General features: G+C 50.2%; 7 protein-coding genes across 12 annotated transcripts; 3 read left to right on the plus strand and 4 right to left on the minus strand.

The window, feature by feature from the left end:
- Positions 1–11,766: 11,766 nt before the first annotated feature.
- On the minus strand, positions 11,767–28,961 carry PRODH2 (proline dehydrogenase 2; the record flags this gene model as incomplete). The annotated part of the gene is made up of 10 exons (XM_079799356.1): positions 11,767–11,951; positions 12,860–12,945; positions 13,369–13,479; positions 24,524–24,690; positions 24,767–24,922; positions 25,007–25,087; positions 28,014–28,100; positions 28,183–28,321; positions 28,513–28,709; positions 28,785–28,961. 10 exons carry the CDS (start codon positions 28,959–28,961, stop codon positions 11,767–11,769), a joined length of 1,386 nt encoding a protein of 461 aa, XP_079655482.1.
- A 13,653-nt stretch (positions 28,962–42,614) lies between these two features.
- NPHS1 (NPHS1 adhesion molecule, nephrin) lies at positions 42,615–60,278 on the minus strand. Of its 2 annotated transcripts, none has more exons than XM_079759555.1 (29): positions 59,835–60,278; positions 59,510–59,725; positions 59,311–59,433; positions 58,975–59,103; positions 58,366–58,447; positions 57,894–57,997; positions 57,586–57,713; positions 57,326–57,497; positions 56,979–57,136; positions 56,633–56,777; positions 56,400–56,524; positions 54,999–55,185; positions 54,732–54,861; positions 54,382–54,554; positions 53,817–53,957; positions 53,596–53,736; positions 52,944–53,065; positions 51,910–52,081; positions 51,657–51,813; positions 51,430–51,581; positions 49,703–49,814; positions 49,438–49,619; positions 47,654–47,710; positions 45,878–45,997; positions 45,716–45,740; positions 45,533–45,608; positions 45,291–45,384; positions 45,080–45,186; positions 42,615–42,939 (listed from the first exon to the last, which is right to left on the minus strand). In XM_079759555.1, exons 1-29 carry the CDS (start codon positions 60,190–60,192, stop codon positions 42,808–42,810), a joined length of 4,020 nt encoding a protein of 1,339 aa, XP_079615681.1. In that variant the 5' UTR covers positions 60,193–60,278; the 3' UTR covers positions 42,615–42,807. The 2 variants fall into 2 exon arrangements, with proteins under 2 accessions (XP_079615681.1, XP_079615680.1); XM_079759554.1 differs by having other exon boundaries at positions 45,080–45,195.
- A 3,477-nt stretch (positions 60,279–63,755) lies between these two features.
- On the plus strand, positions 63,756–71,195 carry KIRREL2 (kirre like nephrin family adhesion molecule 2; the record flags this gene model as incomplete). Its single annotated transcript, XM_079799437.1, has 15 exons — positions 63,756–63,807; positions 64,046–64,195; positions 64,978–65,127; positions 65,291–65,451; positions 65,842–65,992; positions 66,257–66,362; positions 66,481–66,629; positions 67,215–67,342; positions 67,432–67,564; positions 67,833–67,933; positions 68,091–68,310; positions 68,722–68,826; positions 69,210–69,313; positions 69,576–69,641; positions 70,860–71,195. The coding sequence occupies 15 exons, from the start codon at positions 63,756–63,758 to the stop codon at positions 71,193–71,195; spliced, it is 2,112 nt and encodes a 703-aa protein (XP_079655563.1).
- A 1,793-nt stretch (positions 71,196–72,988) lies between these two features.
- APLP1 (amyloid beta precursor like protein 1) lies at positions 72,989–81,966 on the plus strand. 2 transcript variants are annotated; one of them, XM_079799435.1, is made up of 16 exons: positions 72,989–73,227; positions 74,120–74,263; positions 75,154–75,286; positions 75,491–75,603; positions 75,815–75,948; positions 76,066–76,250; positions 76,697–76,827; positions 77,206–77,280; positions 78,148–78,306; positions 78,392–78,520; positions 79,340–79,439; positions 80,216–80,323; positions 80,792–80,862; positions 81,097–81,159; positions 81,290–81,433; positions 81,539–81,966. In XM_079799435.1, the coding sequence occupies exons 1-16, from the start codon at positions 73,081–73,083 to the stop codon at positions 81,635–81,637; spliced, it is 1,935 nt and encodes a 644-aa protein (XP_079655561.1). In that variant the 5' UTR covers positions 72,989–73,080; the 3' UTR covers positions 81,638–81,966. The 2 variants fall into 2 exon arrangements, with proteins under 2 accessions (XP_079655561.1, XP_079655562.1); XM_079799436.1 differs by having other exon boundaries at positions 78,169–78,306.
- A 6,545-nt stretch (positions 81,967–88,511) lies between these two features.
- On the minus strand, positions 88,512–94,699 carry NFKBID (NFKB inhibitor delta). Of its 2 annotated transcripts, none has more exons than XM_079760034.1 (11): positions 94,099–94,699; positions 93,834–93,894; positions 93,192–93,409; positions 92,733–92,881; positions 92,547–92,652; positions 92,294–92,440; positions 92,139–92,190; positions 91,874–92,022; positions 90,199–90,315; positions 89,785–89,949; positions 88,512–89,191 (listed from the first exon to the last, which is right to left on the minus strand). In XM_079760034.1, exons 1-11 carry the CDS (start codon positions 94,579–94,581, stop codon positions 89,138–89,140), a joined length of 1,701 nt encoding a protein of 566 aa, XP_079616160.1. In that variant the 5' UTR covers positions 94,582–94,699; the 3' UTR covers positions 88,512–89,137. The 2 variants fall into 2 exon arrangements, with proteins under 2 accessions (XP_079616160.1, XP_079616159.1); XM_079760033.1 differs by having other exon boundaries at positions 92,733–92,926.
- Positions 94,700–97,396: 2,697 nt separating this feature from the next.
- Positions 97,397–99,256, plus strand: HCST (hematopoietic cell signal transducer). 2 transcript variants are annotated; one of them, XM_079799357.1, is made up of 4 exons: positions 97,397–97,521; positions 97,918–97,941; positions 98,772–98,903; positions 99,122–99,256. In XM_079799357.1, the coding sequence occupies exons 1-4, from the start codon at positions 97,479–97,481 to the stop codon at positions 99,160–99,162; spliced, it is 240 nt and encodes a 79-aa protein (XP_079655483.1). In that variant the 5' UTR covers positions 97,397–97,478; the 3' UTR covers positions 99,163–99,256. The 2 variants fall into 2 exon arrangements, with proteins under 2 accessions (XP_079655483.1, XP_079655484.1); XM_079799358.1 differs by having other exon boundaries at positions 99,125–99,249.
- A 141-nt stretch (positions 99,257–99,397) lies between these two features.
- On the minus strand, positions 99,398–102,035 carry TYROBP (transmembrane immune signaling adaptor TYROBP). Of its 2 annotated transcripts, none has more exons than XM_079799547.1 (5): positions 101,914–102,035; positions 101,495–101,521; positions 101,209–101,343; positions 101,004–101,047; positions 99,398–99,622 (listed from the first exon to the last, which is right to left on the minus strand). In XM_079799547.1, the coding sequence occupies exons 1-5, from the start codon at positions 101,972–101,974 to the stop codon at positions 99,557–99,559; spliced, it is 333 nt and encodes a 110-aa protein (XP_079655673.1). In that variant the 5' UTR covers positions 101,975–102,035; the 3' UTR covers positions 99,398–99,556. The 2 variants fall into 2 exon arrangements, with proteins under 2 accessions (XP_079655673.1, XP_079655672.1); XM_079799546.1 differs by having other exon boundaries at positions 101,004–101,050.
- Between the last annotated feature and the right edge of the window lie 13,327 nt (positions 102,036–115,362).

The following is a 115,362-nucleotide window of genomic DNA, read 5'->3' on the forward strand; positions in this document are numbered from 1 at the left end:
CATTTTTGTTTAAATATGTATTTATTGATTTTAGAGAGATAGAAACATCGATGAGAGAGAAACATTATCACTTGGCTGCCTCCTGCACACACACTTCTGGGAATCGAACCTGCAACCTGGGCATATACCCTGACTGGGAATGGAACTGGTAATCTCTTGGTTCATGGATCAACGCTCAACCACTGAGCCAAACTGGCTGGGCTGCTTTATCACTTCATCAGGGACGGTAACTGCAGAGGGGCTGTGGATATCTTAAGAATCTGTGTCAGGAGTGGGGTTCAGGCTGGGCCTGTCTCTGAGTTAGCATCCACCTTGCAGCTCTGCTATAATCTCCAGCAGATCCATCCTGGGGAGTAGTGGGGAAGGGATGGACTAAGGGTTACCTCAGGTATGAGGAAGGGGCCCTGGGCCCTCCTACCAGGGCCCATTTCTCACTTGTACCTGCTGAAGAAGGGACCTCCTCTCTGCTCAGGGCTGGCTGCCTGTAGCGGAAAAGGCTGTAGCTGCCACCAGTGGACATGAGGCTCAGGATAGACCTGGCGGTGTGTGTGGGGGAGGTGAGGAGGGGGGGTCAGGGCATGATCTCAGGGTCTTCTGCTTCACCTGCCCTGGTGGCCTCTGCCAGCAGCCTCCAGGGTATGGGAAGCCTCTCTGTGGGTCAGCAGGCTCCCAGGGCTGGGGCCCAGCAGGGCAGCTCTGTGCTGCCACAACCCCTGCAGCACTGGGATTTTGACTGAGAGCTGCACCAGAGGCCTGGCTCCCTGGCAGGGAAGCTGAGTCCTGAAGGCTTGGGTGCAGGGCAGAGCCCTGGGGGAGCAGGGTTGGTCAGGGCTCACAGGTCAGTGAGGGGACAGTTGGGAGTCTCAGGAAGTGGTTCCTGCTCAGAGGAGAGGCAGCCCAAGAAACTGGTGACTACTGGGGGGATGGGTCACAAGTTAGGGATTGAATGGTCACCCAGATCTTTAAGGATATCCATACTGGAGCTGGGCTCCAGGCAGTGGTGCAGGCTGACCCTGGTTGTGCGGCTGTGGCCTAGGCACAGGTCAGAGCTGGGACTGGGGCTGCAGCCAGAGTCCTAGGCTGGGCCCCTCTGGACTCTTCCGTGGCCTGTGACCTCAGGAGTCTCCACGGCCAGCAGAGAGCTGGAATGGGTGGCCTCGGTGCCCCACAGCTCCCTTTTTCTCCACATCCCTGCCCTGGCTCCTACCTGGAATGGGGAGGGGCCTTGGGGTGTCACAGGCCTGAGCGTAGTCTTACCTCTGGGAGCCAGCTCATAGTACAGTGTCACTGGGGGTACAAACCAGTAGGTTGGAATTAGGGGGTACAGTCGAGCTGTGCATAGCACCTGCCACCACCCCTCTTTGCTCTCTAAACTGGTGGGGAACCTTGGAGTACAGGGCACGGTGTGGTCCAATCCACCAGAGAGCTCACCCCAGGAGCCAAATCCTGTGGAAAGGAGGCTGGATGTGGGAACATGAGCCCTGCGGAAGGTTCCCCGGCCACTACCCACCCCTGCCAACCTGTCCTGTACCTGGGCCATGGCCTCCTACAGCAGGTATCGGGTATTCTGCAGGCTGCCCACGAGTCAGCAGGCTCTCGGTCCAGCCCAGCCCGAACCAAGGCCTGGTAGGGGGTTGGCCCAGGGGTTCCAAGGTCAGGCTCTAGACTGCCTCCAGGTTAGCCTTTCCCTCAGGCCCTTTTCCAGTCCATCTCTCTTATGAGGAAGCATGATTGGAGGGTCCAAACTGGTGGGGTTCCCTGACCAGTGAAGACCTCCCGGGCCAGGGTGCAGAAGCTGTAGAGGTCTGAGGTGGCCACAGGCATATCACCGCACAAGAGCTCAAGTGGCAGCTCTGGGTAGTTCGGGAGGTGGGGTAGCCTTGGGCCTGGGCCTCCCCAGAGGTAGCCTTGCTGAGGCCTGTGGAGAAGGAAGGGCCTGCTAAGCTACTGGACACTGGGCAGGCAGGTGAGACATGTACTCACCTGGGCTGCAGCCAGCACTGGTGTAGTGGGCGCCCATGCTCCAGGCTGCCCACTTTGGCCAGGCCTGGCCTCACCAGCTGCACAGATGCGAACTGAGGCTGCCATGGCGTGCCAGCGGGCCTGCAGAAACAACACTGCCTCTGGCCGGCAGTGCAGTGGCCTGCAGCAGGCCTGGCTTAGTGCGAGACTGCCCCTAGCCTGGTCCCTGCGTGTGCAGAGCCACATGCAGGGAGCTCAGCCACATGGGCTTGAAGAGAAAGTGCAGCCCCAACAGGCCTGCTGTAGGGCTCAGTGCCAGCAGCAGCAGCAGGTCGGGTGGTGCAGGGTGCTAGGTGGGAGAAAAGCAGCCACTCACAAAGAGGCCCCAATCTGCATGGGGTGGAGGCTGCCCCTGGGCACAGATCACCATGTGCAGGGGCTGCTGATCTATACCAGCCACTGGACAGGAGAGAAACAGCCTGGCTGCCAGAGAGCAAGCACCCAGTTTGTACCGTTTGTGGTACACCTGCCTCCTCTGCAGCCCGTGAGACACAACGCACAGAACTGGGTACCCACCATTCAGTGGGAGAAGGGTCACGTCAGTAGGAGGACTCCATACCAGGTACTGGTCCAGAAGTGAAGACTGTAACCATGGCCATTGCCATACTCCCTGGTCTTTGTTGATAAACACTTGAGTCAGGAGGGCAGGCAGGAGGCTAGGTTGGCCTGGGGAGAAGGGTGGGGTGGCATACCTGCAGTGCTGAAGGTCAGCCAACAGTACATCAGCCTGGGTTCCAGGGGCTTCAGTTGCCACGCTCTGGCTGGATGGCCCCTCCATAGGAGGCTGGAGATGGGGCGGGCAGAGTGTACGTCTGAGACGAAAGGGCTTTCCTTGTGAGGGGACCAGGAGGTCTGGACTCTCTTCTGGACTGCCCGGCAGGGGTGTGGGAGGAGCTCTCTCACCTGACAATGAGTGTGTGAGAGCTGCTCTCGTGTGTGGCAGGGCTCGCCTGGGCTGGCAGCTGCTCTTCGGGGCCCATGCGGGGTATGCTTGTTACTAGCCCCGTGGCCACAGGCTGCTCAGCTGGGGAAGAGTTCGGGACTATGCGGCATGAAGAGGACAGTGGTGCTCCCTGCTCCCCCAACCTCTTCTGACCGAATCCCAAGGCTGGATTTGGGGGGTCTCCTGATTTGCTCTGGCCTTAGTGCCCTGGGGTAAAGGGCAGTCTGAGGGTAAATCTGGGTAGCTGGGAGGGGTGACTTCGCTGTGTGGACAGTTACCTGTCTGCACCAGCCACAGCAAGGACAGGGAGCCGCACAGACTGTGTCTAGAGCCAGTCTGCAATTGGCCCAGCGGTGCAGTGCATGCCACCTCACCGCCCTGCGCTGGTGCTAATACGTGGGGATGACGGGGCTGTAATATCTCAAGCTCCGGGGTGAGGGACCATGAGGTAAGACGGTGAAGGTGCTGGCCCTGATGCTCCCACTCCACTTGGGCCACTGCTTACCTGCTGGCTCTGCTTGGCACCAAACGTCTCTGCCCAGTCCCGACGAGTGCTAATCATGCAGATGCAGGTCACCCCCACCTGCAGCACATGCCATACCACCAGGCTGCAGCCCAAGAAGACATCTGGGTGCACACGTGTGCTGCAATTGAGGCAGCAGCTGAACAACATGAATGGGTTAGAAAAGGGACCAAACAGAGACAAGAGGGCAGAATGGGAGCACTGAGGGACGACGAGAGTCACTGTGAACATAGAAGGCTGACATCAGGACAGGAGGGATAGCTTGGGGACACAGTGGGGTCTTTGAGAGGATGAGAGGATCGCTATGAGCATGGAAGGCACCAGGAGAATGGGAATAATCATTGGAGGACAAGAAGGGGTTAATTGAGAGGTCAAGAGGGGTCACTGAGGACAGGAGGGTCATCAAGGAGTGAGAGTCCTCCGGGAAATAGGTCCCTGGCTCTGGGGCTCAGACTCAGGGCCCTGGGAGTATGGGGCCATCACCACCTGCCCACTCATTGGTTCGGGTTGGCACCAAGGGCCTGCAGGAGCTGCATGGTAGAGCTGTGGCCCAACAGCACTGAGAGGAAGCACACTGTCTGCCAAGCAGAGTTCTCACCATCTACCTAGACAACTGAGGGCAGCGAAGCTGAGGACTGCCCGCGCCCCTCACTCCAGGCAACACCTTTTCCAATTCCCAGTCCCTGCCTGGGTTACCCTTGATCCCAGGTTCCATTCCTATGTCCTGGAACCCCTACCCTTCAGCCTCAGGATCCATCTCAACCCAGTGCTCACCATTAAATCCAGAGTGTTGGAACAAGGGAGGACATTTACCTGCCATGCAGGCATCTATCCCCCATCACAGAGGTGTCATCACACAAAGGTACTCAGGGGCCAGGGAGACAGTGGACATTGTGGGGACATGAGCCTCATGCACTGGGCAGGGCAAGCAGCCTCCACCTACCTCTAATTCAGTGCATGTGCAGGTCCTGCCGATTCTTCAAGGAAAGCAAACTCTGGATTTTATCAGGAAATCTCTCAAGTTTACTTTGAACACTACATGTAAGACAGAATCCAGGTAGCAACCTCCTCAGCACCTCTGCCTCTAAGCCCTTGCTAATTCCCTCCCCTATCATCCTGCTCAGATCACCCCTCCCAAGCCCTCATCTCTGCACCCATCATGCCCCAACCCTATTTCTATGCACCCATTATCTCTGAGTTCCTCTTTTCAAGGCCCTATCCCATATCTCAGGAACAGCACACACGGCATACTTGTCCTTGAACAACTATGTCCTTGGCAGACATGGCCAATGAACCATGCACTTGATCAAACCCAGCTTAGTCTCTGCCACAAAATCTCTCCAGATGAGATCCTTCAGGAACCTCTGAACGTCAAACTTACTGCATCTTATTTTTCTCAGTAGCCCACCATCATTTGCAATGGCATCCTAACTGATTTTCTGCATTTGTCTTGACTGACCCCTGCAGAGGGATATTAAAACACAAAGCATTTTTCTTTTTTTATAGATGCCTTTTAAAAATAGAATTTATTACCCTAACCTATTTGGCTCAGTGGATAGAGCAACGGCCTGAGGACTGAAGGGTCCCAGGTTCAATTCTGGTCAAGGGCATGTACCTTGGTTGTGGGCACATCCCCAGTAGGGAGTGTGCAGGAGGCAGCCGAATCGATGTTTCTCTCTCATTAGTTTTTCTAACTCTCTATCCCTCTCCCTTCCTCTCTGTAAAAAATCAATAAAATATATTTTTTAAAAATAGAATTTATTGGGGTGACATTGGTAAATAAAAATATATAGGTTTCAGCTATACAATTCTACAATATATCATCTGTATATCGTATTGCGTGTTTACCACCCCAAGTCAAGTCTCCTCCCATCCCCATTTACCCTCTTTTACCTCCCCTCTCTCCCCTACGCTCTGGCCATCACCATGCTGTTGTTTGTGTCCACTTTGTTAATTTATTTTGTTCATTAAATTCCACATATAAGTGAAATCATATGATACTTGTCTTCCTCTGACTGGCTTATTTCACGTAGCATATTATTCTCCAAGTCCATCATGCTGTCACAAAAGGTAAGTTTTCCTTGTTGTTTACGGTTGAGCAGTATTTTATTGTGTGCTAAAAATGTACCACAGCTTTTTTACCCACTCATCTATGCATGGGCACTTGGGCTGTTTCCATATCTTGGCTATTGTAAATGCTGTTATGAACACAGGAGTGCATATATTCTTTTGAATTAGTGTTTTGAAATTCTTAAGATATAGCCCCAGAAGTGGAATTGCTTGGGTCATAAGGCAGTTCCATATTTAACTTTTTGAGGCAACTCCATACTGTTTTCCATACTGGCTGCACCAGTCTGCATTCCCACCAAAAGTGCACAAGGGTTCCCTTTTCTCCATGTCCTCGCCAACACTTGTTGTTTGTTGATTGATTGATGATTGCCATTCTGACAAGTCTGAAGTGATATCTCATTGTGGTTTTAATTTTCATTTCTCTGATGATTAGTGACATTGAACATCTTTTTCTATTGGCCATCTGTATATACTCTTGGGAGAAGTGTCTATTTAGATCCCTTGCCCATTTCTTAATTAGGTTGTTTGGGTTTTTTGGGGTTTTTTTTTTGGTGTTGAGTTTTATAAGTTCCTTATAAATTTTGGATATTAAGCCCATTTCAGATGTATTGGCAAATATGTCTCTCATTCAGTGGATTGTCTTCATTTTGTTCATGGTTTCTTTTGCTGTGCAAAACCTTTTTGAAATATGGTAGCAACCATACTTAGGTAAAAGCTAAGTAATGAATCTAAGGTTTAGATTCATTCCCAAAAGACCAGTAGGGAGTAAAATAAGGCTTTAAGGACATTCATACATTCATCTCAGGTAAAAACTGCTGTTTAAATTTTAACCCTGCTCTTTTGGCGCCTGCACGCACTTACTTGCTTAAACAATAGGGTATGCCAAAACCGGTTTGGCTCAGTGGATAGAGCGTCGGCCTGCGGACTGAAAGGTCCCAGGTTCGATTCCGGTCAAGGGCATGTACCTTGGTTGCGGGCACATCCCCAGTAGGAGGTGTGCAGGAGGCAGCTGATCGATGTCTCTCTCATCGATGTTTCTAACTCTCTATCCCTCTCCCTTCCTCTCTGTAAAAAAATCAATTAAAAAAAAACAAACAACAACAATAGGGTAGTTACCTCAGCCCCCAGATTGAGACCTGGAAACTCACATTAATCCATACCACATCACAAAGGTCATTTTCCTGTGCCTGTGGACCAGAACCACAGGAGATTGATTCCCACTGACTCAGGGGCTCCAGGAGTTAACTACCTTTAGAGATTATTAACCCTGCTTAGTTCTGCTTTTTGTACAATCTGCTTTCGCAAGATAAGTCTGCATTCCAATGTCTAGAATTTAGAATTTAGCATTTAGAACAAAGGGAAATTCTTTTGGTTTGGACCTTTAAAAGGACTGCCTACACCTAGGATGGCGCGGTCGTGAGGGTGGCCACCTGCGTGTGATGCCCTTGCGGCCATCCTGGCCAGTTCAATAAATCCTTGCCTGCTTTTTTAATCAATTAGCAGCCTCCGGTGGTCTTATTTTTGACTCCAGGGTTCGACTCCACAACACTTTTTAGCTTGATGTACTCACATTTGTTTATTTTTTCTTTTGTTTCTCTTACCTGAGGCAATATATCACAAAGCATTTCTTGATATAGATATTATAATGATAATCATTTCATTTCTTGTATAGATACTTACACAAGTTGTTCCAAAAACAGAAAAATAAAAAAATAGGGCAAGACTCATTTTATGATACTAGTATGACCTTAATTCCAAAACCAGATGAGAGTTTCCTGAACCAGAAAATAAAATTACATTTCAATTCTATTTGTGATCACATATACAAAACCCCTAACTAAAGTAAAAGGGCTAATCCATCAGTTTATTCCCAGAAAGCAAGGACAATTCCACAAAAGAAAATATATCAGTGTAATAAAACACATTCATGGATTAAATTCGTGAATTTACTGTTTAATTCAGTAAATACAGAAAAGGCAATTGATAAAATTCAATGCCCACTTGTGATTAGGGGGGGAAACGCCTCAGAAAACTAAGAATAGATAAGAACTTCCTTAGTTAATAAAAAATTATAAACCAAAAACCAAGAGCAAGCATGATACTTAACGCAGAAACGTAGACTTATTCCCTTAAATATCAAGAACACAGAAAGAATTGCCTGTTGACAACAAGGTAGGGAGTTCTGACCAACACCTTATGACAAAATAAATAAATAAATTAGAGTTTAAAGATTGAAGGGCTGATGCCCAGCCAGTGTGACTCAGTGGTTGAGTGTCAGCCTATGAATCAGGAAGTTGCAGGCTCGATATCCAGTATGGGCATGCAAAAGGCAGCCAATCAGTGATTCTCTCTCATCATTGATGTCTCTATCTCTCTCCCTCTCTCTTCCTCCCTGAAAAAAAAAAAAAAGACTGCTGGGCTGAGACCAAACCGCACCATCTGCAGATAAGAAAAAGTAACAGAATCAACAATTAGAACTATTAAGCAAGTTCACAAAGTGGCCAGATACACAATCAAATTACAAAAATCAATGAAAAAAACAGAAATTGCAAACCGGGTAATATTAATTTCCTACCACGACTCCAATGATGTCCCATCACACACAGAACAAAACCCATATATTCCTTCTGAGGCCCTTCCTGCCTGTCCCTGCCCCCTCTTCAGCTGCAGTCCTCTCCTGGAGTGCCCTTGCTCCCTGCTGCTGCTTACGCATACCCAGTTTGTTTTGACTTCAGGCCCTTTGCAACCGTTATTCCACCTTTCTGAAATGCATTTCCTCCAGCTCTTTGTATAATTGGCTCTTATACTGTGAGACTCAAGTACCACCCCACCCAAAAGCCCATCCTTTCCAGTGTGTCTACCTTATCCTCATCACTCCCTTAAATTCCCATATTAGATTTCACTCACAATGACTCAAAAGATCATGTTTACCCCTAAATCCCCATCACAGACAATAGAGCTGGGTACATAGCAGGTGTCTGGAACAAAACTGTTGACTCGCCAACTTAAGACGAATCTCCATATTGCCCCTGGATTTTGCCCCCACAGGTGGTTCTAGCAGCCAAACCCTCACCTCTCCTCAGGAGCGGGAAGAGGCCCCAGCCTGGACCGCCAGCAACAGCCAGGTGATGCAGATGGCCCACCAGGGTTTCTGGATCCCAGATGGAGCTCAGCTCCAAGGGGAAGTGAGAGCTCACTCAGGGAGGGCATCTGTGGGCTCTGGACTCAGTCAGCTTCTAGGCAGGGATCAACTGGGGGGGGCGGGGGTCTCATGAAAATGGGATGAAGAGATGAATGGGACCTCAGGGGGCAATAAAGACAAAGCTGGGCCCAGCCAGCATGGCTCAGTGGTAGAGCGTAAACCAGTGATGGGCAACCTTTTGAGCTTGGTGTGTCAAACTTCGCCAAAAAACGGAGCATAACTCGGGTAGTGTGTCACTTTGAGGAAAAAACTAACTCCAAGACTCTAGTCGCAAATGTTTCATCCTCAGGAGCAGCAAATGTTTCATCCTCGGCATGCGGCCGCGTGTCACCAGAAATGGCTACGCGTGTCAGTGCTGACACGCGTGTCATAGGTTCGCCATCACTGGCGTAAACTTATGAACCAGGAGGTCATAGTTGGTTTGATTCCTGGTGGGGCTCCTGCCTGGGTTGTGAGCTCAATCCCCGGTAGGGGGTATGCAGGAGGCAGCCAATCAATGATTCTCTCTCATCATTGATGTTTCTATCTCTTACTCTCCCTTCCTCTCTGGAATAAATATATATATATATATATATATATATATATATATATATATATATATATATATTTTTTTTTTTTTTTTAAGTAAAAAAAAAAAGAGCTGGCTGGGAGTCCTTGGGGAGGCGGGGGTGGGGGTGGGGGTGGGCAGTCTGAAAAGGAAGAAGATCGGGGTCTGATTTGGAGGGAGGCATCTGCATGAGAAAAGGGGTAGGTTCTGGGAGAGCTACAAATCTGTAAGATCATAAAGATCAGGGATCTAAGGGAGTCTGAGAGCTGAAGGGGATCTAAGGAAATCTGAGAGGGTGCAGACCTACAGGGATAGGATCTGGACCTGGGAAAGGAGTCTGGGGGCTTGGCAAGAGGGTCTGAAGATTACCTACGGGCTGGAGGAAGAGGGGCCTGAGAGGCGGTGGGGTCTCCGGGCTGTGAGAGTAGGTCCGAGGGAAGAGGACGGGTGGAAGGTAGGTGCTGGGAGCTGGGGAAAGGGCCCTGGCCTGCGTGCAGTGCCTGGGGCTTGAGGGAGAAGAGAGGGCTCAAGGTCTGAAGGCTATGAGAGGATCTGAGGGTTAGGGAGCAGGCTGAGTTTAGGAAAGTGGGGTCTCCAGGTTAGGGGAAGGACTGCTGGCAGAAAGGGGTCGCTAGCATGTCAAACTCGTGGCTGGTGGGCCACATGCCTCATTTAAATAAATGAGGCACGTGACCTACCAGTGGCGATTTTGACATGCTTGGCAAGGGTCTGAGAAATGGAGCCAGGCTATGATAAAGGAGTGGGGCCTGGGGCTGTCGAAGGGGTGGGGAGGAAGGGGGCAGCCTGAGGAACAGGGTCTGGTGGAAAGATGAGGGCCCAGTAAGCTCTAAGAAGGTTCTGGGGCCCAGACCAGGGTCCACGGGGCTTAGCACCTACCTTTGGGCTTCAACAGTGATCACCATGTGTCTGCCAGGTGATCCTGGAGCACTAGCTCTGGCAATTTGGGTGGGAATCCTAAGCGCAGGTACACCAGTGGCTTCCTGCCACGTTTGCGTTTGCACAATAGGCTCCCTCCAGTGAGAGGCACCCTCCCCCCAGGGCTCTGAGGTGACCAGAGAGAACAGACACTGATGTCTGCCCTGGCGCTGTCAGCTGCACCCTACAGCCCCCTTCCTTCCCCGCCCCACCCCAGCCCAGCCCGGGACTTCAGGATTTGTTTGAGGCAGCTGGCCTGCCTATCCCTGTGCTTGGTGGTCTTCGCTGCATATTTCTCACCCACTACCAGGAGCTATTTCATCTCTCTGTTCTGCCCCAGCTTCTCCTCTTTTCCCCAGACCTGGGGCCCCACAATGTCCTAGACATCTCTTGGGACTTTCATACCAACTAAGTCCTACACTGGCCTCAGTATCTCCCCAAAACTGCATTTCCTTCCTGATCCCTATCTCAGGATTGGCCCCACTGTCCCCACTTCAAGCCAGAGGCCTAGACTCCTTCCGTCCAGCCTATTAATCCCACATCCCACTCAATCTCCTGCTATACCTCTCTCCCCTCCCCCGCAGCCTAGCCCTACTCCAGATTCCCCAAGGCTCCCAGCCTGTCTCCCCACTCTGGTTCACCCACCACATGGCAGCCAGGGGGATCTTCTGAAAGCCAAACCGGACTGTCCCTCCCCGGCTTGAAATGCTCCTGACTCCCCAGTGCCCTCGGGACCAGGTCCACGCTCCGTAGCCTGGCATCTAAAACTGCATCACCTGGCCCTGCCCATCCTCCATCCTTGTCTCCACACCCCCAGTCCGTTTCACAATTCTGCTTATGCACATGCCCTTGCCTTTGAATGCTCTTCTCCATCTTCACTTGGTTACTCTTATGAATACGTTGGGAAGCTCTCTTGATCACAGAGGTGTCTCCTCTGGCCTGATATCTGCATGGGCTTTCCCCATCACAGCCTGACCATTCTGCACTATCACTGTCTGAAGATGGGTCTGTCTACCTCTACTGGACTAAGAACCCCGTGAGGCTGGGCCTGGGGTTGTCTTTGGCACTGTTGTGTTCCCAGCATTGTTCACCTCGAGTCTAGCTCAGAAGGGACCTCAGAAAATGTTACTAAATGAGAGTAGTTTGCCTCTCCCCTCTGTCTCTCCCTGCACGTGTGGCTCTAGCCCAGACTCTCGACTTCAGTGCCTCAGTGTCTCCTCTTCATCAGGGCATCCACTGGCGTGAAGAAAGTTCCTGCTTCAGTCACTGACTGGCTAAAGAGAGCCTGACCCCAGGCCCATCTTAGGATAGACTGCTTCAGGGTGGGGGGAGGTTTCATTAGCCCTTGATCAATGCCCTTGCTATGCTCTAGGGTTATCTAAAGTTCTCTCTTGAGCTGCTGGGCACCCCCTTGGGCTGGCTGGGGTCAAGATTATCCCCTCTCCAAGGAGGCAGCTTCAGTGCAGGGCAGCAGCCTGGGCAGTAGCTCAGGACCTTTATTGACCACATAACTCCTGGGGGAACTAAGAAGGTACCCTCAGGCCCCGCCCCAGCAGCCTCCGGCGAAGTTCTTGACTGAGCAGCTCCCATTCCCTGCGGGCACCCCGCAGCACACTCTGGTTCTCCTGGGCCCTCCGGATCAGGTAGGGGATCACCTCCTCCAGGGAGCCGTAGGGGATGGACTTATACACGGCATAGCCAGCCTGCCCTGCAGGGAGAGTATAAGCAGGATGTGGGCTCCTGTTTGGAAAGAGGCTCCCCTAGGCCCCATCTGAAACAGAGATTTCCAGTTCTGAGAACAGGGCAGACTCAATGAGTTAGACTACATTTCCTACTGGAAAACTAACAATCCTGGAGTTAACATTAAACAAATCTTAAAGGCATTAAAATGCTGCCAAGAGAATAAGGAATGTATTAATCCAAGACTTAAGAGAAAGTGAGAACCAGAGAGGGACAGGATGCACAGGAAGCATTTCTGTCCTGAAGGCAAAATTGAGCTGCTTACTTGATGATGTCACAGAGCCCAAGGGATACAGAAAAGGAGGCCAGAGTCTGACCAGGGTGTAGAGAACTCCCCCACATTCAGCTGGAACACAAAAATGTACACCCTCAGAGTAAGTGTTCCCTCCACTCCCGGGGAGTGGCTTTGACCATCAGCAGAGCAGGGAGGAAAACAGAGAAATCCACCTCTGAGAGGTTGTGGCCATGGGTAAGTCCCCTTACACATATGCAGCCTAAATTGCATACCTGGGGTATCTCAAGAAACCTGAAGCTATAAATTTAGGGCACAATGGCAGAGGAAAACCATAATTCTTCTGGTCTCAGTCCCTGGGGAGCAAAGTGGTAAAGGTAACAAAGCACATGGGAAACAAGACAGGGTGATCAAGAACCAGCTAAACAACAGACAGCAGGCACAGAGACAAAGGCCTGCAAGGCCTTAGACATTGCAGTAACAGGTCTCTCTGGGAGGGTCTGGAGACGGGGCCATCTGAAGGCTCTAGAGAGGAGGATGACCAGGCATTGCTTGGAAATGTGAGAGGGGACCTGGCCGAGGAGTGAGGCCTGGGGGCTGGGTGAGGCGTGGTGGTGGTGGCGGGGAATGGGCCATTCACATACCCAATGCCAGGGAGACGTGGTCACACATCCCCAGAAGTTGTCCAAAACAGACAGGCCCATCCGGAGGAATGCCCAGCTCCCACATGCTACAGAAAAGGCCACATCACCAAATCCAGACAGTGGCTGAATCTGAGCTGAAAGTCAGCCATTAGGTACCCACAGGGCTATTCCAGTTCTTTAAATATTAAAATACTTCTAAACTTAATGATAACTAACTAGTGCTCTGAAGTCCCAGAAAGTTCCTTAGTGAGTTTTCTGACACCCTCAGACCTCCCCATGCCCCAGCAAATAAGAGATGATGCCTTGTTCAGCTGGGGCCTACAAGACCTACAGGCATAGCAGGGGTTAAATGTTTCTAATATCCTCCCCAGAATTCCTCTGAACCTACGGTCCCCACACTGCTCCTCCCCTTGGCTCTCCTTCCTCACCTATAGCCCAGGGGCCATAGCGGCCTCTACCCATCCCTGGCATTTGAGTGAGGGAGAGGAAGGGAGGGGCCCACCTCCTACCTTTTGGTTGCCTGGTGAACAGATTCCTCATTGTGGGAAGCCACCATGAGGTGGCACATGGGGCCACGGTGGGACACATGAGTCAGCATCAGCTCCAGACAGCGTCTGTAACTGAAGAGAGTTGCTCCGTTCAGCTACGGTACCAGGTGAGCAAGGGTCAGGCCTCAGGGACTGGGCATTTCTGTTCTTGGGACATGGGGTGCCTAAGAGCAAGGACTCTGGAGTCACAAAACACCCCACTTCCACCTGGACTGGCTGCAAGGAACGTTCCTTCCCAGAGCATTTTCCTCTCTTGTCACTATGTGAGGTCACCTAACAGTGATGCCGTGAGGATGGAGGGCGATGACGGTGTACAAAAGGCCTTTGTCACAATGGCAGTCTCACCACAAAGGGCCACATCACATGCAGAAGACGATGTTTCCTTAAGGCCATTCACTGCAGCATTGTCTACAGAACAAGACCAGCACCAACCCAAGCGTCTGTAAGTATGGGACTGGCTAGATGAACAACGGCACAGAGGATGGCCATGTCGCTGTAGAAAGAACAGGGACATCTGGGTACAGAAGGGTGAAAAGACTGGAAAACGCTTTCTGAGCTGCCGTGGGCCAGGTGCCACCTTGTGGCCTTCCTGGGCCGTTTTCCATCGCCTTCCAAATCTGTTCGTCTTCCCTGCCCCTCTGGATGCTGACTTTGGTGTTCTGCATCACCCATGGAGTCACGGGCAGAAGCTCAGAGGTGAGAGGAAAGAGAACTCAGGCGTTTTGTCCCTTAGCCCCCTCCCTGCTCTCCCCTAACTGTCCTATGTTGGCCACATCTCCTCCAGCGTGGCTCTCCTTCCCCACCTATAGCTCCGGGGCCATAATGGCTTCCCACTTTTGTGGGTTCCTAGGTGCTTCAACATTCCCTGTGGGTTCTTCCAACCTTGCCCGCACTCCATTAATTTAGTTTCTTCACTAAGTCTCCTTGCCTGACACACATCTATTCATTCATCTCACTCTCAAATCAACTCTGTGAGGCAGATGTTCTGATTACCCCCCATTTTACAGAGGGAGAGACGGAAGGCGAAAGAGGTTAAGTCTCTTGTCCCCAGGTCACACAGCTGGAAATGGCCAAGTAGGTGTCCTATAGGACCCAAAGGCTCAGCCTCCCCAATCAGTATGGAACCCAGGCTGTCTGATGCTCCAAGGCTTGGGCTCATTATTACTGGACTGTTTTGCCTTTAAAAAAAATTAAAATTTTATTGTTGCAAGTGTTACATATGCCCCCTTTATTCCCCCATTGACCCCTTCTAGCCCGCCCTACCCCCACCCCAGGTCTTCACCACCCTATTGTCTGTGCCTAGGGGTTATGCATACATGATCTTTGATTTATCTCTTCCCACCCACCCACCCTCTGAGATTCTGCAGTCTATTCCACGCTTCTAAGTCTCTGGATCTATTTTGTTCATCTGTTTATTTTGCTTATTAGATTCCACATATGAATGAGCTCATGTGATACTTGTCTTTCTCTGACTGTCTTATTTCACTTAGCATAATACTCTCCAGGTCCCTCCATGCTGTCTCAAAGGGTAAGAGAGCCTTCTTTTTTTTATACCTGCATACTATTCCACGGTGTAAATGTACCACAGCTTTTTTACCCAATAATCTACTGATGGCCACTTAGCTATTGTAAGTTGGTGCTATAAACATAGGGGTGCATACATTCTTTCTGACTGGTGTTTTGGGTTTCTTGGGATATATTCCTAGAAGCGGGATCACTGGGTCAAATGGCAGTTCCATATTTAATTTTTTAAAAATATTTTTATTGATTTCAGGGAGGAAGGGAGAGGGAGAGAGAGAAACATCAATGATGAGAAAGAATCATTGATCGGCTGCCTCCTGCACGCCCCCTACTGGGATCGAGCCCACAATTCAGGCATGTGCCCTGACTGGAATAGAACAAAGGACCCTTTGGTCCACAGGCTGATGCTCTATCCACTGAGCCAAACTGGCCAGGGCCCATATTTAATTTTTTAAAATATTTTTTTATTGATTTCAGAGAGGAAGGGAGAGGGAGAGAGAGATAGAAACATCAGTGATGAGAGAGAATAGTTGATCAGCTGCCTCCTGCAAGTCCCACACTGGGAATCAAGCCCACAATCCGGGCATGTGCCCTGATCAGGAATCAAACCATGACCTCTTGGTTCATAGGTCGACATTCAACCACTGAACCACGCTGCCAGGATGTATTTAATTATTTGAGGAAACTCCATACTGTTTTCCATAATGGCTGCACCAGTCTACATTCCCACCGGCAGTGTACTAGGGTTCCCTTTTCTCCACATCCTCGCCAGCACTTGTCATTTGTTGATGGTAGCCATTCTGACAGGTGTGAGGTGATATCTCATTGTCATTTTAAATATTTTTTTATTGACTTGAGCATTTTTTTCATATGTCTCTTGGCCATCTGTGTGTCTGCTTTGGAGAAGTGTCTATTTAGGTCCTTTGCATATATATATATATATATATATATATATATATATATATATATATACATATACATATATATATATATATATATATATATATATATGTATTTATACACACACACACACACACACACACACACACACACATATATATATTTTACTAGAGGCCTGGTGCACAAGTTTGTGCACTCGGGGGCGGGGGGAGTGTCCCTCAGCCTGGCCTGCGCCCTCTCGCAGTCCAGGAGCCCTCAGAGGATGTCTGACAGTCAGACAACCTTAGCACTGCCTGCGGAGGTGGGGGAGGCTCTTGCCACCGCTGCTGCGCTCACCAGCCGTGAGCTCTGGCTGAGTGGTGCTCCCCCTGTGGGAGCGCACTGACCACCAGGGGGCAGCTCCTGCGTTAAGCATCTGCCCCCTGGTGGTTAGTGCATGTCATAGTGACCGGTCATTCCGCCTTTTGGTCGATTTGCATATTAGCCTTTTATTATATAGGATTGACTTCAGAGAGGAAGGGAGAGAGAGATAGAAACATCAATGATGAGAGGGAATCACTGATTGGCTGCCTCCTGCATGCTCCCTACTGGGGACTGAGCTCACAGGCTGGGCATGTGCCCTTGACTGAAAGTGAACTCAGGACCTCAGGCTGACACTCTATCAACTAAGCCAAACCGGCTAGGGCATGCTATTTTCTTAAACTGGATTGTTTTCCTGTTGTTGAGTTCCTTATATATTTTGGATATTAACTTTATCAGATGTATCATTGACAAATATGTTCTCCCATACAGTGGGCTCAGTACTATGTTGCATAAGAGTGGTGAAAGCAGACATCTCTTTCTTGTTCCTGTTCTTAGGGAAATGGTTTTAGTTTGTGCCCATTGAATATGATGTTGCCTGTAAATTTGTCATATATGGCCTTTATTAAGTTGAGATATACTCCCTTCTCACTTTGCCGAGAGTTTTTATCAAAAATGGGTTTTTGCATTTTGTTGAATGCTTTTTTTGCATCTATTGATATGATCATATGATTTTTGTCTTTCAATTTATTTATGTGATATATCACATTTATTGACTTATGAATATTGTACCAGCCTTGCATCCCCAAAATAAATCCCACTTGGTCATGGTATATGATATTTTTAATATATTGCTGGATCAATTTGCTAATATTTTGTTGAGGATTTTAGCATCTATGTTCATCAGGGATATTAGCCTGTAATTTTCTTTCTTTGTAGTGTCTTTATCTGGTTTTGGAATTAGGATAATGCTGGCTTCATAAAAACATCTTGAAAGTGTTCCTTCCTCTTGGATATTTTGGAATAGTTTGAGGAGGATAGGTGTTAGTTCTTTTTTGAATGTTTGGTAAAACTCCCCTGTGAAGCTGTCTGGACCATGGCTTTTGTTTGCTAGGATTTTTTGATTACTGCTTCTATTTTATCCATTGTTATTAGCCTGTTCAGGTTTTCTGATTCCTCCTGATTCAGTTTTGGGAGACTATTTTTTAGGAATTTGTCCATTTCAACCATATTGTCCAACTTGTTGCTATATAGTTGTTCATATTATTTTCTTATAATCCCTTGTTTTTCTTTGGTGTCAGTTGTTACTTCTCTGCTTTTGTTTCTGATTTTATTTATTTAGGTCCTCTCACTTATTTCAGTCAGTGTATGCTTAATTTCTGACTGATCCTTTTTCTTTTTCTTTTTTTTTACATTCTCACTAATATCCTTGAAAGTTTCACTAAGTCCCTTGGAGGTTTCCAGAAGATTCTTGAGTAATCTTATAACTGTGGTTTTAAACTCTATATCCAGTAGTTTGCTTTCTTCCATCCCTTTCATTTGTGACATGTTTCTTTGTCTCCGCATTTTGGCTGCTTCCCTGTGTTTGTTTCTATGTATTGGGTAGCTACTAAGTCTCCTTGAGTTGATAGAGTGGCTTTGTGTAGTAGGTGTCCTACAGGACCCAGTGGCTCAGCCTCCCCAATCACCTGAGGTGCATCCTTTTGTGGGCTGTGTGCACAATCTTGTAGTTGAGCCTTGAATGCTGTTGGTGTCACTGGGAGGAATTGACCTCCAGGCCAATTGGCTGTGGGGACCAGCTGTGAGTACAGTGGGAAAGCTGCTGTGCAGGAGACACCCTTATGGAGCAGGACTTGCTTCAATGGTGCTTTGGTGCTCACTGAGTCTGCCCCTTGAGTGTGTTGCGTATGGATGTGTAGAGGTGTAATCTGGTATGGTCTCACACTGACCAGTGGGTATCCTGGCTCTTGGGTCTCCAGGGAGGTGCAAAGTCAGCCACTGCCTGGGGCCATCCAGCAGGAGCTACAGAGAGATTTGAAGATTCCTCCTCTTTGTATCAGGTTTGGAAGTGTCCAGATGAGGCCCGGCTGTGAAGCAAGGCAGGCTGGTGCTGGTGCCAAGTCTTGGGCCTTTTATTGATAGGTTTGGGGCTCCCTAACCCAGCTGCAGCTTGTTTGACAGGTTTTTAGCCTGCAAAAGGACAGGCCATTCATATGCAAAAGCTGCTGCACACAGCTTGGGTGGGGTTGTAAATTGGGTCAGGCAGGGTCTCAGGGAATCACCAGGGCGGAGCAAACAGAAATGGCTGCCAGTCAGTCCTGCACTGGGGAGGTCCCAGTAACAATGACAGCTGCAAGCACCTCTGTCTGGAAGAAAGCCATCCCTGAGTTCCTGCCCTGATGCCAGACAGTCCAGTTTCTCCTCGTATGTGTCTGGGTCCCCTAGAGCCTCATTTTTTTGTTTGTTTGTTTTGTTTCTTTCTTGATCTTATTGGTAACCCATTCATTGTTTAATAACATGATATTTAGCATCCATGTGTCTGAATATTTTTGAGTGTTTTTACAGTAGTTTATTTCTAATTTCATTCCATTGTGGTCTGAGAAGGTGCTTGATATGATTTCAATCTTCTTGAACTTGTAGATACTTGTTTTGTGTCTTAACATGAGGTCTACCTTTGAGAATGACCCATGTGCACTTGAGAAGACTGTATATTCTGCAGCTTTGGGGTGAAATGTTCTATAAAGTCAATTAAATCCATCTGATCCAGTGTGTCATTTTGAGTCACTATTTCTTTGTTAATTGTTTTCTGGAAGATCTATCCAGTGACATCAAAGGGCTGTTTAAGTTCCCTACTATGACTGTATTGCTGTTGACCTCTCCCTTAAAGTCCTCTAGAAGTTGTTGTTGTTTTTTTAAAAATATATTTGGGTGCTCCTATATTGGGTGCATATATGTTTACAAGGTTATATTCTCTCATTGGATCAATCCCTTTAGTATTATGTAGTAACCTTTGTTGTCTCTTGTGATGGCCTTCATTTTGAAGTTTATTTTGTTAGATATGAGTATTGCTATCCCAGCTTTTTATTTTTTTCATTTCCATTTACATGGAAAAAAGTTTTTCATCTCTTCACTCTCATCTTGTGTGAGTCTTTTGTTCTGAGGTGGGTCTCTTGTAGACAAAATATAATTGGGTCATGTTTTTGTATTCCATTCAGCTACCCTATGTCTTGATTGGAGCATTTAATCCATTTACATTTAAGGTTATTTTTGGTAAGTATTTATTGCCATTTTCATTCTTTATGCCTATTTTCTCTCTTTCTCTCTGATTCTTCTCATTACAGCAGTCCCTTTAGCATTTCTTGCAGTGCTAGTTTGATGGTGATAAACTCCATTAGTTTTTGTTTTTGTTTTTGTCTGGGAAGCTCTTTATTTCACCATCTATTTTGAATGATAGCCTTGGTGGACATGATAATCTTGGTTTCAAATTCTTGCTTTTCATTACCTTGAGTACTTCATGCCATTTCCTTCTGACCTGTAGAATTTCTGATGATCAATCAGCTGGAAGCCTTATGAGAGCTCTTTTATAGGTAACAGTTTGCTTTTCTTTTGCTGCCTTTAAGAATTTCTATTTGTTTTTAATTTTTGGCATTCTAATTATGATGTATCTGAGTGTGGGCCAGTTCGGGTTCTTCTTACTTGCGACTCCCTGTGCCTCCTGAACTTGTGTGACTTTTTCTTTCAGCAGGTTAGGGAAGTTTTCTGCCATTATTTCTTCAAACACGTTATCTATCCTTTTCTCACTTTCTTTGCATTCTGGCATTCCAATAATAAGAATATTGTTACATTTCATGTTGTCCCATATCTCCATTAACTTGTCCTCCTGTTTTTTAATTGTTTTTTTCTTTTTGGTTCTCTGAGTGATTTTTTTCTACCCTATCTTCTAATTTACTGATTCGATCCTCAGCTTCCTCTAATCTGCTGTGTATTCCTTCCTATGTGCTCTTCAGTAGTGCTATGTCATTCTTTATTTTCAACTGGTCTTTTTTCATAGTTACCGTATCTTTTCTCATGCTACTGAGCATCTTTGCCACCATTATTCTGAACTCTATATCAGATAAATTTCTTATCACCATTTCATTTATATCTTCTTCTGGAGAATCTTGTTCTTTCATTCGGGGCTTGTTTTTGTCTCTCCATTTTGGCTGCCCATTTGGGTTTTTGTCTGTGTATTAGGTAGGTCTGCTAAGACTCCCAATCTCTAGTGCAAGACAACCTCAAACACTGTCTGTGACTGTCCCTCAGTACTGTTTGGAGCTGCCAGCAAGCCCCAGCTTGTAGCTCCCTCTGCTGGGGCTGGGTGTCTTCAGAAAGGACCAAGATGTGCACCAGGGTCTGCTTTTCCTAACCCCAAGCCCAAAAGGAGATCAGGCAAAGACTCAAAGGCTCTAGAAATCCTCCTCTGCCAGCAGTCAGATTGTTATCAGCCTTTATTGGCATCAGGCTATTGACCTCAGGGTGGAGCGAGAGTTCTTCCAATAGGGTGTGTTGACTGCCTTTCCCCCAGGCAAAAATCACCTGCATAGCAAAGGTCCGCTGGAGAAAGATGTCCTCCACAGCACGATATAATGACTCATCATATGACTCAACATAGGAAACTGAGTTGGCTGCCCTCCGAGCTTCAACCCCAGAGCCCCCAACCCTGGACTCTCCTCACACAGCTCCAGTCCACTCTGCCCTCCCTCTGCTGGAGCTCAAGGTGAGTGGCTGCAAACGAAAATTTGTGCATTGGCCCTTTAAAATGGTGCCTCCATTTCCAGCCATCTCTGCCTAGCAGACAGCAACCCTGCTGCTTTTCATAGACAGGTGTTATGTGGGCACCTTTCTCAGTTCTGGTGCTCTGGGCTGGGGAGCCCAGCTTGAAGTTTAGATCTCAGAGTTCTCAGTGGGAACCCCCTACAGCTGAGATATTCCTCTGGGACTTCAGCTGCTGTCTGTGGGAGCCCAGCCACCCCTTTCGAGCCTCTGCACTTCCTACCAGTCTCTGTGTGTTCTCCACTTTCCGTCCTTGGTTACCAGGGTTCTCTCCAGCTAGTCTTCAGTTGATTTTTCAGGATGGTTTTTCTGTATTTTAGTTGTACTTCCAGTTTGGTCCTGGGGGAGCATCAGTGTAGCTTCCACTTACTCTGTCACCATTTTAAATCTAGACTATTTTGCCTTTAACATATGCAGTTGAGTGGAAAAGCCAGGAGCAATATGTAACACTAGAAGCCCGGTGCACGAAATTCGTGCACGGCAGGGGGTTGTCCCTTAGCCCAGCCTGTACCCTCTCCAATCTGGGACATCCCTCTCACAATTCAGGACTGCTGGCTCCCAACTGCTTGCCTGCCTGCCTTCCTGATTGCCCCTAACTGCTTCTGCCTGCCAGCCTGATCACCCCCTAACCACTCTGCTGCCAGCCTGGTTGATGCTTAACTGCTCCCCTGACAGCCTGTTTGCCCCCAACTTCCCTCCTCTGCCAGCCTGGTCACCCCTAACTGCCCTCTCCTGCAGGGTTGATCACCTCCAACTGCCCTCCCTTGCAAGCCTGGTCCCTCTCAACTGCCCTCCCTGGCAGGCCTGGTCCCTCACAACTGCCCTCCCTTGCAGGCCGGGTGCCTCCCAACTGCCCTCTCCTGCTGGCCATCTTGTGGTGGCCATCTTGTGTCCACATGGGGGCAGGATCTTTGACCACATGGGGGCAGCTATATTGTGTGTTGCAGTGATGATCAATCTGCATATTACTCTTTTATTAGGATAGAGGCCTGGTACAGGGGTGGGGGCCAGCTGATTTGCCCTGAAGGGTGTCACAGATAAGGGTGGGGGTTCCCTTGGGGTGTGGGGCGGCCTGAGCGAGGGGCCTGTGGTGGTTTGCAGGCCGGCCACGCCCCCTGGCAACCCAAGGGGAGGCCCTGGTATCTGGAATTTATTTTCCTTCTACAATTGAAACTTTGTAGCCTGGAGCGGAGCCAAGCCTGGGGCTCCAGCAGCCATTTCTGTGGCAGTTAATTCACCTTCTACAATTGAAACTTTGTAGCCTTAAGCGGGTGGGCCCGGCCAGGGTGTGTGGAAAGCTTTGCTTCCCCTGTTGCCACCAGCAACCCTGGCCTGCTCTCTCAAGCTCCATTCTGCCGCCATTTGTTTGAATTTGTTTACCTTCTATAATTGAAACTTTGTAGCTTGAGTGGAGGCTTAGGCCTGCAACGGCTATGGAAAGCTTGGCTTGCTCTGTTACCTGGGAAACCTTGCTCTCTGTGGCTGTAGCCATCTTGGATTGGGGTTAATTTGCATACTCGCCCTGATTGGTTGGTGGGCGTGGCTTGGCTGGTGGGCATGGCTTATGTAGCGGAGTGACGGTTAATTTGCATATTACCATTTTATTAGAGAGGATGATGCCTTTTGCAATACAAAAACATTTGTGCTTGCCTCTGTATGTATAAAGGAATTTAGGAAACACATGTAAGAAACTAACTAAAGGGGTTACCTGTGGGGTTCAGGGAGACTTAATGATTAGATGTGGATTTGTGTCAAAATGAGATATGTCAGTGTATTCATTTTCATATCATTTTGATTTTTGAATCATGTGAATTTATTAATTATTCAAAATCTATATTAAAACATGAATGGTACCATGCTATAGAAGATGTGCAGAAATTGAAACAGGTGCTGGTATGAATGTAAAATGGTGCAGGACTGTGGAACACCATCTAGCAGTTCCTCAAAATTTAAACATGGAGTTACCATGTGATCCTGCAATCCACGCCCAGATAACTGAACTTTTGGGAGAGTTGAAAATGTGTGTTTACACAAAAATGTGTACATGAATGTTCACAGCAGCACTATTCACAACAGTAAAAAGGTGGAAACAATTAAAATATCCATCAACTGATGAATGGATAAATGAAATGAAGTCCATTGATACAATGGAATATGACTTAGTCATAAAAAGGAATGAAGCACAGATATGTACTACAACATGGTTGAACCCTGAAAACATGCTGAGTGAAATAAGCCAGATACAAAGGTCACATATTGCATGATACTATTTATATGAAATGTTCAGAATAGGCAAATCCATAGAGACTTTAAAAAGACTAGTGGTTGCCAGGGGTTGAGGGGAAGAGGGAATGAGGAGTGACTGCTAATGAATGGAAATAGCATTTCTTTTTTACGTAATAAAAATGTTCTGTAATTAGATAGTGACAATGGTGGCACAACCATGTGAATATACGAAAGTCTACTGAATTAATTGTACACTTTTGAATGGTGAGTTTTATGGTATGGGAATTATATGGTACGTGGCTAGAAACACTCACTGGCCCTGGGTTCCAAGGATGGATTGTCCCCTTGCCCTGAAATCTTGCATAAGTCCCTGCAGTTGTACAAACTTCTCCTTGATCCATTGTGAACTGGAGTCAGACTTTGAAAGCTCCTTGAGGACAGGACCTAGGGTCACCTTGATTGCTACTGAGACCAGGGCCTGATCTAAATCAGGTGATCAGCAAGTATGTGTTGAAGAAATAAAGTCCTTCTTCCCAGCCATGGGGTGGGGAGGGCCAATGAGCTCGCCCACGTCTTGCCCCAATACAGGTGGATATGTGATGGGTAAGAACGTGGGTTCTACAGCCAGTCTGCCTGGGCTCAAGTCTTGGCCCTACCACTTCTCAGAGCCTCCGTTTCATCCTCTGTGCAATGGGGATGATAGTAACAGTACTTACTGCTTGGAGTTGTTTGTTTATTCACTCAGCAGACCTGTACTGAGTGAGCACCACCATGTATCAGACACAGTTTTAAGCACTGAAGGTTCAGAAGTGAACAAATCAGAAAACCCTGCCCTCCCGGGCCCACACACTAGTGGGGGAGACAGACAATGCGCAATTTAGTATGAAACTGTATAGAACCTTAACTACTGGCAAGTGATCAAGAGAAAAATAAATCCAGGAAGAGAGTGGGTGAGGAGAATCTAGTTTTTGATAGGTGCGACAGGGAAGGTCCCCCAAGAAGGTACCAGTACACAAAGACCTGAGGAGGTGAGGGATGGTGCCATGCAGCTGTCTGGAGGGAGAGCATTCTAGGCAGTGGGACAGGAAGTACAAAGGCCCTGGGGATCATCAAGGAGTGCAGTGGGTGAGGGGAAGGATGGAAAGAAAAGTTAGAGAGGTGACAGTGACCAGATCATGTGGGGCCTTGTGGGGTTCTGCAAGGATCTGGGGTTTACTGAGGGTGCAATGGGATCCAAGGGAGGACAAAGGTGGGAAGTGATGGTATCCTAGACCAGGAAGAGGGAGGAATGTGTAGACACATACAGGACGCTCAGCATCATGGGGAGTGAGCGCTAAAGGTGAGATGTTATTCCTACCTCTGACTGGTAGCCTCATAGTCAGGCTGAGTGGGATCGTTGGTGCCTTGAAGCTGGGCCACACCTCTCTCCTTGTCCAGATATGCCCCTCGTACCAACTTCACCCCGAAGGCCAGGCCAGCCCTGTCTGCAGCCTCAGCATCCCGCCTCAGCCGCTCGTAAGTATCCTGGCAGAGCAGAAGGGCCTCTTCAGATCAGGAGGCTGGAACCCAGGCCCAAATTTCCCCGGAACCCATCACACACCTTCAGATAGGCCTGGTAAGTGTTCCACACCCAGGGCCCACTCTCCCTGGATTTGTTCCAACGCAAGGCCAGGGCAGCCACCAGCAGAGAGAGAGCAGGATTCAATGAGGTGTACTCAGCATCCACCAGGAGCCTCACGTGTTGGGCCTGGGCGTGCTGAGGGCGAAAAAGACTGTGGTTAGAGCCCCAGGGGTGCCCAGCGGGTGCAGCAGAGCCAGGCCACACAGCAGAAGGCAGTACCTGTGCTACCCGCTGCAAGCGGCTCAGAGAGGCCCGGAGATGCTGATTTTGCTCGGTGCTGAGGCAGGAGACCTGGAGGTCCTGGGGGAGGGCAGCAGAGAAGGCGAGAGCAGCTCAGGACTTTCTTCCAGGGCATAAATCTCCACCCGCCCTCCCTCCCCGCACCAGGAAGGGAAATATGTTTAGAATTTTTAGAAATCTGAAAAGTTGCTATATCACAGATATACAATTTATTGAAGTGTAATTCAATGGTTAAGAACCCAGAATCTGAGTTTGAATCCTGGTTCTACCTTTGCTGCTTGGCCTTGAGCAAGTCATTTAATCTCCCTGGGCCTCAATTTTCTCCTCTATAAAATGGAGATAATAATAGTAGCTTCCTCATTAAGTTATGTGGATATAAATGGGTTACTAGGTGAGATGTGCCTGGACATAACAAGAACAGGACAGTGCCAGCACATAATAAGCACTGAATACATGACATTATCATAATAATAATAGGTGATGCATTTACTATCTTGTTTATTTACTTTCCACAATGATCCTAGTAGACAGAAGTTATCCCAAGCTCCATTTTTCAGTGAGGAAACAAGCTCGGAGAGAGCAGTGACTGGGAACTGACCGAAGGAAATGCTTAGAGCAGTGGCTAGCTCACAATACATGTCATCGTGTTTCCTCCTATTAGTCTCTTAGGACCTCAGTTTCCTCAAATGAAATGCCAAGGCCTCATTGCAGCCCACTAGGCTCTGCGGCTCTGGCCCCTCCCACTCTCCGCCTCGCTCTCAGCCCTCCAACCACACTGGCCTCCCTGCTGTTGAACATACCAGGTATCTTTCCCACCACAGAGGCTTTGCTCTGGCTGTTCCTTCTGCCTGGAAAACTGTTCCTGCTGAGGTCCACTTACCTCTCCTGCAGATCTTTGTCCCAATATCCCCTTCTCAAAGAGCTTCCCCTGGTGTAAGTTTGCAAGTCCCTATCCGGAGCATCTCTTTCCCCTCCTCAGCCTTATTTGCCCCTCCAATGCTTACTTATACTTCACTTGTTACCTATTGGCGTTGGTTTTCATTATTGTTTCTTACCCACTCCCTGACTAGCGAGCGATGCCTTGAGGGCAGGGAGTTTGTTTGTCTTGGTCTTCTGCTCCTCCACCCCTAGCACAGCACTTGGAACATGGTGGATGGCCAATAAACATTTAGGGAATGGATACATTTGTAAATGTGGAAATCATGACTGCCTCTAACTCAGTCTTGTTATAGGGCTTCAAAAATTAAGCATCAGCCCCTTGCAGTATTGTTTAGGGTAGTGGAGACTTGGAGGTCACCAAGGTGTCCGTCCCAGGAGAGAGAAATCACACAGCTAGAAACAGCCCTTGTAAGCAATAGATTAATGTTCACCAAGACACATGGATGGACCTTAAAGTCCAAGTGCTCAGTGGGAAAAAGTATGAAACAGAATGAAATAGGTAACATAGCACTACTTGTGTACACCTTAAAGGACACAAGGGAACTTTTTGCAATGATGGAAATGTCACATAACTTTTTTTAAAAAAATATATTTTATTGATTTTTTACAGAGAGTAAGGGAGAGGGATAGAAAGCTAGAAACATCGATTAGAGAGAAACATTGACCAGCTGCCTCCTGCACACCCCCTACCGGGGATGTGCCCGCAACCAAGGTACATGCCCTTGACCGGAATCGAACCCGGGACCCTTCAGTCCGCAGGCTGATGCTCTATCCACTGAGCCAAACCGGTTTTGGCAAAATGTCACATAACTTTATAGGGATTTGAATTGCTCAGGTTTGTCTATTTGTAAAAGCTCATCAAAGGGTACCTTTACAAGTTGTGTATTTCATTATATGGAAACTAGAGGCCCAGAGCATGAAATTCTTGCACTGTGGCGGGGGGGGGGCACGTAGTGGGGGGCCTCAACTTGGCCTGCGCCCTCTCTCAGTCCGGGAGCCCTTGGGGGATGGAGTGGGCCTAAACCGTGAGTAAGACATCCTTAGTGCTGTCATGGAGGCGGGAGAGGCTCCCACTACTGCCACTGTGTTCCTCCGTGAGCCCAGCTTCTGGCTGAGCAGCGCTCCCCCTGTGGGAGTGCACTGACCACCAGGGGGAAGCTCCTGCATTAGCATCTGCACCCTGTTGGTCAGTGCGTGTCATAGCAACTGGTCATTCTGCTATTTGGTTGATTTGCATATTAGCCTTTTATTATATAGGATTTTACCTGAAAAGTAATAAAGTACTATAAATAATTATTGAGCTCTAATTGGTAAAAAGCTTTCTGAAGCATTTGGGTGGAAGTGTGCTGATGTGTACAACTTACTTTGAAATGCATCAAAAAATAAGATGGATTGGTGGATGCACAGAGCAATGGATACAGGGACAGATGATTTAAAGCAAGTATAGTTAAATGTTAACAATGGCAGGTATATAGTGTCCACAGTAAAATTCTTTCAACTTTGAAAATTTTCATAATGGAATGTTAGAAAAAATGTCCCCACAGAGTATATACTTGGCAAAATAAAATCACAATAACAAATGTATATATTATATAGGATACAGTGGGTGCCAATGGTAGGCAGGGCAGAAATAGGACATGAAAATAAGAAGGAATGGATGGATGGACGGATAGATGAATGAGTGATTAAATCAAACCCCACTGGTCTAATCATAACTTCCAGCACACACTAGCATAGTTGAGTCTGTTGATATAATACTGATATACCTTCTTCTAGTTGATAGAGACCTGCTGTCTCAACCACTCCTCAGAGCTCAGAGCCCCCAGACCCCTCCCCTAGAGCCCCCATATGATCCATATCCTATCCATTCCAACCATGCCCCAGGACGACAGCCACATTTATTGTGATTGCTCTGAGCCTGGAAAGTAGTGGCAATTAAATAGTTTGAACATCCCACTTGCAGGTGTCTGCTACACCAAGACCAGGGGTCTCTGCTCCTGACATTCCCCATCAACCATTCATTTCCCCCACAGCCTGAGGTCCTTACCTGTCCAGAGTCCATGGCTTCTGCCAGCCTCTCAGGGCTCAGCTCCAAGGAAGCCCCTGGCCTTCTGACCCATGAGGTTAGCTCCTTCTGGAATGGGATGGTAGGTGGGGTGGTGAGGGGGACATGGTGGGCAGCCACACCTTCCTCCCACATCCAGTCAGCTCCTTACACAGAGCCGAGTGCTGGTCAGTGCCGTCACCTTCAGCTGCATGAGGATGTTCCCATTTGGGCCAGGGGTCTCCAGAAGGCTTCGTGACAGGTCCACACACCGCAACATGGCCCTGAGGTTCTCCTCGTACCAGGCCTCGCTGCCCAGCCAGCCCGTGTCAGGTCCTGGAGCAACCAACCCCTCCCACCATCCTCCCAGCCTCCCTGGGCCCTGGCCCCCCACTCAGCCAATCTTTTTAAATCTTGTTATTTTTAATCAAACCTCCCATGACAAGCCAGGACTAGGCACGTATGGGCTGTGATGGCCCATGAGGTGGCTGAGCTTACTCACCCAGTCTTGATAGCTGAGTCTGGCTCCTCCTCTGTGGGCACTGCCAGCAGGGGCCGGAGGCTTAGAGTCTGGAGTTGCTGGACACAGTCTCTCACCTCCTCTGCTGTCTCACCAGCCACAAACTGCCCGTAGATGGATGCTCGCAGAAGCGCGCCCGAGAACCGGGAGCCCAGGAGCCGCTGAGACCAGGCCTGGATCTGGGGTGACAGGGAGCGAGGCTCAATGCCAGGTTCTGGGGAGCCTTTAGGCCCACCCCCCAGGTCACTGCTCACCGCCAGGCCATGGGTGACCAGAGGGGGCCAGGCACACAGCCGCAGCACCAGCAATGCCCGCATCAGTTCTCCAGTACCCTTGAGGTGGAAGGCTCCACCATCAAAGCTCAAGGGCTGCCAGCCCCCAGTTGGGGGGCCAGCCTTGGAGTAGAGCACTGGACAGGTCCGGAGCATCATGAATCTTTCACCACTTCTACACCAGGCAAAGGGGCTTTGGAGGCGGCTGCACTACCAGCTGGGGGCAGTGACTGATTAACCAGGCAGTAGGCAGGGAAAGGCAAATCTTAGGATCCCAAGCTTCTTGGGGGGCAGCTAATTATTAACTGATGGGGACAGAGTTCAGAATAACATGGGTAGGAAAGAAAACCCCTAATGGCGCCTCCAACCCCCTCAGCCCAATAGCTCGCAATTATGTGCTGTCCACCCATGTTGTGGAGCGAACGCGAGTAAAGACCACTGGAGTCCAGACCAAATTAAAATTTAGGAAGCCTTTATTAGCCGGCTGGCCAGCCAAACGGCGACTGCTCTGCCTTTCTCCACGCAGGGAGACCAGAGAGCAGCAGCGACCCTTGGTGGGGGACCACTTTTAAGCATATTAACCACATCCGGTTTTTGCAGAGCAAGCAACCCAAGACAAAACAGTTTATCCCAAGCAACGTCAGGATCATGCCATTGACGACCATGTTATTCACAGGGTCATCCTGTTCTCCAGAAAGCTGACAGTGTTCTGTGAAAGAAGGCCTACATGCTGGGAAGGGGCCATGAAACCATATCTCAAGCGCAGGCGTCCTCAAACTACGGCCCGTGGGCCACATGCGGGTGTTTTTGCCGTTTTGTTTTTTTTACTTCAAAATAAGATATGTGCAGTGTGCATAGGAATTTGTTCATAGTTTTTTTTTGTTTTTTTTTAACTATAGTCTGGCCCTCCAACGGTCTGAGGGACAGTGAACTGGCCGCCTGTTTAAAAAGTTTGAGGACCCCTGGGCCCAGGATGGAGCTGCTCCTGCCTGGAGGGCCGCATCAGCAAAACAAAACTTACTTAACTTTCATGTCCCTGTAAATGCTCTGTTTGACCAGAAACCCAGTATATTTAGTCAGTCAATCCCCAAACGCCAAGTAAGCCAACATAGGGCTTCTCATCTCAAATAAAGTTGACTATGTGGCCCCAGCCAATCAGATGTTTTCTATTTGTCTCTTGCTTTTTCTTTATTCTTTATCCTATAAAGCTTCTTGCCTTCTGCCACATTTTCACAGTTCTCCAAAGGGGGACTATCCACTTCATGAAGTACTGAAAAAATTGTTTGTATCGTCTAAACTGTCTTCTTGACTCATTTTGGAATAATAGCGTGGACTAAACTCCCTACAAATTTTTTTTAAATTTTTTAAAATATATTTTATTGATTTTTTACAGAGAGGAAGAGAGAGGGATAGAGAGCTAGAAACATCGATGAGAGAGAAACATCGATCAGCTGCCTCCTGCACACCCCCTACTGGGGATGTGCCCGCAACCAAGGTACATGCCCTTGACCGGAATCGAACCTGGGACCCTTGAGTCCGCAGGCCGACGCTCTATCCACTGAGCCAAACCGGCTTCGGCCCCACAAATTATTTTTTTAAAGAATATATTTTTATTGATTTCAGAGAGGAAAGGAGGAGAGAAAAATAAAAAAAATCAATGAGAGGGAATCATTGATCGGCTGCCTCCTGCATGCCCTACACTGGGGATTGAGCCCACAACCTGGGCAAGTGCCCTGACCAGGAATTGAACCATGACCTCCTGTTTCATAGGTTGACACTCAACCACTGAGCCATGCCAGCCGGGTTTAATGAAAAAAAAAAAAAATGGGTTGAGCATCCTAGTTGAGATCACAGATAAATTAAAGACAAAAAGGTAGAAATAACTGTAGCTCACAGAGGAGAAAAATATTTATTCTAATCTACCTGAAGCACAAAACTAGAATGGGGGAAAGTGGCGTTGAAAATGGGAAGGGAAGAGACTAAGTGAGGAATGTTGAGTGCCTGGCAGAAAAGGCAAAACACAATGGGCTCCTAAGCAGCAGCCATGGAAGTTTCTTGAATGATGTTCCCAGATGGTCCTGTGGGTGATCACACATTTTGTGGTGAGAGGGAAAGAAGCTTTAATATTGGCACAGAGGCGCACAGTTCTAAGTAGGAGAACAACTGTAGGTCAGAGTCCTCTCATTGGTCTGAGTGGGTCACCTGATGACCCTAAGCTAATTACTGGGGATGAAGATCCTCTGCCAGCCTTGCTGGTGTGGCTCAGTGGTTGAGCGTAGACCCAGGAACCAAGAGGTCACCAGTTTGATTCCCCATCAAGGCACATGCCCAGGGCTTGCCGGCTCAATCCCCAAGAGGGGACGTGCAGGAAGCAGCTCATGGATGATATTTCTCTATCCCTCTCCCTTCCTCTTGCTCTAAAAATAAAAAAATTAAAAAAAAATTTAAAAAAAGATACTCTGGGAAAAATGCTCTGGCCACATTCAAGTGATACACCTATTCATGGAGCCCCACGTAGAGCTGGCTAGGAAGAACACACAGAGCCTAGCTAACATGGGGGACCAGCCACTGCTTCTTGCCAAGAGTCACCATGGAAAAAAGTGAGTGGATACTGGATAGCAGAACACGGTGCTAAATGAGTAATTCTGATGGTTCTAGGAGAGAAAACATAAAAAGAATTTAGAATAGGGATTGGCATATGGAAACAGCCCATAAATGCTGTCTGTTGTTGTCTGAAGTATGCAATGGTTTGCTGTCACCCATAGGATAAAGTACAAACACCCTAAGATGACCTTCGTGATTTATTGTTGCCCATATCACTGGCTTCAATCCCTGCCTTGACTGTTATTCTCCAGCAACAATTCTGGGAAAATCCCTCTGCACATTGTGCTCCTTTTGGCCCTCTATGGTTCCCTGTCCTGCAGAGCTACTTGACCTTTAATGTTGGGGCTTGGTGACCACTTAACGTGCGGAGGACACTTCCTCCACCACCACCACCACCACCACCACCACCACCACCACCACCACCACCAAATTTTTATCTGCAGCACAGACCTTTCCGTTGAACTCCAGACTCCAATATACAATTTACTTAGAATCTCAGGCTATACTGGCTCTTCTCAAACGGGGCAATACCGCCTCCTGGTGGGAGTTTGGAAATTTGCACAAACATTGGTTGCCACGTTGATTGGAGGATGCTACAGACTTTGACTTCAGGGACCAGAAATGCTGGACACTTCCTCTCCATCCTGAAAACTTGAAAATGTTCTTAAAGTCGCTCATGTGGGTAAAAATTATTTTATAATAATCTGAAATTATTAATATAATATATACATACATGGACATTTTTGGCATCGTTGAAAATATACTGACTTTTTCTTAAATTAAACTATGATGCAAATAGAATAAAAATTTTGTTGTTATTCAGCACAGTATCAAAGACTGTTCACCATATTGGAAAATCACAACTTCAACCATAATGGCACCTATGAGATATAATGTAAAATTTTAATGACGTAAAGCAGGCATACAGAAATGGGCCCATACTGCAAGTGTTCAGTATGACAAATTTTCAGGAAGTGACAACACCTGTGTAACTAGCACCCAGGTCAAGGAACAACAACATTATTGGCCTCCTACGAGCCTTGTGACACGGTGTAATCTCTCTCTCTCCCCCCGCTGCCCGCCAAAGATGACCAATTTTGATTACTACTGCTGAAAATTAGTTTTGCCTATTTTTAACTTTAAATGGACGAAATCATGCAGGATGGTCTCTTTTTTTGGTCTGACTTCCTTGATCCAATATTATTCCTGTGACAGAAACAAATTCACAAATACAGGGAACAAACTGATGGCTGCCAGGTGGGTGGGGGGTCGGGAGGCTAAGTGAAAAAGGTGAAGGGATTAAGAAGTATAAACTGGTAGTTACAAATAGTCCTGGGGCTGTGAATTACAGCCTAGGGGATACAGTCAGTAATATTGTAATAACTATGAATGGTGGTGGGAGGTACTCAACTTATCAGGGGATCACTTTGTAAGTTATATAAATGTTTCATCGCTATGTTGTACACCTGAAACTAATATAATATTGAATGTTATCTGCAATTGAAAAATTAAAAATAATAATGGGCATCTGCCTAGATAAATAAATGTAATTCACAAGTCCATTTTAGTTAATTAATTAATTTAATTATTACTACATTGATGGACATTTGGGTTCTTTTCAGTTGTATACTGTTATAAATATTTCAGGGGTTAGCAATAAATGTCTGCACATCTGTCTGACCTTAGTCTTAGCTGTAGAAATCTAGGGAAGTCTAAGACTAATTTGTGGGTTACTAATTTATACCCCACAACGATGGCCTTTTTGCTGCGTCATTGCTAACACTGCATATGAGCATTCTTTTAAATTTTGATCACCTGATCATAAACAATTACATTTTATTTGTTTTTGTAATTTTTTATATTGAATATGTTTCCACATATTTGTCACTTGTTTTTCTTTTGTGGCCTGCTTGTACTTGCCCACTTTTCTAGTAGGATGGTCAGCTTATTTTACTCCTTTGTAACAGTTCTTTGTGTACTAAATATTTTCACTTTCAGTCTGAAAAAAATATTATGTTTGTGAGAGTCATCCATGTTGTTATGTATATCAGTAATTCATTTATCCTCAATGTCATGGCCATTGGATGATTATACAATTTAGTTATTCATTCTCCTTTGATGGACACTTTGGTTGTCTACAGTTTCTGGTAACAATGAATTTTGTAATTCATGTCTTTTTGTTCACAAATGTAAGCATATCTGTTGGGTATATACCTATGAGTATAATTATGGGTCAAAGGGCAATGCATATGTTCAGACTTCACAGTACAAATACTTCTTGCAAAATGGTTGCATTATTTTATACTCCTACTAGGGGCTTGGTGCACGAAATTTGTGCACTGGGGGGGGGCCCTCAGCCCAGCCTGCCCCCTCTCACATACTTGGAGCCCTCAGGGGTTGTCCTACTGACGGCTTAGGCCCACTCCCCAGAGTCTGGCCTCCCTTTGTGGGAGGCAACCAGGCTGATCAGGGGAAGGCACCAGCCCCATCACCCTGCTGCTGCAGCCACTGCCAGTCACCGCAGCCACCAAGGTGTTTTCATCAACACGGACTCCAGTCCCTTCACCATGAAAAAATGACAACTTTCTTTAGGCATTTTTAAGATGTGTCTTTCATAAGATATGACATTTCTTTCTTTCTTTTTTTATCCGCACCTGAGGATATGTTTCCATTGATTTTTAGAGAATGTGGAAGAGAAAGGGAAAGACAGAGAGAAACATCAAAGTGAGAGGAACACTTTGATTGGTTGCCTCCTGCATGAGCCCTGACCTGGGCCCCAGCCAGGGAGGAGCCTGCAACCTAGGTACATGCCCTTGATCAGAATCAAACTCGGACCCTGCGGTCAGCAGGCCGAGGCATTATCCACTAAGCTAAACTGGCTAGGGCAGGATATGACATTTCTTAGCCCTCCAGCAGCGGACCTTCGTTTTTTTCTCCAGAAGTGTGGTGGAAAAACCCTAGATCACCTTTTTGGATTCTTATTACCCAAGTTACTGAGAATATTACCAGTGGCATACAGGGAGCTTAGCCAATGAGTGGTCAGCAAAGGTGTTTCCTCTGTAGTTCACACCGATCGCCGGCTCAGCCCTTGCCCAGGCCTGCTGGCACCTATGTATGCAAATTAACCTCCATCTTTGTTGGGTTAATTTGCATACTCACTCTGATTGGCTGTGGATTTAGTGGAGGTATGGTCAATTTACATGTTTGTCTATTATTAGGTAAGACTAGAAGCCCGATGCACGAAGATTTGTGCCAGAATGAGCCTTCCTTTCCCTGGCTGCCGGCACCGCCTTCACTCTGGCCAGAGCCACCTTTCCACCTTCCCACGCTGCCCAGAGACCCTGAGTGGCCAGGGGTGGTGCAGAACGCCTGCGTCATCGCCATGGCAACGACACAAGCATCCAGCCCTGCCCCCCACCGGTCAGCACCTGTGTATGCAAATTAACCTGCCACCTTTCTTGGATTAATTTGCATACTCACTCCTGATTGGCTGGTGGACGTCACGAAGGTACAGTCAATTAGCATGTTACTCTTTTATTAGGTAGATAAGCACATGGTTGTGCCCGAGCATTTTTGTTTTGTTTTGTTTTTCTTTTTCTTCTGGACCTCAGGGACATCAAATGGATTAGCCATTATCCTTGGTTCATGATTCATTCTGGTTTATGCAAAGCCCTGTCACTGATAGCGAACAATCAGATTATTATTAATATATTTACTTCTTTGATCAATCACTCTGTATGTAACTGATCTCCCATTATGCTGCTATCCCTTGACCTGGGTTCTGATCCTTTTCACTACACTAAGGCTCTACCAGCATTGCACTAGGCAGCCCTCCTGTGCATACCCCTCCCACTCTATTTGGGTTCTGACATCTCATTTACGGCTGTCATGTCTCCCCACCCAACACACACACACACACACACACACACGCACACACACACGCACGCACACACACACACACACACACACGAACTTGCACACGCAGTAGTCAAGCTTGCTTTAGCTTCACAAAATATGTTAGGGACTGAAAGCTCTTTATTTATTTTTTTTATTTTTATTGTTGCGAGTATTACAGATGTTCCCCCACTGCTCCCTTCCCCTTCTTCCACCCAGCTCCTGCCCCACCCCAGGCCTTCACTGCACTATGGTCTGTGTCCATGGGCTATGCATATATGCATATAAATTCTTTGGTTAATCTTCCAGCCCCGCCTTCCACCCTGCCCTCTGAGATCTCTCAGCCTGTTCCATGTTTGTATGTCTCTGGACCATTTTGTTCATCAGTTTATTTTGTTTATTAGATCCCACATATAAGTGAGATCATGTGATACTTGTCTTTCTCTGACTGGCTTATTTCTCTTAGAATAATCTCCAGGTCCCTCCATGCTGTCTCAAAGGGTAAGAGATCCTTCTTTTTTACAGCCCCCACCACCCCAATCAGCCCACAGCCCCTCCCCCCAGCCATCTCCACCCCCAATCAGCCCCCACCCCCGATTGGCCAATTGGGCCAATTGTCCACTGGCCAATTGCCCACGGCCCCTCCCCCCAGCTGGCCTGGCCCTAATCAGGCCCCGATCGGGGCAGGCTAGCCAGCCAACCTCCCGCCATCTCCTCCTCCTGACAGGCCCAGCCCCAATCCACCAATTGGGGCCGAGACAGCCAGACCCAACCTGTGCATGAATTCGTGCACTGGGCTTCCAGTCCTATCTAATAAAGAGGGAACGTGCTAATTGGCCCTCACACTATCACAAAATGGCGGCACCTGTAGCCAATAAGGATGGAATATGCTAATTGACCATCATGCCCTCAAAGATGGTGGCACCCACAGCCAATAAGGAGGGGATATGCTAATTGACTGTCAAGCCCTCAAAGATGGCGGCGCTCACAGCCACAAGATGGCGGCTCCTAGTTCCCTCAGCCCCGCTGGGGCAGCAGGCACACAGCAAGGCCAGGCCCACTCCCGGGCAGGTCCAGCCGCTCCGCACACCTGCCTCCGGAGTTCCCCAGTCCCCTCAGCGCCCCATCTGCCCAGGGCCAGCCCGAGGTGCAGGCAAGCCTCAGATGGCGGCTGCCCAGCTGCCCAGGGCCACCCGAGGCTCAGGTAACCAGGGCTGGCTGAGGCTTGGGCTGCTGGCAATGGCAGCAACAATGATGGGGCGTCGCCTTCTCCTGATCGCCGGGTTGCCTCCCGCCCCTGAGGGCTCCCGGACTGTGAGAGAGGTCAGGCCGGGCTGAGGGACCTCCCCTCCAGTGCATGAATTTTCATGCACCAGGCTTCTAGTCTGTATATATAAAAACCTAAGCAACCATTAAGGCGGAATGACCAGATTGACTGATCGCTATGATGCACACTGACTACCAGAGGGCAGATGCTAAATGCAAGAGCTGCCCCCTGGTGGTCAGTGCACTCCCACAGGGGGAGCCCTGCTCAGCCAGAGGCCACGGCTGGCAAGCACAGCGGTGGTGGCAGGAGCCTCTCCTGCCTCCACAGTAGTGCTAAGGAGCAGCAAGCCAAGCGGGTAAGGAGCAGCAAGCAGGTGGGCAGTAAGGAGTGAGGGGTCCCAGACTGAGAGAAGGTGCGGGATGGGCTGAGGGACCCGACCCCCCGCTAGTGCTCGAATTTTGTGCACCGGGCCTCTAGTGTACATATAAATTAAGAGGGACAATATTCTGGGCAGAGAGAAGCAATAGATATTTGCTACATTGATTCAGAAAACAGCAAAGAGAAAGTGGGAAGTATATGAAGAGATCCAGTCACAGCCTGAAGTTCCTTTGGAGAAACTTGAAGTTCCTTTGGAGAGCAGTTAAGGGTGACCAGGCCTGCATGGGAGGACAGTTAGGCGTCAATAGGGCTGGCAGGGGAGTGGTTAGGGGGTGATCAGGCTGGCAGGCAGAAGCGGTTAGGGGCAATCAGGAAGGCAGGCAAGCGAGCAGTTGGGAGCCAGCAGTCCTAGATTGTGAGAGGAATGTCCGACTGCCCGTTTGTCCGAATGTCCCTTGAAGGCCTGGTCCCTCCCAACTGCCCTCCCCTCTGGCCTGATCACCCACAACTGCCTTCCCTTGCAGGCCTGGTTCCTCTCAACTGCCCTCCCCTGCTGGCCATCTTGTGGCAGCTATCTTGTGTCCAAATGGTTTATGTGGTTTAGAGCATATTTTGTTCTCTGGTGACAATGATTGATCAGGGATTGGGCAGAAGACCCAAACTGAGCTGGTGAAAGACAGCCCCAGGACTTTCCAGAACTATTAGCAAAAGAGGTGCCTTGGCTACTGAGCGCATGGAAAGCCAGCCTAGAACTGTAAATGGTCATCTTTGTCTACCAAATGAAGTCTACCTGAGAATGAAATCAACACAAAGAAAAATAGAGCCACCCTCACTGGTTCAGCTCAGTGGATAGAGCATCAGCCTGTGGACTGAAGAGTCCTAGGTTTGATTCCAGTCAAGGGCACATGCCTGGGTTGTGGGCTTGATTCCTTGTATGGGGCATGCAGCAGGCAGCCAATCAATGATTCTCTCTCATCATTGATGTTTCTATCTCTCTCTTTCTCTCCCTTCCTCTCTGAAAATCAATAAAAATATTTTTTTTTTTAAAAAAAGAAGAAAAACAGAGCCAAGAGATACAAAGAGATTGACTCCTTGTGGCTTTGTTCAAATGCTTGTCCACATACTATTTTTATCTCTAAAGACCTAAAATCTAGACCTAAAAGTTCTCTATCACAGTACTTGAATACAGAAATACAGTGAGATTCAATTGATTTCCCTTTAATTAAAAATTTATTCCATTCCTAAGAGTAGAATTTTTCTAATCATGGATTTTTCCTTTTCTAATAAGAAACCTACAACATTTTATTTCCACAATTGCTAAGCAGGAAAGGTGAATTTATTGGCTTTTCTAGCTGACATTCTCAGGGGAGTGTTAGCTTTAAGCACTGCTGGATCCAGTATTGAAACAAACAGTTGTTGGTGTTTTTTATATATATACTAGAGGCCCAGTGCATGAAATTCGTGCATGGGGGGGGGTGTCCCTCAGCCCAGCCTGCACCCTCTCCAATCTGGGACCCCTTGAGGGATGTCCGACTGCCCGTTTAGGCCCGATCCCTGTAGGATCGGGCCTAAACGGGCAGTCGGACATTCCTCTCACAATCTAGGACTGCTGGCTCCCAACTGCTCGCTTGCATGCCTTCCTGATTGCCCCTAACCGCTTCTGCCTGCCAGCCTGATCACCCCCTAACCACTCCCCTGCCAGCCCTATTGACGCCTAACTGTCCTCCCATGCAGGCCTGGTCACCCTTAACTGCTCTCCTCTGCAGGCCTGGTCACCCCTATCTGCCCTCCCCTGCAGGCCTGGTCCATCCCAACTGCCCTTCCCTGTAGGCCCGGTTGCCTCCAACTTCCTTCCTCTGCCAGCCTGGTCACCCCTAACTGCCCTCCCCCACAGGCTTGATCACCCCAACTGCCCTCCCTTGAAGGCCTGGTCCCTCCCAACTGCCCTCCCCTCTGGCCTGATCACCCACAAATGCCTTCCCTTGCAGGCCTGGTTCCTCTCAACTGCCCTCCCCTGCTGGCCATCTTGTGGCAGCTATCTTGTGTCCACATGGGGGCAGGATCTTTGACCACATAGGGGCAGCCATCTTGTATGTTGGGGTGATGGTCAATTTGCATATAACTCTTTTATTAGATAGGATAGAGGTCTGGTGCACGGGTGGGGGCCGGCTGGTTTGCCCTGAGGGTGTCCTGGATCAGGGTGGAGGTTCCCTTGGGGTGTGGGGCGGCCTGCAGTGGTTTGCAGGCCAGCCATGCCCCCTGGCGACCCAAGCGAAAACCCTGGGATCTGGGATTTATTTATCTTCTATAATTGAAACTTTTTAGCCTTGAGCAGAGGCCTGGGCCCACCAGAGTGGGCAGAAAGCTTGGCTTCTTCCTCCATTGCCAGGGAAACCCAAGCCTCCTGCTTGCTCAGTGGCTGGCAGCCATCTTGGTTGGGTTAATTTGCATACTCGCTCCTGATTGGCTAGTGGGCATGGCTTGTGGGTGTAGTGGAGTGATGTTAATTTGCATGTTTCTCTTTTATGTAGATATATCAATTCTAAATTTATTTTGTAGCCAATAATATGGAGACAAAATAAAGCAAAAATTGGCAGCATTAAAGAAAATATAGCAACTCCAGTTCCACTAAACATTAACTCAATATTTTTCATAACAGAACAGATAAAAATTAAATGCTTAACCTATAAACATATAAAGAATAATAGCCAACAACTGAAGAATATATATTATTTTTAAGCACACACAGAACATTTAAAAAAATCATTATATATGACCATAAAACAAATTTCAGGAAATTTCAATGAACCACAATATAATTAATCAAGCAATCTATAATAATAAAAGCATAATAGGCTAATTAGACTGGACGATCTTCCAGACGAAGCTGCAGCAGCTGGGGCTGAGGCAGAGGTGGCCGCCGCGGTGGGGGCCGAGCCCCTTGCATGAATTTCATGCATTGGGCCTCAAGTCAATAAGTAAAAGAAAACTAGGAAATTCCTCATATGTTTAATGACCCAGAAACACATGTTTAAGTACCTTGTAGGATAACAAAGACATATGAAAATGAGAAAATACTTCAAACTAAATAACTAAAATTTTAGGTGATATCATCATGACTGCATAAGATGTCCTGCTTTTTACCCCACTTTTTAAACAATCCTATCTAATAAAAGAGTAATATGCAAATTAACCATCACTCCATGACAAAATGGCAGCGCCCATGGCCACAAGATGGCGGCGCCCAGTCCTTTTAGCTCCGAGCCCCGGCGCGCAACCCAGGGCAAAGCGGCCACGGGCTCGGAGGCCGGGGGTCTCAGGCTGGCAGGGCAGTGCACCCCCAATGCGCAATCTTCAGGTCAGCAAAGGCAGCCTGGGCTGGAGCTGCGCACCCCCACCGGGCTATCCCCAGCCAGGCTGAGATGGCAGCCTGGGCAGGGGTCTCAGCCTGGCTGGGCTGAGATGGCATTCTGGGCTGGGGTCTCAGCCTGGCCAGGGCCCAAACCCCTTCCAGCGGTGGCAGCCTGGGGTCTCAACCATTGAGTCACACCAGCCAGGCAGATATAGAGGAATCTTAAATGTTTCTTTTTTTATAATATATATTTTATTGATTTTTTTACAGAGAGGAAGGGAAAGGGAGAGCTAGAAACATCTATGAGAGACAAACATCGATTAGCTGCCTCCTGCACACTCCCCACTGGGTATGTGCCTGCAACCAAGGTACATGCCCTTGACCAGAATCGAACCTGGAACCCTTGATTCTGCAGGCCAATGCTCCATCCACTGAGCCAAACCAGTTAGGATTGTCCAATATGCTAAAGAAAAAACCCTATCTAATAAAGAGAGAATATGCAAGGGAGGGCATTTGGGGGTGATCGGGGTGTCAGGGGAGGGCAGTTAGGTGTCGATCGGGCTGGCAGGGGAGTGGTTAGGGGGTGATCAGGCTGGCAGGCAGAGTGGTTAGGGGCAATCAGGAAGGCAGGCAGGCGAGTAGTTGGAAACCAGCAGTCCTAGGTTGTGAAAGGGATGTCCGACTGCCTGTTTAGGCCCAATCCAATGGATCGGGCCTAAACAGGCAGTTGGACATCCCCTAAGGGGTACCAGATTGGAGAGGGTGCAGATTGGGCTGAGAGACACCCCTCCCCTTGTGCATGAATTTCATGCACCGGGCCTCTAGTGAATTAAATATCCATCCATGGACAAAATTGCCTTTGTGTAATTTGAAGTGTCTAGCACCACAGGCCAAGGGGCATGGGAGGAGTCTTGCCCAACTTAGCTCTGGTACTAGATAGCCTTCAGTAATTCAGGATTGATCAAAGACATAAAAATAAGACCTGATACCATAATTCCTGGAAATAAATTTAGGGAAGAAGCCCTCAACACTGGTCTCAGCAATGATTTTTTGGATGACACTAAAAGCAATGAAAGTAAAAATAACCTCAATCTATATCAAATTTTAAGGCTTCTTCATAGCAAAAAACAAGCAACAAAATTAAAAAGCAACATACAGGCCTGGCTGGCATGGCTCAGTGGTTGAGCATCAACCTATGAGGTCACGGTTTGATTCCTGGTCGGGACACATACCTGGGTTGTGGGCTCAATCCCCAGTGTGGGGCTTGCAGGAGGCGGCCAATCAAGGATGCTCTCTCATCATTGATGTTTCTATCTCTCTCTCTCCCTCTCCCTTCCTCTCTGGAATCAATAAAATATATTTTTAAAAGTAAAGTAGGAGTGGAGACCTAAAGAAAGATTATACCTAACTATACTCTGTTCTCCATGGAAATAGATTTCTGATATGTTTTCCTGCTATTCAATGTAAAGAATAAGAATTATCTCGCTGTGCTTTATTATGGGACCTGTTTTTAGAGTCACCTTTATTAAGGTATAATTTAGGTACCACAAAATGCACCCACTTTAACAGTACAGTTTAATGATCTTTGATAAATCTATACACCCATGTAACCTGCATTACAATCATGATATAGAACGTTTCCATCACCCCCCAAAAAAATCCCCCCATGCCCCTTGACAGTCACTTCCCTTTGCATGGCCCCAGACCACCACCAATCTTCTCATCATAGGTTAACTTTGCCTATTTTAGAATTTCTGTAAGTGAAATTATGCAGTATGCATTCGTTTATTTCTAGCTTGTTTTGATAGTCTATTTTATTTTCTGTAGAGTCTATTTATGTTTACATGTATGTGGTGTTTATACATTATGCTTTTTTGTTTGTTTGTTTTGTTAATCCTCACCTGAGGGTATTTTTCCATTGATTTTTAAGGAGAGGGAAAGAGAGAGGAAAAGACAGAGAGAAACATCGATTTGAGAGAAACACATTGCCTCCTGCATGAGCCCCAACCAGGACCCAACTAGGGAGGAGCCTGCAACCAAGGTACATGCCTTTGGTCCGCAGGCTGACGTTCTATCCACTGAGCAAAACCGGCTAGAGCTACTGAAAAATAATAAAACAAGTAGGACACAAGAATATAAGTTCATACATTCCACTTATTATTACCTATTTCAGATGCAGTTAAACCATAATGAGCTTAGTTTTTAATGTCTTTTAAAAAGGCATAAAACCCCTCAGAACAACTTTTCATTATTGAGATGTTTTTTACAATTCACTGTGTCCCTTCAGAGAAGTTTCATTTCTAAAAGTAACCCCAGGATGAGCCTTGTTTATACTTTGACACCAGTTTGAATCATTTTTGTCACTTACACACAGCCCTCCATGTCTTCTTCTGAAAAAGTCCAGTCCCTTTGTGTCTTATGGAACTCACAAGTTCAGCCCAGGCTGGAATGAAAAGTACCATGGAAATGTTATGTCCTACAAGTGTAGGAAAACAGTGTTGAGAAGCCTGTCACACCAGATGTCCCCCCAGCTCAAAGTGTAGAGAATCAGGTTCCATAGGATTCAAGTCTCCTGCCACCTGATCATAGATTCCTCTTGGATCCTCATATTTGTCCTCAGACCAGTGGAGGTCACAGGGGTCCTGACAAACAAAGGCGGAGTTAGAACCATAGAGAGATGCCCTATGGATCATCATTGCAGCTCTGGAGGATACACTCATACTCAACTTCCTAGAGAAAAAAACGTTTCACCTTCTAATTATGGGGGGAAATTCCAGCATGTAAAAAGATGAGAGTGATTATAATGAACTCCCACATACCATCACCTAGCTTTGATAATATCAACCCTTGGTCAATCTTGATTTATCTATATCTCTATATTCTCATCCTCTACCCCCACTAACTGGATTATTTTTTAATATTTTTTTATTGATTTCAGAGAGGAAGAGAGAGATAGAAACATCAATGATGAGAGAGGATCACTGATTGGCTGCCTCCTTCATGCTCCACACTGGGGATGGAGTCCACAACCTGGGCATGTGCCCTGACCGGGAATTGAACCTCCTGGGTCTATGCTCAGCCACTGAGCCACACCGGTGGACCTAACTAGATTATTTTTAAGCAAGACCAAGATATGTCATGATTTCCAGTCAGAAAAAGAATTTTAATGTAAGATTATGAAACTTTTTAAAAGCCCATGATATTGGCTAAGGGAATTGTGAAATGTGAGTTGTGATTCTGTTAGTCCTAGGAATTGCCAAAACATTTCCTCACAAAATGGAAAAGGAAAAAGACTGCATAGAGCAGTCCTTACGGGGGACTGCTCTCTAAGTTTGGGAGAAACGATTGTTTCAGCTCAGAAAACTTTACAGCAGATTTGCCAGGGGCCACAGTATGGCCTGCTGCCTGTTTTTGTACTGTTCAAAAGCTAAGAACAGTTTTACTTTTTTTTGATGGCTGGGAAAGTATCAAAGGAAGAATAATATTTGTGACATATGAAATTCAAATTCAGTGTCAAAAAAAAGTTTTATTGGAACTTAGCCACACTCATTTGTCTATGTATTGCCTATGGATGCTTTCACACGACAATGGCAGAGTTTCATAGTTTTGAGGACAGAATGTCCTGCAAAGCCCAAAATACCTATTATCCGAAAAAGTGGTTCAGCACCATGGACAGCACTTTATACTCGTTTTGTCCACCCTGGTAGGGAGAACAGCGCCCGATCTGGGACAATGTTACAGAGGGAAATCTTTGGCCCAGAGGTTCCGGGATTCGCCAAGGCTACACCAAAAGTCAGGTGTTCTGCCCCACCTCCCTTACTGTGAGGCAGTTAGTGGGGGTTAGTTGATGATAAAGTGCCTGTCTGTTGCTTTTGCCTGTTCTGCTACCATGCTCACTTCTCTTCTCTCTGCCACTCTCTCACTCTCAATCCAGTCCATTGAGTGGGGCTGGCTCCTACTCCCTAATGCCATGCACTGATCCAGACCTGTCTAATTAGTATATTTCCTCCCCTGCCTCAGTAGTTCAGTGATGAGTATGTGACCCAAGCTAGACCAATAAGTGTCAGCATTGGGGCTTTGGAGCTAATGGAAAGAGGCATTCTTTTTCCTTGAAGGTTTCCGGTCTAATAGGATTCAAACCTGGATTTACTGGGGACATCTTTAAGGAGGAAATTCTTGGTCCAGCTGTGTGGGTCTGAAGACAATTCTATGCCTTGATATTTTGATTGAATGAGTCCAATTTTTTCCCTCTGCATCTCTCTGATTAACCAGTATAGTGGTGATGGCTAACTATCCAACAAAATGCATACCTTTTTCCTTCCACAGTAATATAACTGTAGTAAGACATAAAACTGCCAAGCTAGACTATGTTTCTCAGCCTCCTTTGTAGTTAGATTTGGCCATGTGACCATGTTCTTGCCAGGGGAATGAGTAGAATGTATAATTTCTGGGCCTGGACCATAAGGCATAGTTGATCCTCCATCACACTCTTTTCCTCTTCCACTGGTTGAAGCCCCCACTGAACTGGCCCACCAATGCAAACTTGGATGATGTGCTAGGGGACGGCAGAGGACCATAATGGAAAGAGCTTGGATTCTGTAATAACCATGTGCAGTAGGGCCACTCATTTCTGACTACTGTGTAAGAAAAAAAACAGACTGTCTTGTTTAGGGCATCGGATTATTGCCAGGCCTGTTTGTTATAGCAGCTAGCTTACCCTAAGGAGTAGAATGTGGGTTTGGGGCATTAGCCAGGAAAGACTTCTGCAGCTACAAATCTCACCATATGTACTTTATCGTAGAGGGGTCCCCAGGCCCCAGAAGGGGCATACAGTCTTTCTACCTCATCGTATAGGTGCCCTGGAAAAGCCATATTCTCCTCCTCAAGACCTGTGAAACCTGGAGTTGGAGTAGAAAGAAGGGATGATCATGTACCCAGTCCAGATGTCAGGGGTATCTATGAGTGGGGGAGTTCTGATGTGGTCATAACTCACCTCTGGGATAAGATACCTCCTCCAGTGTTGGTGGCAGCTGAGGGTTGAAATCCTTCATGGAGTGATAATATGGCTCTACGTCTGTTGTGCTAACCTGTCAACACCCCCACCCCCCCAAAAAAAAAACCAAGATAGTTTTTTCATCCTTTGACTCCCTGGAAAGGTCAATAACCTGAAGCTAATGGGATTTTAGTCACTGCCAGTGCCCTGTCACTGGGGCTGTCAGGAGCACCCCCACTCACTGTGGAGCTTTGATTGTCCAGGTCTGTAGTCCACTGGCTCTCTTCATATTCATTCCTGATTGGGCCCTCCTCCGACCTTCCAGGTTAGAGGTATGGAGGGCAGTTGGGTGTTGACCCTCGGACACCCATCACTCCCAAACCTCCTCCCTCAGAGCCTTTTTATAGAAGAATATTCCCACTTACTCTGCTTCTGTCTTTTCTGAGATGCCTGAGGGAAGTAAAAAAAAAGGGGGGTTAGAGACACCCCTCCCCCAAGCCCACCTGGCCCTGGAAGACCTTCAATATAGCTCCCGGGCTCCCCATCACCCTTGGGCCTCAATCCCAGCAGGGAAAGGGTCTCCTCACCCTCAGCAAGACGCCTCAGTCTCCGCTGCCAGAGAAATCCTCCAACACAGGAGGCATTAGAAAGCAGCAGAAGACCCCCAACAGCAAACAGCACAGGCATCAGGGGCAGCTCTGAGGATTCTGAGAGCAGAAGGGACCCCCCTTAGCGAATTCAAAACAACTGACTCTAAGTTCAGAGCAGAGTTCTCTGAGAAAAGCCATCCCTGACCAGGCAAAGCCCCTCTTCATAGGTCAGGGAAGCAGAAGGACTGGGGTTTCCATGTCCACTCCTTGCCTCCCCAGGGCAGGTGGCTCCTTTCTCAAGTCAAACCACTAGCAGAGGGTCCTTCTTTTGCCTGAGCCCCATGTAGGAACTCAGACAGGAACTTTAGCTCCTTAGCTGGGGATTCAAGACCTTCTGTAATCTGGCCTCTTATAACATCTCCAGCCTTGTCCACCAACCATAAACCCTGGTATTAGACCCTCCAGCCACACAAACCAATTATGCTATTTCCATAAAAACTTGAAATAGTCAATTGTCTATCATTAAATGTCCTTTCTTCTCAATTTTCATTCACCCTTCCAACTCTATCCCAAATGACTTCCTCTTTGCACGAACTTACATCCTAGACAATATCAGACTCCTATGCTATATCTCTGAGGACAAGAATAAGTCCTTCTAAGTAGACATTTGTTCAGGATTCATTCCCCATCTTCTGCTAACAGCTCTCATTTTCCTTTGAGAACATAGCCACTCCCCCGCTCTCATTTGGTATGGTTCTGTGGGACTCGTAGAGGACACATGGCCCAGCCTGGCCAAAAACAGTACTCATCCCTCTTTTCATAGTGATCAGTTCAGAGACCAGCATTTGACCCAAGGTAGATTTTTGCTCGAACATTTAGGACACTCCTCTGCAGACCTCTAAGAAGTGAAATGAAAGCTGGAGGAGTGAGAGACTTCTTTGTACCTGTGATGAAAGAACCTGAGAAGGAAGTCATCTTAAGATGAAGATAAAGTTGAGAGAGGGTGATAAATAGATTCTTGGTGAAAAATTTAAGGACCTGAATCCAGCCATACTTGGAATTTTTAATTTCATGAGCCAAGTAGTTCCTTTTATTACTGAGAACAGCCAAATTTCTGTCATTTGCAACCTTTTCCTCAGGTTTTGAAGGGGATTGTTTGCAAAATGGTCATAATTCCCCCCCTGTATCCATACTCCTGAGTAGTCCCCTTCCACACTGATTTGGAGTTGAGCCATGTCACTTGCATCAGCCACTGAGACAATAGGAAATGTGACAGACTCAGAAACTTGAAAGGTGCCTGTAAATCAGAGCTTGGCCTCTCTTGCTGCTCTTGAGACGCCTGTGACCACCCCCGTGTGAACAAACCAAGGAGAGATATGTGGCTCAGTTATCTCCATTGTCCCAACAAAGAGCCATATTGTCAGATATGTGAAGAGGAGGCCATCCTGGACCAAACAGTCCCAGCTGCGCTGCCAACTGACTGGAGCCCAGACTAGAACTGCTCAGCCACTCATAGAATCATGAGAATGTTTGTTGCTCTAAGTGCCCATGTTTAGGGTGGTTTGTTATGCAGCGAAAGCCAGCTGATACAGGTTCTACATGGGGAATAAAATCAGGTAATTCTTTCAGGCAAGAGTAAGAACTAAGGAAATGGTTTTGGGCCTCGGGAATAGCGTTAAGGGACTGTGTCCGTAAGGCAGAGGAGACAGAGTTAGAGACCAGAAAGTTCTATTTTCAAGGGAGAGAGGGATTTGCAGGGGATTGAGGACTTACCTGCAGGCTGCTCTGTGGGCAGCTGGTAGTCAGGTTCTCCAGAAGGCTGGTCTAGAGCTAGGGGGTGGATAAAAAGATTGTGAATTAACATAAAAAAATCTGGGATAAGCCTTAAATATCTCAGTTTCCTATTAAGCTTTCCATCCCATTTTGATACTCATGGGAACTGATTCATGGCTTCTTAGGAATATTTCAAGAAGAACTGGAAATTGCTGATAAGGATGATAATACTATTAATAACTATTCTAATGCCTATAATAATAATTGTTGCTTAGTGTTTTGTGGCGTGCAAGGTTCTTTTAACATGAATTGTCAGTTTTTCAGGTTAGCTAAAAAACATGCTGGCTCTCAGGATCCCTTAATAGAGGTATAAATTCTAGATCAAGGGAGTTGAGTGCCATACTTTATGCTTTAGTTCTTTTTTTTTTTAAATATATTTTATTGATTTTTTACAGAGAGGAAGAGAGAGGGATAGAGAGTTAGAAACATCGATAAGCTGCCTCCTGCACATCCCCTAATGGGGATGTGCCTGCAACCAAGGTACATGCCCTTGACCGGAATTGAACCTGGGACCTTTCAGTCCGCAGGCCGACGCTCTATCCACTGAGCCAAACCGGTTTCGGCATGCTTTAGTTCTTAAAGGGAAGACCGGAATGGGGTTGGAGGCAGGAGAGAGAGAAGGAAATACTTTAGAGATGGGAAAGGGTCCATACCTCTATGGGTAAAAGGCTGCTCTGTCAGAAAAGGGAAGACAGAAAGAGGGTGCTTTCATGGGGCAAGCACTTACCTTGTGCAAGGCCCTGTTCTAAACACTTCAGATATATTTATTTATTTACTTCTCACAACTGTGTGCGATAAACCTTGCTTTCAGAACTAAGGCACACCTTATTTTGAGAAACTGTGGCTCAAAGAGGTTTAACTGAGGCCCAAAGAGGTAAAGTAACTTGCTTACGGTCTCCCAACTAGGACTCAGCAGAGCTGGAACTTGAACCCAGGCTTGTCAGAATAAGACTGTGACTAGCCATTACACTACTGATTGGCCTGTCAGAGGCAAAAAATGTTCTCATTAGTCATATTCAAAGAACTTGTCTATTTCATCAAAGTTGCTGAATTTATTGGCCTAAATTTGATCTCAACTAATACTTCCTTATTATCCCCTTAATGTAATGTCCTCTTTTTCACTCCTGATATTGGTTAACTCATGTCTTCTCTCTTTTGCCTTGATCAACTTTATAAATGTTATTGATCTTTTTAAAGAAGCAGCTTTTGGTTTCATTGATTTTTCTATTGTTCTGTTTTTGAGTTCACAAATTTCTGTCCTTACCTTTATTATTTCTTTCCTTTTGTTTACTTTGTGTTTAATCTGCTCTTCTTTTTCTAGTTTCTTACAGTATCAATTTGAGACCATCTTTTTAAAATCTAATATGAACACTTAATGCTATAAATTTCCTGCAAAGCACTGCTTTAGCTGCACCCCACAATTTTCATTTTCATTCAATTCAAACTCTTTTCTAATTTTCCGGTGTCATTAGTTACATTCAGACAGTATCATTCAGTTACTAAAATCTAGTCTCTGGAGATCATCTGCCTGAGTTTTAATTTCATCTCTACCTCCTTCCAGCTGTGTGACCTTTGACAATATGCTAAGGTTGCTGTCAACATGCTCAGGTTAATCTCTCTGAGCCTCAGTTTCTTCATCTGTAAAAGGGTAATAACAGCACTGACTTCACTATGCCACCCTTTAAGTCCTCTGAAGAACTCTGTCCAAAACTGTCCCTTCTGACCTGAGGTGGTGATAGAGATCTGGGCTCCTTTGTCAGCTATTCCGCTGTCTCCCAGCGCATTACTGGCCAGCAGCCAGATCTTGTATCGTGTAGAAGGCTGCAGCCCAGTCAGTGTGAAGGTGGTGGCCTGGGGTGGTAGGACATCCATGTAGAGGAACCCTGGGGTCTCCAGAGCCTCATACCTGCAAGAGAGAGAGGTCTGCTATTCAAGGGGGTGCCCCAGCTCTGTTGGCTGCCACCCCTTCCTGTCTTAACAGGAACCAACCTGATTTGGAACCTCTGTGGCAAGCCCCCATCAAAGCCAGGCTTCCATTCCAGTCCCACCGAGTATGGGGTCACATTCACAACCTTTAATCCAGATGGAGGATCAGGGCGGCCTTTAAGGAAAAGGATGAGGAAAGTAGTCAGAGGATACAAAAGAATTCTGGAAGATTCCTTCCAGATTCTTCCTAAGAATTTTTTATTATTGATTTCAGGAGAGGGAGAGAGAGATAGAAACATCAATGATGAGAGAGAATCATTGATTGGCTGCCTCCTGCACGCCCCCTACTGGGGATCGAGCACGAAACCCCAGGCATGTGCCCTTGATGGGAATCAAACCTGGGACCCTTCAGTCCACAAGCCAATGTTCTATCCACTGAGCTAAACCAGCTAGGGCTTCCTAAGAATGATTTTAAATGTATAGTCAATTCTCATTATTTGTGGTGGTTATGTTCTATAAAGTTATTGTGGACACTGAATTAACAAATACCGTACGATTGTTTCCAGGAGAAATGCAGGGTTAGGTTCCTACAAAACTCTAGTCAAACATTTTTATTAAACAACAACTACATGATCTTGTTTGTGTTTTTCTGTTGAAAGACACCTTATTTAATATATTTTGTTGATTTATTAACATTAAACTCACAGCCAACAGCTCTACCCATGCCTGAACGAAGCTTTTCCAACAGAAGTATTTTCTCCATATGGCACACCACAGCCTTCTTGCACTTACGAACAGCAGGTAACACGTTAGCACTATGCTTGGAAGCCATTTTCAATAGCAAAGCCACTAATAAAGAGCACAAACATCTGTGGCACCAAATAGACTTCAAAAAGGGCACTTATTTACCTCTGAGAGCTTAAACAGGAAGGAAGCCTGTGGCTTTGTTCTACCTGGCTGAGAACGTGCTCATTGGGTGACTTGTATTTCTGACCCATTCTGTACATGTCCCTGAATGACTGGATCAACTGTATAATATATACGTTTCTTGCAGTGGGCTTTTTGTGGGCTTCTCTCACATCCATTCGCCTTATTTCTTCTGGTTACAGAACCCTGAGTATCCTTTGGAGAAACATTTGCCCACATTCTCGGGCCATATGCTTCTGATAGAAGTGACTCCACTTACAGGATGGACATGTGGCAGGGCCTGGACAACAAGAGTGTCACCTTTCCCGGACCACATGATTGGTTTATGGCTGGGAGCTCAGTAGAACCTATAAACCTTAATCCTAGTATTTTCATACCACTATTCTCTTTCTTGTTCTTGTTGTTTTTCATATACTATCAAGAGAAGAAAAAAATTCTGTTTCCCTGGGAAATCTAACAGCCCACTATGAGAAGCCTTATAATAAAGCCAACAGAGAAAACCAGACCTGATAGACGGAGAGTTCTTGATGATAGCTAAACCTAGATTCAGTGAGACCTGAAAATCTACTTTTAAGTTACTTGAGCCAATAAGACCCCTCCTTCTTTTTCCTTTCTTTCTTTCTTTCTTTCTTTCTTTCTTTCTTTCTTTCTTTCTTTCTTTTTTTTTTTTTTTTGTTTTTTTTTGTTGTTGTTGTGGGTTCCCTGCAGATCCAGTCTCTATTAGAATTTTCACGTCATGCAAAAACTCCATTCTTACTAAGACACTGGTTTCAGAAACACTGCCAATATGGGACCAATTAGAGACTTGGGGCTTGACCCGGGAAGCACCTTCCCAACACCCTCACAGTCCTCTCCCAGCGTACTGATGCTGACGAGTTGAATGTTGGTGTGGTCTGAGCCAAGGGGGTTGGTGGCTGTGCATGTGAAGAGAGCATAATCCTGGGCTGCAGAAACGTTGGCAATCGTCAAGAGACTGCTATGGATTCCACCTTGGTGGTATGTGTGTTCTGTGTACCTGGAGAGGAGGTATGACAGGAACTCAGGGAGCATGACTGGGGCTGGAGTGTTATCTGGCTGGGCCTGGGCTCACCTGGGATCCTGGAGATCCAGAGGGACCCCATCTTTAGTCCAAGTGAAAACAATGTTGGGGACACCTCTGGCACGACAGTGGAGGGTGGCGGAACTGGTGCTATCTCCAGCTGCAGCCACCTTAGTTAGAGGTGTGGGGTGTTCTACCTGGGGGGAAACTAGGAAAGGTTGGAGGTCAGCATGAAGTATTTGGAAGGACATGAGAGCTGTAGGTTTAGTGGCAGCCCTTGAAGTCAGTTATGGGTGTTACTTACATCTGACAATAAGTCGGACCAGCCCTCGGGCTGGAGGTGCCACACCATTGTCCACGATGCACTGGTAAGCACCTGCCTGAGCCAGCTTGGCATTGTGAATACGAAGATGCCCTGTGGATCCCTTTGATATCTTCTCCATGTCATCTAGGCTCTGGTCTTCCTCCTCTTCTCCCTGGATGCCCAAGACTCAGGGAGATGGCCTCCAATCTTGCCCCAGTTCCATTATCCCCAAAACTGGGTCCCTTCTGTAGCCTCATTCTCCTAGCCACAATCATTCTTTATAGAGATAGCAAAGAAACAAATACCCCCTATCATCCATCCATCCATCCATCTATCCACCTACCCATTTATCCAACCATTCATTCATGGAGACATTTATCCACCTATCCATCTATTTAACCATGCACTTATTCATCCACTTGTCTACCAGTCCATCCACCTTTCCTTCCATCCATTCATCCATTTACCCATTCATTCATCTAACCATTTGTTTTCCTTATATCTATCCATCTATTTGCCCTTTCATCTCTCCACCTTCTGTCCTATCTATTCACTCATACATGCACACATTCCTAAGTATATTCATCTGTTTATCAATACATCCATCTTTCCAACTCTTCATCCATTTATTTATCATCCTTCCACAGACATCTTTATACTGATGGAGTATCTATCCATTCATCTACTTTGTAATCTAATCCATTCATCTACTCATTTCTCTCATTCGATTATCTAGCCGTCCATTTACCCTTTTATCCATTCATTCTCTTGTCCATTTGTTTATCTGTTGTTCCATCCACCTACTCATCGACCCATTTACCTATCAAACTACATATCCATCCACCTGCCCACCTGGTTATCTATCCAGTTATCCATCATGCATCTGCCATTCAACAGTTAGTTCTTGGAGAATGCCCTGACATGTATACAGTTATTCAGGGCCATATAGATGTGATCCTTCTTCCCAAGGAGCTGACAGTTAAGAAACCACATTTCCCAGTCCCACCTCCATTTACCAAAGATTGGATCCTCACCAGTCTTTCCCAGCTGAACATCTCTGGAAGGATGGGATTGGCATCAGCGGTGCAGACGATATCTGCAGAACCCCCAATATTCACCTCAGTGGGGTCCTGGAGAACTCGGATGGTGGGAGCATCTGGAAAAGGAGGCAGGAACTTGGGGGAAAGCACTTGGACCCAGACAGGCCATGGTGGAAGAGGGTCCCAGGTGAGAGGTATCTTAGAGGTGTCCCTGGAAGTTATGGGTCTGATACGGTCTGCCCTTTATATGGAACCCTTGGAATAGTTCCCAGGGTTAGTGAGGTTGTCCTGATCCTGTACTGTGCCTCTATGGTGATGAGGGTAGGTCGGGTGGACTTCCAGAATTGCATGGAGGTGGGGCTTCCACAGTGGGCTTAACAGGTAGATCCATGTAGGTGGATCCCCTGTCTGGATAGAAATCGTGTAGGCTCTCTCTTAGTGGGCAGTGTAGCCAAGGTGGGCATGGTTCCATGAAGGCTGGGGCTTCCAGAGTGAGAGGTTTCCAGGATGGGCGAATATCCCTGGGTGGGCAGAGCTTCCACAACAAGGAGACTCCACAGTGAGCGAGGCTCCTGGGTGGATGTCATTTCCATGATGGGCGGGGCTCCCAGAGCTGCCTGTTTCCGAGGGTGATGAAGGGGCTCACAGTGTACATCCAGCCGCACTAGAGCTTCAGCGGTGCCTTCCGAGTTCTGGCAGTGCAGCTGATAGAAGCCATCGTCAGCGCGGGTCACATTCCACAGCTGCAGAGCTCCACCAGCCAGGATGCGGTGCCGGGGCCCACCAGCTGGGAGAGGTCAGGGTGAGGGGTTTGCCAGGGGCTCCCTTTCTGAAGACCTGCACCCCTTTCCATGCCCATTCCTGCACCTGGGCTGAGGCGGTAACCACGGAAGGTCCAGTTGAAGGCCTCCGGCGCCGGGTTGGCAGACACTAACACAGGCAGCAGTGCTTGGCCCTGCTCCACTGCAGTTACCACGAGCACCTGCTCCCCCAAGAACTCGGGAGGGTCTGCGGAGCGGGGACCATTGGGAGTCAAGATTGTGGTGAAGGTTTGGGACTGGGGCAAATCTGAGGTCAGGTGCAGGTGGGCAGGTTTAAAATCGGGTTTGCGTCTAGAGTCAGTTGGGCAAGTACAGGATTAAGCTGGGAGGTTAGTGGTTAGGATCCAGTTGAGGAAAGGGGTAGAGGGCAGAGTCAGGTTTAAGGATGGAGGGAGTGTTCGGAATGGGACTCACTGCCAGGAGTTATGAGGACCAAGGCAAGAGGGGGTTTGGGCAGGATAGGAGGCGATGCCTGGCTGTGATCAGGACAAAGGTCAGGAAAGTGTTAAGGTTTAGGATGGAGGTCAAGGACAGGACCGAGGTGAAGGCCCGAGTGAGAAGGGGTCAGGAGGGGAGGGAGGCGGTCCAGGCCTGCAGGCCAGCACGCGTACACAGCACGTTGAGTCGGTAGAAGGCGCTCACGGTTTCCCGGAGCTGAACGCTGTGGGCGCGGCAGGTCACACGGTGGCCGTGGTCACCAGATGACATTCTCAGAAGGATGCTCCTGGCCGCGGCAGAGCCTTTGAATGGGGCGCTCCGGAGCGGTGAGATTACGCCTTCCAGCCTGTGGACAGGGCGGGGGGCGGGGGTCATGTCAGGCTGGCGCGGGGGGTGGTGGGAGCACAGGCCGAGGTGGGATGGCGGACTGGGCAGGACGGCAGGCAGGGCAGGAAGGAGCGGGACTCCGAAGGTACAGGGACTCGGCCAGAGCAAGGGCGGGGCGGGCCGCTCGCACTCTCACTTCTCCCCTTCCTTGTCCCAGGACAGGTTGACCGGAGGGTTGCTGCTAATGCTGACGCACGTCAAGTTTAAGGCGTCCCCGGGGCGCAGCGCCGACGCGTTGGCCAGGATCGTCAAGTTGGTTGGGGGAACTTCGAGAACGGGTCCGAGGAGGGGGATTCAGGGGGGAAGAGGGGGGCCCAGCCCCGCACCCCTCCCCCAGACCGGCTCTGGCTCAGTTACCCTCTGGCCAAGCCCTCCCCGTCAATCCAGCCGGCGGGGCCCTTACACTGCACCACCAGCTGCGTGGACGCGCTGAGCTGGCCCGCTTTGCACGTGAACTTGGCCTGGTTGTCCGATGGACCCGTGACGAGCACCAGCTCCCGGGAGAAGGTGCTCCCGGACTTCTCCAGGTTCCCCAGCTGCACCCGCCGCGGCTCCTGGGGCAGCCGCGGTTCGGTCACCGTGCGTGCGTCCTGCGGGGCGGAGACTGACTAGAGGACCGCGTGGTCCTGCCATTCCCGCCCCGGGACGCCCCCATTGGGGTGGCAGCCACTAGCCCAGAGAGAGCCTGCGTGATGAGGAAAAGGCGCCCCCTTCCGCGGGCACCTTGCTAGGGCCGAGGAAGAGACTGCAACTGATCACCCCCAAGCCGGAATCTCTCCTGACGAACCTGGGCGCCCCAAGCCCCGCTGTTTTGCTATCGGATCCCTCCGCGGTTCCCGCCGCCTCACCCATGTCCCGCCTCCTCTGCTTTCCGGGGGGGCCAGCGATGGTTGGTGCCCCTGCCAACCCGCAGGCCCAGCCCTCAAAACCCACTCCAGCTACGTTTACGAAACACCAAATACTAGGAAACTCCCTTGGAATTCCCCAGCCTTTCCCAGAATGCCTTCATTTTTTTCCTATCTTTGGTTCTTTTTCTTAGCATTCCCACTTTCCCCCAAATTTCTTGGGATCATTCCCTTAATTCAATTGTCTTTCCACAGGTTTCTGAATCCTTTCCCGATATTCTCTTATTATCCTCATCTTTTACTAGAATCCTTTGTGCGAATCCAAAGTCTTGGCATTTCCCCGAATTCCATCCCATTAAATGAAGTTACATTTCATCCCTAGAATCCCTAGTTTTTCCCCTAGAATTTTCACTAGCTCCCTAAATTCCCAAGATCACCCCAGAATTCTGTCAGACTTCCTTTTAATTTTACCAGAATTTTATTCACTCACCCCCAAATCCTAAGAATTCGATTTAATATTCATTTATGGACTTTCAATGCTCTGTGGAATGACTTACCTTTCCCCAAATTTCTAGTCTTTACCCATCATTGTCTTTGTTCCTGGGATTCTTAGTCTTTCCCTAACATTTCTGGCATTTCATCTGAATTCTGAGGTTTCACCAGATTTTCCTTTAATAAATGAATTGCCTTTTCTGTAGAATTCCCAATCCTGATCCAAAAATTCCTTCATTTGAGATAAGATTCTCACTGATTTCCCAAAATTCCCAGGATTTCCCTTGGATTCAATTTAATTATTATGGCATTTGTCTGTGTCTTTTCCAATTCCCTGCCAAAACTCGAAATCTCCAGTATTTTTCAAGAAACTCAGTTTTCCCCCCAAGATTTCCCAAAATGGAAGAGACAGGGCCTCATCCTTTCCCCCACATTCCTGGCCACCCCAGCCCTTGCTTGGCACTGACCTTGAACCAGGTGAGGGAGGGGTCTGGGTTGCCTCCAATGGCCAAACACACCAGCTTCACCCGGGTTCCAGCCCGGAGGGGCCGCCCCTGCGGGGGCCCCTCGATCCACAGCTTCTGGGCAGGATCTGAGACCGAAAGAGTGGCTTTGCTCTTTGGGCTGAGCCCCAAGAGTAGGGTCTCTGAGTCAGGAGGCAGTGCCCTGCCCGCCCCCTGGGGCGAGGATGGGGGCTCACATCTCACGTTCAGAGTGAGCGACTTTTTGAAGGTCTCCTTCGCGAAGGCCTCACTGAAGGCCTCACAGGTGAGGGTCAGACCATTGTCCTCCCGCCGCACCAGGAACGTCAGGTTGGACATGGAGATGTGGCCACCATGAAGGCCCTGGCAGGGAAGAGCTTCAGCACTAGGGACTAGAGCACACCTCATCCATGGGCCAGAGGCCTGAGTCCACTCTATACCCCAGCAGTAACCCAGGAGGTCCAGGCCCCCGTCCATGCTCCCCAAGGCATTCTCTCCCAGATCCAAGAGATATGCCCTCAACTCCCTCCTCCCTCAGACCCAGGAGCCGTGCCCCTGCCTCACATCCATGACCGTCTCCTCTGTGGGCAGCAACTGCCGCCAGCCCAGCCACCACCGCAGCAGGACCCGTGGGCGACTGGACTTAGTGATGCAGGAGAGGGTCACATTCTTGTTCTCAGACTGGGATGCAGATCCCAGGATAGTAACAGCACTGGGAGGAACTGCAGGGATGATGGACAGAGGAGAGAGACGCTAAGCAGGGCTGGATGCCTCACAGACCAGCCCAGAAAGACAGGGAACTGGGGACAGATGACAAGGTCTTTGGCATTAGACAGGCGTGCTTTGGAGACGCAAACCAATGGTTCTCTGGCGCATGGACTGACAGATGGGCCCCTGGCACCAGGACTCACAGGTAACCTGCAGCGTGACCCCACGTTCCTGGATCTCTTCAGATACGCTGTTGTGGGCCTCACAGCTGAGCCTCACCCCATGATCTTCTGGCCGTATGACCATGACTAGCAGGCTTCGGGCCACTGCCTGAGTATGCTCTGTGCCCCACGCTGTGGACATGGGCTGGCCATTCTGGAGACAGGAACAGACCTGGATCAGCTCAGGGCCAGCTCCTGGTACCTGCCCTGCTCCCCACCCTCATGCCTGCTTCTGCCCTCACCTTCAGCCACTGCAGTGTAGCTGGTGGATTCCCTCCTCGGGCCATGCACAGCAGCTCCAAGCTCTGCCCTGCCCGCACATGCCCCTCCTCCAGGCCTGGCCACTCAATCACAGGGGGTCCCGGGGGGACTGGAGAGCAGCAGTCACTTGGTGGGCCTGGGCAGCCCATCCACTCTTTCCAAGCTCCCCAGTCTGAACCCTCGTGTTTCTCTTTGAGAGCCAGAACCATTCATAATCCCGGTATGCCCCCAGTACCTCCCATTCCTACTCCCTGTCCCCGGGCCATAGTCCACGCCGTTCCCCACTTACACAGAACATTCATGGTGAATGAAACCTTGATAGGGATATCCAAAGCTGGGCTGGACCCCTCACAGACCAGTAACTGCCCATTATCCGAGCTCTGGGGTGTCACCCTGGGGGGAGGGGGTTGGAGTTCTAATTCAGTCATTATCTTAAATCTGGGGAATTAGGGTAAAGAGGTCCCCACACCTGGTCTAAGTCTCCATGCTGATTTCTTCTAGGATCTGGAGTTCCATGGAAGAGATTTGGGGGATCAGGAATGAGAATTGGGGTCCCAGAGGCCCAAACATGGCCAAAATCTTTGTCCTTGATACTCTGGAACTGAGATTCCCATGAAGAAGTTTTGGAGGGTCAGAGTGAAGAATTGGGTCCCAGATATTCATACCTGACCCCGGTTTCCATGCTTGAATCCCTGGGGCATGGGATTTTCATGGAGAAATTTGGGAGCCAGGCTAAGGGTAGGACATCCCAACTCCCATACCTGGCTGTGGCCTCTGTGATGAAGAGTTTCTCCTGGGATCCCTCATTCACGTCAGTAGTGATGTCGGAAATTATTTGTCCACCTTGGGGTAATGAGAGGGCTGAAGGGGTGCCAGGTTCTCCCCAAGGTGGGTCCTGGGGGTCCTGGCCTGGAAGCCATAGGGTGGACATACTGCCCCCTCTCTCTCTTGGTTCTGGAGGAAAAGCACTAGCTCCGTTCCCTCCACACATTCAGGACTTCCTGAATCCCAGAGTCCTCAGGGCTGGGTCCTGGGCCTCTTCCCTTCCCTCCCTCCCATCTCATCCTTGTTGGGTGTATCACCCACATCCATTACTCAGCGTCTCATTTTTGCACCAACGATGACACCATATCTCTATCTGGAGCCTCAGCCCCTTCCCTGAGTCCCAGACCAGCAGCCCTGTGATCGCCTTGGTGCTTTTCCCTGGGTGTCTCCTCCCATCCACCAGATTCCATGCTGGCCTCAGCATCTCCTCAAGCCAGTGTCCCCATCTCAGAAATGTCATATTTTCGGGGGCCCCTAAGAGGGCATGGGGAAGGCACACCAACTCCAGGGCCTCACACTACCCCTAGCAGTTCATCCACACTCACTTTGAAGGAAGGTGATGTCAGGTGCTGGCTTTGCATCCCCAGATACACAGCTGACCACGTACTCCTGCCCAGCTACCCACGTGACTGTGCTCCCTGCCTCAGGGGTCAGCTGAAGCGTCTTGGGGGGCACTGGTGAGAAAGGGTCTGGGGTAAGCCGCCACCACCGAGGAGGATGTGAGGGTTTGGGCTGAGTCTCATTGCTCAGGAAATCGGTTCTGAAACCTGGATCTGAGGAAGGAGAGGCTGGGGGCTTGTACTCCTGGGACCTGGGGTAGGAGAGGACTAAGAAGTCCAGACTCATGGGTTTTGGGGGGAGGGGGTATCTCTCACCCATACCCAGAATGGAGAGGATCACTCTGGGAGACACGAGCTCAGGCCCTGTCTCGGAGCGGCCGACCTGGCACTCATACTCTGCATCGTCACTGAGGTCACATGCTTCAATATGCAGGTGGAATTCACCTGCAGGTAGGACCCAAGGTCAGGGCCACCGTCAGCCTCTGCTGACGGCTCAGGGTCTCAGGCTCTGATCCCTTACCTCTAGTAGGGTTGCCTTCCAGGCGGTAGCGTGGGAAGCCAGGGATCCTCGGGTCGGGACCTAGGAGCAGCCCATCTTTGGCCCATTGCACGACACTGCCAGGGGCACTGACCCCACATCGAAGCTCAGCGGCAGCCCCCTCCACCACCGTCGTGTTGTCAGGCAGAGCCCAGAAGCCTCTGGAGGCTGAGGCAGGGATCTGCAACTGGGCCAGGCCTGGGGACACAGCAAAGTCAGCAGGAGAGGGCAGAGGGTCTGTCTGGAGAATGTGAGTGGGAAATGAGGGCCTCTTAACACTAGATCACAAGGCCAGGATCCCACTTACCTGTGGTCAGCATTCCCACGAGGAGCAAGGGAGCCCGGATGGGGATCCTCAGGGCCGTTCCATGCCCTCTGCCTGCGGCTCCTGCAGTGCCCACTGCCTGCCTCCTGTGTCTGCCCCTGGCTTTCTCTGGGTCCCTCTCCCTATGTCTCTGTCTCTTGCTTTTCTCTTTGTCTCTCTTTTGCCATCTGTCTCCTTCTCTTTCTCTGTTTTTCTTTCTTCCCATGAGTCCATCTCTCCTCTTACTCTCTCCCTCTCTTTTCCCTTCTGTCTTTCTATCTCTCTCCCTGCCCTGAGTACCTTCCACTCTACCTTTTCCTGTCTTTCTCTCTATTTCTCTCTCCCTAAGGTGCACACTCATTCTCTCTGAGCTTCTCTCTCCTTCCCCATAAGTCTCTGTCTTTCTTCTCTCCTGCCACCCCAATCCCTGCTTTCCTTTCACCACTCCCAGCCCCCTAGGGAAGACCCGCTGTCAGAGTCCAGCAGGCCCTATGAGCCAAGGAGAGCAATGAGGCCGATGAGGTCAGTCGCAGAGCTGAGCCTTATTCTGGGACCCAGCCTGATCTTGTCCTTGCCTTGCTACCTTCCTGAGACACCCTCTCAAGTCTCCAGCTCCAGACCTCTGTCCAGCAGGCTCCTCCCAGCCCAGTTGGAGCATGAAATCCCCTGTCAGCACATGCCAGGCATAGTCCTTGGTGCCTCCCCAGTCCCCCCATGACCCCATGAGGGAGTGCAAGTCAAACCCAGGCGTTCCCAGCTCAGCATGGAGAGCAGAGAGCTGGACCTGGCTCTTCCCTGCCCTGGTACATGACCTTGGAAAGTCCCTTCCTTCCCTGAGTAAACATTACCCCCTCAGGGACATTAGGGATGTCTGCTGGGGAGTGTGCAAGAGTGTGTATGAGAGACTGGGAGAGTGCAGATATCTTTCCCCTTCTCTGCACGTGCAGGTGAAGTTCATTGTGAGTGAGCATTCCTGTGAGTGTGGGGAAGGTGAGAATGAATTGTGATCTGTGAAAGCATGTGCAGAGTGTATGAGTGTATATGAGTGTCTAAGGTGCAAGTGTGCAGGGGACAAAGCAGCCAGAGTGGGTGGGAGTGAAGGGTAGTGTCTAAGATCACCAGCCCCAACTGTGGGTATAGCACTGGCCCAGCTAGGAACCCTATGGCAAGGGCCTTGTGAGTTCTTTCTAGTTCACGTGACTTCCCTCTGTCTTTCCCTGTCTCTTCTGTGTCTGTCTCTCTCCCTCCATCTATCCATCTCGATTTATCTTTCTATTTTTATTGATTCTTCTTTTTTTTAGAGAGAGAAAAACATCATTGTGAGAGTGAAACAGATTGGCTGCCTCCTGCACTGACCCTACTAGGAATTGAGCCCACAACCTGTGCATGTACTTTGACTAGGAATTGAACTGGCAACAGTACAATATTGTGCACAGGACAATATACACGCAACTGAGCCACACGGGTCAGTGCTTGATTTATCTTTCTATCTTTCTCTATCTGAGTTTCTTCTGTCTCCATGTCTTTCTCTATTCTCCTCTCTCTCCATTAGGTGGTTAATCTCAGTCAACCTTTAACTATGTCATTGTCTCTCTCTATATATATGCCTCTATGTGTCTCTACTTTTCTGTCTCTGTTCTCATCTCTATCTTCCCCCACCCCAACCCCATACTCTCTCACACACACCAGGAGCTCAAAAAATATTTGTTCTCAGTCATCCTTTCACTACACTTTATTTGTTTCTCCTGATTGCCACATCTTTGAACTTTATAACCGGATGTTGGTTGGTCTGCCCTGCCCACCCCAGTGTGCTCATACACGCTCACATAGGATAAGCTTCTTCTGCCTGCTTGTCTCCTGCAGGAGTTGGAACCCTGGCCAGGACCCCCTATGTGATCCTCCTCCAGGAACAAAATGAGGCATCTGGGCTGAGCCCCTACAGTTCCATCCTTGATGCTGCCTCTAGTCTTTCTTCTTCCCTCCCATATTAAATCCTTGCACTCCCACATTTTCTCTCCCAACTGCCCACACCCCCTGGGGAATGAGCTGGATGCAGAGCAGGAGGTTCTGTCATAGGGCTCCTCACCAGATGGTGTTCATCGAGGCCAGGGTGTAGAGCTGTCAGTCGCTGGGGCCTTTAATTAGCACAAACCTTCCACGCTCTACTTCGGCTGTTTTCCTCCTCTGCATGCTCCTGGGACCTCGGGCTCTCCATCTTTCCATGCCTGGGGCCCCAGAGAGTCAGGAAAGGGAAATGATATCAGGGGTCTAGAAAAACAGCCTTACCGCCTGACTCCTTCCCCAAGCCTCGGCAACACTGGCCCCAAGCTCATCCTGTTTTAACATCCAGGTGCTGGGTCCCCAAAACAGAAGCCAGGAGTTCAGGCCCCCAGACCCAGAGTCTGGGCCAGGGACTCACAAGTCTGGGCCTCAAGGATCCAGGGCTCAGGAGTCCAGGCCTGAAGTCCCTTCTCCCCACATTCCCAAGAGGTAAGTCCTCTCTCCCCCACCCCCCACAGAATTTAGAGCAGATGTTCACTGTCTATTGATTTTCAGCTCCTTCCCCTGGGCCTGTGTAGGGAGTAGGAGAGAAATAGGTGCTTAAATCCACTGACTCTAAGACTTAAGACCGGATTTTCTGACCCCTGTCACCCTCTCCCAACTGCACCCTGCTGCAGGCAGAGGACCTAGTTGAGTCCCCAACTTCTCAGTCAACAGAGGTCTGCACAGCCAGTCTTAGACTCCTGGAAGTCCAAGTCCCTGCTACTTAGGGGAAAACGCAATAATTTGAGCTCAGGAACAATACACAACCTGAGTATGGACTCTCCCTCTCTCCCCCACCCCCTACCCCCAGTCCCAACAGGCTCAGGAACGTCAGACCCAGGGTCCCAATCCCACAGTCGCCCCTCAGCCGACTGGGGGTCCCACCCACCTGCGCGGTAGCTGCGCAGAGCGCTCGCCAGCGTGCAGCGTGAGAACACCCCAGCTGGCTGCAGGCAGCCGTCAGGACAAGCTGCGAGGTTCCCAGCCTCCCTGCCAGCCCCGACCCCGCACCGCCGCCTCCCAGCGGTCGCCCGGCAACCACAGCCGAGTGGGGAGAAGGGCTGAGCCCGGACTGCAGGGTCTTGGGAAAGGAGGGGTTGTGAGCCTGGATTCCTAGATCTTAAGATGTGCTATGGTTTGTGGCAGTAACTAGGCAGGCAAAGGGTTATTTTGAAGAGGGGGTTTGAAGCGGGGGAGAGCAGAAGCCCCCTCTTCTAAGGGGCCCCAGCTGTCCTCCCTCCTCCCCAGCCACGCTGGAGCCCTCTTCCTGACCTGTAGGCTCAGAGGAGCCCCGAGCCCCGCCTCCCCAGGGCGCAGAAACTAGCGAGGCCCCAGGGGTTCCCATTTATAGCTCCATTTCCATTCAGCGCGGTCCCTGCAGGACCTGGGCTGAGCAACTTTCTTCCACTCCCTCCCCTCACTTCTCCTCACCCCCGCGCCCCTGCATCCCCGGCAGGGTGCAGGTGTCCAACCCGGCCGACACCCCCTCCTTCGACACAGCTGTTCCGGCTCCCAGATCCCAATAGAGGTGGGGCGCCCCCCCAAGAAGAAAGCCCTACTCATCGGCGTTTTGGTCGCGGAGTTTCTCAATGGAAAGAGGGCGGGGCGCGCCGGTGCCCAGGCGAATGAGATCAGCCCCAGGGGTCTCAGAGAGGCAGCGAGCGGAATCCGCCTGCGTTTCAGAGCGACGGAGCCCGCGGCAGAGCAGATTTGGGAAACTCCAGGCCAGGGACAAGGGTGCGCCTCGCCTGGGGTGAATGAAGAGTCGGGCTCGAAGAAGGCTCCGGGCCTGAGTGGTGGGAGGCGTGCTGTCCAGGAAGCAGTTGGCAGGAAGGCTGTACGACAGCAAGTCTCCTGCATCTTGAGGGACACACACTCAGTATGCTGGTCCCCGCCCTCCTCGTCCTCTTATTCTGCCTCAGAGGCCGTGCAGGTACCTCCAAGGGCGGGGAAGGCGGTCAATATGGGGAGGGTTGTTTGCCAGCCCCCGCTTTTACTGGGTGAATGGGGCTGAGGGCTGGGACTCCTGGATCTGAGGGAGCAGAAGTCTGGGAGCCTGGGCTAGTCTGGGTCTGCGGGAAGAGGGGTGTGGGGACTGAACTCCTGGGTTCTGAATGAGAGAACTCTTGAATATGCTATACTCAGCTCTGCTCCCTTCTTCATTCTCCTAGGCCTGTCACCCCACTTCCTGCAACAGCCCGAGGACCTGGTGGTCCTGCTAGGGGACGAGGCCCGGCTGCCCTGTGCCCTGGGCACATACTCAGGAGTGGTCCAGTGGACTAAGGATGGGCTGGCTCTCGGGGGTGAGAGGGACCTGCCAGGTGAGGCTGTTCTCAGTACTCAGGGAGGGGCTGGCATCAGCTCCAGGAGATGCTGGGTGGAGGCTGTAACTGAAGTATCTATTCTGACATTTTCAAGTTTGGAAAATTAATGGGCTCAGGTAAACATTTGGGTGTCCTAAAAGTTTTTGTTGTTGATCCTCACCCGAGGATACTTTTCCATTGATTTTTAGAGAGTGGAAGGGAGACAGGGACGGGGGAGAGAGAGAGAAACATCAATTGGTTTCTGGAATGGCTCTCTGCTTGGGTGGGGGATCAAACCTGCAACCCAGGTACATGCCCTTGACCAGGAGTTGAACCTGTGACCTTTCGGTCCAACACTCACCATGCCAGCCAGGGCTGTCTTGAATTTTTAGTTTATACTTTGGGGATGATCCATGGGGTTTGAAGATTTTTATTTTTATTGTAAAATATTACATAAATACAGGAAAGTGTATAAAACGTAAGTGGAAGATTTGCCAAGTAACTATAAAACAGACGCCCATGTAACCATTACTCAGGTCCAGAAGTCCTTCTTATTCCTTTCCCCTATCATAACTCCCTCCTCTTTGCCCCAGAGGTAGCATCTAATCTGACTTTTATGGCAATTGTTTTCTGGCTTTTTTCTCTCTGAATTTGTCACTTCTGCCCGCCCCCCCTCCCCCCCCAAGTTTGAAGAGACACTGGATTGGGAGAGGGTTAGTGTCTCCCTAGCTCAGCACCCACTTTTGGGATGGGGACAGGAACTCAGAGCAGCGGTGTGACTGCCTCTTTCTTGATTCCAGGGTGGTCCAGGTACTGGATATCAGGGGATGCAGCCAGAGGCCAGCACGACCTCCACATCAGGCCTGTGGAACGAGAGGATCAAGCGTCATATGAGTGTCAAGCTACACAGGCAGGCCTCCGCTCTCGACCAGCCCAGCTGCATGTGCTGGGTGAGGGTCCAGCCCACTCATCTCCCCAGGGGTGCCCGGAGGGATAGCCAGTCCTAGCTGGGAGTATCAGAGTCCAGGGAGCACCGAGGAGTGGTCAAGTAGAGCTGGGAAGATCTGGGTCTCTGGGCCCAGAATCCAGCTCTGACCCCAGATCCATCCACAGTGCCCCCAGAAGCCCCTCAGGTGCTGGGCAGCCCCTCTGTGTCTCTGGTTGCTGGGGTTCCTGCAAATCTGACCTGTCGGAGCCGTGGGGATGCCCGCCCCACCCCTGAGCTGCTGTGGTTTCGTGATGAGGTCCAGCTGGATGGGGCTACCTCCTATCAGGTCAGATGCAAGTCGCTGTGCCAGCCCTTGTTTATTCAGGGAAATGTGGGGATTCACTAAGACCACAGGCTCATCCAGAGAAGAAAAGGGCATGGGGAGGGCAGGGGTTAAAGGGTTGGGACTCTTGGTGTATGATTAAGGGTGAGGACTCTAGGTCTGGACTACCTGGCTCAGTCACTCCTTAGTTGATTGATCTTGGTAAGTAACTTAACCTCTTCTGTCCCTCAGTTTTCTTCTCTGTCCAATGAGGATAATAGTAGTATGCACCTCATAGGGTAATTGTGAGGATTAAATAAAGCAATACTTCTAAGTGCTTAGAAGAGAGCCTGACACATAGTAAGCAATGTATTAGGGGTAGATGAAATCATCATTATTATTCATAACCTCCAGACCCTGCTGAAGAAAGGGACCATTGAGTCTGTGGAGAGCATCTTATCCTTTACCCCTTCCAGCCATGATGATGGAGCCACCTTGGTCTGCCGGGCCCGAAGCCAGGCCTTGCCTGCGGGAAAGGACACCGCTATCACACTGAGCCTGCAGTGTAAGTGCAGTTGGACGCTGGTCCCTGAGCCTGGAGTCCTTGGTGAAATAGGGGCCTGGGACCTGGACTCCAGGATATGAGGAAGGAGGGAGCTGTGGATGTGTGGTTCCTGAGGGAATACGGACCTGGAGGCCTGCCTGGACTCCTACTCAAAGGGAAGAGGGAACTGGAGATCCACACCTGGGGTGGAGGGGCTGGGAGTTGGACTCCTCGGTCATCAGTGGAGGTCCTTGACCATTGCTGATTATTGGCCCACCTCCACAGACCCTCCAGTGGTGACTCTGTCTGCAGAACCACAGACTGTGCAGGAGGGAGAGAAGGTCACTTTCCTATGCCAGGCCAGGGCCCAGCCTCCTGTTACGGGCTATCGGTGAGGATGATCACCTCTCCCAACCCCCAAGCACAAGCTTGGGAAGGGTTGGAGCTGGGACATGAGTAGGTGTGCCTGGGGAGCAGAGACAATACTAACAATCCCACCACCTCCACAGGTGGGCAAAAGGGGGCTCCCCAGTGCTGGGGGCCCGAGGACCAATGTTGGAGGTGGTGGCCGACGCCTCGTTCCTAACTGCGCCAGTGTCCTGCGAAGTCAGCAACGCTGTGGGTAGTGCCAACTGCAGCACCGCACTGGATGTACAGTGTGAGCCAGGGCAGGACCATGGATGTGGGCAAAGTGGGACCTGCTGAAATGGGCAGGTGGGGCGGGGGGTGGAGGATTGAGTGGGGCATGGTTGCAATGGGCTGTGGAAGGGGGGGGGGGCATAAAATGTAGGTAGAGTTAGACTGTGCTGGGTCAATGCCAAATTGGAGCAGGGGCAGGGGCAGGGCATGTAAGCAGAGTTGTGGACCAGGGCCTATACTTGGGCCCTTGAGGTTGCCATTTCTTTCTCTCTCTCTCTCTTTTTTTTAATAAGAATTCTTTTTTCTTTAAATATATTTTAATTGATTTCAGAGAGGAAGGGATAAGGGAAGAGAGAAAGAAAGAACCATTAATAATGAAAGAGAACCATAAATTGACTACCTCCTGCACGGCCCCCACTGGGATCCAGCCTGCAACCCAGACATGTGCTCTAACCAGGAATCCAACTGTGACCTTAAATCTAGTCCATAGATCGACGCTCAACCACTGAGCCACGCAGGGCTGGCGAGGTTGCCAAATCGGAGTGGCTGACCCCAGGTCAGAAGGTGCAGCCCTCCCGGTCATGTGACCCTATCTTTCCTGTAGTCGGACCGATTCTACAGGCAAAGCCGGAGCCTGTGTCTGTAGACCAGGGGGAAGAAGCTTCCTTGAGCTGTGCCTGGCTCGGGAACCCGCTCCCACGGGTAACCTGGACCCGCCATGGGGGTGCACAGGTAAGGCCGTGCCTGGCTAGTACTGGTGGCAGGCAAGTGGTCGGAGCTTCCTCCCGAGGTTCTGCCCCTGACGCCCCTTCGTATCCCAGGTGCTGGGCTACGGGCCCACGCTGCGTCTTCCCCCGGTCGGGCCAGAGGACGCCGGCGACTACGTGTGCAGGGCCGAGGCGGGGCTCTCTGGCCTAGGGGGCGGCGCTGCAGAGGTTAGGTTGACTGTGAACGGTGAGAAAACGGTGCTTCCTGAAGGACTGGGATGGGCAGAGCTATGAATGGATGGGTGTGGCCGCGAGAGCGAAAGCTTTCTAGAGGCGGGGCCTGGGGGTACCGGTGGGAGGTGGTGAAGGTGAGTCTCCGAGGGGTTTGGAGTGTGTTCAGGGGCGGGGCCTGGTTGGGTAGGGTTAGTGGGGAGTGCCGGGCCGGCCTCATTGAAACAGGCTTTGGTTGGGAGGGCGGGGACTCTGCTCTGATTGAACCACAATCTCCAAACAAGCTCCCCCAGTAGTGACCGCCCTGCATTCATCGACTGCCTTTCTGAGGGGCCCCGCCCGCCTCCAGTGTCTGGTCTTCGCCTCCCCCGCCCCAGAAGCCGTGGTAAGGAAATGTCCTTGCCTTCCTGACCCACCCAGCTGTGATCCCTGAATTCCCAGCCAAACTCCCTGGACTGCAGGACTACCTCTGATTCTCCCAACACCCTGGCCGTCTCCCTCCCTCCTTCCCAGTCTCCTCTGATCTCCTTTTGTGCCCCAAGGTCTGGTCTTGGGATGAAGGCTTCCTGGAGAAGGGTTCCAGGGGTCGGTTCCTGGTGGAGACGTTCCCAGCCCCGGAGGGCCGAATTGGACAGGGTCCAGGCCTGATCTCTGTGCTACACATTTCGGGAACCCAGGAGTCTGACTTTAGCCGGGGCTTCAACTGCAGTGCTCGTAACCGGCTGGGTGAGGGAGACACCTGGATCAGGCTGGGCCGTAGAGGTGAGACCTGAAGCCTGAAGACCCACAACCCCCAATATCTACAATCCACAAACTGAGGACCTCCAAATGCAAAGACCCCCTAAACCTTGAGAGCCTCAAAACTATAAGTCCATTGAATCCTGAGACACCCCCAAAATAAATTACATCCAATACAGAATCCTAAACAGAGACACCCTTCACATTCTGGTTCCCCCAAAATGGGAATCTCCAAAGTTAAAATTCCTCAAATTCTAAGACTCCCTAAAGCCAGGGAGTTTACTTGTGAAACCCCAATTTCATGAGCCCTTAACCCCAGGGTATGATAAACCTTGGGTATCTCCAAATCTGGCGCCTTTTGAACCCAGAGACCCCAACCCAAGCCCTGGTGCTGTTCCCCAGTTCCTCCTCAGACCACCCCTCTTCTCCCTGCAGACGCGCTGCCTGCTATGCGGATTGTGGCTGGGGTGGCCTCCTTGGTCACGACTCTCATTGTAGTCATCACTGGAGTGGCCCTCTGCTGCTGGTGCCAAGGCAAGGGTTAGTACCTGAGCTCTACTCCAATTCCCCGCCCCCCCCCCCCCCCGAAAAAAACCCCACCCTTGCCCTGCTCACTGACAGGCCCTCAAATACAGAACCCTAAAAGCCTGGCCCTGGGACCTGGCGCGGTGCTGCCTCTCCAGCCCCTGGTGGAGATTGGCTCACCTTCAGGCCCTGGTTCCTTCCTGAAGCCCTAACTCCACTTCCTCAAGGTCAATACTACTTGCCCTCCCAGACCAGGGCTCTCAGTGGTTCCTAACCTCGTAACCTAATCCTCCAAGTCCTCTATGTTCCTGCTCATTGGTCTCCACAAACTGTGACCCTACCCCATTGCTTAGCTCTGCCTCCGTCCTCCCACCCTCACCCACTGTCCTTGGCCTCAGCCTCTTTCTCCAAGCAAAAGAACCAGGTTCGCATACCAGGCAGCAGCCATGGTTCCAGTTTGCGGGGCCCCGAGGAAGAGGAGACAGGCAGCAGTGAGGACCAGGTAGGCAGCCAGGGACCCCAGACCTAGTTGTACCTCTAGACCCACCTGTAACCTAGTCCTAACTGGGCCCCTAAACTCAAATTGGGCCCTAGTCCCAACATTGACCCCAGACCCCAATGTCCCCCAGATTCAAATATGCCCCTGACCACGTTGTTCCCTAGATCCAATATGTCCCCAGGGCCCTTTGTTTTCCTGAGCCTAGACCCCAGCTGGGGTAGGAGGATCCTTTGGCCACTCCCCCTCACTAAGCATCCTACTCCAGGGCCCCATCATGCACATGGACAGCAGTGACCTGGTTCTGGATGAAGAGGGGGCTCTGGAGACTAAGGTGAGTGTTGGAAGGGAAAGGCCTCCCTTCTCTGTGTCTCCAACTCTTTCACTGCTTCTGTCCCTTCCTTTATTATTCTGTTGCCCACAGAGCAGGGATCTAGCCCCCTGTCCTCTTTCTCATGCCTCCTGGGCTGTCTCACCCACCTTCACATTCTTGTTTGCCTATCTGCTGACTCTGCCCACATGTGTGTCCCAGCCTTGCACTCCATCTTTAGCCCCAGATCAGGGTTCACTCTGTCTGTGCTTTCCCTATCACACTCATGTTTCAGGCCTCCTGGTTGCCTCACCTGGGTTGCCTCCCTAGGCCCCTTTCACTTACCAGGTCCCACACTTGCCTCACATCTCCCCAGACTTGCCCCACCTTTAGGGTCCCTTTTCTTTCTCCTCTGTACCTAGCACATGCTATTCTGCTATTCTCTTGGCCGAAACCCCTCCTAACTTCCTTCCCATACCTACCTAATTCTCTCCTTCAGATCCTCTAATCTCAATTCATACATTTCTGGTTCTAGAAAACCCTTCTTTCCTTCCTTCCTTCCTTCCTTCCTTCCTTCCTTCCTTCCTTCCTTCCTTCCCTCCCTCCCTCCCTTCCTCCCTCCCTCCCAGTTCTGATCATTGTGTCCATGTTTCGACTCTCACAGCCAGGACCACTCTGATCTGGGCTTCTCCTGATCTCTGTGCTGAAGGTTCCCCCATCACAACTCCAATCATCTTGCCTGTGCTTCTCCATAAAGTCCCGTCATCACAGTCCCAGCCACTCTGCCTTACTTCCCCCAGTCCAGTGCTCACTCCTTTGGGCTCTGCCTGGTCATCTGTCACTTCTCCTTTGGCCTAGTATCTCCATGAGGACAGGGCCAGGTCTATCCAGCAGCTGCACAGGGCATGACACAAAATCAAAGCCATGGGGCTGTTGGGCAGATGTGTGAATAAATATCTTGGTCTCAATCTCTCTCTCTTGCTCCCTCTGCACCTCCTTCCGCACCATCATCCCTCAGCAGGCCTATATCCTTCTGTCTCTTTCTGCCCATCTCTTTCTGTTCCTTTCTCTCTTGTCACTGTGTCTGTCTTACTTGGTCTTCCTACCAGTCTATATGTCTGTCTTTCTGTCTCTGCCTGCTCTTATTTCTCTTTTGCCTCTCACTAGGTCTGACTCAATCTCCATCAGTGGTCCTCACCCCCTATACCTTCACATACTCACTAATCTCATTTGTCTCCTCAGGACCCAACCAATGGTTACTACAAGGTTCAAGGAGTCAGTGTGAGCCTGAGCCTTGGCAAAACCCCTGGAGATGGCCTCTTCCTGCCACCCTCTTCCCCCCTTGGACCTCTGGGTAGCCCTCCTTTCTATGACTTCAACTCCTACCTAGGCATGCCTCGCCCCTGCAAACTGTCTAGAGCCCAGGCAGGTTATCTCACCACACCCCATTCTCGAGCTTTTACCAGCTACATCAAACCCACATCCTTTGGGCCCCCAGATATGGCCCCCAGGACGCTCCCATTCCCATATGCTTCCTTCCCCACACCTAGCCACTCTCGTCTCCAAACACATGTGTAGCATCTCTCCAGCTCAAAAATGCTGGGATCTTCAACTTGCCATACAGATTGTCCTGATTTCTAAAGAACCAGAACAAGTTAGCGAACCTACTTCTCCAAAACTAAACATTAAGGAGAGTGATAGATCATTACTATTGCCTGGGTTATTGATGGACAGTTTGCTCAGCCAAAGGGGATGCCCTAAGTGGGAGCAAGATGGCCACTCTGTCCACCTATTCCCCTGTATACAAGAGATTCAAGATGTCAAATGGTCCCTTCACAGAGGAATAGAGACAGGGGGTGATGGGAGTTAGAGGCAGATGTAGAAGTTGTTTCCAGACACTGAAAGAAGATATTTCAAGATGACCACTTGCACTGAGAAGAAAGGTAACATAGGGAAGATTAAGATGGAGCCCTAGCTGGTTTGGCTCAGTGGATCGAGTGTCAATCTGCAGACTAAAGGGTCCCAGGTTCAATTTCAGTCAAGGGCACATGCCCGGGTTGCAGGCTTGATCCCCAGTAGGGGATGTGCAGGAGGCAGCCAATCAATGATTCTCTCTCATCATTGATGTTTCTATCTCTTTTCCCCTCTCCCTTCCTCTCTGAAATCAATAAAGATAAATATATATAAAGATGGAGGCCGGACTAGGCCCTGTCCTGGCTCTCCCTGAGGCACACTTTGCTTGGCTAATGGAAGTGAAGCCAAGATGGCAGTTCACTCCTTGGGAACCCAAGAGAGCCACCATCTTGATCCCTTCCATCTTCCTTAAAGGCCTTGAAAGAATTGGGTCCAAGGAGTTTACAGGGTGAGATTGTCACTGGAGGGGGTGGGGGTGGAATCTGGGGATGAAAAATATATGTTTAATTTTAAAAATTAAAATTTGTCTTCAGGATTCTCTTGGCTCTGAAGTGACTCTAGGAGCAAACCAGGACCCACACCCAAGCCCCTTGCTACCCGCTTAATGCTTCAGGCTCTTTTAATATACATCTACACAAACATACATCACAGATGCACACACATGACAGGGCTACTCCACTGGGCTTGGGGAAGACAGGATTCTAACACTGTCATTGCAGGAGACAAAGCAGTAAGCCCTGAAGGGGAGGCTGGGAGGGAGAGGCTAGAGGTGAAGAAATAGAAATTCCCTGGTCCTTAGAGCAAAGATGGGGCTCCAGACCCTTGTTCTGAGGTGCTGAGTACCTGACTTGTATCATCTTTTAAAAAGGGGCCTGGGAGCTTTGTGTCATGGATCCTTGGACAAGCAATTCAAGTTCCAGACACCTGAGACTCTTGGGAAGCAGAGCAGAAGGCCTGGGACTCTTGGGTCTTCGGGGGAAAGGGCTAGGGGCTTGGTCTCTGGTTCTGATAGGAAAGGTTCCTGGGGCGCACACTCCTGGATCTGAGGGAGAGGAGGACCGGGTGGCAACTGCTGTGTTCTTGATTGGGGAAATTTTGGAGGACTACTTTCCTGGCAGCTCAAGAGAAGAAATTTGGTTGGGGGTGGGAGGAGGGTGAGGAGGTGGGTGTTGTCTTCAAAGCTGATCATTCCTGGAAGGGAAGGAAGCTGATTTTGAGTCCGAAGAAGGACACAAAACCCATAACCCCAGGTCCATACCCCAGACCTCCGGCTGGATCCTGGCGTGGGGTGGAACATCTGGCATCTTAAGGGAGTGGGGGCTTGACACAGGCTCCCACGTGGCGTTCGGGGGCTGCTCCTGCCAGCGCGGAGCGGGCATGCTATTGTCCTGGCCAGGAAGGCGGGGCGTCGTGGGGCGGGGCTGGAGGCGCCGGCGCAGCCAAGGGGCGGCGGGAGGAGGTGGCTGTGGCGCTGGGAGCTCCTGTCACCGCTGGGGCCGGGCCGGGCTGGGCGGGAGTGCTGGGGACGTGAGGGCGTGAGAGCCCAGACATGGGGCACCTAAGCCCCGCCATTCGCGGTCTGGGCCGCCGCCGGGCCCCGCCGCCACTGCCGCTGTTGCTGCCACTATTGCTGCTGCTTCTGCGCGCGCAGCTCGCCGTCGGGAGCCTGGCCGGTGGGAGCCCCGGCGCGGCGGAGGTGAGGACTGGGGGTGGGGGTGGGGGAAGGGGCGGGACCCGGCCTCGACCCGGCGCGGACGTGTCCAGGGCGGAAAGTGCAGTCTTTCCAGCCAGGTGGCCGCCCCCGGGCCCCCCAACGGCACTAGGCATTCACGAACCCAGGAGTCCAGGCCCCAGCTCCCCATCGTGTGTCGTCCCAGCCACCTCCCACCCCCAGCATAGGAACTGACTTCTCCAGAGCTCCTGGTCCCAGAAATCCAGCCCCTCAGATCCTCTCGACCTCAGTGACTCAGCCCCAGCCCCTACCCACCTGAACATATGACCCACCAAGCAATAAGACACTTAGATCCAAGAATCTGGGTCCCTTTCCATCCTCCGGGCCCCTGTGAGGGCCCCGCAGCCTCCCAGGACCCGGGAGTTTAGGCCTCCAGCCTCCGCCCCCTGAACCCAGGAGGTAGCTCCCCAGCCCTCAAGGGGTGGTGTCCAGGCCTGCAGGCCTGAGGCCAGGCCCTGTCTGTCATCTTTGCACCCAAGAATGGGAGCCCGAGCTGGGGATAGAGGGAGGAGGGGCCAGAACGCCGGGGTTCTGACCTCCTCCCCAGCGATTCAGGTTTAACCCCTTCCGTCTCTGGCGCGGCTGCGCCGGGGTGGGCGTGAGTGTGACTCGGCCACCGCCGAGCCGCGAGAATCCTGGGGGACCCGCGTCGCCATAGCAACAGGAGAGCTGGGGCGCCCCGCCCAGTAGTAACTGTATCCCGGGAAACGGTACCTCTGCCGAGGCGGGTGCTCGGTGCTTGGTGAAGGGGCTGGTTCTGGGGCCTCAACATCTGAGTCCTAGAAAGCAAAGGACCACGGGACCAGTGTGCCGACGTCCCCCGAGCCCTCACTGACCCCTTCGCCCACATACCCAGGCCCGGGGGTCCGCTCAGGTGGCTGGACTATGCGGGCGCCCAACCCTGCACCGGGACCTGCGCACGGGCCGCTGGGAACCAGACGCACAGCTCTCCCGGCGCTGCCTCCGGGACCCGCAGCGCGCGCTGGAGTACTGCAGACAGGTGGGCGTGGCCTGCAGGGGGGAGGCGGGCCGGGGGGCGGAGTCTAGCCCGACTGGCGTTTTGTGGTTGTTGTTGGTTTCCCAGCCAGACTCCGAAGGCCGGGAGACCGGGGATCTAAGAAGGCTAGGCAGCCAGGGGGCGTGGCCAGAGGCGAAGTTAGGATAGGGCGGGACCTGTCTTTGAGAAAAGGTCACGAAACAAAACAAAAAAGAAAAGAAAAGAAAGGAAAAAAAGAGAGACACGAGGTCAGGAAAGAGGAGAACCGTGCAAAGACCGGCTAAGGAAGGGGACCCAGGGAGTGGTGGGCTCCTTCCAGAGTAGGTGTCTAGGGAGGCGTGGCCAAAGGAGAGGGCAGGCTGACAAAAAGTCCTTAGGGACCTAGAAGATAGGAAAAGGGGTGGAGCCCAATTAAAGAGGGGAAAGCGAGGAGGCCTGGCTAGGAACAGGAGGGTCTATTACAAAAGAGAAGGGACGGCTGAGAAGTCAAACAGGGAAAGAGGCGAGACTTAAGGGTTGGTGGAATCTACCGAGAGATGAACCTGATTGGGGAAGGGCGGCAAGGTGACCCAGAAGAGAGGTGGGCGCAGAAGAATTGGGTTTATGGGTATATGGAGAGACCTTTGGAAAGGAACTGGCCAGGTAAAGGGGAGAGGCCTAAGGATAACGGGGTGCGGGGAGGGGAGAGGGGAGGGGTAAGGGGGAGTTACTAGGGGCGTGGCCCATGGGCCTACGGGACTTCAATACATCTAAGACCGGTTTTCTGAAGAAGCAGGGCCTAAGGAGAAGAATGCCTTATGAACACTGGAGTCTTGCAAAGGGACATGGCCAGAAGAGAAGCATGACTGCTGGGGTTCTAACAGTGGGTTGGTTGGCCCACCCGGTGCCCACAGATGTACCCGGAGCTGCAGATTGCACGTGTGGAACAGGCGACGCAGGCCATCCCCATGGAGCGCTGGTGCGGGGGTGCCCAGGGCGGCCGCTGTACTCACCCTCACCACCAGGTTGTGCCTTTCCGCTGCCTGCGTGAGTCACAGGCTGGGGGCGGGAAATGGAGGTGGGAGTCTGAGGGGCGAGATCCTGGGCCTTGGTCTCAAGGCTCACATTAGAGAGCTAGATGCTTGAGTCCTGAGGGGGGCAGAGAAGCCTCTGAGGATAATAAACCTGGATTCTAAGGAGGGTAAGGCTAGTGGCTATGAGAGGGTCTCACTCCGGTGCCCCCTTCCCCAGCGGGTGAATTCGTGAGTGAGGCCCTGCTGGTGCCCGAAGGCTGCCGGTTCTTGCATCAGGAGCGCATGGACCAGTGTGAGAGTTCAACCCGGAGGCATCAGGAAGCACAGGAGGTCAGGACCCCGGCACATCCATCCTCACACCCAGAACACCCCCCTCCTGCAGAACCCAAGAGTCTGGGCCTCTGCCCCCTCTTCCCATCAGGACAGAACCTGGGAGTCAGGCTCCCGGCCCCATCAGCCTCCAACACGCAGGCCCCCAGGCCCCCCTCGTTTACCCTCTCCTACCCCACAATCCTGGTGTCTGGACCCATTCTTCCTACAGGCCTGCAGCTCCCAGGGCTTCATCCTGCATGGCTCGGGCATGCTTTTGCCCTGTGGCATGGATCGGTTCCGAGGTGTGGAGTATGTGTGCTGCCCCCCTCCAGTGACCCCTGACCCATCTAGGACAGAAGTTGGGTGAGTGAGAGGGAATCTTCCCTGCCCACCCCAAGGCTTCTTGAGGCAGGAGGTGGAAGCCTGGGGCCTGGGGCCTGGGCCCAGGTTCTTATTGCCTTGTGTCTTCTGCTCCCTCAGCGACCCCTCCACCCGGTCCTGGCCCCTGGGGGGCAGAATAGAAGGGGATGAGGATGAGAAAGAGGAGGAATCCTTCCTACAGCCAGTAGACGATTACTTTGTGGAGCCCCTACAGGCTGAAGAGAAAGAAGAGGGGGAAAGAGTCCCACCTTCAAGCTCCCATCCTCCTGCAGGGGTCAGCAAAGGTGAGGCCATTTCGGAACTCCTAGTTTCCTCCACCCTGGAGGGAGGATGATTTGGGGAGTCTTCGTGTAGGAACATCTTTGGGAGGGCCCTATAGGAGAGAGGTCTGCTTGGAAGGAATGAAAGGGATGAGAGCAGTTTGGGATAAAGTAGAGGTGGCAGACCTGGCCTGTGAAGAATGAAAAGAATGGTTGGAGGTCCCTGGAAGTGGAGGAGCCATTTGGTAAGCCCTCACGGTTAGATGGTGTAATGGATTCCTACGCTTTGCAAGAACAGTTCAGAACTGTTGCCTAGTTCTGAACTACATTTCCCATGATGCTAGGCAGAAGCTATGGCTAAAGTGGACACATGGTGCTTTCCAGTGCACTCTAGGAAATGTAGTTCTCTGAGTAGAAAAGGTGACCTGGAGATGGGGTTCAGGCTGACCATCTGGTTCCTGACATTGCAGTGACTTCCACCCCGAGGCCCACCGATGGTGTGGATGTGTACTTTGGCATGCCTGGAGAAATCAGTGAGCACGAGGGTTTCCTGCGGGCCAAGATGGACCTGGAGGAGCGAAGGATGCGCCAGATTAATGAGGTAATGATAGTGGGGGTCCCAGAATCACCCATAACATAGAGCTCCATAAATATAAGGAAATTTCTTGGGGACAAGTTGGGACTATTTCCAAAAGCTCCCCAAGCCCCTGTCAATTCCTAGTCCTCAATGCCACCCCTAAAATGACCAGGGATCCCTAACCCCATAGAATCCCATTGAGATGCCAACAGATTCTAAGGAAACTCTGGTGGATGGTACTCTTCCACCTTAAATTTCTTCTGAGTCTTCTCTCTTGGGAACCCAAGAACCAATGGGACTTAAGGGATCTATCTGGAGCCTCCAAAGTCTTGAAGAAGGATTGGGGAACTCACTGGGTGGAGCAGGGTGGATTCTAGAATCCTGAAGTTCCCCTGCTCCCAGGTGATGCGTGAATGGGCCATGGCGGACAACCAGTCCAAGAATCTGCCTAAAGCTGACAGACAGGCCCTGAATGAGGTAGGACAACTTCCAGTGGGTCCTACTCACTCATGTCTGTACACTACCTGGGGCACATCCAGTCTCAGCCTGGCTTAGGCCTTGTCCCACCAGCCTCATCCAGTTCCACCCCTTCCTACTTATATCAGCCTCTCTTTGCCCCACCCCTACATTTAGCTCCACCCCTCTTGCCTATGTTGGACCTGACATTGTTCTTCTCTGATTGGCTGCGTTTTGCCCTGTTTTAACCTGATTCTTATCTCTGAGGACTGGCTCTAGAGTCCTCTTCCATGCTGACCCCCCTGCAGGTCCAGCCAGATCCTTCTCAGCCTCTCTTTGATGCATCCCTGTCCCTATTAGGCCATGCCCCCTGACTTTGGTCCTGCCCCTTTAATCGTAGTTTTACTCAGCCCCTCCTCAGTAGGCCCAGCCTCATGTTCTCCATCCCACCTCTTTCAACTTCACCTTGGTACAGACCTACTTCCTGTAGTCCCCACTCAGGTTAGCTCCACTCCCTGATTCTTGCTCCCTACCCACCTTAGTCTCATTTAGGCACAGTCTGTCTTTAGTTTTACCTACCCAGGCCTAGAGCTCTACCTTTATTAAAAATACTTGCTCCCTTTGATCTTAACATAGGCCAACTCTGTTCCTAGAGTGTTCCTTCCCAGTACAGTTTATACCTCCAGCTTGGCTCCCAGTAGGCCTAGCCCTACCGTATATCCCCACCCTTTCCTGTGATCTAGTCCCAACTCCAGGTTGACTCTGCCCAGACCTAGACCCACTGCACCCACCCTGCTTGGCCCTATAGCCCTGCCTTTCCAGAATGCCCCTGACCTAGGCTTTCACCCGTATTTACCTCTGCTGATCTTGTGTCCACCCCTTTGATAGCACTTTCAGTCCATTCTGCAGACCCTGGAGGAACAGGTGTCTGGTGAGCGACAGCGCCTGGTGGAGACCCATGCCACCCGAGTCATCGCCCTCATCAACGACCAACGCCGGGCTGCCTTGGAAGGTTTCCTGGCAGCACTGCAGGGAGACCCGCCTCAGGTGTGGGGGCTGTGGGGGCAGAGGGCAGAGGGCAGAGGTTGGAAAGGGCTGGGGTGGGCCTAGGCAGCCTTCATCCCTCCCACAGCCAGAGCGTGTCCTGCTGGCCCTGCGGCGCTACCTGCGTGCAGAGCAGAAGGAGCAAAGGCACACCCTGCGACACTACCAGCACGTGGCTGCCGTGGAGCCCGAGAAGGCCCAGCAGATGAGCCTCCAGGTGCTCAGATTCTTCTAGCTCTCTCATACCCTGCTATCTCTGAGACCCCGTACCTCAGGCTCTTTCTTGTCCCTCAGACCCTCTTTCTGTCTCTTGGGCCACCTCCTATCCCTGGAACCCCTCTTTTGTGACTTGGGGCCTTTTCCGGTCCCTTGGATCCTGAAGCGTTGACACTATTCTTGTCCCTTGGATTTCTTCTTCCTTTCCCAGAACCCCCTTCCTGTGCCTTGAGCCCTGTTCCTGTCCTCCCATTCTTCTTTCTCCCTAACCCTACTTGTTTTCCCCTGGAACCCCTGTTCTGTGCCTTCAGATCCTGATTTCTGTTTCTTGGATGTTCTCTTCCTGCTCCTGAGCTCCAAGACTTGCCCTTGAACCACATCATTTCTAGATGACACTCCAATGCTACTTCCTTTTCTGCACCTCCCTCAAACCTCACTTTCTATTTCTCAGATCCTACTTTCTGCCTCTCCAACCCACTTGCCTCTATGTTCCTATCTTCTATACCCTATTCCTTGTTTCCTGTACTTACCATCTCTCCTGTGCCCCATTTTTCCTAGCAACTACTCCTTTCCCTTCCACCTTAGTCCCTTTTCCAAGCCTCTCACTTCCTGTCTTCTATACATCTTCTCCTTTTCTTTGTATTCTGCTTTTCCTCCTTCAATTCCTTCTTCCTATGGTCCATTCCTCTTGTACACTACTTTTGTATATTGTATGTACTACTTTTTCCTTTAATTCTATTGCTCTTCCTTCACCCTACCTCAGTTTCCCCATTTCTAGCCTACATTTCCCAGTTCATCCTTCATAATCACTTCCCCACAGGTGCAGAACCACCTTCAAGTAATTGAGGAAAGGATGAATCAGAGCCTGGGGCTGCTTGATCAGAACCCCCACCTGGCTCAGGAGCTGCGGCCCCAGATCCGTGAGTACATATGACCCCTGCTTCCCATTCCAGATCTCTAAGGGCAGATCCTGACCCCCAATCTTTGACAACCTCCCCTCCCCCGCCCCCCCCCACACACTTTAGTTATCTATTCCTGTGTGACAAACACCAGAACTTAAATTGACCATCTTCTTTGTTCATGGTTCTGCCATCTGGTCTGGGTTCTACTGGGTGCTTCTTGTCAGTAGTCAAGCATGTGGCTACATTCAGCTAGCAGACCAGCTAGGCGCTGGAACTTTGGCACCACTGGGCCTCTCTACCTCTCCATGTGGGCTCACAGCCTCTCTTCTCCAGAGAGACCCTCCATGCTGTCTGCACACAGGGTGCCTGGACTTCCTACATGATGGTTCAGGCTCCCAAACATGAAAGTGGAGGCTGCCAAGTAGTCTAAGACATGGACCCACATTCTGTTGGTTAAAGCAAGTCACAACCCCAGTCCAGATACAAGGGGAAGAGCCTACACAAGAGCGGGAATACCAGACAGTGTGACTTATCACAAGCCCCCAGACCTATTGCGACTTCCTTTGCACGTCCCACATCGAACTGTAATTTTCCTGCTCTTTAAGCCCATTGCACCTTCACCCTCTATCCTCCCTGCCAGGGGTGCCTCCTACCAGCTCCCCTCTTTCCCAGATCACACTTGTGACAACCCCCCAATCACTTTAAGTATGGGGTGTGTGTGTGTGTGAGTGTGTGTGTGAGTGAGATGTCCCTATGCTCACAACCTCAACCTCCTTTCTATGTGTTCCCCTCAGAGGAATTCCTCCACTCTGAACACCTGAGTCCCAATGAATTGGAAGTCCCTGTCCTGGGGAATAGCAGTGAGGACAAGGGTGGGCTGCGGCCTCTGGATTCCAATGATGGTGAGATAACCCAACTATAGATAACCTCAGACTTTGGGAAATAGGCCCTCAACCTAATTGCTAATCTCCCAAGTCTAGGGGTGTCTCAGCTGCCACAGTGAGTGGGAGAGAATGGGGAGGAATGTCTAAGGTTGTGAAGGCCTCTGTAGAATCCTTGATCCTCCTGCCTTGGACCCTGGGAGGGCATTTCTCCATCCTTTCTTCAATGAAGCCCTCCCTCTCTTCACTGTTCCCCCTGCCTCCTCTGGCTGCCAACAGATATCCCCATGGCCCTTCCAAAAGGTATCTCACAGGTAGACCCCAGCCACCAAATCCCACTGAGTCTCTGAGCCCCAAATGGAAAGGGTCCATATACTGGGAACCCCAAACCTCCTGTGGTGGAGTCCGGTACCCCGCTGACCCCCTCCTCAGGGGGGAGGGGCAGCACCACTCTGGACTCTTAGGAATGAGCTAAGACCTGGGGGGTAGGGTCCACAGAACAAGATGCTGCACCCCCTGGGAAAGAGAAGCTGTCCCTCCTGGAACAGTATGAGCGGAAGGTAAGTTAGCCCTGTGGGCTCCTGAGGGAGGCCTGGGGGTGGGGCCTATACTCAAAGGTCTGAAGGAGGAGGATGCCAGGGGGTTGGATTCCTTAACTAAGGGAAGAGGTAGCTGAGGACATGGACTTCAGGATTCTAGGGAAGTAGGGGGCTGGGAGATGCCCTCTCTGGCACTAGGGGAAGAGGAGGCTGGGGCCCATATGCCTGGGTCCCTAACACCTCCTGCTCCCCCAGGTGAATGTGTCTGTTCCAAGGGGTTTTCCTTCCCACTCATCGGAGATTCAGAGAGATGAGCTGGTAAGAAGGGGAATATTTTGGGTACCTAGGGGGAAAGGTCAGAGGCCAGTGGCTAGGCTGTGACTTCCAAAGCCACACTGGCCTCTGGTGAGCCTCAAAGATGAGCCCTGCCCCATCTCCTTCCCTCCAGGCACCAGCCGGGACAGGAGTGTCTCGAGAGGCCGTGTCCGGTTTGCTGATCATGGGAGCGGGTGGGGGCTCCCTGATCGTCCTCTCCATGCTGCTCTTGCGCAGGAAGAAGCCCTACGGGGCTATCAGCCATGGAGTGGTGGAGGTGAGAGACATACAGACGTGGAGGAGTTCCAGAGCTTGGGCATGGAGGAGCTGTCAGATCAGGGCAGGTCCCAATGCCCCACTCTCCTCTCCTGCCCTGCTGCAGGTGGACCCCATGCTGACCCTGGAGGAGCAGCAGCTGCGGGAACTGCAGCATCATGGCTATGAGAACCCCACTTACCGCTTTCTGGAGGAACGACCCTGAACCAGCCCCCTTCATCCCTTTGGCTGAACCCAGACCTTTCCTCTTCCTGGAACCCCAGAACCCCAACTCCCAGACTGGAGAAAGGGTTTTGAAAAAGTTAATTTCATACCCTTGTGAGGGGGCTGGAAATTCTTATTTCCCCTTTCCAATTACTAATGCCATCCCTAAGAAATCCCCAGGTATTCCCAGCTGCCTCTCTGCTTGGGACCGCCTCACCTTAATTTATTTTGTCAATTAATTTATTGTTCTTTAAGGTGACCACCAGCTTGGTCCCTGGAATTCACCCTCCCACGTATTGCCCACTAACATCCCAATAAAGTTCTCTTCCCTACCAGGTCATCCTGCATCTCTGTGGGGGCATCAGTGAGTAATCATAGCTCTGGACACTGTTGTGAATCCCCACCCAGGGATCTTTAAATCTGGCCGAAGCTCTTGTGCCCACCCTGGAGCTTTCCTGGGTGCTGAATGGGCTGGTACTTCTAGACCTCTATCTGCTGGGTCCCAGGGTGAACTCTGGAGACGGGGCTCTGACAAGTATCCCCTGCGTCCTACTCATACACAATCACACACACACAGCCTCCAACCGAAGAGCCTGATGAGGAATCTTAAACCATTCTTCTCATTTCCAAGTCTTCATGTCTCCTTGGGGAGATAATAGGAATCCTCCTGGGTGTGGGAATTTTAGTCACACATCCCAGAGAGGGTTTTGTGGTGTCTGCAAGTGCCTATTTTGTGACATGTTGTAGTTATACCTCTACATATGTGTTACCTGTCACAAGAGGGTTGCTATGAGGATTAAAAGGGCTAATATAGCCCCAGCCAGTTTGGCTCAGTGGATAGAGTGTCAGCCTGCAGACTGAAGGGTCCTGGGTTCGATTCTGGTCAAGGGCATGTAGGCTCCAGGGCGAGTGCAGGAGGCAACCAATTGATGTTTCTCTCACATTGATATTTCTCTCTGTCTTTCCCTCTCTCTTCCACTCTCTCTTAAAAGCAATAGAAAAATACACTCAGGTGAGGATTTTTAAAAATGATGTTGAAAAACAAACATATAATAAAATAATTTTTAAAAGGGTTAATATATTTGGAGACATTAGAACAGTGCTTGCTACTTCACAAGTATTTGTTGAATAAATTTTAAAATGTTATGGCAACAAACATTCATATGGCACTCGTGCCAGGCATTGCTCTAAGGAATTTATATGTATTGGCACACTTCATTATTACTTGTACCTATGAAGTAGGTATTATAACAATCCTCATTTATAGATAAGGAAATAGAAGCAAGGAGAAGTTTTATCACTTTTCTAAGGTCACCATCCAAGAAAGATCGGGGCTAGGAATTCAACCCTGGCAACCTGGCTCCAACACCATATTCTTGGTCATTTTGCTAATCTACTGTCTAATAATTTGTGGCAGTTCCACATGGTATTCAGGTTGTGCATTGCAAAATTCCAATTGATACTATTCACCTTCTGGACATTACAGTTGTATTTTAACCACAACTTACCAGTAGGTGGCAGTAATGTGCCATGTTCTAATGTCAGCATAACACTTGACAGATGGCTTAGGGAGGGAGTACCTATTTCTAATTATCCCAAAGGTCCTATGAGCTCACAGTGGCTCTTCATAATATACACATGTAAATGCAAGTCCTGTATATCCTATATAATAAAAGCCTAATATTCAAATTGTCCCCTTGACCAGGAGTTCGACCAGGGGGCGGGGCCACTGCTGGCAGCAGGTGGCTGCAGTGGCAGAGGGAAGGGAGGCACCACCAGCCGGCAGCTGCGAGGGACCCTACTGTGCAAGAATTTCATGCACTGGGACTCTAGTTAAATGTAAACCTGGTAGGTATTGTAAGGAAGATGCAAGTTGGATACAATACCACCCCTTCATTAGAGAACCCAATTTGCAATATCATTCTGACACTGGTTATAACTGCTGTTATCCTTAGCAACTCTAGCAGAAATCTGTAACTAGCACCACAAGTAGGGGGAAAGCTGCCTTTATGGTTTGACAGCTAAGGGTAAGCAACAGGCAAACAGCAAGTAAGGAGCTCTAACTGGGTGGGATAGGAAATGAAAGGCCATCTTGCTCAATATGCTTAGAGCCTGATTCCTAATTGTGTTTAAATTTTAATGGTAATTCATAGATTAATTAATTTTAAAATACTGTTATTATTGTAATTCCATCAGGAAAAATAATTTTATGTTCTTGTGCCTCTAAGCCACCCTTGTTTTCCCATTGAAAATTATATGATAACTAGGAGCCCGTTGCAGGAAGATTCCTGCAAGTGGCCGCCTCGGCCGGTGCGCTGTCCCTCCCCGTCCCGCACGCCGCCGCCCGCCCCGCCCGCGCTTTCCCTCTGGCAGCCGTCTTGCTTTCCGCTTTCCCTCCCTCTTCCTTCTATGCTGTCTTCAGTCTTCACTCCTCCCTCCCTCAGCGAATGCAAATTAACTGCCCTCTTTGTTGGGTTAATTTGCATACTCGCTCTGATTGGCTGTGGGCGTAGCGAAGGTACGCTCAATTAGCATTTTTCTCTTTTATTAGTGTAGATTCTGTTTTTAATAAGGCAAGATTTCTTTGAGACATACTATGTTAGTGGCATGTGTGTGTTCATACATGTCGGGCTATACATGTTATATGTCAACAGAATCTAAGGTGCCATTGGTGATAGGAAATACCATTATTTCATGTAACACAAAGGGAAAATAATGAAGAAATTAAACTGCCACATGATTGATAGTAAGATGAATTCCAATTAAGTTCTTCTTAGAATCAATGAAATACAACATGTTCTTAGGAGTCCATGGGTTAATTGTCACTCTGTGAGTACCCAGAAGAGCATTTGTATGCTGGTACAGGGGAGCTGATGTAGGAAACTTACATTGGCAGCCCCTGATTTCATCTCCCAATATTCATGCCCTTGTGTAGTGCCTCCCTCCCTACTAATTCTGGGGCTGGTCATGTGACTGACTTTGACCAATAGGATGCCAGCATGCCTGATGCAAGCAGGAGCTTGTTCTTGTGGAACACTCCCTTTTGGAGCCACCAGGGGTTCCAGCCACCTCAGCTAAGCTATCATACATGTAAGGGAAGTTGTCCAACACAATTAGGCCTCCACCTGACTGCAGCCACATGAGTGACCAAAGCAAGATAATGGAACTGCCCAACTGAGCTCAGCCCAGAATTTGGAATCATGAATAAATGGTGGTTTTTTAAGCATCCAGTTTTGTGGTGGAGACACTGGCACATGTGTGCTTGGTTTGTTGTCCATGAGAGGCTCTGAACAGTGGGAGGCTACGGTGGGTCCAAAGGCTTTCTGGGGAGTGACATCAGCATGGTGGTATGAGAGGACCTGCAGATCTCTCCCCTTGAAGTTTCAAGTCGGAGAGCTACAATTCAACAAAGGGCTCCCTGCTGAATACACAAGCATGTCTGAGAGTTCCATGCATTGAGACATCTGAGGGCAGGCATATGGGAGTGAACAGGAGAGACAGGACAACGGAAGGACAGGAGTGAGCAGGGAAGACAGGGCAAAGGAAGGACAGAGGCAGCTGCAGACAATTAAGCACTGGCTGCAGCCCCTGTGGCTGTAATAGCGGTGAAGGGTTGGGGTACAAACCTCACTGGGAAAACGGAAGAGGCAGAGAGCAATTAGGCCTGGGTGGCCAGCACACATTGAGGCTGGACCCGGGGGCAGGGGCAGAGAAGTAGTAAAGGATGGCAGTATCCCACAACCTGCCATCGCTGGACAATGGGAGCCGTAGACTTAGGAACCCACCATCCGCCTATGGCCTGCCTGGCAGTAAAATTCTCACTCGGCAGGTTGTGAAAAGACACAGATGACTTTTTAGTATAAGTGGTCTGTACTATGTGGCTAAACCCACTAGAAAAACCAGAGCTGCAGACACACGAACTGCTTCCCCCTGCCGACCCCTCCTCTCCCCATCACAGGGGAGTCTGGGGGAAACAGCTGGGCCACTTCAGACAGAGTAGCTCCGCCAGTGGCTTCGGACTACAGGAGGGCAGTGCCAGGAACACACAGGCCAGGAGATCCATATATGGCCACATCCCACTATAGGGGTGACAGGGTTGTGAAGGAGATACCCACCTCCTTGGAAAATAGGAACGTTTTCCATGGTGGAGGCAACACCCCCCCCCCCCACAGAAGCCCTCATAGTGCAGGTAAGAGAAAATAAAACTTGTGCTTCAGCACCACCTACTGGAAAAGAAAAGATAGACTTCTACTTATTAACCTCCTAAATATTGGGAGTGAAATACTTAAATAAGTTTCTTTTTGAGAGTTATTTATTCTCTTACATAAAAGAAGTCTGGAAGTTGGTAGGCCAGAGCAGCTATGGCTACAGGAAATCCTCTTATATCAATAATCACCCCAAATTTAAATGGGCTGAACTCACCATTAGAAGGCACAGAGTATCAGATTGGATTTTAAAAACACACAAAAAACCCAACTATATGCTGCCTTCAGGAGACCCATTTCAGCTACAAAGACTAGCGTAGACTCAAAGTGAAGGTCTGAAAATGATTCTCCAAGCCATTTGCATCCAGAGAAAAGCAGATGTAGCCATACTTATATCAGACAAAATCGATCTCAAGATAAAAAAGGTAACAAGAGACAAAGATGGACATTTTATAATAATAAAGGGGACAATATATCAAGAAGACATAACACTTATTAATATATATGCACTCAACCCAAGGGCACCAAAATATATAAAGCAATTACTAACAGAACTTAAACGAAGAAACTGACAAAAATACAATTTTAGTAGGGAAGCTAAATACCCCATTGACAGCAATGAATGAATGCATCATCCAAACATAAAATCAATAAAGAAATATCAGTCCAGCCAGCATAGCTCAGGGGTTGAGCATCAACCTATGAACCGGGTCAGGGTTCGATTCCTGGTCAGGGCACATGCCCAGGTTACAGGCTTGATCCCCTATGTGGGGGGTGCAGGAGACAGCCAATCAGTGAATCTCTCTCATCATTGATGTTTCTATCTCTCCCTCTCCCTTCCCCCCTGAAATCAGTAAGAATATATTTTTTTTTAAAAAAAGAAAAGAAATATCAACCTCCAATGATATATTAGACCAAGTGGACATAATTGATATTTACAGAGCTTTTCATCCCTGAATACCAGAACATATATTTTTCTCTAGTGCACATGACATGTTCTCAAGGATAGACCATATTTTGGGGCACAAAACTAGTCTTAACAAATAAAAAAAGACTGAAATCATATTCTCTGACCACAGTGCTTTGAAACTGAAAATCAACTCCAAAAAAGAAATCTGGAAAAAACACACAAATATGTGGAGATTAAACAACATGCTACTGAAACACTACTGGGTCAAAGAAGAAATAAGAGATCAAAAGATACATAGAGACAAATAAGAATGACATTACAACATATCAAAGTCTTTGGGATGCAGCAAAAGCAGTAATAAGAGGAAAGTTTACAGGTTTACCTCAATTAACAACAAATATCTTTTTAAAATAACCTGACATTTCACCTTAAGTAACTAGGAAAAATAAGAACAAGCAAAGCTCAAAGTCAGTAGACAGAAGTAAAAAATGAAAATCAGAGCAGAATTAAAATAGAAAACAAAGCCCAGCCGGTGTGGCTCAGTGGTTGAGCATCGACCTATGAACCAGGAGGTCAGAGTTCTATTCCTGGTGAGGGCATATGCCCAGGTTGCTGGCTTGATCCCCACTGTGGAGTGTGCAGGAGCCAGCTGATCAATGTTTCTCTTTCATCATTGATGTTTCTATCTGTCTCTCCCTCTCCCTTCCTCTCTGAAATCAATACAAAAATAATAAAATATTTTTTAATCATCACTTGAGAATATTTTTCCATTTTTAGAGAGAGTGGAAGAGAGAGGGAAAGACAGAGAAATATCGATGTGTTCAGGAACACATCGATTGGTTGCTTCCTGCACGAGCTGCGACCAGGGCCCGGGCTGGGGAGGAGCCTGCAACTGAGGTACAAGCCCTTAACTGTAATCAAACCCGGGACCCTTTGGTCCACAGGCCGATGCTCTAGCTACTGAGCCAAACTGGCTAGGGCTAAAAATACATTAAAAAAATTTTTTTTAAGCTTTCTGGGGTGGGACCCTTGGAGTAATTGGGATGGAGGCCAGAGGAGAGGCTGTGGAACAGGTGTACGAGGACATGGTGGAGCTTTTCTTAGTGTGGTTTCTCCAGAAGCAGATGCTGAGGCACAGATTTGAGATTATTTGGAAAAGGCAAACATCGATAGGGGAGGCAGACAGTAACACAGAAAAGGGAAAGTAGCTAAGAAGCAGCAAATTATAAGCCAGAACCTCTGTGGGCAACTGGGGCTTATTATTCTGTTGGGGAACTTTGAGAGCCAGGTACAACACACACTTCCAAGTTACCCCATCAGAGAGGCGAGGGACCTGGAGTATTTATATACCATCAGTCACTGGCTGAGGGCTGTTAGAGTGGGAAGTTGCATGAACTCCCTGGCACTGAAGGCTTGCCATGTTCATATCTGGGGCGTAGCAGACACCAAGGGTCGGAGAATGCCCAGGCAAAGCTTCATGTGCTGGCACTGGTACTCAAACCACCATGTATTGATAGGGGGAGGGTGACGAGACATGGACTTGGCACCCACAGTACCTGCTACATGCTGCCATCCAGGCACATTCACCCAAACACTACTTCTCAGCCAGGCACCACAGCCACTCCCAACACCAATGCCTCCGGAGATGAGATGACAACAGTTCTAGTCCAAATTGAGTTTAAATCTGTTTTTATTGATATTTTTTAGAGAGGGAGACAGAAAGATAGAAACATCAATGATAAATATCATTGATCGGCTGCCTCCTACAGGCCCTCTACTGGGGACCCTGACCAGGAATCAAACTGGTGACCTCTTGGTTCATAGGTCAAAGCTCAATCACTGAGCTACACCAGCCGGGCCCAAATTGAGTTTAATAGGGAGTTTCATAAAGAGATGCACTGGAAATGCAAAGGTCTGAGATAGGGGTTTGGTTGAGTTCTGAATTAGAAAGCAGTAGGACCTAAGGTTAAAGACCTGAAGAGGTTGGGGGTTCATCTTAAGAACTCTATTGGGGTGATACTGGGAGCTGTTTTGGGATGCCCCAAGTACCATGTAGGGGAATTGCATCTCAGGTTCCGGGTGTGAAGAGCTAAGTGAGGATAGGGGTAGGTGTTCAGGGTGTTTCACAGAAACAATCAAGGGGCCTCAATTTCACAGAAATCATCAAGGGGGCTCCTTATGGGTGGGTGGGAGAGGGATAGTACATCACCCCAAATATTGGGGACTGTTTACTCCCACCACAGCAGCCACTTTGAGGTTTTAATGTAAGACCCCAATGGCAGGACATTCCACATACATTATCATGGATTTGCAACATTAGCATACGCTGGCTGTCCCACAGGACGGTGGGGACTGGAAAATCAGTCCAGGTTCTGGGTTTTGAGTCCTAAGAGGACAGGCCTGGGGGTGCCACGCGGCTCCTCTTCAATAGCTGCCGGAGCTGTGAACAAGACAAGGCAGAGGGAGGTGACTTGGAGGTTGCAAGGAGAGATGGGGGAGGCACAGCTGGTGAAGCTGGAGGTTAAAGAAGAAAAGTTGAGTGGGGTCATTTGGGTTTGACGATCAGAGGTTCAGAGTCAAGATTTGGAATTGAGGGTAAAAAGGCTCAGAGCCAGAACTGGGGATGAAGGGAAGCTGTTGCTGATTGGGAGTTCCCTCCTTTGGGTTCGCATAGAGGGCTGGGAGCTGAAGGGTAGGGACATGGGGTCAGAGGTCCCATTTGGGGGTCAGGAGTCCCATTTGAGATCAGGACTCAGGATTATGGGCAAGGGATTGGAGGTCATACTTGAGGATCAAAGGTTGTTCCCTGAGGTCAGGATTCAGGGTTAGAAGTAGAGGTCATACTTTGAGGTCAGGGTTTAAGTAGAGGTCAAGAGGAGTCACCATTATAAGGTAAGGAATAAAAACCTGGGGTAAGAGGTCACATTTTGAAGTCAGGGTTGGTTAAGGTCACCTTCTGAGATTACCTCTAAGGTCAGGAATGTGTAGGGTCAGGGGTTCACCCAGTTAGGTCAGAGGTCACTCAATGCTCACCCCCTCAGGGCCCGGCCCAGGCCGCAACAAGTGGATGGGCTGCTCATTCTCCAGGTTTCGCAATGCTGGATCTGCCCCGGCTGCCAGCAGGTGACGCACTATGGTCTCCTGATGTGGCCCAGGGGGCAGGGCAGCTGCCATGTGGAGGGCTGTGTTCCCATGGGCCTGGGGACAGAGAGGGGAGGACTGATAAGGACTCAGACTCAGCCAACCTGAGCCCTCAACACCACACTGCATATTCTGCCACATCCACAGTGCACATTTCTCCCTTCACATAGACATCCCATACACCCCTTTCACATTCCAGAACCTACAATTATCCCCTCTCCGGTCACAGCCCAGAGGACCCCCAACATCCCACTGCCCTCTCTGCCATCTCTCTCATCATCTCCACATTCTAGCCTAGGACCCTACCTTCATGTTGACAAAGGCCCTCAGGTCTCCCTGTGGCAGCTCCAGCAGCAGCTGAACTAGGACGGTGTTGGCGGCCTGCACAGCCAAATGCAGAACAGTCTTGTTGCTCTTGATCTCCTGTGGGGAGGGGCATAGCAGAGGTCAGGCCAGTCCTCACACTCAGGCCCCCTATCACAGCCAAGAGCCTGCAGACACCTTGCCTCTCCTCTGTAATACCCAGGGCTGCCTTATACAGTTGTATGGACTGTGCACTATACAGAAGTTTAAGGGAGTGCCATTCACATCACACAAATCACAGAACTTTACGTCTATTAAGATAATTTTCCAGCCCAAGTGTCTGACAAAAGGCTTCTTTCTAATCCTCCAAGGTGTTCTCTGGGCTAGCAGCTAGCTTGGCCACCCCACATTCTATCAAGCATAGTAAACTGTACCTACATCTTATATGGGTGGTACTCTATCTATTACAAGGAGGGGAGTTGAGCAACATTACTTAGTGGACTAAACTAAGCCTGTATCCATTTCCATATTAAGCTATTCTCACATTTTGGAGTAAAGTAAGCCATTTTCCACAATGAAACTTTAATATGTGCCTTTAAAGCGTGATAATAAACATTAAAAATGTTAGGTGTTTATACAGAGCAAAACAACCTAGTTGGCTCACCAAGTAAATTATGAAGAGAAAACAGAGATGGAGGGGGAAGCTCTATATTAAGAGTGACTTAAAAGACATATCATTGCTCCCTGGCTGGTGTGAACTCAGTTGGTTGAGCATCATCCTGTGCACCAAATAGTTGCCGGTTCAATTTCCAGTGGGAGGCAACCAATTGATGTTTCTCTCTATCTTCCTTCCTTTCTCTAACATCAATTTTAAAAAAATTCAAACAAACATATTGTAATATGTGAGCTTTATTTGGATCTCTGTGTTCTTTAATGAAAAAAATAAAATAAATGTATGTCACTTTAGAGCCAAACGAAATTTGAATAAAGCTAGAATATGTGACATGAAATTGTTCATTATTTTTAAAGTGGAATAATGATTTTAAAGACACACAAATATTTATAGATAAACTTACATTCTTGGATTTGCTTAAAAGTAATATAGCTAAGTGGAGGAATAGATGGGGCAGGACTGGCTATGAGTTGCTTGTTACTGATGTTTGTTTGGTACAAGAAGTTAATTATACTATTTTCTGTACTTTATCTATGTTAAAATTTAACAACAACAACAAAAACAAAAAACCCAAAAGCGATATGTGGATGTTTAATTCTCTCAGCTAGCTCATAAAGTAAGAGGATAATATAACAATTAAGAGCTCAATTCTGGGATCAGACTTCCTGGGTCTAATCTCCTCTCTGACACTCACAAACTATAAGATTTTTGACATCTTGTGCTTCAGTCTCCTTATCAGTAAAATAGAGAAATAACAGCACATGCATCAAATGGGGTTTGTGAGAATTCAATACTCTATGAAACTCTGCATGATAAATATAAGCTCAGGTCAACAACATTATTTCCAGTTGACAACTGGGCACAAAGAAATGAAGTAATGTGCTCCTGGACATGGACACGCAGCTGGGAAGAGATAACATCAGTGTTTGTTTGGAGCCCCTGGGCATCCAGGTGCCCTCATCCCACAAGTCCTCCTAGGGACTGGCTTCCCATAGCCCAGCTCACCTGGCTGGTGTGGTCAGCACCCATATGCAGCAACATTTGGACGCAAGACAGCCGGTCTCGGGCCTGAATACTCAGCACCCGGGGACAGGGGTCAGGTGAGACCATAGCAACATTGAGAGCCAGGATGGCTGTATGGAGGGGGGTGAGTCCTGTGGAATGGAGACAGTGAAGGCTCAGCATCTGGAGCACCCACCCTGCCCAGCCCCACCTTCTGCACCTGCCCAGCCCCACCTGCTGCACCCGCCCTGCCCGCAACCCAACTTACCCTCGAAGTCCCTGGCTTCCAAGTCAACCCGAACCCCTGAGTTCATCACAGCCTGGGAAGAAGAAAATGAAGAGCTAGATTAGGGTCTCCCCAGGCCTCCCAGTCCTAGAAGCCAGAATATGGGCAATCAATGACCCCATCTACCGCAGCCATACCGAGAGGACTCCTGGGAGGCCATAGGTAGCAGCCACATGCAAGACAGAACGTCCCTGATGGTCAGTGGCATTAGGCTCCGCTCCCAGGTTCAGTAGATCCTCCACAATCAGAGGCTGGTTGGCAGCAGCAGCCACCAGGAGAGGAGTCTGCCAGTGAAAGGAGAAGTCAGACTGAGCCCAGCCCCTTCCACAGGAATCCGGGCCCCCAGACCCTCTGCCCTCAGATTCAGTAATCCAAGCCCTTGGCCCTCACCTTGCCCTTATGCTCACAAATGTCCAGATGTCTGTACGTTTGGAGCACCTCAGCTGCAGCGTATGCTGCCCAACGCAGCCCCCGAGCTGCGAACAGGTGCAGGAGCCTGAGGACAGGTGGGAACAGTAGTTAGTACAGATGCCCAGCCGGGCCAGGAGCCCACAGACTCTATTCCCCTATACTCACGTGTCTCCCTCCTCGTCTTGGGCCAGTAGCCGCTGTGGCCCCAAGGCCAGCATATGAGCACGAGCTGTGTCCAGGGATGGTCCAGTGGCCAAAGAGGGTAACTGAGGGGAGGGTCGCGAGGGGAGTCCAGAACCTTTCCAGGATCCCACCTGTGGCAGGGAAGGTTCTGCATAAAGCTGGGTATCCAGGGGGTCCTGAAGGGTGCAGGCGGTGAGGAGAGCCAGTCAGCTGAGGATTCCCTCTTCCCAACCCATCCCGCCACACACATCCTCATTCAGAGTACCAGGGAAAGGGGCTGCGTGTCCCATCTGTGCCAAGTGAACGTAGACCTTTGGGCCTTAGTGTTGCCTGTCTGAGGAATTGGATCTTAACCCAGGCCCAGACAACTCAGAATGCTGCACGAAGGCAACTGGGAACTTTGGGGGCCCGTCAGCATTCTGTTCCCACTCTGTATCTCACCTCCATCCCCAGGAGAAATGGATATGGCTGCCCTGGGTCCGGAAGTGGGCAGAAGTCAGAAGGCAGGAAACTTTCAGCAGCAGCAGTAGGATAAGAGCAGGCGCTGTCTGTGTAGGCAGCATGGGCGTTGGGGCTCCAGTCTGGAAAGCCTGTGGTCGGGGCCAGGCTGCCAAGTCCAGAACCCACAGCCTCCTGGGGGGCTGGGAAGTGAGTATGGCCTGCATGTGAGAGGAGGAGCAGGGGCGGGCCTGGTTACCAGAGTTAGGAAAGTCACAGCCAAGGCTGGAGGACCTGTGCGAGGCCTGGAATCTCCCAAGGTACTGAAAGCTAGTACTTCTAGGACTTAGAATTCTGGGACACCAAGGGATTGGAAGGTTGGACTTCTGGGACCTGGACTCCTAGGACGCTGAGGGGTTGAGGGTCTAGACTCCCAGAAAGGCGGGGAGGCCCCTGGGCACCCAAGGACCGTATGCATAGACTACCGGGCTGCAGAGGATCTCTGGAAGATCAAACTTCCACTGGGTCCTGGCAAGAATCAGGGCCTGACTCCGCAAGTTCCCCCAAGTTCTAAGAGTGGGGATGTGAGTCCCAGAGGAAGCTGGAGCTGGGAGCTGAAGGAAGCAGGCGAGTTTCCAGACTTACCAACCTCACCCTCGTTCACAGATGGGGTCAGGGGCTGGGCCAGGGGAGGGGGGAACTGTCCCTGTAGAGACACAAGGAAAAAGGCACATGGTTGAATTCCTCTGGAGATTCTTCAACATCCGCTCCCCAGCTCCAGGATGTCTAAGGCAGGACTGCATCTCATCATCCCCGAGGGCCCAGCAAGCCAGCAAGCCAACAAGCCCCCGCCCAAACAGGACAGGGCCTCCCGAGAGAGCGGTAGTGGGCAGGGCTTCGTGGGCCTCACCGGTGCCCCACCGGCGTCAGGCTGCTGCTGGCGGCGCCTCTGTTCTTCCAGGAGCTTTTTCACGGTCTGCGATGGGCAGTGGCTGCGCTCATGACGGCTCACTGCGGGGAGGCGGGGAGGGTGAAGGGGTGCAGAGGGGAGAGAAGTCATCAGAACACAAGTTGGGGACGGGGGATTTGAGCACCCTCCTCGCCGTCCCGCACGGAAAAAACTGGCACACGGATGTCGCCCGAGAGAACTCCAAAACCAATCGACGGGTTTCGGGTGCGGCGCCCGCCTCCGCGGTTTCCTTCCTTTTGCTCCGCACTTTCCCCTCTGAGCCAACTTTCCACCAGCGTCGTGGAAACTGAGGACGGGGGAGGAGGATGCCCCTCTGCGCATCCCCCCACGACTTCCGCGAAAAATTTTCCCCGCTCCAGGCCTCCCGGTCCTGAGGCCTCGGGGGTGGTCTGGCATCACAGCCCGGGCACAGGTCCCCAACATCTCTCTTCCCAACAAGCTGCCCGGATCCTCTCCGCGGGAAGCCCGGCACCCCCGGCCCCTCTCCTGGGGTGACCGTCAGCCGCGGTCCCCTAGCTCATCAGAGACCCCGAGGGGCAGACCCCGCCCCACCGCAGACTCGGAAGCCCCCGCTCCCAGACGCCCCGGGACGACCCGGGCGTTCCGCACCCTCCGCTCCCAAGTCCAGCGGAGGAAGGGTTAAGAGGGTGGGGGAGGTGGGGGAGCCGCTCGGGGGCGACGCGCGGACGCCTGACGCCGCGACGCGCTGACGCCACGGCGCACACACGCAAGGGAACCTTCCGCTTCCCGCTTCCCCTCCGCCGCGCCCAGGTGTCCGCTCGGAGGCGGGGCGGGCGGCTGAGCCGGGCGCTCGCGGAATCCCCACGCGTGGGGAATTCCCGTCCAGCCTCGGCGCTGGGACGGAGCGGGGAGGGCGACTCGGAAGCCCTGGGCGGGGGAGGGGGGCGCAGGCATCGCCCGCACGGACCCTGCGGCCGGGCGCGACCTGGCCCACCGAGACCCGTGGCTGAATTTAAACCACCACGCCCCCAGGCGCTCAATCCCGCCAGGGCTTTCCAGGGGAAGGAATCCGGCCGCCAGCGCCTCTTCCCCCCGCGCCCAGGAGTCCTGATCCCATTCCCCTCGCCCCGCGCCCAGGAGTCCTGGTCCCAGTCCCCTCACCCGGGACCCAGGAGTCCTGATCCCAGTCCCCTCACTCCCAGGACCCAGGAGTCCTGGTCCCAGTGCCCTCACCCGGGACCCAGGAGTCCTGATCCCAGTCCCCTCACCCGGGACCCAGGAGTCCTGATCCCAGTCCCCTCGCCCTGGGACCCAGGAGTCCTGATCCCATCCCCTCACCCGGGACCCAGGAGTCCTGATCCCAGTCCCCTCACCCGGGACCCAGGAGTCCTGATCCCAGTCCCCTCACCCGGGACCCAGGAGTCCTGATCCCATCCCCTCCCCCGGGACCCAGGAGTCCTGATCCCATCCCCTCACCCGGGACCCAGGAGTCCTGATCCCAGTCCCCTCACCCGGGACCCAGGAGTCCTGATCCCATCCCCTCCCCCGGGACCCAGGAGTCCTGATCCCATTCCCCTCACTCGGGACCCAGGAGTTTGATCCCCTCCCCTCCCCCCGGGACCCAGGAGTCCAGAAGCGCAAGTGCTCCTCTATCTCGACCCCGGAATCCGGGCCCAGTCTCCCCTCCAAACACTGGGCACCCTCAGTCTCAGGACCCAGGGCTTCGAGTCCGACTCCCAGCCCCTCGCTCCTCCACCCTCTGTTACCTCTGGGGTTCCGCTGGGCGGACGGCGGGCCCCCAGGGCCCCGGCCTCGGCGCTGCGCCAGCCTCGCTGTTACCCCGCGCAGCCACCGCCGCTGGCTCCCCGATCCTGGGTCCTGTTAGCCTCGAGTGTTTAAATGGGGTCTGGCCCCGCCCGTCCTGGTGGCCCCGCCCACAGCCCGGGAGTCCCCGCGTCTCGCTCTAGCAAACCCAGGCCCTGAAGGGGCTGGGCTGACCTTGAGCCCCGACCCCACCGTATCCGGAGAGCGGGGGCTCCCTACCCTGGTCTGAGGAGAAAGGGCCTGGGGTTCTGGACTCCTGAAGGAGGGCCCTGGAGGCCTGGACCTCGTCTCTGCCCAGGGGGTGCTGGAGACCTCGACCCCTAGGCTGGGCCGGGGTGGGGGCTCTAGTACTGGGTCCCGGGGGAGGAGAGGCCTGGGGGTCCGGACTTCCTGGTCCCCAGGGAGGAAAAGTCCGCAGGGAAGAGTGATAAAGGTAGACTCAGATTTCTCCCTTTCCCCCACCTCACCTCCTTTTTCCGAGGTCAGTTCTCACGCATTCATTTAAAACAACGTGTATTACCGCAGGGGAAGCACCTGGCCGGGTGCTGTGTTCAGCCGTGAACTAAGCAGGCGGCCATCCCCGGGCCCAAGCTGACTGACTCCGGGGAGAGGCTGTTCTCAGCTCCCAGCTCGGTGCCTGTGCACCGCACTGACGGACCGTGTTCACCGCCTGGCTCCCCGGCTTTCATGCTCCGCCAGGGTTCTCCTTCATTTGCTGCTCCTCAGTCTTCAGCGTTTTTTGGAGGGTTGGGGGAGATGTGTGTGTGTGTGTGTGTGTGTGTGTGTGTGTGTGTGTGTGTGTGTGTGTTGGGAGGTCTCCATCTGTACTCACTTCCTTGGCAATCTCGTCCGATCTGGGGGCTTTAAATACCATCCATAAGCCATCCACCCCCAAATTTACATCTCCAGGTGAGATTTAGCCCCTGAACTCACAGAGGCAGCTGTGGTCATTCAACTGCTCCACAGGACGATCTACCAGGCGTTTCCAACTCAGTGCGCCCAAACCTCCAGCACTCCCCTTCCCCCTGCCCCCATAACTGCTTCCCCTCCGCCATCCTGTCAAAGGATGCTCCGTCTTTTCAGTTGCTTAAGCCGTAATCTTTGGTCATCCTGGCTATCTCTCTCTCTCTCTCTCTCTCTCTCTCTCTCTCTCTCTCTCTCTCTCTCACACACACACACACACACACACACACACAACCTTATCTACTCCATCTACAAGTTTTGTTGGCTCTACCTCCCAAATCTTTCCAGAGTCTCCCCAGTGCCCACACCCTGGCCCACCTGTTACCTCCCACCTGGACAATCATAGCAACTTCCCTAGTCTCTGTCCCTTCCCCCAGTCTGTCCCCAAAGGCAGTCAGAAGGACCTACCACCTCTTCTCCCCCCCTCTACCCTCCCCACCCCCGCCTCCACCCGCACAGGAAGCAGTTAGCCTTGCCACCAGCTGGGTGACATCCGCTTTTGCTGCCTCTCTACTCCCCCACTCTTCCTCAGAACCTCTCTGGACCAAATCCCTTCCAGCCCCCAACCCACCATGCTCCCTCCAGGCAACATCCTGCTCCTGCTTTTGCTCCCAGGTGAAGCCAGCAGTTACGGGGGGGGGGGGGGGGGGGGGGAGTGGCTATTTGTGAAAGAGGTGGCTTGGGTGGCACCTGAAGGGAGGGGTGCTGAAGGCAGATCCTTCTCCCGGTGCCCCTTGTTTTCAGGGAGATCCATGTGGCTTCTGGGCCTGGTTCTCTGGGGAGGGAAGCTGAGTTCTGGAGTGCCTACCTATTAATCTCCCCTTCTCACCGCTGGATCTCTGCCTCTGATTTCCTGTCTCTCTCGGCTTTGCTGGGAGCTCCCCTACCATTTGGCCGCTCTTTCTCATTTGATCTTTTGGAGTGGAGCTTGCTTCTCAGCACATCACCTTTCCCTGCACTCTATTTTGGGAACCACCTCTCCCACTGATTATGTTCTCTCTCTTCCCACAGTGGCTGCAGCTCAGATAACTCCAGGTGAGAAATCAAAACTTTTTCCCCTTTGCCATGCTACTTCAGGTACTGTTCCCATCCCTAAAGTATAGCTTGAGGATCCTGGAATACCCCTAGTGGCTCTCCAGATCCCCATCTCTGCAGCAAATCGAAGCCCCCAGGGACTTGGCCAACCCCCAGCCTCTCATCAGGAGTGCCCGCTGTGCCCAAAGCCCCGCATATGTCTCACTATGCTTGAATACCCTAGACCAGGAGTCCTCAAACTACGGCCCGCGGGCCACATGCGGGTGTTTTTGCCGTTTTGTTTTTTTTACTTCAAAATAAGATATGGGCAGTGTGCATAGGAATTTGTTATAGTTTTTTTTTTTCAACTATAGTCCGGCCCTCCAACGGTCTGAGGGACAGTGAACTGGTCCCCTGTTTAAAAAGTTTGAGGACCGCCGAAACCGGTTTGGCTCAGTGGATAGAGCGTCGGCCTGCGGACCGAAGGGTCCCAGGTTCGATTCCGGTCGGGGGCATGTGCCTTGGTTGCGGGCACATCCCCAGTGGGGAGTGTGCAGGAGGCAGCTGATCGATGTTTCCCTCTCATCGATGTTTCTAACTCTCTCTCCCTCTCCCTTCCTCTCTGTAAAAAATCAATAAAATATATTTAAAATAAAATAAAATAAAATAAAAAATAAAAAGTTTGAGGACCCCTGCGGCCTAGACTCTGGATCTCCATCTCCCTTTTCATCCCCCAAGTGCAACCCCAGGGAATTGGTCACCCCTCAGGGACTTCTGCCCATATGCCCAGAGCACAGCCCTGAAAGCCTGGAATCCCCCTCGGCCACCTTGTTTTGGCCCCCACCCTCCAGGTTCCTGTTCCGGATGTGGGCCCCTCCCCCTGCCACTCCTGGCAGGCCTTGTGGCTGCTGATGCTGTGGTGTCTCTGCTAATCGTGCTGGTGGTGTTTATATGTGCCAGACCACGTGACAGGCCCACCCAAGGTGAGGGCAGGGCCTGGACTGGGGGTGGTGTCCCTAGGGAAGAGGTCCCCATGGAGGGGTCCCCTGGGGGAAGCCCTGGAGGTGCTGCTGGGGAAACCCTGGGGGCCCTGCTGGGGGAACTCCTGAGGAAACCCCTGAAGCAGGAGGTCCCCGGGGAGGCGGAGGTGTGGGTGGGTGGTGGGTGGTCAGGCCTCATGCTTTCTTTTCCCCACCCCCAGAAGATGGCAAAGTCTACATCAACATGCCTGGCAGGGGCTGACCCCCTGTAACTGCGACCTCTGACTTCTGATCCTCTCATCCTGGATTGTGCGTGGTGGCACCGGAAACCTATTCAATAAAGCCACCGAAATACCTCTACTTCTAATTCTTCCTCAAAGAACCCAGCGTCCCCAAAGCCTCCCTCCCATTTAGCTGTTTCTGGGTCCATGACCTACCCTCCCAGAACCCCAAATATCCCCATCCCCTCAGCCCAGAGAACTGCAATAACTCCACAGTGTTTTGTGTTCCATGTTTATTTGGGGGCAGGGAAAGTCTGATATCTCAGAGAGGCCACTCTGTAGATCTGTACTTGGTGGGAGTAGGAATAGGGTGCTGGGCAGGCATCAGGAATGGCTGGATCCAGGCATTGGGTTGTTGACTGCCATGGTTTGGGCTCATTTGTAATACTGCCTCTGTGTGTTGAGGTCACTGTAGACATCCGACCTCTGACCTTGGAGCTCCTAAAGGTTTGGACAGGGTGGCAACCATTAGCGGAAGGGGGTCTGCCAAGTGAACTTAAAACAAAATCCAACCTTCTCCCAGTGGCCTGCAAGGCCCCGGTGACTTCTTCAACCTGGCAGCCATGTTAGAAATCTAGATTTTATTCAGGTGTCTTCAAAGTCCCCCTTTCTCCTCTGCCTCATCGTTAGGCCCCAGCCTCAGAGCACATACTGTTCTCTCTGCTTAGAATACTGGTCCCCTAAATATTCCCATGGGTGGTTCCATCCTCCCCTTCAAGTCTTAGATCATATCACTTCCTCAGAAAGGCATTTCTTGATTTCTTCATCTGTAGTTTCTTCCCCCGACGCCCCAAATGATCTTATTTGTTAATTTGCTTCAAGTCTGTTTCCCCAACTAGGATGTAAGCTCTGCAGCTACGTCTTCAGTATTTAGTACGTGTAGGTGCTCACCAAATAAAGTGGAGCAATGCTTTGCCCTAACATTTCACTGCTCCCAGGAACTGGAAAGCTCCTTCAGTCTTATGGACCTCACAGAGCGAGACTCAAGATCTTACACTTTAGAAAGAGACTTTTTATCCCAAGTGAGGCAAGGCAAAGCTGGTTGTGGACAAGTAAAAGATTTCACAGACTAGGGCTCACAGTTACAGAGGGAGGAGGGTCTATGGCCCCCAAAGGCAGGCATCATACAGAATCCTGAAATCATATATGCATACGGCCGGTCTTCGGTGTGCATCTTTCTGGAGAGGGGTAGGTTTGGCTTCATTCGATTCAGAGAGGAGCCCATGACCCCTTAGAGGGTTACGAACGATGTTGAGAGGCAGGAAATGGAAAGATGCCTCTATCTACATTATGGTTCTTAAAAAAGGGTTTCGAGGATATCTTATTTGCACCACTCCTAGATTATAGGCACAATTTTGTATTTTTTGTATGGACTATTCTGAAGAGTCTCCAAATTTCATTAGCTTCTCAAAGGGATGCAGGATCCCAACCCCCAAGCTCCCAGCCCCAAAGTCTTTAGAGTTACCAGACTAAGGCTGAATTACATCCTCTGATGAGAGCTTCCGCAAGTCAGCCTGTCCTGGGCCAGGCTTTTCCAGAACAATTTGGAGACCGCCTTCCGGCTAAGGCCTGCATTTGCCTCGGCAAAGACAAACCATCCCTATACGTTTCTCTCCACACGGTTTAAGCTGAGCATAAGTTCATGATTGATCATGGAAATTAGTTTTGGACAGATGCCCCATGAGTCTTCAAGGGTTTGAGAAGCTGCTGAGAAACTGGCTTTAGGGTCTAAGGTGCTAGAGGGACTTGGGGTGGGGGTTGTTTAGGACTGACATCCACAGGGCAGGAATGAGACCGAAGGAAGAGAAGCTGGTTTCCTCACCTGGTAAGGTGACTCTGTCTCAGTGATGCGCTGCTTCCGGTTCACTGCTGGGGGTGGGGGGTGGCACAGGTGCAGAGGCACACAAGGTGGTAAATTTCGATTATTCAGTTGATGTGAAACCATCACCATCCCCTTGGATGATTGTGACTTACCCCTCCCCTCCAGGCAAGTCCTCAGGGTCCCATCCCCATCCAATCCCACTCACCCTCCGCAGCCCCTCGCCCCCGAGGGACCAGCCGGCCCAGAGAGTATACAGCCAGAGCGATGAGGAGGGTAAGTACCAGGTCCCCCAGCACAATACCGGCCAGCACACCAGGGCTCACCACAGAGCAGTTGCATTCTGGGAATGTATATGGCACAGGAGTCAGGGGAGGTCAATGGGAGTCGGGAATTGGGAGGCGGTGTCAGGGGGGGGGGGGTTTGAAGAGATTTGGGAAGAAATGGGGAGGTCTTTCAGAAATAGGGAGGGGTATTTCAGGGTCTAGGCCTACCGCTCTGGGACTGGACAGGGCTGAGACCTGAAGAAAGAAAAAGAAGGTAAACTGAGGTGTGGAGCTATGACTGGAGGGTGGGCATAGAAGCTGGGGTGGGTGGGTCCTGACAGCCAGGGGGCGAGGGTAGAGGGCAACTTCTGGTAGGACCTGTGGCTGACCCAAAGGCCACTGGACTGTGTTACTTCTACACTGACTTGTCCTATTACACCACCCTTAGCGTCCCCTCCCTCTACTGGCTTCTACCGGAGGCCAAATATTGGAGTTTCAGGTTCTGGGAGAGACCCATAGGGTTTTGGGGGCTGGGGACCTGCTCCTGTCCCAACCTTCCCCTTTGGTTCTCTTTCCACCCTGTTCCCTGCCTTGCCCCAAGGTGAGCCCAGGGACTCAGGAGGCAGCTTCAGAAGCCCCCAACTCACCACCCACGGTCAGAAGGAGAGGCAGGAACAGAAGCCTGTTGAAGGGTCTAAGGCCCCCCATGATGCAGGCGACACTGCTGGATACTACAGTCCGAGGGCCAGTGGGATGTGGCCAACCAAGTGAAGGAGGAAGTCTGAGGTGGGTGGTGGCAGGAGGAGGAGGGGACAGTAAGGGAGGAGGGACAGAGATAGATAACACCGGAAAGAATCAGGCTCAGACATCCCAGGGGCAATGCTATAGCCCCCATTGGCTGGACATGAAGGGCAAAGGGTACATACTAGTATATCAACTCAACCTCCATCCCAGTCAAGGGTCAGACATTGTAACAGGAGGATCAGTGGCTGACTATGGTTGAAGCCAGCTCTGCCTCTTCCTTTGCTGGGCAACCTTGAGCAAGTCACTCAATCTCTCGGCCTGTTTCTTCATTTGTACGAGTAAAATGGGGAGTAAAATAGTACCTACTTTGTAGGGAGTTGTGGGATCAAATGAATTAATGTTTCTAGAAGAGGGACTGACACTCGTCAGCATTTTATAAGTACCAGCTGTAATCATTAGATAATCGGAACCTTGTGATGTTCAGAGCATATTAAAAAAGAGCCATCAGGACATGGGCACTAATGTGCAGGCACTCTGCCCAAGTGTTAACTCACTTAACCCCCGCAACACCCTTCTGACATAGATGCTCTTATTATCCCCATTTTACAGACTAGTCAAGACACCTGCCCAAGGTCACACAGCAAATAAAGGTGGAAATGGGACCCAGAAACCAAAGACAGATAGTTGACCCACAGAGAGAAAGCAAAAAGAACCAAGATAAAAGATAGAGGAGCCCTAGCCGGTTGGGCTCAGTGGCTAGAGCATTGGCCTGCGGACCGAAGGGTCCTGGGTTCAATTCCGGTCAAGGGCACATGCCCAGGTTTCAGATTTGATCCCCAGTAGGGGTGTACCGGAAGCAGCCAATCAGTGATGCTCTCTCGTCATTAATGTTTCTATCTCTCTCTCCCTCTCCCTTCCTCTCTGAAATCAATGATATATATGATTGAGGAGAAAATGATGGTAAGAGAGAAAGAGGGAGAGGAGCAGACCGTGAGACAGACAGACACATCACAGACACAAGGTTAGAGGTTGGGATGAGGCAGGCCCCACGTGATGACCACTGGGCTGGGCTGGGCGGCTCCACCAAACGAGTAAGTGGCCGGAAGTGAAGACTGAGGGAGAAGACAGAGACTTCTAGCCCTCAGCAGGAGGGCTGGGGCTGGGGCTGGGGCTGGGGAAGGAGGAACCTGAGGTTAGGGCACTGGGGGGGGGGGGGATGGGCCAGCAGCAGGAAGCTCCCCTCCCCCATCCAGGCGTCACACCCCACAGCTCCTTGGGCTAAGGAGAGAAAAGGGGAAACTGGATGCTGCTAGTCATGGGACAGACTCTGAGTGGCCTGTGGCTAGGGGTGGAGATGGTGGGGGGAGGGGCGATGCCGAGTCTGGAGGAGAGAGTCAGGGCCCAGCCCAGGCAGCACCCGCTGCTGATGAGGAGAAAATTCTGAGACATCCTACATTAAATTCCAGCAGGCTTATGGGTGGAAGGAAGAGACAAGAGAAGTTTATCAGTTAGCGACTGAATGGCAAAGACAACAAAAAGACTGCTCACGTTCCTGAATGAATGTTGAATTAACTGGGCAGACTCTGCTGTCTTCTTAGGTGCCAGCCGGGCCACCTTCTGGGGGGTGGGGGGTGGGGGGGGCTCTGCAGTGGCTTTGTCTGGAAGGACGGGTCTAATTAGCATATTACGCTTTTATTATTATAGATGAACTTTTTGAACTGTAGTCCACAACCAATCCAAAGGAGCAAATATTTCTTCCTTATGGACAATGCACCCATCCCAGAACTAGCCCTGCCTCAACTTCCCCCAAACTCTTTCCCTGTGACCAATGTAAATTCTCTAAACACAACTTACATTCTTTTTCTCCAAACTCATTGTATAAAAATTCCTGGCCGACATGTCATCTCCTTCTCGCCCTGCTGCTGGTGGTTTATTTTTTTTTTATTTTTTATTTTTTAAAAAATATATTTTATTGATTTTATTACAGAGAGGAAGAGGGACAGAGAGTTAGAAACATCGATCAGCTGCCTCTTGCACACCCCCTACTGGGGATGTGGCCGCAACCAAGGTACATGCCGGAATCGAACCTGGGACCTTTCAGTCCGCAGGCCGACGCTCTATCCACTGAGCCAAACCGGTTTCAGCTGCTGCTGGTGGTTTAGATCGCATGCCCCAGGACCTGGTCCTTTTTTGGCTAGCATTTGGCTCAGCAAAATCTTTCAGAAGAGCTTGTGGCCGTGAAAGCTTTTTGTTTACCACTGCTAATGGCTGCCATTGCCCAGGCCTGGCTGAGTCCTATCACTAAAAAACCACCTCCCCACCACCAGGTCTGGAGTGAACACGGTGAGAACAGGCGCTGGAGGCCCTGCTGGCACCTCAGATCTCTCACGGTGGCTGCAGCAGAGTCATTCGGGGACACTCCGAGACCAGAGGAGACTCTGAGCCCGGAGGACCCTGATCTGATGCCAGTGTTTATTGGCTCCCTCTGGTGTGGCATGGGGGACAGACTTTGGGGTGCAGGAAGGGGAGAAGGAGGCTGCAATGGTCTCGTTTATTGTGAGGACTTGTGAGATGTATCAGAATAATGCCTGCCTGGCATACTGTATATGCTCAATGAATGTTAATTATTATCATGACTAGAGGCCCGGGGCACGCAATTCATGCACGGGTGGGGGTCTCTAGGCCTTGCCGGCAATCAGGGCCAGGCCAATCAGGCCCAAAGGCCCTGGCGGGATCAGGAGAGGAGGCAACCAATGCCAGGCCGGGCGCAGAAGGAACGGACACCAGATGCTGATGCCATGTCGGCACCCCGCCATCGTGTGGTTCCCCGCCTCAACCCCTCCTCCTTACCTCGTTGCCGCACCACCACTGTGGCAGGCAGGCAGTGGGCCAATTGGGACCTGCTGGCTGGGGGGAGGGACAAGGCATGGGAGGTTGGCCGCCGGCCCCAAAGAGGGAGCTGGCCCTCAGCCCCCCTGGGAAAAGGGCCACATCCGCTGCCACCCACCCCTGGTTCCCTGTCCCAGCCTGGGGCCCAGAGGCCCTGGTGGAGTCAGGAGAGGAGGTGACGGTCGCCGGGCCAGGCAGAAAAGGAATGGATGCCGATGCCACGTCACCACCCTGCCACCACGTGGTTTCCCACCTCCCCTCCTCCTCCTTCCCTCTCATAGTGACTGGTCAACTGGTCATTCCAGTCATTCCAATTGTTCGGTCGTAACAGTCACTTAGGCTTTTATATATATACACTAGTGGCCTGGTGCACAAAATTTGTGCACAGGGGGGGGGAGGTGTCCCTCAGCCTGGCCTGCACCCTCTCCAATCTGGGATCCCTCTCGCAATCCGGGACCGTTGGCTCCTAACCTCTCACCTGCCTGCCTGCCTGATCGCCCCTAACACTCTGCCTGCCAGCCTGCTTGCCCCCAACTGCCCCCCTGCCAGCCTTCTTGCCCCCCACTGCCCTCCCCCACGGGCCTGCTCACCCCCAATTGCCTCCCCTGCTGACTTGCTCGCCCCCAACTGCCCTCCCCTCCTGGCCTGATCACCCCTAACCACCTCTGCCTCAGCCCCACCACCATGGCTTTGTCCGGAAGGACATCCAGAAGGTCTCTGGGTCTAATTAGCATATTACCCTTTTATTAGTATAGACTAGAGGCCTGATGCACAAAATCCATGCAAGGGGCTTGGCCCTTGAAGCTGCGGTGGCTTCCCTCAGCCCTTGCAGCTCCGGCTTTTTATGGAAGGTCATCCGGAAGGATGTCCTGAAGGTCGTTCAGCTGTCTGGTCTAATTAGCATATTACACTTTTATTATTATAGATAGATTGTTATAGTACTTCAAGTCTCCAATTCTGGGCCCACCTTGATGAAAATCCTTCCTTAATCCCTCAGCCTCAGCTTTAGCCTCAGCTTTAGCCTTCTGATCTGATCCTCCCAGCTCCAGCCAGGTCTGGCTATACCCAGAATTCAGTCTAATAGCTGGCATACCAGGCACCATCCAATGAGAACAGGTGTGGCTATAGGCCTGGATCAGAGTCCTGAGGCACCCCCACCCCTTTAGTTGCTGAGATGTGGGGAAGTCCAAGGTGTCTCAAGGGAATGGACTGAGGAGGTGACAGATATCTGTGGGAGGTCGGGTAAAGACTTTTTACCGACCAAAAGAGAAGTGTCTCAACATATTAGCAACCAGAATGCCAGCCTGTGCAGATCTCTGTGCAGGTCTCCACTCCATCAGGTAAAGAAAGAGGCTAAGATGGAGGTGCGCTCAGCAGACTGGGTGCCGCCCACCCCACAGTCCCAGCCTCCAGGAGGCAGGGCTATCTCCCCTCCCCACAGGAGATCTTGCAATCTGTCCTGGCAGCAGCCCAAGAGTTAGAAAAAGCCAGAGCTGACTTTTCCAGAAAACAGGCAATGCGTTGAGCCCGTGACAAACTTGCCTCTGTGGAAGTGACAGCCCTCCGCACTCCCCTTGCTTTTATGTCTGCCTCCTCCGCCCATCCTGCCCGCAGGAACAAGAGGAAGCTTTCTGAAAAATCAGAGAAAGAACCCAGTTTTTTAAATGGCCAAAAGATTTAGCACACACCACAAAAGAAGAGATACCAATGGCCAGTAAGCATGTGGAAGAGTGCTCAACATCACTAGTTACTAGGGAAACACAAATGAAAACCACAATGGCTCTCTTCCTCTTCCCAAAAGCAGCTAGAAGTAACCTCTGAAAATGGTTCACGATCCACTTGACCCAGAAAACCCCCACAAAATCATGCAAATCAAGAGGTTCAAACCTTCCTGCTCACTTTAAGAACACTCATGGAATTGCCCAGGCTGTCAGGGCATGCACATTCGAAAAGCCACCACCTATCTGAAGGATGTCACTTTATAGAAGCAGTGTGTGCCATTCTGTCATGACCATGGTGGCATTGGTAGGTGTGCCCAGAGTAAACAGTGGCCCAAAAACAGTGCTCAATTTTTGCTGCACATGCTTAAAAATGCAGAGAGCAATGCTGAAATTAAGGGTTTAGATGTACATGCTCTGGTCATGGACCAGATCCAGGTGAACAAAGCTCCCAAGATACAGCGCAGACCGTATAGAGCTCATGGGCAGGTTAACCCACCCATGAGCTCTCCCTGGCACATGGAAATGATCTTGACTGGAAAAGAGCAGATTGTTCCTAACCCAGAAGAGAAGGCTGCACAGAAGAAAAAGATATTCCAGCAGAAACTGAAGAAACAGCAACTATGGCACGGGGGTAAATTGACATAAAATAAATACTAATAAAAGCGAAAGTAGGAAAAAAAACACACAACGAAGTACCACTACACACCCACTAGAATTAAAGATGAATCCTATCAGCAGAAATGTGGAGCAACTGGAAATCTCATGCACTGTTGGTGGAAATGTAAACTAGAACCACCACTTTGGAAAAGAGTTTGGTAGTTTTTATAAAGATAAATACTCAACTACGCAAAGATTCAGCCATTCTATAGAAGCAGGTTTTTACCCTCCCTAGAGAGTGAGGTTGCACAAAGAAGCCCTAGAGAATGAGACATGGTGTCGAAAGGAGTTTTTAGGGGTAAAACAGGCAGCTTTAGGGAGTTTAGAAATAAAGGAGGGTGCATGGGGGAGAACTGCAAAGTTGGGGGGCTGGGAGCTGCCAAAGTGCCTACATTCACAAAGAACTAAAGAAGCCACAGCATAAAGGGAGAGGAAGATACCCATTCACAGAAGATAAGAGGAAAGCCTGAGAGCAGTAAAGAAATGTCCCTACGGTTGGGCACCCCACAGAGAGCGAACATGGGTCGAGGGTCATTACCGTGGTGGTAAGTATGGTGAAGCCCACCCAGCATCCTTATCTGCGACCGACCGTATGCAGTAAGGCAACCTCTCACTCTTGGCTTGCAAGTGAGAGCTCCCTGCACCCTTGGCTAGGAAGGGGGTTGCCCCACCAGCAAGCCAGAGTCACAAAGGCATCTTGGCTGGAAGGGGGGACTCCCCCACCGGCAAGGGAGAGTCACTAAGGATGCTAGACGTGCTTTCCTGAGTTACAAAAGATGATGGACGTCCTTTCACATGTCTTTACAGGGGATGGTAGACATTCTTTCAGGTGTTTTCCTACAGATGGGAAGCGTGTCATCCACACTGCGTAAAGACAGCCCCCTAGGATGCATCCTTAAGAATTGGGATAATTTTGACCCACAAGCAATGAAGAAAAAGTACCCGATTTACTTTTGTAGCCAGGGCTGGGCCGATCTTAACTTGTCCCAAGGCAGATGGAGGGTCTGGTCCTACTTTAGTACAGATCACCTTCCTTCTCACTCTGGGACATGAGACAAATTAAAAGTCATTTAGGAAAGTTCTAGGAAGACCCTGACAAATATATTGAGGTCTTCCTGTTATAGAAGACCAAAGAAACCCAAGCGACACTCAGAGAAATGGAGTTACACAGCTTTATTATGCCGCCAGTCTCAGAGGAGTTGCCTCCAAAGTCTGAGCACACCAATATGGTGGAAGCTCTTCTTTTATCCCCTTTTGGTTTCTTTGTCCCCCAAATATGAATGGGGATGTCCGGACATTTTGTGGGCTTTGCAAAAAGCCCCGTGGGTTGGGATGGGGGTCTTAAGATCATATATAAGAGCCTGGCCTGGTACCAGTGCTGATAACCCCCTCCGGGGGTTGTGTATTGTTCATGGTTTATGGCCTCTGTAAAATGTGAGCATTTAGGTAACAGGTTTTACAAGACCAGATTGTGGAAGAAAGGGGCAGTGACTTAATTATAGGTTATCAAGAAAGTATATTATTCCTGACCAGTTTGGCTCAGTGGATAGAGCATCGGCCTGTGGACTGAAGGGTCCCAGGTTTGATTCTGGTCAAGGGCATGTACCTTGGTTGCGGGCACATCCCCAGTAGGGGGTGTGCAGGAGGCAGCTGATTGATGTTTCTCTCTCATAGATGTTTCTAACTCTCTATCCCTCTCCCTTCCTCTCTGTAAAAAAAAAATCAATAAAAAATATATTTTTTTAAAAAGAATGTATATTAGGTTACTGCACAGATTCAGATTACTAGCCCCCCAAACATCATGGTTACATTGGAATTATCCTTTTAGCCTTCTCATTGCTCCCTCTTGTCCCACAAGCTTCTCTTAGCCTTGTGGTACAATGACTACAGGATGTTATGATGAACAGGGACGACTGCTCTTAGCTGCTTCCTGCTGATAAGGGATGATAACCAAGGGGTTAGCATCCCATTTCTTCATCTCAGAGGGGTTTGTAGGAAGTTCTTCTGGTTTGTGGGGCCATCTGAAGTTTAAAGGCATCTAGGTGAGATGAGATAACGCGAGTTAAGAAATTTAGAAGATATGGTCCTCATGTTACAGCTATGAGTAGCATTAACAGTGGTCCTGCCAATGGGAGAAGCCATTTCCAGACCCCCGCCCCCCAAAACAGCCCAGGACTCGGATAGCTCCTGTCTTCTTTTTGTTGCTCATTCAATTAGATCCTTAGTCTTATCCCTGACAATGCCTGACTGGTTGGCGTAAAGGCAGCACGCTTCTCCTAAGAAGAGGCAGATTCTACCTTTCTCTGCTGTTAGTAAGTCTAATCCCCTTCTAGTCTATAGTACTATTGTGGCTAAGGAATCAACCTGATCCTGTGAGGCCATTAGGGTCTCAGCTACTCTCTCTATGTCTTCTAAAAATTCTTGGGTCAAAACTTGATCAGAGGAGACAGAATGAGCTATTCCCCCTATCCGGCTCCTATGCTACCCACAATTCTGAGCGCTATTAGAAAGGGAATTACTTGCAGAGCCCTCTTATATCTAGTTACTGCTTTAAGGGGGGGAGGGTGTCTCAAGTTATTGGTTGTTGGGTATAATAGACATACCTAGGGTTAAGTAGGCAGGAGAGGTAGAGGTAAGCAGCGGTCCCACACATGTAGAATGTTCCTGCTGGGGGGCACCAGGGTAGGTGGTGTTTTCATCCTTGAGGGTAGAGTTGCATAGTTCATCTGGGAGGTGACCTGTTGGGTGTTGGCCCTGGGTATTGTTGAAGCAAATAGGGGTAACATTAGTTAGCTGCACATTGGCCATGACAGGTCCTATTATTTCTTCCTTTAAGTTCCCTGGTTTAGTTATGTTTACTGGAGTAGTCATTAATAGGAGTGGTCCCAGGGGTAGAAAAAGCCAGCAGTCCCTAGCTAAATAAGCATTGGTAATATTGAGGAGGTGGTGGGTTGAATTGAGGAACTGATAAAGCCGGGGGTCTAGATCATATTGCTTCTACAGCTGAGTCCTCAGCTTAGGTAATCTGGGTGCTTTATGTTCAAGCAGCTGCCTGGTAGTCTTTTTAATATCTGCCTCTTGGGCTTGGTCCTGGGCCCCCCACCCCCCACCCCAGCCCATCAGAGTAACCAACATGGGTACGGTGAGTCCACCAAGTTACTGAGTCTGGCTTCCCTTGACAGATGCGTCTTGCCCATTTTTGTCTGGGTTTAATTCTTCCCATCCTATACAATTCCTCCCCTCCACCCACATGCATTCGGTAGTGGAGTCATAACATGCTGCAGGCTGATAAGTATAGCTAACAAAAATCTGTCTTGATTGGGTTCTCCCATAGATTACCCGGTCTAGCATATTTGGATAGCGAGTCTCTAAGCAAGGACACGTGGTAGTGGGATATGCCTCGATCCAGCCTGAAAAGGTGCAAAGACTAGGAGGTATTTATTTCCTCAGCTAGGCCCTATTTCTATAAAATCTACTTCTAAGTCCTCAAAGGGAGCTTGCCCACAACGCTGAATTCCTATTGGTCCTACAGGACCCTGTTTGGCATTGTTCTGCACACAGAGGAGGCAACACTGAGAGACTGAGGCACACAAGGAGGGAAGACAGTCAATTAGGTAGTATCTGCCTAACAAAGCTTCTAGGGCAGTCTTCCCTAAATGAGTAAGTTCATGCTGCTGGAGCACTACCTAATGGGCTAACTGTTCTGAGACATAGACCCTATGATCTGGGAGTATCCCCTTCTTGCTGGGCACATTCCTCTTCCTGATGAGTGTATTTTGGAGGTTCAGGTAATTGGGGGGCCAACATGATCCGTGATGATGTCACTTGTTCTTTAGCAGCCAGCTTGGCTGCACCATCAGCACATTGGGTTCCTTCTGCCTTCTGACACTGAGTCTTTCCCTTTCTGGTGACCTTCACAATGGATGACGGCTATTACCTTGGGCTCCCAGACTGTTTCTAGTAACTTTAAGATCTCATTCTGATTTTTTATTTATTTTCCTCCAGCCATCAGGAGCCCCCTTTCCTTGTATAAACCCCCATGGATATGCAGGGTAGCAAAGACATAGCACGAGTCAGTGTAGATGTTGGCACTCTTATTCTTACTGAGTTCTAGGGCTCTGACTAGGGCCCAAAGTTCTGCCCTCTGCGCTGACCACCCTGTGCCTCAATTGTCTCAAAGTCTGATACCACTGCATATCCAGCTCGTCTTTTTCCTTCATCTAAGAAGCTACTGCCGTCCATGAACAATACTAAGTCCAGATTCTGTAGGGACCTGTCTGTTAGATCTGGTCAGCTGGAGTAAACCTCCTCTAGGACTTCTAGGCAATCATGCTCAGGGGCTCCCTCAGCAACGGGTAAAAAGGTGGCAGGATTAAGAGTTCTCACTGCTTCTAGTCGTACCCGTGGATTTTCACATAGGAGCCCCTGATACTGGGTCATCCAAGCAATGAGTCAGCCAGTGCTGCCCCCTAGCTTCCATTAGGGTAACAACAGAATGAGGTACTTTTACATTTAAGTTTTATCCCAGGGTAAGCTTACCAGCTTCTTTGACTAATAATGTCTTGGCTGCAAGGGCCCTGAGACACGGGGGCCACCCAGAGGCAACTGGGTCAATCTGCTTGGAGAGATAGGCTACTGGTCTTTGCCAGGGTCCAACCTCCTGGGTTAGAACTCCAACGGCTACCCCGCTGTTCTCGTGAACAAAAAGATTAAAGTCTCGTCACATCTGGTAGCCCCAGTGCTGAGGCCTCAGTGAGCTTTGCCTTTATGGTGGTGAAGGCTTTCTCCTGCTCAGGACCCCAGTGGATGGGTGCCTTCTCTTCCCCCTTTTAAAGCTTCATAGAGAGGCTTAGCCAGGTCTGAAAACCCTGGAATCCAAATTCGACAGAACCCTGCTGCTCCCAGGAATTCCCAAATCTGCCGCCGGGTGCTAGGGACGGGATGACACATACTGCCTGCTTTCTTTCAGTCCCTAGCCTTCGTTTCCCTTGGGTGATTCAGAAGCCTAGATACTTGACTTCTTTCTGACAAATCTGTGGCTTTTTCTTGGACACCCAGTAACCTGTTTCAGTTAAGAGTCTCAGAAGGGCTCTGGTTCCTTCCCAGCACTGAGCTCACGTGGAGCTAACCAGTAGGAGGTCATCTACATATTGAAATAGAATGCACCCCAAGTCCTGTCCTGAGAACTTAGACAGATCAGATGCTAATGCTCCACTAAAAAGAACAGGGGAGTTCTTGAATCCTTGTGGCAGTCTGATCCAGTGAACTGTTCCTTGGCTCCCATAGTTGGGTTTTCTCACTCAAAGGTGAATAGGGGCTGACTGGAGGGTGCCAACTGGAGGCAGAAAAAGGCATCTTTCAGATCTAGGCATGTAAACCATTCCGCCTCTGATGGAATGAGTCCCAGAAGAGTGTAAGGGTTTGGTAGCACCGAATGCAGGGTTATAACAGCCTCATTAACAGCCTGCAGGTCCTGCACGGGGCGGTAATCATTAGTCCCAGGCTTTTTAACAGGCAAGAGAGGAGTGTTCCATGGTGACTGGCATTGTTTAAGAAGTCCCCACTGGAGCAGCCAGTCCAAGTGGACCTGGATCCCTAGGCGTGCTTCCCTTGGAATTGGATATTGGTGGATTCTAACAGCTGTGCCCCAGGCTTTAAGTCGATTAGCACCGGGGCATGGTCCTTAGCCAGGCCTGGAGGAGTCCCTTCTGCCCAGACCAGCGGAAATTCTTTCTCTAATTCAGGTTCTAATGGTGAGGCCTTTGACTCAGGAGCATAAAGTCTCCATTCTTCCTCCCTTGGCACTGCGAAGGACAAGATCATTGGGGAGGTCTCCTCACCTAGGCGAAGCTGTGCTGAGCCATCTGGAGCAAAAGAGACCTCTGCCCCCATCTTGGCTAAAAGGTCTCTCTATCCATCAGAGGTACTGGACAGTCTGGCAAGAACAGGAATTCATAAATTACTTGGTGGCCGCCAAGTTGGCATTGACGAGGGCGGAAGAATGGTCCACAGGTCTGGTTCCCAGTAGCTCCAATAATGGTGACCTTCTTTCCCGAGAGAGGCGCTACTTTCTGAGTGACTACTGAGTGCTCAGCTCCCATATCAACCATAAAGTCCATAGTCTGCCCCCCTATTTTCATTCTGACCATGGGCTCATGGGGGCCCAGCTGTAAAGAGCCCAGTCTGTCCTAGTCAGAATCAGCCATTGCTAGCCCAATGAGATCTGCTTCCGGTGGCTCTGGCTGATAGCCACTGGATGGAAAAGGGGACCCAGTTTTCTTACTTTGCCGTTTGGGACATTCATTCTTCCAGTGTCCTGTCTCCTTACAATAGGCACACTGGTCTCGTCTCAGGCTTGCTCTTCCTTTTCCCCCCGATCTGTATTCTTGCTTCCCTTTCTGATCTGTCTGGGAGCCTGAGCCTCTAAAAGCCACCGCTATTATATTGGCCCTTCTTTGTATTCTCTTTTCTTCCTCCCTCCTTGCCATGCTGTCTCGGTTGATGAAAACCTTGCTTGCGATTTCTAGCAGTTCAGTCGTGTTTTTTTCCCCCGCAAATCCTTCTAGCTTCTGTAGCTTTCTCCTTATGTCAGGCTGGACTTGACCCACAAAGGCCACATTTACCATAGTTTGATTTCCCGGGGCCTCAGGGTTAAAGGGGGTGTAGACCCGGTATGCCTCACATAGTCTCTCATAGAAAGTCGCTGGACTTCCATCAGGCTTCTGGAAGACCTCCGAGGTCTTAGCCATATTGGTGGGCTTCTTGGATCTGGTCCTGAGCCCCTGGAGTAAGGCCAGCTGATATCTTTCTAGCCTCGCCCTTCCATCTTCTGAGTTCAGGGTCTAATCGGGTTCCTCATCTGAGAAGGCCTTCCTGGCCCATCTGTCTGTATCCAATATCCCTGCCAGGGCCTGGGTCTGGAGCCACTTCAGAGCCTCTGTTACTACTCTCATGTGCTCCTCAGTGTTAAAGAACGGAAAAAGGAGCTGCTTGCAGTCCACCCGGGTGGGTTTCTGGGTCTGGAAGATCATTTCTAGGAGGTCTATCATGGCCTGGGGTTTTTCAGAATAAGCTGGGGTGTGATGTTTTCAATTCAGGATGTCACTTGTGGTAAAGGGCTGATAATAATAGACGGGCCCTCCCTCCTGCAAGGTCCCATCTTCACCAAGTACTTGGGCACTCCGAATCTCCCTCAGAGGCATCTGACGTGCCGGTTGTGGTTTGGGCCCTTGGTCAGCTGAATGCAAGTGCCGCCCAATTGGCTCTGGAGAGCCTGGTTGAGGGGGGCGGTGTTTCTAGACTTTCCGGACCTTCCAGACCAGCTGGGGGAGCACTAGGTGCTGCCTGTGGCACATATGGAGGTGGTAAAACTGGCAGGGCTCCCACAGAAGGTCCTTGCAGAACAGGGGGTTGGGTTCCCTTCTTCTCTGGTGCCTGCTCCCCTCTTCCTATTACTAAAACCTTACACTGTCCATTTTTATTGACACAGAACCAGACCCAAGGCGGCAAGGTTTGAGCAATTTCTAACCAGCTGTCTATGTGGGGAAACTGATCTGGGTGTCCAGGGTCTCCCATGACTACATTCCAGACCGCCCTGACCAGTCCTTCATCTAAAGAGCCTTCCGAGGGCCAGCCAACCCCGAAGGTTGGCCATTCTAATTCACAGAATTTCCTCAGTGTTCTGGGATCCATTTTAATACCATAATCTCCTTTGAAACCCTTTTTAAAATTTTTCAACATGCAATTGAGGGACAGTGGGTTTACTTTGTCCTGACCCCATGATGATTGATGGTGAGAGACAGACAAGGGAGGGGGTAACCTGTTTTCACAGATCCACTCAGATGCCCGCCTGGCCGCATCCCTCGCGGGAGCTTTGATTCGTCTTAGCTAAGGTGCACCCGTATAAAACCCCGGGCCTGATCACCTCCAAAATGGGGGTGAGTCACCGTTATGCCTTATGGACGAATCACGGAACTGCAGGTGAGGGCCCACTTGGACTCCATAACTGAGGTCGTGGAGCCACACAATGGATAGGAGAGCATAAGCCCTCTCCTTCCACACTCACACACTTTCACCAGACATTCC

This window comes from Cnephaeus nilssonii (genome assembly GCF_951640355.1).
Source record: "Cnephaeus nilssonii genome assembly, chromosome: 20".
NCBI lineage: Eukaryota > Metazoa > Chordata > Mammalia > Chiroptera > Vespertilionidae > Cnephaeus > Cnephaeus nilssonii.

Bases quoted from the DNA above. Each gene is read 5' to 3' on its own strand.
- NPHS1 (XM_079759554.1), bottom strand. From the start codon at position 60,192: ATGAGTGTGCACCTTAGGGAGAGAGAAATAGAGAGAAAGACAGGAAAA. The intron at 57,498-57,585 runs GTGAGGGCAGAA...TCCTGTCTCCAG, and splicing joins CTACACTGCAGTGGCTGAAG to AATGGCCAGCCCATGTCCAC. The intron at 52,082-52,943 runs GTGAGGATCCAA...TTGGGCATCCAG, and splicing joins TGTTCAGCTGGGAAAGACTG to GGAGAAGAGGAGGAAGACCA.
- APLP1 (XM_079799435.1), top strand. From the start codon at position 73,081: ATGGGGCACCTAAGCCCCGCCATTCGCGGTCTGGGCCGCCGCCGGGCC. The intron at 73,228-74,119 runs GTGAGGACTGGG...CCACATACCCAG, and splicing joins GGAGCCCCGGCGCGGCGGAG to GCCCGGGGGTCCGCTCAGGT. The intron at 75,287-75,490 runs GTGAGTCACAGG...CCCCTTCCCCAG, and splicing joins TGTGCCTTTCCGCTGCCTGC to CGGGTGAATTCGTGAGTGAG.
- NFKBID (XM_079760033.1), bottom strand. From the start codon at position 94,581: ATGTTGGGGACCTGTGCCCGGGCTGTGATGCCAGACCACCCCCGAGGC. The intron at 92,441-92,546 runs GTGAGGGCCAAG...TTTCACTGGCAG, and splicing joins TTTGTGAGCATAAGGGCAAG to ACTCCTCTCCTGGTGGCTGC. The intron at 90,316-91,873 runs GTGAGCTGGGCT...CCCTCCCCACAG, and splicing joins GTGCTGACCACACCAGCCAG to GAGATCAAGAGCAACAAGAC.
- HCST (XM_079799357.1), top strand. From the start codon at position 97,479: ATGCTCCCTCCAGGCAACATCCTGCTCCTGCTTTTGCTCCCAG. The intron at 97,522-97,917 runs GTGAAGCCAGCA...CTCTTCCCACAG, and splicing joins GCTCCTGCTTTTGCTCCCAG to TGGCTGCAGCTCAGATAACT. The intron at 97,942-98,771 runs GTGAGAAATCAA...CCCACCCTCCAG, and splicing joins TGCAGCTCAGATAACTCCAG to GTTCCTGTTCCGGATGTGGG.
- TYROBP (XM_079799546.1), bottom strand. From the start codon at position 101,974: ATGGGGGGCCTTAGACCCTTCAACAGGCTTCTGTTCCTGCCTCTCCTT. The intron at 101,522-101,913 runs GTGAGTTGGGGG...TTCTTTCTTCAG, and splicing joins TCTCCTTCTGACCGTGGGTG to GTCTCAGCCCTGTCCAGTCC. The intron at 101,051-101,208 runs GTGAGTGGGATT...CCCCACCCCCAG, and splicing joins GGGGCGAGGGGCTGCGGAGG to CAGTGAACCGGAAGCAGCGC.